Source organism: Electrona antarctica (assembly GCF_951216825.1).
Source record: "Electrona antarctica genome assembly, chromosome: 22".
NCBI lineage: Eukaryota > Metazoa > Chordata > Actinopteri > Myctophiformes > Myctophidae > Electrona > Electrona antarctica.
In genome coordinates this window covers 18,791,877-18,936,055 of record NC_136805.1, presented here as the reverse complement: position 1 = coordinate 18,936,055, position 144,179 = coordinate 18,791,877, and the positions used below count along the sequence as shown (strand labels likewise).

Here is a 144,179-nt window from a genome sequence, read left to right as displayed (position 1 = left end):
CACACACCCTTACCCACATGCAGTATGAGAAAAGGTGAGAGATGAATGGAGCACTGCACTGCTTCTACGGTAATACTTACCTTCCGGTTATGCTTGAGGCGAAATTTGGGAAATTTGAGTTTTGTGATTTTGTCATTTTGATTGTCAGAATTAATTGTTCATCCTAGCTAGCCAATGCTGCGAGACAACCATGTCAGGCCAGACCACCATCTGAGACTATTTGTCTCAAAGCAGGGTTAAATCTCAGCGAAATAAGTTAGTTAGTTACTGGGGCGGCGGACAAGCTGGCTGGGGCTGCTGGCTGTGCTCTACAGGCAGGATGGCGTGGTGCCGTAGCGAGCTATAGCTGCCTACATTCTCTCACTGCAGTAAGAGATGCCCAGACAATCAGTAACTTTCACAGCAGACGGTTCCACATACCTCGTTTCCATGACCTACAGGGAACCCTGGGAAACACAACAATAAATAAAAACGGGCCTGTTATGTGTCAGGTTTTCACCTGACAAAAATACAAATAAAACATTCAAGCTGACACACGCCACCCATAATAAGCCAGCTAGAACAGCTGCCTCTCTCACAGCAGGAACTCAGAGGTATAGACAAATCCACAGAGGTGTGCCCTGGGCATCCGTGGATGCAGTGCCCTGTTGGCCAGGTGTAGCTAATCAGTGCTGATTAGTAATGGCTGTGATCAGGGCACCGCTCTGTGGATTCGTCTATAGAGGTGTGATTGGCAGACATCATGGAATAGATCCAATAGTGTCACAAAAAGAAGGGTAATTTTTAAATTAAACAAATGAAATGGTGCATTTGTCACTCTCTATTTTGAAAGTTGGATAGCGACCTGCTTATGAAATGAGCGGATGACAGGGAATACTGCTTTTGAGACAGAGGAGCAAAAAAATTGTTGGAATGATGGAACCTGCTGACAAGATATGGGAGCCAACATTAGGCATCAGGATTAGTCTGAGCCACTGATTGGTCCCTCAGAGATTTCCTGCAGGGATGGAGAGCCCTGAAAAACTTCTGGACATATATCCCTTTAACTCACTAATAAAGTTAAGAAATAAGAGATAGCCTGAGGCTATACCGATACAGTAGTATGAAATAAGCTCATCAGTTATTTTGTTTTCATATGTAAAAGTTTGTTTTTTTGTTTCTTTTTATGCAGTAGTACTTTTTGTTTTCAGAGGCGGCTAATGATTGGAACATATTGATTAATATGCTCGATTAAAACTGAAAGTCTGGTTCAGATAGCAGGAATATGCATGCGCACAGAGACACAAGAGCATACAAATGAGTATTGAGAAGCACGCACGCACGCACGCACCCACACACCCCCGCGCACCCCCGCACACACACACACACACACACACACACACACACACACACACACACACACACACACACACACACACACACACACACACACACACACACACACACACACACACACACACACACACACACACACACACACACACACACACACACACACACACACACACACACACACACACACACACACACACACACACACACACACACACACAAAAGTAGCCAGCTGGCTAACCAGCAGTGAGCAAGCAAAAATACTCACAGTCAGCATGAGACTTGTGAGGCAATGATTATGCTAGCAGTTAGTTATCTGTTGAGGGCTGTCACGAGCTTGATGGATGACTTTTATTTGCATCTGAGTGATGAAGAGAAATAGAGACAGGGGTCTATTCCCTCGCTGTGATTGAATGCGCTGGCAACTGTAACCTTGTCGCTCTCTCTTTTTGGTACGGATGTCTATATTCACCCGCCGTGATGAATTTGCCAGAGCTCTGTAACTCCGGCACTGAGTGAGATCGTTCATCTGCTGCCATGTAAAATTGCATTGAACTGGGGCAATCCCTCAGTAGAGGGCCGGTACAGAACTTTAATCAAGTTTACTGCCAGGGAGAGGGCGGGGGAGTAGAGAGCGAACCATTTACATATGGAACCAGGCCCATCTCAACGGAGTGGAATATGGTGAGCGAGCCTCATAAACATTTTAATCTACCACCAGGCATGTTGATATTGTCACACTCTAGAGAGGTACCTTTGAACGATCTTCTTACCACTAGACTGGATATTGGCTGTGGTGATGCATTATCTCAGGCTGAGATAAAAGCTAGATTGCATCACATGCTATGAGGCAGATTCCACATGCATCAGTAACACATTTCAGGAGTTGCCATAATTGTGTTGCTTCGCAGCCACAGGGAGTTCTCAAGCTCTGTCTCGCCCTCTGCAAGCAAAAGGATGAGCGATTTACATTCTGAAGTCTTTTCATATCGACAGTCAAAATAAAAACAAACGTTTGTTGGATCACGTCTATAATTCGGTAATAGCCTCCACTTGTACTCGTCGTTTCTCAGCCTGGAAAACTTGTTTCCAGTGGTGGAAAGTAACTAGTAAAGTACTGTACTTAAGTACAATTTTGAGCTATTTGTACTTCACCTGAGTATTTCCAGTACTTTTACTTCTAAGTCAGAGGCAAATATTGTACTTTTACTCCACTACATTTATTTGAAAGCTTTAGTTACTAGTTACTTTGCAGATTTTTGATTATTATTACAAAATATACAGTAACCACTTCAGCCCTACAGTATATTTGGGCCTTTTGAAAATAGCTTGAGCTTGTAGATCTGCGACTTTCAAAATATTTATAGACATTTTAAAACTTGAAATGAGACATTCTGCATCGTCGAGTACCTTCACTTTTGGTACTTTAAGTACATTTTGATGCCAATACTTTTGTACTTTTACGTTTGTACATTTTTACTCGTAACAGAGTATTTCTATATTACAGTATACTTCTACTTAAGTAAAACATTTGAGTACCTTTTCCACCATTGGTTGTTTCTGGGTATGGAATGTATACAGCATGGCTGAATGGCTTAAACGGAGCTGCAGAGCATCCATGATGAATGAGAGAAAAGGGCCAATTTATTGTGTGAACTGGTGGTGTTCCCTTGCTCCTCCGCTCTCTGCTTTGGTGTTACTTCACAGGGCCCAGCGAGACTGTAAGGCATTAGCAATCAGCTCCGGCTTTGTTGCAGCCCAGCCAAGGGGGGGGTACGTACTGAGGGATGATAAGAAACAACCACTTCGCACTGAAAGAAATGTCAAAGGTCAATCTCAAAGCGTAATGGTCTGGAGTGGAATGAGAGAGGAGAGGGGACGGTTCACAGACACTGGCCATTCATATCAATTCAATTTGGCTTTTGTAGATAAAAAAAGCTACAAATGGTCTGAAAGACATACTTTGGCCCAACTTGGCTCAAATTTTATAGACGCAAATGTGATGTCTGATCAATTGCAGGCATACACAAGTTAGTATTATTTCATACAGAAGGATGGTCTTCCTGCTTTCTTTGTCGCACCTCCAACAGTGCCATGGAGGACTATGCATGGCAGGGGCGTCCTCTTCCCTGAGCCGAGCCTAAGCCTGACCGCATACCAGAAAGGTAAGTTTTGCTGCAGGGTCATCAGCTGGGGACCACCATTGATGGATGTTTCGCCCCTTATCCAGAACATCTCCTGGTGGCGGGGCAGTGAACAGGGACGTCTCCCTGACACCCCCTGCAGCGCAACATATTTTGATGTTCCCCCCCCAAGACTTCTCTCGTCGTCTCAGCCAGAGCCAGTGACTTGCTTTCTCTGCTTCCTCTGACAGTTCTTTAGTGGCCTTGCTCAGTCTGGCTCCCCGTAGCCCCACGTCCTTTAGCAGGCGTGACGTGGAGTTACCAACAAAGCCTCTAGCTCCCACCTCCACCGGGTACGTCCTTGCACTCCATCCACTTTCCCTGCACTCCGCAACCAGGTCTGCATATTTTGCCATCTTTCTTTCGTAAGCAGCTTCCAGTCCCTCCTCCCATGGCACTGTCAGTTCGATCAATTGCAGGCATACACAAGTTAGTAAGTTAGTAAGAGTCACTCGCTTGGCCACTACTGTTATGAAATAACCAAGTATGAAATAAGTTGTCTAAGTTCTACTGGATCTCTTCTCCACAATTTAGGCATTTAGCAGACGCTCTTAATCCAGAGGGATTTACAGTAAGCAAGAACATGGTAATACATCAAATACATACAAGATAGTCATCAAGAATCATAAGGAAGCTATAAGAACCTAGCATCTGTCTAACAGTAGAACAATAGTCATAATTACCAGCTGCTTTTATATTTGCAGTGGTGGTGGAAAATTTGACCTTCTTATTTCTTTTTTTACCCACAGCCATTTTCATATATCCAGTTGCTTGGAACTCGCAACCAGGCAAACCTGGCAACCTGCAACACCCCCCCCCCCCCCCCCCCCCCCCCCAAGAACCTACACACCTTATTTAACATTCATTAGTCATTAATTAATTCATTTATTTTATTTATTGTCAATAAATCCCTTAAACTTTCTCAATGGTGTGTTTCTTCCGATACATATACAGCCAATGAGAAAGATAGCTTAAGTGGGTGTGAAATCCAAAGTGATAGAACATAGACCAGCTCAGCTGTTACACAGCAGCTGGTAAAAACTGTACAGTAAAGCTATGATTATACGCTATAGAGTGCTATGTCTACATAAAATGCTATCTAAATTACATAATTGAGCCTTTGCATATGCCTGTAAGGTCATCGAGGCTAGGGCTAGGGAGGATCATGAAGACAATAGTTTGACATACAGTATATTGCTAATTAAAGTGGGGATGGACGGACATAACGACAGACCCCGGCACAACAAAAAACAAGCAACACCTAAAAAAATATTCTAACAAGACAGCCTCGCTACATGTCTCCATGTGCTACTGTCTCACTCAGCACCTTGCAGAGCTGTAAATTACTGTCATAATGTGTTGCTAATGTACTGAGAGGCCCCACAGCTCATATCAGCAGCAGCCCCAGCCTGCCCTTCATTAACACGTGGAAAGCAACTCCTCTCAGAGGGCTTGGTGGCCTTTCCTCCTCGCTGACAGTGGTCTCTGCCACAGTGTGACGGTGTAGGAAGTTCCGTTCTATTGAGGTGGTGGGACGAATCTTGCCTGGATGACAATTTTGAGTCAGTCACATAATGACCCTAATCCGAACCCTGGATCCACGTTTACAAGCACGATAAGCCAAACTGCAAGCATCCCCCCGACCCCCACCTCCACCCCCCTACACGCACACACGCAGCTGCAAACAACGTCTGCATGTGAACAGAGTCAACCCTCAAAACACAAAACACACTAACGTTGAAGTAAGAAGAGGCAAAGGCGTAAAAGCATCTCTATGAGGTTCTGTTATTGCATTTGTTTATTGGTTTTGCAGAGAGGGGAGGCGTTGTGACTCGATACTCTGTGGGGAGAGGTTGGTGCAGGTGCAGCAGACATACAGGTCGTGGTGTACAGAACGTGGTGGAAAGGAACAGGATGCCCCACTGGGCCGTGAAGGCATCTGCTGCCCCAGAATCTAAATGGCCAAAAGGTTGTGGTGGAACACACAACAAGCGTGTGTGTGTGGTAAACGTTTGCACTCACTTACGTATGCCCTTTATACCTACTGGCATGTAGGGCAGCAACAAAGGATCAAACATTAGCACAGGACCACACACACCTACGCACGTTATGTCCAGTCCACACATTGACAAGCATTTGCGCGCGCGCGCGCGACACACACACACACACACACACACACACACACACACACACACACACACACACACACACACACACACACACACACACACACACACACACACACACACACACACACACACACACACACACACACACACACACACACACACACACACACACACACACACACACACACACACACACACACACACACACACACACACACACACACACACACACAGGGTCATGATCTCAGCTGCTCTCGACTGTCGCAGTGTGGTGAGAGATGAAACAGAAGAAGACGGTATAGTGCTTTACATCCCCCGGTTGCATGCACTGTACGCTTAACGGCATAATGGACCTAGGTCACAGATACTAAACGCTGTTATTGACCCAAGAGAGGGACAGCAGACAGAGACCGTAAAGAACCCATATTTATTGTTATCCAATAGCCTTGTTTTTCTTTTTTGCACCTGCAGAGAGGGAGACTGTCCAGTCTGATTTGTCGCCAAAACCATCCCAGGGATACAGCGGCAAAGATTCACTCCTGTTCAACCATGAGTGCCCTTGCCATCCCTCCTTCCCTCCCTTCCTTCCTTCCTTCCTTCGTTCTTTGTTCCATCCTGTGTCCTGTGATTGAGATTGAATTATTAAAAAAAAAAAAAGTATATCTTTTGACCATTTCTCCTTCAGTACATGGTAGAGTGAAAGAGTTTAGAGAGAAGGGAGACACGCGAGGCAGGATGGGAGTGGAGTTCACACTGGCATCCTCGGAAGGAGCAAGTGGTCCATGCACTAAGTGGCTGAGCCACCAGGCACCCCCTGAGGTTTCACTGCTGAGTGTTTGGGCACGCAAACCCCAGTGCTGTTTACAGCATGCTGCAAGACCACATGAGAACCGCTCGTCCAGACACGCTTGTGTGTGCGTGTGCATTTGCGTGTGTGTGTGCATTTGCACGTGTGTGCATGCGTGCGTTGCAACTCTATTGCAACTCCAGCACTATATTGCACAGTAGCCTACCCTTCAAATTTGGCACAAACGTCCACTTGGACTCACGGATGAACTAATTCTGAAGATCCAAATAATTTCCCCCGTTGAGCAAGCAGGCAGGCTCTATTAGCTTAAGGCCTAAGGTGTTTTTAGTACTAACCACCAAAACGGTGGTCACCCGGACTCGCTCCGGGCAATGTGATTGGTCTCGAAGTTGGGTGGGCGGCCCCCTTGGTTTTGCAAACTCTTGACAGAAAAACAAACTCGCGAAACAGAACAGTGGGAGAACGAGAGAACAAAGGAATGGAATAATAGAGACAGCGACAGAAAGAGAGAGACTATATAGAATAGGAAAGGAACGGAAAAGGACCAGAAAGGAATAGAATAGAGGCAGTGGAGAGAAAGCAGAGGGAAAACAATTAACGAATTTGAGGAATTGTTGGCCATGGAGGTTAGGAGATATAAGCACGGTGATGGTCTATGAGCGCCTCCATCAAAACCACCATTTTGGTGAAAAGGTGACCACCGAAAAGGTGGCCACCAAATTCAGCACTTAACGCAGGAGGCCCATGCAGGTTCAAATCCGGGGCAGAAATGTATACAATGCATTTTTAATGGAAAGAAAATATGCATAAACATGCATAATAAAAAAGATGCATAATGACAACAAAATAAGATGCATAATAAAAAACAACGGAGAGCTTATTGAGACCATAGATCGCAGAACGCAGATTACTATGAAAACCTGCAAAACCAGTCAGTCAGTCAGTCAGTGAGTCTGTCCTTCATGCCTCCATGGCCGTCTCCATATATATCACAACCGTGACCTCATCAAACCCATGGAGAAGACTGGATCATCACCTAGATCTGCATATATGGAGCTGACCAGCAACTCTACATCTGACCTCAAACCCTTAGATCTCCATATATGGAGCTGACCTGTTCTGACAATTCATATGTTGATCCGTCCCCACCCGTCCTTCCTCTTCGATGTCTCCCTTTTGACTGATACCTGTCCATTCAAACTCTAGACAGGCCCGGCAGCCGGCAAAAACTAGACTTCTCAACAGGCTCGAAAATTAAACTAATTAGCAAACATTTTACGCCCTACCCAGCCCAAAAATGTCAATAAAAAGGTCCATATATGGGCATTCCCAGACCTGTACCGTACGACCCGTACGACTTTTTCTCGCCCTCAGGGCGTCTAATATATAGTATTTATACCACAGGTCGTTTCGAGGAAGCAATCTGATTGGTTGAAACAGCCTTCTAGCCGTGGATCAAATGAGCACCACTCCACACCTAATCAAAACAAAGAATTCAGCTGCTCTGTTTTCCCAGAGCGCAGCAAAGTCTGTGGCTAGGCTTCAGTGATGCTTGCGGAACTCGACTACGTCTCGTTCCTGACCGCATCACTGTCGTGGCAATAATCACGTTAAACCACACCCTGTCGTGTAATATTGCTTAAATATACTTTGCAAGATATGAATGTCTATGAAATTTTCCCTACTGTGTTGCGGACAATGCACATGTGTCTCTCTCTCTCTCTCTCTCTCTCTCTCTCTCACACACAATATAAACACTTTCACTCTGTGAGCAACTCCTCACAAATAAACAATCCCTATCTCGTGCAGGCAGCCAGGCACGACTCCGAGACCCGCAGTACTATGCGCCGCGGGACTAATGGCATTTAATTATTTTTTTATTGCGGGAGGGAGCGGCGGGCAGAAATTACCTGCGGGCGATCGCTGGTCAGAAATTAAATCATTGCGGGGGAGGGCGGGAATGGTCAAACATCCGGGCGGGAGTGAGATAAAGAAAACAGTCCTGCGCAGGGCTTTAGTAAGGGCCATGGTATGGGGCCAAGAACAATTGAGATTTTCAAGTGGGCCTGATCGGCTGATAGGCTGCAAAGTTAAGTGGTCAGATGGGTGGGCCGCAAAGTAAACGGCCCACCCAGATTTGGGCTTTTCTGATCCAGAAAAGGTTGGGAACCGCTGGATATATTGTAGGTAATAGAGAGAGGATGGAGCAGTCTACAGTATGTACTGTATATGTGTGTGTGTCTGTGACCCCAATTAGGCCAGCTGTGTGCAACTCATCTCCCAACTCTGCCAAGCACGAAAACTTATATTGAGTGAGTGAGTCCCCTGTTACTTGATGAATGGCAGATGATCGGTTTCAATGTCACTCTCTCACACACACACACACACACAGCTAGTGTTATGGCACAGATATTCATTCACTATTATCATCCATACAGGTTTGTGAGTGCGCGCACGCACGCACGCACGCACGCACGCACGCACGCACGCACACACACACACACACACACACACACACACACACACACACACACACACACACACACACACACACACACACACACACACACACACACACACACACACACACACACACACACACACACACACACACACACACACACACACACACACACACACACACACACACACACACACACACACACACACACACACACACACACAAATAGCTGGTGTTTAGGTCTCTATAGATTTACACAAATTTGGAAAAACAAAATGTGTGCAAATATACACACATTGGAATACACACACACGTGTGTGTGCACGCACACTCATGCATTCTCTCACACACACACAAACACACCCTGCATTGTTTCTGCTTCCGTCAGCATTGTGCGCTCCCCCCAACCCAGGGAGCTCATTCTCTCAGCTTGGAGTTAACAACTCCCTTCGGGGGCAGTGACAATACAATCAAGCAAGGCAATATGTCTACACTGTGCCAAGAAAATTCCAAAATAAAATAAAGAATGGGGAAAGATTGGTGTCCTGTGTCTACACTCTCTCAAAAGTTTATTAACCTACAGTAGCTTCTTGAGTTACTGATGGATAAACAGGCTGAGGATATAGGGAGAGGGAAAAACACACCCCAAGATACATTTTCACCTCCCGGTTAATAAAACAGTAAAAGAGTTTACCCTTTTGATGACTCACAAAAATACTTCACTCACACATTGGGTGGACTGTGCATGCAGTCACGTGCAGTGACTTATCGGTCGTAGTAGCCATGTTCATACTCACACTGTCCGTGGAACAGCACCTCTGAACGGACGGGGTCGGGGTGAGCTCGATCCCTTACAGACCCCCGTGCTTATGAAGACACACCAGTGTCTGCAGATAGGTCATATACTACGACTGGTAGGCACGACCAAGGACACCCGCCATTGGGCAGTCGGGATCGCTGCCGTCTCTTTCCCTTTGGGTCCCGAGGTTTGTTTTTTTGGTGTTACTTTTAACTCATGCCTTTTTTAACTTACAGCTTTGCCTTTTTCTACTGCATTCTATTTACTGATGTAATGTATTTTATATGTTCATCATGCTCTTTTTATTCTGTATGTATGTTTTGCACTGGAGCTGTTGGACAAAACAAATTTCCTTCAGGATCAATAAAGTATCCATCTAACTATCTATCTATCTATCCTGGTTCGCTCCAGTGTCACCAGGACACTGTAGGCATCCTGATTTTTTGTAACGTTCAGCACCCAGAGCTGGAGTCGAACCCTGATCTCCAAACTCAGTAAACCAGGCAATCGACAAGCCACGCCAATAAGAGAGCTAGCTCCCTTGGAGGAGCAGGTTACGGCCGGGTCGATATACATCAGGTCCAGGTCACACCGACCTGACCCAAGCCTTCATCTCCCGGGTGGAGATGCGGCCAAGTCCATCCTGACCCTAGGGCAGGGTGATACCAGATGGTCAGGTCCTGCCATGGGGATGTGGGGGGGGAAATATATGTCAATAATTGCTTTGAAATTACTATGTTGTAAAGAAAAATCAATAAACATATGTATTTAAAAAAAAAAGATGGTCAGGTCCCTGTGGAGGCAGGGGTGCCTGACCTCGGTCGGGAGTGTGGGGCGACCCTCCAAGGGCAAGCCCAAACCCTCCCGCAGGCTGTCGGACTCATTGGAGTACGGTGGTGAGAGGCAGCCGTCTACTGACGAGTCGGGGGTCCTTGGTAGGACGTCCCTGACAGACCCTAGACCCAGTTCCCTCCGCTGCAGGGGCCCCGTAATTCAGGAGGCGGGGGGTTTGTATGAACCGGCCCCATGTCAACCTTGTGTGCTTAAAACCAGGGAGGGAGCCTTGGCTCGCGCCCGTGTGGTTACAGCGTGTTCCAACTGCAAACACAATTCCCACTCGTCTATAATTAGCTGTGCACCGCGTGGAACAAGAGGTTGTATTTAATATACCAGTGCTCCGGGTTGCTAGTAGAATGTGATCCGTTAGCTGCGCCTGTTAGCCACCACGTGCTGGTGGAACAAAGGCTAGTCTGGCTAAGCTACGCGCCTTTTTTGGCATCGTGTCAAACCAGTACTTTGGTCGCTGGTGGATTGTGATCCGCTAGCTACACCTGTTGTTAGTCACCACATGCTGGTTAGTTATAAACCAGCCCGTCAAGAGAAATCCCCCCAATTTTTTTTTAAAGCCACTAGTTTAAACTGTGGCTACAGTGGGTTGAGCTAGCTGCCAGGCTAGCGGAACAATGGACCGGTGGACTAGCAACTTGTTTGCAATAGCGAATTGTGAAGCGCAATATTTATTAATTAATATAACTGAAGTTGCTGCTAGTTTTGATGCTGTTGACCAAAAGTGGTGGGACTTCCTGTAACCAGTTGCGAGATCTGAGAATTCCACATTGAAATAGTATCAAATTTCTCTTTCCCTCTCTCTCTATCTCTCTATCTCCCTCTCCCTCTCTCTACAAATGAAAGGCGTATTAATAGTGCTTGGTGCCAAGACAGAGTGCAGTGTGGCCTCAACAGCAGCAGTCTCTATAGTCGCATGGTATCATAGTGTCAGCACAAGCGGTTGCCGTTCCCCAGGGGCCCTGTCTCTCTTAAATGGGTCTTGCTGGAAATAGGCTCTATATACGCATGTGGCAGGGAAAGAGGGTGTGTGTGTGGTGCCAGCTTTCCTGATAAATATGACCTGGAAACATGTGGAATCAATGTGAATATGTTATGGGGGAGCACACTTAAGTCACATGTGTGAGTGTGTGAAGGGGAAGAGAGGGTAGTAGGCCTATACAGTATAATATACAGTGATGGGTGTCCCCCTGCAGTGTGTGAAGGGGAAGAGAGGGTAGTAGGCCTATGCAGTATACAGTGATGGGTGTCCCCCTGCAGCCATCGATTTGACTACTCGTTGCTAATGGGCAGAAACGGTGTATGTCCAAAATCATTCATTTTCAGGAAAGTAATTTAATTGTTAATTCTTTTCATTGGTTCAATGAAAAATGGTGGGGCCTTCGGGGCATTGAAAAAATAGTGCACACAAGGTGTATTTTGCCTCTTCTTTTCTACACTGCCATATGACGGTTGTACAATATGGAAGTGGGAAAATCCCATAAAAACCTATGACCTATGGAAATGCAAGGTTTCTGCCTTATATATAGTGGAAGGTATATATGGCTCATCAACATGGATTCCCATAACATTTTATGCAGGACAGCTCCCCACGTGGCCATATACATAATGTAAGTGTCAACGAGCTTCCAGGTTGTGCATGTCAGCATAGTAGGTATGGAGCTAGATGAGGGGGCAGGGTAAAGGTAAAGGGCACTGTAGATGTACAGTATATACTGGCAGATGTACGCATACTGTATGTGGCAGATGTACAGTATATACTTACATGAAGGCCTGTAAGTGAAAAGGTCCTTACACACCAGGTACATTATTTTCTTGTGATTAATTAGAACGAAAATGATGTGGCAATGAAGCAATGCCGTTTTCATTCGGAACAAGGTTTATGTTTCACTGTGAATAAAACCATCAACCTGTATGAATGGGGCATCAACAATATGAATAGTGTTGCTGCAAAATATTTTCCGGCGACTTTCCTATGTTATCTATGCTATCATGGACAACCACTAACACCCCCTCCACAATGAGATTGTGCGTGTATCCCTCCATCCTCCCACCCTTTTCGAGTGGTGCTAGCCACTCCTATACGCAACAATGTGTGTATGTATGTCTCTGTATGTCTAAGCACGGAAATACAGTTTTTTCACCACAAAGTGTCACTGTTGCGCAGCGCGCACGCACGCACGCACGCACGCACGCAACAAGTACAGTACAGCACCACTCAGTTCAGATGGGTTTGATTTTTATTGTCTTTACTCTTTTCTCCTTTGTCCTTCTATCCAGGTTCCTGATTAGGGGGAGTCTCTACATTTTCCATGGCACAGGCACACGCCAGGGACTCCAAAGCCAAAACAGTGGTAGCCTATAGCCTGCAGCTTTGTAGCTTCCAGTCTGCACACAGCATTTACAGCCTGCTGAGAACATCAAAGTCCTCATTTGATAGCAAGGTAGCATTTAAATTTCCGACCACAGAAGTATAACAATGCATGTCTTCAGCAAGGCAAGGATCCCTGCCTTCAAATCCCATAGCCGTGTCCTGATCCTGTTCAGAAGCATCACTGCTATTCAGGCAAGCATTCATTTTTCCCACCACGTTTCATGGAAATCCAGCTATCTGGAGTTATTGTGCTTGCAGACAAACTTACAGACAAATGAAATGGAACATAACCCGTCCAAATCTGTTGGCGGAGGTAACAATGTAGAGAAGTTGAAAGTATTCGCTTAAATACACTGAACACATAAATTAACCAAAAAAAATACTGTTTGGACTAACATACTGTATGTAAATTAGACACAAAAGTAGTGTATATTAGGTGAGTTGGGTGAAGATGAAGTTGAGTTTTATTATTTACATTTGCACAGGGGCATTATATTATCACACTAGTGTTGTTCAGCTTGATCTCTTTGCATCTGTTTGTTTAGTTGTTATTCCTCGATACGAATATATCCATAATATAAAAAAAACTAAACAAAACTAAACAAAGGATACCCAGAGGACAGCACATGAAAGTATTAGGCTATTTACTTTTCCCCGATGTGGTTACCGTTGAAAACATGACCATACTGCTGCATCCCTGCAAGACCCACACATCTAAAACACCCGTCTCCAATCAACGCAAAACAATACAGACTCTAGCTGCATAAAGGTATTTTTGGGTCTTTTCTGAGCCTTTATTTGATAGACATATAGTCAGAGGCGTCTGGGAAAAATGCGAGGCCCTGTGTGAACATAATTAATTCATTCATTCATGTTTATTTTGGCCTTCAATTTGCAAGTATAACTAATTAAAATTAACACCCCGGAATGTAACCTAAGAGTAGGCTATATGAAAGCCTTTTATTGCGAACGCAGTGAGCATTTACTATGAGACCCAGCAGATCACGTCTGTGTGTCTGTGTGTGTGTGTGTGTGTCTGTGTGTGTGTCACGCTGTAACACCACCCGCCCACCACCAGAGGGCGCAGCTGTATCACACACAAAAACACACACACACACACATGCACGCACGCACACACACGCACGCACGCACACACACAAAAAACTTAACTTAAAAAAAAACTTAACTTAAAAAAAAACTTAACTTAAAAAAAAACCGTAAAAAGGAAAAACGCACACACAAAAAACTTAACTTAAAAAAAAACGTAAAAAGGAAAAATGCACACACAAAAAACTTAACTTAAAAAAAAACGTAACTTAAAAAAAAACGTAACTTAAAAAAAAACTTAAAAAGGAAAAACGCACACACAAAAAACTTAACTTAAAAAAAACTTAACTTAAAAAAAAACTTAAAAAGGAAAAACGCACACACACAAAAAACTTAACTTAAAAACAAACTTAACTTAAAAAAAAACTTAAACAAAAAACTTTTAAAAAAAAACCTAAAAAAGAAGCACGCACGCACACATACACACACTAAAAAAAAACTTGAAAAAACATTTAATTTAAAAAAACTTAACTTAAAAAAAACCTTAAAAAGTACGTAATTTATTCTAATTGTTGTTATTGCAATTTACGAGCTGCGTTCGCTTCCCGCGTTTGCGCGTCTTACTTGTAAATTATACTATTGGTATTTCACACAGGTGTTGCCAAATAACTAATCATCTTGCCAGTCAGATGCGCATATGACATATCTAGGTCATATCAATTTAATCAGCAGAGGCTGCAGAGCAGTGCTGCTTCTCACACACTGACTGACCAGCTAAAGTCTATGCCTACTTTAAACCATAATATGACAAACCTTGGATTAATTCTTCTGAAAACGAGCAGCAAGCACAAGGTAAGTGATTCACACATTCAGGCGGACATTGGGTGTTATTGGAAATGGATGCACTGCGAGCGAGTAGCTGTGTGTAGCTGCTGCTGACCACTGCGCTAAACATTATGACAGGCGTGTGGCGCGAGAGAGAGAGAGAGAGAGAGAGAGAGAGAGAGAGAGAGAGAGAGAGATAATTGATATATAAATATAATGCACTCGTCTCGGATGTTACTCACAACTTCACAAGCAGCAGCTTTCCTTGCAGCAAATTGCAATAATGTCTTGATAATCCCGTCTAGTTTTAACGCAGGGCCCCGTGGCTGATTGGGGCGCGGTTGGATCGCAGGGCCCCGCGGCTGATTGGGGCGCGGTTGGATCGCAGGGCCCCGCGGCTGATTGGGGCGCGGTTGGAGCGATGATTTTTGCAATGAATTTATCAAATGAAACTCTCAGCGAGGCTTTGAACTCTTCTTTTTTTCTCTACGACTCGACTTTGTGTCTTTCAACTTTCCCACCACCACACCGCCCTCCTACGCACAGTCGCACACCAACACCATCCACTCGACCACCACATAGTGCGCTTAATAGATGACGCAGACACGCAATGTCAGTGAGACTAATGTCAAATATGATCAAGCAAAACTAGATTGTAGGACGCAGACACGCATTGTCAGCGAGTAGGCCTACTACTAAATGTGAAATATATCAACATGTAAGCAAAACTATATATTACTGTCTGAGATGGAAAGTGATTGTTAACATTTATAAGCCTATTAAAAAGGGAGGGGGGACGCTGCCCCCGCGAGGCCTCGCAAGGCGCGAGGCCCTGTGCGACAGCACCACTCACACTACCCTTAAAGCGGTCCTGCATATAATGGATAGACACCGGAAATACAGAGAGAGCTAGAGAGTAGTGAAGTGACATTAAGTATATTTCTATGGCCAAACGCTTGCAACCCAACCATTTTCAAATACAACTCTTGCACCTTACTTAAATGGTAAATGGTGCATTTATATAGCGCCTTTATCCAAGGACACTTCGACATGTAGACAGGAGGAGCCGGGATTCGAACCGCCGACCCATGGATCATTGGACGACCTGCTCTACCTCCTGAGCCACAGTCGCCCCTTACGTCTAACGTCATGTTCATGTGTTGCTTGTGTATATCTTTGCTTGTGTATATCTTTGCTTGTGTATATCTTTGCACGCACGAAAATGAATTTCACCCACTGACATGAAAACCTGTGTGTTCTGCCCTCAGTTTGAGTTCATGCTTTAGTTCATGTTTAAATGTTAAGTTTATATTGCTTGTTTGTAGTCAACTGATGAATGCTTTTATTTTGATAGGCTTACATTGGTAGCAGGAAGTTAGCAATGCATTGTGGGTAGAAGAAGCTTCAGAACACAGTGTACTGAATGTAGACTCCATTAGAGAACAAGCAGAGAAGCACATGGTGACCGTGTTTGTTGTATCTCTACCTTTTTTCATACCCTCGAAAGCAATGGCTGTAAGTTTGAACATGATTCTCTTTCTGTGAACAGTTTTGATTTGTTTATTTGCAATTGCATATGGACATTGGACAATAATTCACATTGGTTAAAAATGATGATGATAATGGCAACTTTACATGTTTATGTTTGACTAGCATATGATTGCATGTAATTGTGTTTACATTTCATATTAGCACTTATTTGCCAGCTTAAATTCATAATGTGATTTTTCTATGATAGCTAAGACATTTGTGTCTTTTCTGTTTTTCTGTTTGCTACAGTTTTACACGTACATTTCACCTGTCGAAGATTGTTAATTAAAGGAGCAAGGCCGCTCGCTTCCTGGCTTGTGAAAAACGAGTTTGGCTGTCTGTTTAACTTCGTTAACATACTGGATGTATACAACACGTTGTGGGAACAGAACACTGTGATGTAACAAATTAAACTAATTCTGAAATAAAATGTGTTTAAAATCTTTCCTGGGATGTACCCTGAATTACATTTACTGTAAAATGAAGTTAGTTTTGTGTGTGTGTGTGTGTGTGTGTGTGTGTGTGTGTGTGTGTGTGTGTGCGTGCGTGCGTGCGTGCGTGCATTTGATGATGTTCATAAGCGCCATTTGAGCCTTCAAGTACTGTAGTGCTGTCTCTGAAGCTTATTTGTCTTGCAACAGTTCTTGGACGGTTTCCCTTGTGTTTGATCTGATCTACACAGTAGCTACATTATCAAACTGCATAGATTGATAATGGTACTTTGGAAGATTAACTGAACACACTGCTTTAATGTGTGTAATTGTGCTTGTGAAGATATGGATCACTTCGTGTTCGTATAATCACTTGCCAAGTTCATATTATTCTGTAATGAATTAAGTGTTTGTGACACTAATGTCACACATGGTCACTGTTCAACACAACTACTGATAAGCCTATTCAGCTTGCCATTAGTGTTAATAACACTTGCACTCTTAAATCGTAATACAGGCTTTGCATTGAAAATTGTCAGCTGATCAACCATTGCTCCAGGAGAAGTGTTTGTAAAATGTTCTAAGGCTAAAAGTAGTAACTGGCTAGTTAAGCCTGAATTACTCTACTAATTACTCTGTCATATGAGCGTGTGAAGTGCCGGAAATAGGCGTTTTACAAGCTCGCAACGTGTCTTGGAAGCGAGGTGGCACAAAATAGTTGTACAACGGAGGATGAATTAGACTATATGGTGATTAACACCGAGTTTAAATATCCACAGCTGACTGACGTCAAATAACACCCAGGTTTTTATCTGGTGGGATTTTTTCATGAATTTGATACAATAGATAAATGGAGATGAGCTTGAAAAACTGTACATGTCTCCTTTTAGTATGACATATGGTATAGCAAATAAGCAATGAAACTGGAGAGAAGAAAAATGGTAACCTGATAAATGTGCAACTTCAAGCACATCACCGGTGCGTTGGGACTATGCAAGACACAAAAGGAATTCTATCCTGAATTACCATTTTGGTCGGGTGAAATCTCACCATCCTTATGCCATCTGGTGTTCCTGTTCTCAAGAGGGGAGAATAAACTATTTGCCTCATTAAAAATAAAATGGTTGCCATACTATTTGTGCAATAACCTGGCATAGAATACCCTGAAGATTGCCCGGGAGGTAGCACAGGCTGCTTTTGATTCTTGTCCAGGATACCTACCTGCAGGCGGAGCCAATCAACGGTAGCACATATTTCACGCTCAACCAAGTATGATGAATCTTTAATTGAGCTAACCTACAGTATAACCAATGTTTGTGTCATTCATTCTTTTGGGCAATATGGTAATTAATCAGTTGTTGCACACATGGCTTCCAAATAGTATTCATATCAGAGGAATCTAGCGCAATGTGTCCTCAGTTGCTCCGACACTGAAAACAGCCGAATTGATGTCAAAAGCCTGCACACCGACCTGTGAAAAGATACTGCCCTGTCAACAGCCACCGTCAGGAATGTTTCAAATTTATGTCAAAGTCTATTCATCAGCCGTAAGCCTTCCTGATGTTCTCCCTGACCTGTGAATGCTTCTGTCAGACTGGGCAGGAGAGGAAGGGAGAGGCTAACGCTGATGCCAATTTGTATATGACATCTATAGAAGGAATACAATGAAGTCTACCCATACATACTGTATATGCTCCGTGCGTGTGCTGTGTGTGTGTGTACCCCCGCATGCACATACAAAACAGATTTGTATGCGTGTGTGCGTGTGTGTACCCCGCATGCGCATACAAAACAGATTTGTATGCGTGTGTGCGTGTGTGTACCCCGCATGCGCATACAAAACAGATTTGTATGCGTGTGTGCGTGTGTGTACCCCGCATGCGCATACAAAACAGATTTGTATGCGTGTGTACCCCGCATGCGCATACAAAACAGATGCACGCACGCACACACACACACACACACACACACTCTAAGTAGAACAGCTCTCGGCAGTCTTGCTTGGGAGGCCTGTAGTGCAAGGTGTCTGATAAATAAAGACGAGACACATATAACATATGGACACACACAAACCCCCCGCTCGCTTAGTGCTGTCATAACAGAAGGACTTGTCAAAGTGCAACTGCCATTACATCTAGCACACACATGCTCAAATGTATATGGCAGCACAAACACATACGGTACACAAGTTCATACAAATGTATGTAAATGTATGCATTAAGAGTCCGATGATGTGAAGGTGAAGCTATAATTATAATAGAACACCACCACTTGGCTGCCGGGCCAAAGACAGATTATTATCCGTGGTCTCATGAAAATTGTAGGTAGCATCACATTCACAACAACAACATGTTTTGTGAATGTGAAAAGGGTGGGATATATTCCTCAGCCTAGTAGGAAAGTGTGTGAAAGATTTCACGTACAGTAAATTGCACACTACGTTCATGATTTGAGGCTTTTTGTTCAAAACGGGCCAATCCTGCAAACTTTGAAAGCCAATGTTAGCCAATTAGGATGGAATATAAAATATCGGACAGATCCATCTTGAGCACATGACTATAGATACTGTGAAACGATTTGCAGGATTTTTGGACAAAATAATGGGTTTTACAAAAGTCGGTCTCCTGGTGGCGCTATAACAGGCTGTTCTGGAAAGCAGAGGTTCATCGTTGGCATCTAGGGAGTGTGTGTGCTAAATTTGGTATCGACCGGGTTAACGGTGACGGAGATTAGCTGGTAACGGACGGACGGACGGACACACACACACACACGGACGGACGGACGGAATGCAAAACATACTCTCTCCCCATGCCTTCGGCCTGGTGGAGACAATACATGATGGCTTTCTTTTACAGGTTCATACTGTATGGTATGCTACTGGGAACTGACAAGAAGCTCTTGCTGATTAATTCAGAGAGCTTGTCATTCCCATGTGATAGCTTCTATTTGAATAATTCTCCACCTAAAGGTCTTTGCCTAATTTGATTAAAGCACTGCTTTTTCATGTTCATCCTTTTCTACAAGAGAAACTTCCTTCTTGCGTTTACTATAGCAGGCAAGGGGAGTAATTAGTCAGTGAGGCTGCTTCAGTTTGACATAGCCACGTGTCATGTGCATGAATGGGTTTGAGGTGTGACTTCTGTTAGCCCTCTGTCTCCTCTCTGCTCCTAACTCATCTTGGCATTCGTTGCCAGAGAGCGCCATGCTATGCCAGTCTCTCCCCTCCGTTCCATTTTCACTTTCACATTTCAGGTCAATTTTTCATTCTTATAAGTTTACAGGTTCTTTCACTTTTACTTTGCCTTCTTTTATCCTGCTCTCATTTTGTTTCTCATTATATTTAAATCCCTGTTTATTGAACTCCTCCTCTCCCTCCGGCTCTATTTGTCCTCTTTTCATCTTTATCCATTTGTCTCCTTCCCTTCTGCCTCTTAGGAGTCCTTTCTTGTGTTTCCTGTCCCCTCTCAGTCATTTTCTCACAGAATTTCTAAAGACAGCACAATAATGGTGTCATATGTCAACCATCAGTGATCTATTTTCCTCCTCTCCAGCTTTCCTAATGTATTATATTCTCACAACACCGCTTTTATTCTTCAAATCACACCGTTTCCTTCTCAAAACACCAAAAGCTCCAACAACTGAAGCAATGTTCAATCATCATCTCCTTGGCATGTTTTCCTCTTCTTTTAATGATGAGTCTTTCTGGGCGAGAGACACTCCCTTTATCTGCATCCCTCAGAAATGGATGTTTTGAGGAAAATTAAATGCTCAAGAAATGATACCTAATACTTCCTGTAGATAGACCAGGTGGCTGGGTATTCACCATGTCAACAAGGTTCTCACCTGTAGATAGACCAGGTGGCTGGGTATTCACCATGTCAACAAGGTTCTCACCTGTAGATAGACCAGGTGGCTGCTGGGTATTCACCATGTCAACAAGGTTCTCACCTGTAGATAGACCAGGTGGCTGGGTATTCACCATGTCAACAAGGTTCTCACCTGTAGATAGACCAGGTGGCTGGTATTCACCACGTCAACAAGGTTCTCACCTGTAGATAGACCAGGTGGCTGGGTATTCACCATGTCAACAAGGTTCTCACCTGTAGATAGACCAGGTGGCTGGGTATTCACCATGTCAACAAGGTTCTCACCTGTAGATAGACCAGGTGGCTGGGTATTCACCATGTCAACAGGGTTCTCACCTGTAGATAGACCAGGTGGCTGGGTATTCACCATGTCAACAAGGTTCTCACCTGTAGATAGACCAGGTGGCTGGGTATTCACCATGTCAACAAGGTTCTCACCTGTAGATAGACCAGGTGGCTGGTATTCACCATGTCAACAGGGTTCTCACCTGTAGATAGACCAGGTGGCTGGTATTCACCATGTCAACAAGGTTCTCACCTGTAGATAGACCAGGTGGCTGGTATTCACCATGTCAACAAGGTTCTCACCTGTAGATAGACCAGGTGGCTGGTATTCACCATGTCAACAAGGTTCTCACCTGTAGATAGACCAGGTGGCTGGGTATTCACCATGTCAACAGGGTTCTCACCTGTAGATAGACCAGGTGGCTGGTATTCACCATGTCAACAAGGTTCTCACCTGTAGATAGACCAGGTGGCTGGGTATTCACCATGTCAACAAGGTTCTCACCTGTAGATAGACCAGGTGGCTGGGTATTCACCATGTCAACAAGGTTCTCACCTGTAGATAGACCAGGTGGCTGGTATGGGTATTCACCATGTCAACAAGGTTCTCACCTGTAGATAGACCAGGTGGCTGGTATTCACCATGTCAACAGGGTTCTCACCTGTAGATAGACCAGGTGGCTGGGTATTCACCATGTCAACAGGGTTCTCACCTGTAGATAGACCAGGTGGCTGGGTATTCACCATGTCAACAAGGTTCTCACCTGTAGATAGACCAGGTGGCTGGGTATTCACCTGTAGATAGACCAGGTGGCTGGGTATTCACCTGTAGATAGACCAGGTGGCTGGGTATTCACCATGTCAACAGGGTTCTCACCTGTAGATAGACCAGGTGGCTGGCTGGGTATTCACCATGTCAACAAGGTTCTCACCTGTAGATAGACCAGGTGGCTGGTATTCACCATGTCAACAGGGTTCTCACCTGTAGATAGACCAGGTGGCTGGGTATTCACCTGTAGATAGACCAGGTGGCTGGGTATTCACCATGTCAACAAGGTTCTCACCTGTAGATAGACCAGGTGGCTGGTATTCACCATGTCAACAGGGTTCTCACCTGTAGATAGACCAGGTGGCTGGGTATTCACCTGTAGATAGACCAGGTGGCTGGGTATTCACCATGTCAACAGGGTTCTCACCTGTAGATAGACCAGGTGGCTGGGTATTCACCATGTCAACAAGGTTCTCACCTGTAGATAGACCAGGTGGCTGGGTATTCACCATGTCAACAAGGTTCTCACCTGTAGATAGACCAGGTGGCTGGGTATTGACCATGTCAACAAGGTTCTCACCTGTAGATAGACCAGGTGGCTGGTATTCACCATGTCAACAGGGTTCTCACCTGTAGATAGACCAGGTGGCTGGGTATTCACCATGTCAACAAGGTTCTCACCTGTAGATAGACCAGGTGGCTGGGTTCTCACCTGTAGATAGACCAGGTGGCTGGTATGGGTATTCACCATGTCAACAAGGTTCTCACCTGTAGATAGACCAGGTGGCTGGGTATTCACCATGTCAACAAGGTTCTCACCTGTAGATAGACCAGGTGGCTGGGTATTCACCATGTCAACAAGGTTCTCACCTGTAGATAGACCAGGTGGCTGGGTATTCACCATGTCAACAAGGTTCTCACCTGTAGATAGACCAGGTGGCTGGGTATTCACCATGTCAACAAGGTTCTCACCTGTAGATAGACCAGGTGGCTGCTGGGTATTCACCATGTCAACAAGGTTCTCACCTGTAGATAGACCAGGTGGCTGGGTATTCACCATGTCAACAAGGTTCTCACCTGTAGATAGACCAGGTGGCTGGTATTCACCACGTCAACAAGGTTCTCACCTGTAGATAGACCAGGTGGCTGGGTATTCACCATGTCAACAAGGTTCTCACCTGTAGATAGACCAGGTGGCTGGGTATTCACCTGTAGATAGACCAGGTGGCTGGGTATTCACCATGTCAACAGGGTTCTCACCTGTAGATAGACCAGGTGGCTGGGTATTCACCATGTCAACAAGGTTCTCACCTGTAGATAGACCAGGTGGCTGGGTATTCACCATGTCAACAAGGTTCTCACCTGTAGATAGACCAGGTGGCTGGGTATTGACCATGTCAACAAGGTTCTCACCTGTAGATAGACCAGGTGGCTGGTATTCACCATGTCAACAGGGTTCTCACCTGTAGATAGACCAGGTGGCTGGGTATTCACCATGTCAACAAGGTTCTCACCTGTAGATAGACCAGGTGGCTGGGTATTCACCATGTCAACAAGGTTCTCACCTGTAGATAGACCAGGTGGCTGGGTATTCACCATGTCAACAAGGTTCTCACCTGTAGATAGACCAGGTGGCTGGGTATTCACCATGTCAACAAGGTTCTCACCTGTAGATAGACCAGGTGGCTGGGTATTCACCATGTCAACAAGGTTCTCACCTGTAGATAGACCAGGTGGCTGCTGGGTATTCACCATGTCAACAAGGTTCTCACCTGTAGATAGACCAGGTGGCTGGGTATTCACCATGTCAACAAGGTTCTCACCTGTAGATAGACCAGGTGGCTGGGTATTGACCATGTCAACAAGGTTCTCACCTGTAGATAGACCAGGTGGCTGGTATTCACCATGTCAACAGGGTTCTCACCTGTAGATAGACCAGGTGGCTGGGTATTCACCATGTCAACAAGGTTCTCACCTGTAGATAGACCAGGTGGCTGGGTTCTCACCTGTAGATAGACCAGGTGGCTGGTATGGGTATTCACCATGTCAACAAGGTTCTCACCTGTAGATAGACCAGGTGGCTGGGTATTCACCATGTCAACAAGGTTCTCACCTGTAGATAGACCAGGTGGCTGGGTATTCACCATGTCAACAAGGTTCTCACCTGTAGATAGACCAGGTGGCTGGTATTCACCATGTCAACAAGGTTCTCACCTGTAGATAGACCAGGTGGCTGGGTATTCACCATGTCAACAAGGTTCTCACCTGTAGATAGACCAGGTGGCTGGGTATTCACCATGTCAACAAGGTTCTCACCTGTAGATAGACCAGGTGGCTGGGTATTCACCATGTCAACAAGGTTCTCACCTGTAGATAGACCAGGTGGCTGCTGGGTATTCACCATGTCAACAAGGTTCTCACCTGTAGATAGACCAGGTGGCTGGGTATTCACCATGTCAACAAGGTTCTCACCTGTAGATAGACCAGGTGGCTGGTATTCACCACGTCAACAAGGTTCTCACCTGTAGATAGACCAGGTGGCTGGGTATTCACCATGTCAACAAGGTTCTCACCTGTAGATAGACCAGGTGGCTGGGTATTCACCATGTCAACAAGGTTCTCACCTGTAGATAGACCAGGTGGCTGGGTATTCACCATGTCAACAGGGTTCTCACCTGTAGATAGACCAGGTGGCTGGGTATTCACCATGTCAACAAGGTTCTCACCTGTAGATAGACCAGGTGGCTGGGTATTCACCATGTCAACAAGGTTCTCACCTGTAGATAGACCAGGTGGCTGGTATTCACCATGTCAACAGGGTTCTCACCTGTAGATAGACCAGGTGGCTGGTATTCACCATGTCAACAAGGTTCTCACCTGTAGATAGACCAGGTGGCTGGTATTCACCATGTCAACAAGGTTCTCACCTGTAGATAGACCAGGTGGCTGGTATTCACCATGTCAACAAGGTTCTCACCTGTAGATAGACCAGGTGGCTGGGTATTCACCATGTCAACAGGGTTCTCACCTGTAGATAGACCAGGTGGCTGGTATTCACCATGTCAACAAGGTTCTCACCTGTAGATAGACCAGGTGGCTGGGTATTCACCATGTCAACAAGGTTCTCACCTGTAGATAGACCAGGTGGCTGGGTATTCACCATGTCAACAAGGTTCTCACCTGTAGATAGACCAGGTGGCTGGTATGGGTATTCACCATGTCAACAAGGTTCTCACCTGTAGATAGACCAGGTGGCTGGTATTCACCATGTCAACAGGGTTCTCACCTGTAGATAGACCAGGTGGCTGGGTATTCACCATGTCAACAGGGTTCTCACCTGTAGATAGACCAGGTGGCTGGGTATTCACCATGTCAACAAGGTTCTCACCTGTAGATAGACCAGGTGGCTGGGTATTCACCTGTAGATAGACCAGGTGGCTGGGTATTCACATGTAGATAGACCAGGTGGCTGGGTATTCACCATGTCAACAGGGTTCTCACCTGTAGATAGACCAGGTGGCTGGCTGGGTATTCACCATGTCAACAAGGTTCTCACCTGTAGATAGACCAGGTGGCTGGTATTCACCATGTCAACAGGGTTCTCACCTGTAGATAGACCAGGTGGCTGGGTATTCACCTGTAGATAGACCAGGTGGCTGGGTATTCACCATGTCAACAAAGTTCTCACCTGTAGATAGACCAGGTGGCTGGTATTCACCATGTCAACAGGGTTCTCACCTGTAGATAGACCAGGTGGCTGGGTATTCACCTGTAGATAGACCAGGTGGCTGGGTATTCACCATGTCAACAGGGTTCTCACCTGTAGATAGACCAGGTGGCTGGGTATTCACCATGTCAACAAGGTTCTCACCTGTAGATAGACCAGGTGGCTGGGTATTCACCATGTCAACAAGGTTCTCACCTGTAGATAGACCAGGTGGCTGGGTATTGACCATGTCAACAAGGTTCTCACCTGTAGATAGACCAGGTGGCTGGTATTCACCATGTCAACAGGGTTCTCACCTGTAGATAGACCAGGTGGCTGGGTATTCACCATGTCAACAAGGTTCTCACCTGTAGATAGACCAGGTGGCTGGGTTCTCACCTGTAGATAGACCAGGTGGCTGGTATGGGTATTCACCATGTCAACAAGGTTCTCACCTGTAGATAGACCAGGTGGCTGGGTATTCACCATGTCAACAAGGTTCTCACCTGTAGATAGACCAGGTGGCTGGGTATTCACCATGTCAACAAGGTTCTCACCTGTAGATAGACCAGGTGGCTGGTATTCACCATGTCAACAAGGTTCTCACCTGTAGATAGACCAGGTGGCTGGGTATTCACCATGTCAACAAGGTTCTCACCTGTAGATAGACCAGGTGGCTGGTATTCACCATGTCAACAAGGTTCTCACCTGTAGATAGACCAGGTGGCTGGGTATTCACCATGTCAACAAGGTTCTCACCTGTAGATAGACCAGGTGGCTGGGTATTCACCATGTCAACAAGGTTCTCACGTGTAGATAGACCAGGTGGCTGGGTATTCACCATGTCAACAAGGTTCTCACCTGTAGATAGACCAGGTGGCTGGGTATTCACCATGTCAACAAGGTTCATGTAGATAGACCAGGTGGCTGGGTATTCACCATGTCAACAAGGTTCATGTAGATAGACCAGGTGGCTGGGTATTCACCATGTCAACAAGGTTCTCAACTAGGACTAGAACATAGTAGGAACTTGGAAGCAATGACTTTGTGATGGCAAATGGCTGAGGGAGAGATAGAGATAGAGATAGAGAGAAAGAGAAAGAGAAAGAGAAAGAGAGAGATTAGCCACTAACCTGTATCCCACAATCAAATTAAATTCAGTTAGACTTGGAAATGCTTGCAGAATGACACAACCATTCGCTTACTCCTATTTACAGCTTGTCTACAGCACCGTACTCATACAGTATCATGTACAAATAAATTGATTAATTTATATGCATCAAGACCCTTGTTAAAATGTCCTCCCCCCCACTATGGCATACATGCCACTCCCGCAAGCATCTATCTTATACTGGAAAAACAGTAGCCTACATGTCTTAACATCTTAAACTCACACAAATTGCACATTTAGCTTTAATTCATATTTGAACATTAGTTATGTATTTTTTGAGTGGTGTAAACCACTCCTACAACTGGCTTTTGTGTGCATAAAAAAATGACCATGGTTGCTATGTTCAAAATAATTTCTGACGTAATTAAATCACACCCGGGTGAACTGGATGACCGTAGCAACCGTGGTCATTTTCTCTGCGCAGAAAAAGCCAGTTGTGAAATCACATCCGGGTGTGATTTCATTACGTCAGATCAGAGCTGATCAGGCTACATAATACCTTACCTTATTTCATTACGTCAGACATTACGTCAGACCACAGCTGATCATGCTATATAAAACCTTACACCACTCAGTTCACACGGGTGTGATTTTTTATTGAGACTTCACACCAACAACTATAATTATTAATAAAGCACACCAAATACATTTGATTATATATTCAGTGACATGATCACTAGGAAAAATGGTGATGGGATTTGGATAATATATTTGATAGCAAATGTTCAAGTAGTAATGGACCAATGAACGATTAAACACAGGTCACACTGTGTTTAACACTCACTCATTCCGATAGTTTCACAATTGCTTCGCATCTCAAATAATCCTATTCAAATTGCCTAGACGGTGGGTGGATTGATAAACACCAATCACCAATCAGCACAAAACATTGGCACATCCACTGTTCAGGGGTCTGTCATGAGAATAGTCACACCAGGGGCCACGTTACACAACCCAGTTTACTCCTGCCAGCGTAGGTAACTGCAGCCTAGATACTGAACACCACTTTACTACACAACAACGCTACTTATAAACAACAGGATGAAAATAATTATTCTCAAGTGGGGTGTTGTCAGTACCATCAAGTTAGTGCCAACAATTACACAAAAAAAAAATCCAGACAGAAGCACCCATTTGAGCACTATACCTGTATGCTAGTATTAGACTTCAGCTGAAAAAAAAGACAGATTTTCACGATTACTGAAACGTAACGTTGATCAGAGTTATAGGCCATTAGTTGTGCGGAGTGTTGTGCACTGAAAATGGCAAATCTACAAGCTTGCAACGCTATTTTCATTGTGCAACGCCACCACACATGACTATGTGTACATGAGGCATCACTCTTGACGTTCATATCTATCCAGCCTACAGCATTACTTGACGTTTTGGGTTGAAAGCAAACACACCATCAAGCCCACCAGTATACAGATTCCTGTTTTGATTAGGTTTCAGTGCTCATTGGAACGCGTTAACATCAACATTTAACATGCCAAATCTACCCCCTTATCGTCCTATTTTGAAGAAACAGGCCCTAAAGCACAGGCGAGAGACAACAATGGAGAACTCTGTGAATGTAACAACAAAACAGAGCACGCACAAAACATGAAATGAGTGTTTACCAAAAGACCTCCAGATGCCCTCAGAACTGAGCATGGGCAGTAACATCGCTTTTGTGGATTCAAGAGGAGTTGGGATGATGCACTTTTGAAAATGAGTTCCATGCATTGCAGTCTAATCATCCGGCTGCCAGGTATCGCCATGGCAACTGAGACAGCCAGAGGAAATGCATCTGTTTTCGTCGGGGTGGGAATCATAACCCTCCTAAAAAGAAAATGAAACGTTTGTATCACTTTGTACATGTCACTGTGAGGCAAGTTAAATCCTTTAAGACTCAAGAGTATATATTCTATCGACTGGTGGGTTTATTCGAGGAGAACAGCCTGTTGGCCTTTATCAATTTTCAGGTCTTGAGTCTATGAAGATGCCCAGCCTGCTTTAATGGCGATATATATCACTCTTGTCATCAGTATTATTTTGAGCTTGGAGACTGGAATCTCTATTGATCTAATGCTGTCAAGAATAGAGCCAAAATGCTTTGGCCCGTCATTTGCAGGGTATTTTCCATCACTGTAACGGATGTAAGTCAAACTCTCTGTCAAGTTTGGTTTCTACCACCTGCTGGAAGCTCATCAAAGCATTGTCTACATGTCTGTGTATAATATAGAGGAGACAGAGCACAGAATGGGACAACTTGAAACGCTTAAAATGACCACACCAGCAATATACTTGACAAACCTTTATCTGCCAATCCTAGACTTGTATATTGAGGGTTGTTAATCTCATTGTTTCATGAGCAGTCAATAGAGAATATGTAGTTGCGTACAAGCATCAGTAAGTGGGAAGAAAAACATTTCCATATCCATGGTCAATTTTTAAGGATAACTTTTTTCAACCAAGGTTCATGTTTTAGGTTATTAGAGAAAGTAAAAGGTGAGTGTTATATTGTTTTTTCATTTGCTGCTTTCTTTCGTTTTAGCTTTTTAGTAATTTTTAACAGGGGCAAACATTATAACTTTTTTAGAAAATTGTAGGGCGATTTCTTTATTGTTATTTACTATAGTCCTACTAGACACCAGGAAATTACATCTATAGCCACCGTAGTTTTCCGTGTGTCTGAACGACCCAACTGGAACCTAGGGGATGCCATACTGTGTGTCGTAGGCTCAATCGTCAGTTTGTCACCTCCACCTTCACATTCAATAAACCCCCCCAATCTCGTGTGGCCAGATGTAATTTCCTGGGGTCTAGTAGGACTATAGTAAATAATAAAAAAGATATTGCCGTAAAATGTTGTAAAAAAAATATGGTTAGGGTTATTTAGCCAATTGTTCAAATGCGAAAATCATTAGAACAAAAGAAAGCAGCAAATGAAAAAAACAAACTCACCTTTTACTTTCTCTAATAACAATCTAAAACATGAACTTGGTTGAAAAAAAACAAAGTAAAGTTGTCCTTTAACTCCTCATTTTTAACACTCCATGTTGAATAAAAATCAGACCTGTCTCAGTACTGTACTGTACTGTACTGTACTGTACTGTACTGTACTGTACTGTACTGTACTGTACTGTACTGTACTGTACTGTACAAGCCAGCCTCCCTGGCCTGTGTGTGTCTGTATGTTAGGCTGTGCAACAGTGACACTTGGTGGTGAACAAACGCTATAACGCTATTTTCATGCTCGGACAGACCCAGGGACCCAGCGACCCAGGGACCCAGGGACAGACCCAGGGACACACATAAATAGCTGTCTATAGGAGTGGTTGCACCACTCAAAAACAAATGTTGTTACTTAAGATTTAGAATCATGTCTTGTTAGTCACAATATTCTTCCCAAAGACATTTGTGGGTATATATCGGTGTGCCAGTAATGGCACATTATGTTATGTCGCCTGCGATCTCCCTCTTGAACACCAACAAATAGAAAGCATGACAGCATAATGCTCATGTCTCAATGAGCTAAGCATAACAATGTTTTCCCTGCAAACATTAATGAAGAATCTTTGCCTGTACCGCCATATTTATAATACTGACATCAATGCAAAAGAAAAATCATGTAGAAAATGCACACACCTCATCTACAGACATCAATTATATTGAAAACATTTCAAAAATGGGAACCATTACTCAAAGCTTTTTAAACCTGTAAAAAAGTGCTATTACCCTCCTCTTCCATTAACAGTGACTCAGATCACTCCCCATGTGTGATGGCTCGTAAATAGCTTGGCAGCACAATACTTTCTTTAGGAATGGAATTCTTTAGGAATAGAAAACGAGATGGTTTACTTGAAAGCCAGATGATCGCTCTATAATGTTTCCTATTGAAATCAAACAATATTAAAGAATATGAGTCACTGCACATGGCAGCCTCACACATTGCTGTGTATGATTAATGTGCATACTTGGAGACCGACTGGAACAACAGGTAGAATAAGTGGATAAGTATTTGAAGTAGCTGCAGGGTATGCCGTTCTCCATTCTGACACTGAATCAGCTTATGCACGTGTGTGCAAGTGCATGTATGCACACAAGTATGTCTGTCTGTGTGCACTGCACACGTCTGTCTGTGTGCACACAAGTATGTCTGTCTGTGTGCACTGCACACGTCTGTCTGTCTGTGTGCACACAAGTCTGTCTGTCTGTGTGCACTGCACACGTCTGTCTGTCTGTGTCCACACAAGTATGTCTGTCTGTGTGCACTGCACACGTCTGTCTGTCTGTGTGCACTGCACACGTCTGTCTGTCTGTGTGCACACAAGTCTGTCTGTGTGCACACACGTCTGTCTGTCTGTGTGCACACACGTCTGTCTGTCTGTGTGCACAAATGTCTTTCTGTCTGTGTGCACACATGTCTGTCTGTCTGTGTGTGTTTGTGTATGTGTATGTGCGCGCGTGTGCGTGTGAGAGAGAGAATCTGAGCAAGCATAAGGCCATGTGTAGTTTGTGGATTTTATGGGTGTGTTTGTACATGTCTGAGAGAGAGAGAGAGAGAGAGAGAGAGACGTTGTCCCTCAAAAGATAATATTAGATTGGCGGTTAGATCTTGTGGAATGCCTTTACTCTCACCATAGTGGGAATCAGAGTGTAGCATTTGTATGCTAATCAGAAAAGGGAGAATCATTGGAGTCCCAGTCCACATAGATGACACAAAAACACCCACAAAAAAACAATTCTCCTCTGAACACAGTATTTCATTACCATGTAATATTATGTATAATGATCAGACAGAGCAGAACTGTGGGTGTATGTGTGCGTGCAGGATTTTTGTTTTGGGCAGTTTTTGCTTTGATATAGTATACAGACAGAATACTGAGAGCAGAGAGGGGAAGCACATGCAATACAGCTATCCAGATATTTGTTGTTGACATTGAAGATAGTGTGTTGCCAACAAATGTGCAAATGACCTAACAGTAACTATTCTGTCACTAGGTGCGGTTCCATTAAGCCTTTGCGAAAAAAGGAAGCGTATGTTCATTAAGTCGAAAAAAGAAAAGCGAATTGTCGGTGTTTCCATTAAACTGATAAAATGCGCATATGACATAAGTTCATTAAATATGCAGTAGTTGGCACTGTTTTGCCAGTAAAGTGAGGCTCATGTAAAGTATAGTCCTAATCCATGTTCACACCATTGATTTAGGGATTTGATGGGCTTTCTTTACAGTCAAAGAACGATTTGTTGTGTAATGCTTGTCTTAATATATTCGGGGCACATATAGCCTATATATATGTCGCGGGACTCGATTGGAGCATACTGGTCGTTTATACTGTAAATGGATTGATTGCAGCTGCAAACAGTTGTGGATAACTTGTTTCATCGGCTATATAGCCTATAGCCTACACGTTTAGGTTGCTTATCTTATGCAATGAATATAAATATATAAGAATAGATGAAGCATATGCATGGATCGAAATCGAATAGCCTGCAGGGACCCGGCAGCTATATATAAAAGTTTAGTCTATTACGCTACTCGTAGTCCACGTGTGTGTGTGTGTGTGTGTGTACATACAGTAGCGAATCTGCGATACAGATATCAAAATGATCGGAGCGCCCCGATCAACTCGGGAGGATTCAGACTTCATAAGGGATCTTTGAACACACTACACAATTATTAATCGGACGGGTCGGGTAGTAGTAAATTGGGACCTTATCCTCTCCCTCTCTCTATCCACCATCCCATGCACCGTTCACTCCACTGCCTCCACATCGTTTTTTATTTTATTTTCCAACTGTTCAAAAGCGATATAATGCGAGTTCAATGCTTTCTAATTAAAAACCTTTTCCGCAAGAGTTTCCATACACTATTTGCGCATTTCCCTTTTTTCGAAAAAGCCTAAATCCGCAACCTCCAAGCGAAAAAGTGTTTTTGTGAGTGTTTTATTCGCATATTGATGTGTTTCCATCCAGGAGATTTTGCGCAAGAGCCTTAATGCGCATAAAAACGGCTTCATGGAAACGCACCTAGTGACTGGCCTGTTATTTTCTTTCTTTTATCTGCCGCTATATAGTTTTTCAGCAGAGCTTCTTATACGAGTACTGATTTGCCTATCACAAAAATCATATAGTTCAAGGTGTTTGTCATTTGACCCATCTCTGACCTACCTGTATATCTTTAATAACTTGAACAGAGAACAGAGAGGAAAGTAGTCGAGGGGGACAAAGGAAGGCTACAGGGATGGAGGAAGGCGGCCAAATGGTAATATCATATTCTGTTTTAACTTTGACAGAGTGTGATATCTCACTGCAGCCAGCAGACGTACTGTATGTGCCTCATCTTACCCAGTAATAAGACACAGGCCCAAAAGAGGGCTTTATGCAGGGAAATGTGACTCAACCACATCGTGGTCCACAATTCAAAGCTGGCAATCTGTCTTTGTTAGGGATTGCATGACATGCGGGCAATGCTATACTACAGTATTGGGCTCCCACTGAGGATAATTCACATAACAGAAATAAGCTTTAAAGTGGGCACTCTTGAGTAGATTGATATTGCTTTTCTTGTCATATGCGAAGGCATCTTTAGAAGTGTCTTCTGTCCTAGAATTTCACCAAGTAGTGAGCTGAGATGGGGAATTTTCATAAGCAACCGAATGTTATCGACGACGATGACATTGAACGCAAGTACTGTGCAACCTAAGGTGATTCAATGACGCGGTGATGACGGTATACTCAAAACACACTGCAAAGCACACAGCTCCACATCTGTACTCGTATTGTGGTTGTTGTAAATCAGGGTTCCCCAATAGGCGGCCCGCGGAGCGCCCCCTTGTGGCCCCTGGAAGAATGTTTTGTTTTGGGGGGGGGGGGGGGGGGGGTCCCAGATATAAATGGCATTAAATGGGGGTCAGTAGCCTATGCGTGAACCACTGGTTGAGAACAAATTTTAATTAATTAATGAAAAAATAAAAAATCAAATTTTTCGCACGTGCGGACTCGGCCTCCTGGCTCAGCCTGGTTCCCTAGTCAAAATATGGCCCTTGAGGAAAAGTAATTGGGGAACCCTGTTGTAAATTATCCCCATCAACCAGAGTAAATCAATAGTTAGGCCATGTAGCTACAGCATGGCTAAATGTGGTGGTACTCTTACGCTGAATTCACACAAGCAGTGGTAGGCGGGTATCCACAAAGCAGTGTCAGTCGTTTTGCACACACCCTTGTGTAGGCGACGTGTACAGACCCAGGTCCACGCCTTGGTCCATGCCTACTTAAGTATAACAGTGGTCTTCTGGTTGGCTACCTCAGAGCAACAGTGTTTTTTAAACTTTTCTCAGCTTGTCGCATGGCTTTTTGCTGGCCTATACCTCATATGTCACTCATCTCCATAGACAATAAAAGGAACTTCGCCGCTTTCTCAGAACATGTTAATCAGGCTATGTTGACTACTTGCACTGTAGCCCATTCTGCCCTACTTCCATTCCAATCACCATGGCAATAATGGAATTCATGAGGCAAAGGAAAGAGAGATATAGCGCAAGTGTTCCACTGGACAAAGTATTATCAGTTAACATATCATCCAGGCCCAGTTTAGGCTGCCGTTAAGATGTCAGGGTGAAGAATGGGTCGGCGTTGCGTCCCTATAGGGGTTATTAAGTGGCCCAGCAGCACCACACGTCCCACTGCCAGCTCCCTGGTGACTGATGGAGACACAAAAAGCCTCTCTGATACGGGCTCTAATGAAGGCTGCCTGCTTCTTCACCGTGAAATGTGAATATGGCCAGTAGACATTATGATTAATATTTCAAAGGTGCTGCTACCCGCATTGCATGGCATCACAAACTGTGTTTGGTTTGGCTTTAAAAAGAGGTTGCCCATTGCACCATTGTATGTAGCACTGATAGTGTTTTATATGTTTAAAAATACCAGAAAGACAACCTGACAATTGTTGCCGTGCATGTTTGTGACATTTTTTCCAAGCTTTAATTTTGGATGATAAATCATATCAAATAAATTAAATGATGGGTTTAATACCTAACAAGCCAAAATTGCAGTTCAGGGTCCAGCAGCATTTTTGCTAAATAAGCTCTCTCTCCTCACCTCTGTCACTCTCTCGCTGATCAAGTCATTTGTCTGACAACAGAAACTGCTGCTTAACGACGACAATTTGCACTGATAGGCATGTTCATAATTGACATACAGACACACAAATACTGTGACGTCACGCATATAGCCATGGGCATATTTGTTCAGACACTCAGACCCATACTCTCAGAGAGAGGCGACTTGAACTTCTTGAAGATTAACTGATAATAATTATGCACATGATTGTAGAGCTGTCAAATGTGTTTTGATTTGCTCCAGATGCCGCCTGCATCACACAGGAAACTGGTACAAAAAAGATCACTTTCAGCCGCTCTCTTTTCTGCTGTAGGGTCACCGTTTTTCTTGTCTCCAAGATGACAGATCAGTGAGGTAACCTCGCCCTGTTTGTGGCTGTCAGACCGTCACTAAAGTTTACGGTGGCGGCATAATGACAAGCAGCCTCCTCCTCTTCCATCAACCGGCTAACGGAGGCAGGGGCTTCCTCTGGGACGGAGCGAGGGGAGGGGACAAAGGGACAATAATGATGTGAAAAACCTGCCCTGACCTTGGGATGATTGGGATCATCGTCTCCTGGGCTGACGCAATCTCCCGTGGCTATGGCTGGGGTAAACCTCACATCTTTACTCAGCCAACAACCTTGTCAGCTAGGGATCCGCGTGTTACCGACCGGTGGCACATGCTTCAGTGGGCTCAGAGGCCACTGTTACTCACCAAGTGGCTGGCCGTGTGAACTATACAGTGTTGTGTGTTTTCTATTATCTGCCAGTGAAATGTCTCTCAACTGGTGATCCTCCCTACTGTACCCATAAGGAAGAAGAAGACAATCCCCAACACTCCTCTCACCGCTCTCGTCTTTCTTTTCTTACCCCCCAATCCCCCCAGGTGATAATGAGTGGAAGAGCTGTGAGGGCCACTACCGGTTTGAGATGAGGGCCAGGGCAGCCCCCAACGGTCCACGAGGATCACAGGAGTCATTACCCACTGTCTGTATCGATCTGCCCCTTTCATTTCACCCACATCAAAGTGTCTCATGTTAGGTCTCACTGCCTCTCTCTCTCTCTCCCCATCTCTCTCTACCTTACAAATTGCTTTCTTAAAAAAAGGGTTTTAGTTGGCTTCTGTGATTTTAAAAGTCTAATAATATACAGGTACTCTGGTTATATAAAATCATCTGACTGTCATGTCTTTCTTGTACTGCAACGTTTTAATAAAGCGGTCTTAATTGAAAAGTCTAGCCTCCTTCCCTTCTTTTCAAACTCCATCCATCTCTCCCTCCCACTCTCCCAGGGGCAGCATTACTAACTGACAGCTATTAAGCATCCAGCAGGTAGGCAGCCTACCGTGTATTGTAAATAAAAATGTAAGCTCTGCAACAGTATTGCTAATAATCTTTCATAAGAACATTTTCTAGAGATATCGGTGTTTACAGTATGAAGCATGCCAGTGTTTGCAGCCTATCTAAATTTTTAGCACATATGTGGCATGGCAAATACACCCTCAGTCTACATAACTGAAATTGGCTAGTAGTACCTACCTAGTTATTTAGTTTCCTAGCTATTCATTAATAGCCTTGTATTATAAATTATTAGTCCTACAGTAGACTACTAAATACTAATACATAGTGAAATACATAAGCTTCTATTTCTAAAAATCACACCCGTGTGAACTGAGTGGTGTAAGGTTTTATATAGCATGATCAGCTGTGGTCTGACGTAATGTCTGACGTAATGAAATCACACCCGGATGTGATTTCACAACTGGCTTTTTTTGTGCAGAGAAAATGACCATGGTTGCTACGGTCATCCAGTTCACCCGGGTGTGATTTAATTACGTCAGAAATTATTTTGAACATAGCAACCATGCTCATTTTTTTCTGCACACAAAAGCCAGTTGTAGGAGTGGTTTACACCACTCAAAAACCTTATACATTGGTGTGGGGTCTAGAGGGGACAATGGTGTTGAATGCTGTGATTTATAAACAGCATTACACATAGTTCCTCTTCTCCAGGTGGGTGAGGGCGGTGTCGAGGGATATGTGGCTATGGCGTGTACCCCGCAAATGGACCCAAACCCTGGGCACAGCCCCTGCTACCGGCATAATGGATTGCAATAGCATCCATGTTAAAAATAAAGAAAGGAATGAATCCATAGCAGCAATGAATCAACGGCAGATGGTGAAACTGGAGGGAATTTGCAATTACTGTACAACATGTGCAGCTTTTTCTGCTTTGTATTGAGTGAGTGACTGAGACGGAGTGATCATTTCTATACGCTGATAGTTTCTACTTCACTTTAGTGACATGACGCTTGCCATTCATTCCTTGCCCATCATTTATCAAAGATACAGTGTTCAGCCTGGGCAGGGGTCAAAGATACAGTGTTCAGCCTGGGCAGGGGTCCCAGTGTTCAGCCTGGGCAGGGGTCCCAGTGTTCAGCCTGGGCAGGGGTCCCAGTGTTCAGCCTGGGCAGGGGTCAAAGATACAGTGTTCAGCCTGGGCAGGGGTCAAAGATACAGTGTTCAGCCTGGGCAGGGGTCAAAGATACTGTGTTCAGCCTGGGCAGGGGTCAAAGATACAGTGTTCAGCCTGGGCAGGGGTCAAAGATAGTGTTCAGCCTGGGCAGGGGTCCCGATGCGTTGCGTCGGGCCGCTTCTTTGGGCGGTGGCCCTGCCGCCTGGAGGGCGCCGCCCTCGAAGTGGAGTATGCATGGGTCTACTCTCACTGTAATGATTTGGTGCCTATGATGACTGTATTGTCTGTCTTTTTAATATATATACAGTATGTATGCATTTCCTGAATGGGAGTCTATCAATAGCCACTTATTGCCATTATGGTTCATTGGTCTTGCTTTTTGCTTTTTTGATCTTTTTTATTTACAATAGTGTTGTGCCTGAGCTGCTTTTCTTTTCTTGTCTGTTATGTTCTTGTTGTGTAATGTCTGTGTTTATTGTCCTTAATTTTGTTAAAACCAATAAATATACTATAATAAACATTTAAAAAAAAGATAGTGTTCAGCCGTTACATTGAGGTTTGTATGGTGACTGGGTCAGACAGTTGATAGAGACTTTAGGCTCTAGGGCACTGTGATAATGGCCTGACTTGAGACCCGGTCCGCCCTAATAGTAGCTGCAGGTGGAGTCTTCTCGCTGTTTGCTGAGGACACCTACTGGCACTGAAGTCACAGTCTTTATCCCATTTTTACCTTTTTTTATTCCTCAGTCACTCTTCTCCCTGACATGCCCTCTGCCTTTCTGTGATAGACCTCCCGCCACTCCCTCTGTCCCCAGTATTTTATCTCTACAATTTCATTCCTTTCCATCCCTCCCTTTTATGGGCCTCCCCTTGTGGTTAACAGTCAGTGAACTTTTAGGGTTTTGAATCTGGTGGTTTGGCTTCCTCTGACTTATTTGTAATTCAAAGATAGTGAATGTTTCAAATTGAGATGTGTGGGTGCGTGTGTGCATGCATGCATGCTTGTGTGCGTGCGTGGGTGCGTGCATGCGTGCGTGCGTGCGTGCGTGCGTCTCTAGAGAGTGTGCAGTTGTATGGACTAATGAGCAAGAATGGCCACAGGCTGCTATGTATCCCTCATCCCTGACAATGCACAAAAACAGGCACCATGGTGATCGTGGTGCTAGTGGCGGCCATTTGTCAGCAATCTCTCCTTCCTCTCTGCCAGCAGGCTCAGAAATGACCTTCTTCATTGCATATATTATTCCTGGCCGACTCCAAAACGAAATGGCGACTCATTTATTTCAAACTGGAGCTCATGAACAATCTCGTCTGGTGTTCACACTAGCACTTTGCATAATGCTCAAAGGCAACACAGTCAACACAGAAGACAGTTTGTCTTGTACTTCGTTCTCCTTAAGCTCGAGTTATACTTACAGTAGTTGTGCATACATCTACTGAGCTTGAAGATCGGCTATTTTCGCCTCGCGACACAGGCGCCTAACTAAGTATAAATCAAGCAATAGGAGCATGACTGCATACACGCATGCACACAGACACAAAAAAAGGAAAAACTCCCTGTCCCCATTACAGCTAAAGAGGATGCCATTTGTGCTGCTGTCAGAAATAGAGATTTGAGTTGAAAGAGATTCCCTGATGGGATATCACTGGCCTCTCATACAAAAAAGTGACAGGGGCAAGGACGCACAAAACACCCAAACAGACCAGAAATGCAACACAAACCGACAGCATCCTATCTTGTTCCACTGAGTGATTCTGACTCGCTATCAAATAGTCTTATGTTAACGACCACATATTTTGGGGGAGGGAACCACGACACCCAAGACATCAGAGTAAATTGCACTGGAAAAGTGAAGGAACAACAAATCAAACACTCAAACTTGCAAAGCCTTGTCATGTTGACACTGACAGAGAACAGGAGAACTGGCTTCTTCCTCAAAACGCGAGGCAGGCAACCAGGTGAGTTCTGTGAACGTGCTTATCTTCCAATTTTCACCAATATAAGTAGCAAGTAATGCCTGGAGAAAATAATAGTATAGTGGGATAGTGTCCTTTAAAACACTTCTGAAATCATACTTGCATATAAACATCTTTTCACAGTATTTATTGCCTCTCCTTGCATAGAGTTTTATGTATGTCTGATTTTGTTTAAACTGATGCTATTCGGTTTTATTGATATTGATTTTATTTTAGCCATTTTTTTTACTGTACCGTTTTCTCCTTATGGATGCATTTTATCTTAAAATTGTAAAGGACTTTCACTTTGTACCTGTAAACAAAATGTTGTAAATAAAGTTAATTATCATTGGCCGCGTTTCCCGTACAGATTTCTTACGCATCTTCTTCATCTTCAAAGTTCTACGCACGCGCAGTGAAGCATGACGCCTGTGAACATAGACGTTCCGTGCATAGATGTGCCACGCAATGGTAGGCCTCAGGCCTGGTATAGGCCTCAGGCTTGAGGCCTGGTATATGGTAGGCCTCAGGTCTACCATTCTGAAATTTAATTTAATAATATTTGGACTGCTGGACAGCTGACAGTAGGCTCTCTTTACTCTTTAAATTAATCTGTGACATGTTACCGATTCCGACCCGTTCCGAAAATATTTTCAAATAGTTAAACCGAACCCGAATGGATCTGTGACAATTTGTCCGATTCCGACCCGTTCCGAGATTTCTTTCAAATTGCTGCGCCGAGTCCGACCGAAATCCGATTATTTCCGACATTCCGAGAGACCCGACCCAGCTGAGCCAGGCAGACATAAATGTGGACTATATATAAATAATATAACGTATTGACCAATTACCATTTTATGATTAAAGCGCGAGAGAGAGACAGAGTGAGAGACTGCGCGCTGCAGTAAAACAAATCTCGTCTCTTCTCGTCTCCTCAGCGTGCGTGCATTTAAAATTAACCAAACGGATCATTTGTTTTTTTACACACAGAGTTTTAGCAGAAGCAGATACATCATGCATGCAAACAAAGCAAGCGTCTTTAGTATGTTCAGTCTGCCCATGAAGTGGCTCACACAAAAGGAGAAAGGTGTTTTTAAACAAACGGATAAGTGGTCACTACATTAGTATGTCCATGAAAATATTTATTAAAAAAAAAAAGAGTATAGCTAAAATGAATTGGACAGCCAACTAGTGCTGCACGAAGTGTGTGAATGAGGTTTTCGCCTTATGATAACTTCTTATATGGACCTGGCATTGTGTTGCTACTTTTTGCACGTTATGTCTAATCTCATGTAGGCTACCAGCTGCTATGTGGCCTACCAATGCGTTGCTACTTTTTTGCATATTATGTCTAATCTCATGTACATACTGTACCTAATTTTTATGCTATGTGTATATAGACTAAAAGCTTGCGCGTCTGCGCAGCGCTCACACCGAACGCCACGTGTCTATGTGGGACTGCAATCTGAGTGAGACACACAAACTGTACATTTTGAACGAAGGCAGACAGAGACAGCGATTTATCTTTGGCCACTGACCGTGTTTTTTCCGTGCTAGGCAGGTTGTGTGGGCGCTCTGTAATTGCTCCATCGCATCATGGAAAGGGAAACTGCGAACACCCACAAAGCTGGGTTGAAAACGCAGAGGTAAAGTCAGTGACGTATCACGGCCACAAAGCACAGGCGTAAACGGCACTTCCGCATACATCAGCAAATCAATTAGGATTGGATACACTGTGAGGGAAGTTGGGGGTGATTTTTCTGCAGCAGTGAAAATGAATTTTACAGTAACTGCCACAGACTACCCGCCTCAGCCGACTGGATGTTGAAGTTCAAGGCCAGAAGCTGGAGGCTCTTCAACTCACCTCCACCCACCCACCCCCACATCTCTCACAATTCACAAACCTGCTATTCATCAGACAAAGAGGAGATATGAAGGCACTGCCATTATCCAGCTTCATCTCAACTATTACTGGATGACTTCATAAGGCGGCCGATTGAAAATACTAAGCCAGACGGCACATGAAAGAAGAAACACACACGTCAGATATTCAATAGATTCCACACAGTGTCTTGAAGGCATCCATCATTCTAAGACTTCAACTTTCAACTTAAGCTTCTGTTCACAAACTAGATCAGATTCGATAAGCCAGAAAACAGAGTGATCATTGTATAGTCAAAGGAAAGCGGGAGGGAGCTAAAACAAAACCCTAACTGAGCTTCATTCTTTTGATCCATTAAGACTTGGGGCAGATTCTAAAAATGTCTTCTAAATCCTAACCATTTTCTGGGGGAAAAATGCAATATATCAAGGACACCCAAAATGATATTTGACCGTGGACCCCCAACTCAAAATATTTTGTTCCTGAGACCCCCAGAAGCAAAGTTAAGTTAAGCTGCTTTTAAAAAATCACACCTGTGTGAAGTGAGGGGCACTCTTATCATCATACGTCATCATACATCATCTCATTCTGGTCAATCACAATTTGCGTCCTCACTTTTATCTTCAATGTTTGTGTTTACACACTTTAGTCTTCAGTGTTTGTGTTTACACAGGCCCGCAAAGCTGGACATAGGAGGGGCTAGTGTCCCTCAAAAATATATATTCAAACATTTGCACAAATGTTCACGATTTGTGTGAAAAGTGTGGCATTTACTTATAGCCAAAGTATACAATAATGGTTAAAGTGATTAAAATCTAAAATGACAATGCTTTCCTGGTTTTGTAGATTGGATTTTCCCTATTCGACATAATATGACAAAGTGTATGGGGCTTAAGTGGTTAAATAGAGGCTGCTGCAAAACAGTAGGCAATTAGGCCTAAATGGCACATCACTGCACTTAAGGGTAATTAATTCAGAGGAGTCAGTGTTTAAAAGGTAATTGGCAAGAACAGAATGGTAACTGGATTATTTAAATAAACTGTCATCAAATGCAATCGTTGAAAAGTGGTGGTAGTGGGTGTGTGTTATTGTGGCTGTGTGTGTGTGTGTGTGTGTGTGTGTGTGTGTGTGTGTGTGTGTGTGTGTGTGTGTGTGTGTGTGTGTATGCATCCCCACTGTTCAAGAGATATCTAGAGAACCAGCTCACCGATCGACTTCAATATTATTAACTTTGTTTTCTAGCTAGTCTAGCGCAATCGTTGTTGTCTATTGGCTGCATGCTTGCCTCTCGCCGCAATGACCGTTGTGTTGCTGGCTACGTGCAGTTGCTCTCTCATGTCACATTCACACTAGAATGCTGTTGCGTATTGTCGGAAAGTGAGCTTCGTTTGGCAGGTGTGAAGGCTCAAAGATATATGGGGGAACAATCAAAGTTGTTCCCCGTCAGTGTGAATGAAAGTGCACCGTGGATCACACGTGTGTGATCATGGATTCCTTATTAATCGAGGTGAAAGCATGCAAATTAATGTCAATGTCTCTTAGTCTTAGGCTGCTACAGTATGGAGTAGTAGGCTATAGCTGACATCTCGCTGACTGCGTTACCTAACACCATGGCAAAAATATAAAACTATAGTCACAAAGTGAGGGATCTTTATGAATTCCCTCCCAGCTAATTCATGTTTGTAAGTGGTTTTCCATGTAAAAATGGACCACTATCCATCCACATCCAAAGTAAAAAAAATGAAAAAGGTATTCTCATTTTTTTTACTTTATTTCAATAGAGCCAGGAAAGTAAAGTAAAGGGCTGGTATTCAAACCTGCCCCCAAGTTATTTCTGTCAAGCAGTCATACGACATAGTCTAAACGAGCCCTTAGAGCTAAAGTCCTACTGGTCGGGGCAGTAGGGAGTGGTTAGGGAGCCTGAATTGAACCCTTCTGTCCGTGTCCCAGGGTGTTTGACTGCTGCGTAATGCATTCAGAGAGATCGCTCTAAAATTGTTTTGAGGTCCACCAGGAGTCTGTGGGTATGAGCCTTGGCAGATTGGAGAGATTGCTGGACTCCAGTAGACTGTGAAATGGAATATGTTCTCTGTGTGTCTCGCTCCCTTCTTTTTTATTCTCACCACGACAGGGTTTTATTGTTGTGCGAGGCTCCTCCCTGGGCCAGCTAAGACGGACTGACCAATTGGACCTGTCAATGTGTCCAATAAACACAGCAGAAGCAGCCATTTTGAAATGCCACGTTCCTTGATTCGGCCCTGTGAACTAAACTCCACACCTATTTTTGAGCGGTGCTAACCGCTCCAACATGTGACTTTGTGTGTATCTGAGTCTATCAGTGGGTGTCTATTAGACGGTAGCAGCATGGGTACTGTGATTACTGCGTCTATACATCATCGTCATCATCATCATAGCCTGCCCTGGGGTCCACCTATGCTTTCTATGGCATAGGCAGCTCCAGGCAGGATCCGCCGGGAGAATCTAGACGCAGCTGCGCGACATGAGACTAATTAACTAATTAATTAGAGCGGCAGAGAGAGAGAGGAGTGTGTGTGTGTACGTGTGTGTGTCAATTTAACAAAGGTGCAGACGATCAGAAATCATCAGAGAGTGATCGACGTTTGCGCTACTCTATGCCGAATTGAAATGGACTCGGTCCCAGACTTTTTCTTCTCCCTGGAAATAAAAACGTCTGGGTTTCCGAGGCTATCATCATCATGATAAAAGGCACCGCTCACGTCAAATGAGTGCGATTGCTTTCTTAACATTTAGCCTAAACGATCCCATGCCAATTATATCCTATTATTCCAGCAGCACTGTGTGTGAAACTGCAGAGAATCTGTATTTTCATCATTTAGTTATGGTCACAGCTTGTTTTCTGCCTAAATACTAATTGAAAGCTCCTGCAGAGCGAGCCAACACCCCTACTCACCCGCCCACAACAGATTATCATGACATTCTTCTTCTGTGAAGAAAGGAAAAAGGTAAGACAGAGAGGCAGTGTTGATTTCGTCGACTAAAACTAAGACGAAAAATGTTCGTCGACTATCTTTTTTCACTGACGAAAACTACATGGAAACTAAATAAAAACTAAGCTATGATGACTAAAACTAAGACTAAATATAGCCTACTGACAATTTCGTCATCAAATAAAAACTAGACAAAAATGTGCTTTTGTTAAGCACATGGGCTGCAACGCCAGTGCTTCCACTGTGAATGCCTAGGGGTTAATGATGACTATATGGGGGCAGGAACACTGATGGCAGAGAGACACACAACTATGACAAAAATAGAAAAGAAATGCTGCTAAATGTTAAAAACAGCTCCAGCCAAGTGTGATTTGATATGTGCAGGTTTATAATTACAAACCCATTTCGAATAGTACCCACTCACTCAGAGGTTATTCATGTTTTATAAACATATACTGAATCTGGTTTCTTATCGATTCCATAAAAATATGCTATTCCTCTGGTGTGCCTCTGATGGCTGCAGTGCATATAGTGCAAACATGAATCTGTGTGCGAGGGTCTGTGCTTATACGCATACACTCAAATGTGTGTGATTGCATACTGTACAATAAAGGTTTGTGCGTGTCTGTGGGGGGGAGGGGGTATAATCTGTGCGCTCATCAGGGCAGTGGGATTTACTGTTAATTGGATAGTGGTGAGAAATGAGTAGAAGTAACACACAGGGACTTCTTGCAGCCTGAGGGAACCAGGTCCTCACACACACACACACACACACACACACGACATGAAAAGAAAGAGCAGTACCGCTGGGTGCTAAAGGTCTCACTGGCAGGAAATGAATTCAAATGGCTTCAGGCATAGGGTGAATAGATGTAAAGGCAGTTATCTGCTCGTATACATGTGTCCGCGCACGGTCGTCCGTGCCATGTTTCAACACTAGCATTGATTGTATCTGGGGAGAAAACCGATACGATCACCATCTCCAAAATCGTCCATAAGTCAACTCATTGCCCTCCCTCCATAAACATGCACACACGCGAGCGCGCGCACACAGATCACGGATACCTCTATTGAATTAGCATTCTCTAGGTTGTAAGGAGAGCTGCAGGGCTCTGTGTTCATCTCCCTCTGGGTTTCTGTGTAATCTCCTTCTTCCAGCCTGCTATACTCCCTTTTCACACACACACACACACACACACACACACACACACACACACACACACACACACACACACACACACACACACACACACACACACACACACACACACACACACACACACACACACACACACACACACACACACACACACACACACACACACACACACACACACACACACACACACACACACACACACACACACACACACACACACACACACACACACACACACACACACACACACACACGTAAGCAAGTACGCATGCACTTAGTGCGTTGGGGACACACACACGCACCACACTGGTACCAGTCGCTTTGATTGCCCTCCAGTTCTCTAATGAATAATTTAGCTCCAAATGCATTCTGACACAGTGACACCAGATAAAGGGAGTGAGGGATAGAGTGAGAGGAAAAGAAAATAAGAAATGAGGGCACATCCCTCAAGAGAGATACGGAGGGAGAGGAGCTACTTGGGTATGGGAGCGCTGAGACCAAGGACGATATAGTTTAGGTGAAGACGGAGAGACGAGGAGGAATATTGGGCAAAGGAAAGGATGCCAGCCGTAAGCCTAATTTATACGTCAACGTATGGCTGTGTCACTCGGGGCAAAATGAGAGATTTTCACTGGGCCTACACGAGAGGCTAAATTAGGATGTACTACCGACAGGCATGGAGGGAGAGAGACGAAGTGAGACATAAGTTGTACCAATTAGATAAAAGACAAAAAGGCTATTGAGCCTCTGCCACAAATTCTCCCACACAGAAATGTTCTTATATCCAGGAGTCTTTGTAGAATGTGAATAGTTACTAAAATCCATAGTACAGTACAAGCATTGTTTTCAATGTAGATGTATTGTAAATTATTGCAGTGTCAAATATGGGTCATATTATATCAGAAGTGTATGAAATGGATAGATCTACGAGGCAAAAAACATCTAGGAAAATAAGCCACATTATCTGTGAGCGTATAATGTCGGCTGGGCCTCCTGACCAGGTGTGATACTATAGGGAACATAAAAAGAACTGGTAACACTTTACTTAAAGAGTATATAATAATAATAATATTAATACAAATATTAATAAAATAATAATAATAATCACATTTATAATGCACTAATAAGTCATTATACCACTTACAATACTTTCTAACATGTATGATTATAAACTTATGGCAACGTTTATAACATATTAACATATAAGTGCTGGTCACAATGCATCATAAGCTCAGTGGAACAGCACATTATAAGTTATAAAGTGTGTTTGTTGTACGTTGTTATGCAAAATTATAAACATTTATAGCAAGTGTAATATATGAAACATAATAGTGCATTATAATGAAATATACTGTTGTGTTTTGGCCATGTTTTTTTATCTTCATTATCTCTGGAAAGGAAGGTCCACTGACTCCACTCTCCTCAGTTTATAGCTTGTTGGATGCGTGACTTGGAGATTAAGCACATTGATTGGTGGGCCAGTCAAAATTGTGCTGTGCCGCAATTGACCTGCAGGCCAGACTCTTGACACCGCTGCCTTTTAGGAAGGCCATAGTAGTTCCGGAGTGGTTCCAACGGATTGTGTGGCCTTGCATGGTCTTTCCCTAGTGGGTCTGATCGATACATCACTGAGGATACGTCCCAGGTGCATCCATGCGATGTATTTTCGTTCCGTTCTTTAATTTATTTATATATATATATATATATATATATATATATATATATATATATATATATATACATATACACACACACATACACACACACACACACACAGTATATATAGACTGGTGAGGCAGTTAAAGGAGAATTCCGGCTTAACCACTTCCTTACCTTAATTTGATGTTATGATATCCAATAATAGAGTGGTACAGGTGAAAAATTACATAACTCACTTACATAGCGCACCGCAGCTCCGACCATGCGCACTGGGTCATATGCTAAATCGCTTAATAATTTGATTGCTGGAAAACAAATCCTACTCACATGTCTTTCATAATCAGGGGTGCACACAAGCGGTACGCCAGTGCGCATGCGTCGTCAAAATTAATTCTGCGCTGTCAATCAAGGAAGCGCATCTGCGTACCAACAGCTGGCACCGCCCAGAATGATTATTATGGCCAGAATACTAGTCAAATCTGTAGCGAGAGCATTTCCCACCGACTGCCAATCAAAGTACGTCTTGCACAAGTGCACTGGCCATTGTGGCCAATCACAGCGCGTCCTTACTCAAACGAGGGAGGATCCATTTTCATTTCCATGCTGCTCGCTGCTGGGAGGAGGGCGGTTCGGCTTCTCCGTTTCAGATGTGGAGCAAACTAAAAAGTAAAAAAGTTGTAAAAGGGGATGCCCATTCGCCGCTGTGCTTATGTTTGTTTTCCGGGTGCTGGAGCAAGTTGCTCGTGTGCGATGCCGTCTCTCACAGCCTAGGCACCGTTGCCTGGCTAATAAGCCAGACTCAAATCACACTGTCGTGATTCGGTCTGGCTTATAGGCACCAGCCACTGACTTTTTACGGGTACAGGTTTTAGTTCCGACAGTGGGAAGAGTGCAAAGCATTGCGGACTGGCACTGCAGCCTGCACAACATGAAGCTTATCAACATGACAACACCGTGTCCCGACATATTGTCCCTTATTATCGTAAAGTCGGGTAGTGTACACTGTACACCGTTTATTTTTGCACCGAGGAGCCATGTGTGTATAACTGTCTGAGTCTGACTGTACGTTGCCTTGGTAAAAACAAAAGGGAAGCCTGACGTATGCCTCGCCGTACGACCGACGTGTATGTTAAACAAATAGCTGATCTGCAAGCTCACAACGTGTCGCCTCCGCAACACGTTGTGAGCTAGTAGATCGGCTATTTAAATATATATATTTTTTTTTAAAGTACCTAAATATTGCTTTGATGCTCATATTATCCTTAGGAAGTATTAAGTTGTTTTTATTAGAATATGCATTTAGGGCTGGACCACACATGGACCTAGCTGAAATTTCCAACTCTAGATTTTTTTAATAATGGTATGAATCTAGAGTTGCAATACCCTCCATTGACTCACCAGTCCCCACCTATCCAATAAATATAGTTTTTCTATAAGTTATTCATGCATCCCTCTTTTATCCATCCGGCGAGACGGGTCGCCGCATTTTAGGAGCACCAAGTAACTCCTCCAGGTACTCCTGAGTACTAGACCAAAATAAAGTTGTGTGCACCCCTGTTCATAATGACCAAATTGGATGCACAGCGTTTTGTTCCAAAGGGGCTTCTGTAAAAAGGCGAACGAGTCTAAGACCCAGCGCACATGCTGAGCTACAGTGCGTTCTGCATGGACTTTTTTTCCCTCCAACTCTACCACTGGATATAATGACATCAGATTGCGGTAAGAAAAGCACTGGTCTGGAATTCTCCCTCAACTCAATTTCATAAATGAAATGTGACCAAAGTGAGTTCTCACTCACTTGCTTTTTTCTATATTTCTCTTCTCCCTACACTCCTCACTCTAATTCACGGTTGTGCTCTCTCGCTCTTTGCAAACAAATTGTATTTTATAAATGTTAATTAGCATGCCATGGTCTGGGGGATAAGAGTAATGGCATACATGGGCCGCTGATAGAGGAATTCATTACCAACAGAGACACAAGTAGCCATGATAATGCTCCTGTTTGCATGTCTCTCTAATGAAGTTTACAAATTGACTTAGGAAAAGAAGGAACTTCATCAACAAGAACATTGCATAATACTCCATTTGCCCATTGATTGACAATATAAATAGGCCTAGTAATTTATTAACAACTTTAACATGTGGTAGTCGGTTATCTTATCTGGCTATATTAAATCTGTATCAAAATAAACTGACGTATGTTTCCCATCTTTAGTATCAATGCATTCATCACCCTGTCATTTGTTTTACTCATTCTCTGCATAGGACAGTATTTAGAATATTGCATTCATAATTGACATCATTCAACCACTGAACCAGAGGGTTTTCTTTACTTCTCAAAGGAGTGGCTTTTGTTTTACATCACATACCAAACGGTATGAGGACTAAATGGATTCTGATGAGCTATACTAAATCCCCTAAACAAGGCAATTCAAGTAAATTCTTAAGTGTTTCTTTTCTCCATGGGACCAGACATTGTCATGATTACTTTTCGTTAAATCTGGATTTTGTGTGTGTGTGTGTGTGTGTGTGTGTGTGTGTGTGTGTGTGTGTGTGTGTGTGTGTGTGTGGTCCTCTTGACATCATGGGAGTAATCTATGCTGATTATTTTTAAATAACCAATTTAAAAAAAAGCAATGGTTTAACTTTATGATTCCCTATAGTCAGTGGTTTATACTGCCGCTGTCCGTGGTGCTGCAGAAGAGTGTGTGTGTTGCTTAAAGACTGAAGATACGATTGAGAAGACCCTGAGACCAAGATAGACAAAGAAAAGAATAGGAGGATAAACCGAATGAATGAATGAAAGAAAGAAAAGGTAGGGGGTCCAGGACCTCTTGTCAATACTTTATTGAATTCTAAGGTAGGGGGTCCAGGACATCTTGTCAATTTATTGAATTCTATAAAGAGAGAGAGAGAGAGAGAGAGAGAGAGAGAGAGAGAGAGAGATTGTCTATGCCATAGACTGTACTGAATTCAGTAGGAAAATAAAAACAGGCAAAAAGTCAATATGTTGAGCCTCGGCCAATAGCTCCACCAAATGACCTGCGGTGCTGACCAGCGGCATGGATCACTAAGTCACAGCAGGGTTAGGCCAGCTGACTGAAAGAAGAAACATTGTGTTGCAATGCTGCAGCACTCCCATCGCCACAGCACTCCACTCCTCTCCCTCTCATCTGCACTCCCTCGCTTTGTTCCCGATGCTCTCCGTTGTGGAACATTAACCCACATTTACATAGGAGTCCTTTGCCGAGGGTGAAGTTAAACATAGTTCGAGTGCCCCTAAAGCCGTGAAAATGGACGTGCTACGATCACAGGCTCACTGGGGCCACGCCATGTGCCGTTTGATGCGCATGGCTTGAGGCAGTACGGTATATTACCACAATGATAGGGAGGATATGATTCATTCATCTGAATGGGGATTGAATCTATTCAAGTTACCGCTTACACTGCAGCTTATGATAAATACCCCAGTAATTGATTTGACTGTAGGATAAAATGTGACGTCTTTCATGCCATAATTTTGCCTTGGTATCAATTTAAGACAGGTGAGATTATACTGTTCTGTATAGAGGTTAAATTATTAATCTAATTATTATTCAATAATCAAATTTGAGTTGAGATACTGAATAACCAGTTACTACTAAAATGTAATTCTATCTAACTAGTCCGATGGCCGTTGGGAACGCACCGGTTATGCAATACCCACCGTCAGAGTACCTGTTGTAACCAGTGGTGTAAAGTATTTACAACTTAAGTACAATTTTGAGTATTTCCAATTTCCAATACTTTTACTTTTACTTTTACATCTCAGATCCAAATATTGTATTTTACTCCACTACATTGATTTGAAAACTTTAGTTACTAGTTACTTTGTGGATTTTGATTATAAAAAAACATGGACAGCAACCCTTACAACCTACCTTACATTCTATCTATCCAACTATTACCGGCATCAATGCAATTCCTCATAATAGCCTAGTAGCCAAAAAGTGAACCCGGACATGTTGAGTACACCAAGGTTTTATGTTAGAAATGTTTAGTATGGGTCCCCAGCATGTAGAAACTGCCGGATGCTAACTTGCATATGTTGGGCAATTTTCATAATTGGCATAATATGTGACATTAACAACCTATAGAAGGCAAAATATTCAAAATTTCATCATGCTTTATCTAGCATGTGATGTGTCAAACTAGGGGGTTTTCATGATGCCGAATCCATTCAAAGCATTAGTTTTGCAAAAAAAACACTCATTGGGCTTAAAACGGCCATGCCCACTTGCCCAAATGTGCCGACATCATCAATTTGTGATGACGGCATTGTCCGTTTTTAGCCCAATGAGTGTTTTTTTGCAAAACTAATGTCTGGAATGGATTCAGCATCATGAAAACCCCCTAGTTTGACACATCACATGCTACATAAAGCATGATGACATTTTGAATATTTTGCCTTCTATAGGTTGTTAATGTCACATATTATGCCAATTATGAAAATTGCCCAACATATGCAAGTTAGCATCCGGCAGTTTCTACAAGCTGGGGACCCATACTAAACATTTCTAACATAAAACCTTGGTGTACTCAACATGTCCGGGTTCACAATGGGGCTCTATGGGCTGGCTACTAGACTATAATGTCAAGGCTCAGTGAAATACTAATATTCATAGTGGCAAGCACACTTTTGTAGCATTATAATTGCATTCCAGTAAATTTCGCTTTTGGAACCATGTCTCGTATGTTACTTCTGCCACTTCTAAATAATTTCTGAATCTCTATATTGTAATGACTTATTATTATCAGTCTTGACAGAGGTTCCTGCCTATCTCTGCCCACTCTTTCTTCTCTGTATTAATAAATAGACGTCGTCTTATATTATCAGCTCCAAGTTCACCCACATTTTGTCTTTGAAATTAGCCTCACTATTAAACCACGCAATGTTCCTTAATCAGGTTCTGGTTGATAAAGCAGAGCATATTAAAGCTTTGTAAATTGTTGCATTCTGGAAGGATGCTGTGTGATGAACCAGAGGCACATTTTAGCCCCGCTAGTGTCTGGCTGGTAACCTGTTCTTTGGTCCCAAAACAAGATATCTCGAAAACTGACTCGAGTGCCTTGGAATTTTCTGTGCACCGTCATTGTCCGTCAAGGATAAATCCTAAAGATTTTGGTGACCCTGTTAAGTAAAAATATATGCTTTACTATTATCTCTTTCTGTCAGGTGCTCCCCCCCCCCCCTCCCCAGTCATAAAACTTGTTTTGTGCATTCTTGATGAGATTATTATCTAGTCTTCAGATGCCAGGGTGCATAACAGGAAACCTGGAGAGGCCCTGGAGAGGCCCTCGTAGAAGGCCCAGTGAAAGTACCAACATGTTGACACTGTGGGTGTCTATAGCTCCCCAGAGATGGTGATTCACAAGACAGGAAGCCAGATAAGGCGCTAGTAGTTTTGCTTAACAAGCACTTGTAGACTTCTACGAGAGGGTATAAGAAGAGACACACATCTGTGCTCGCTCTCGCAATCTGGGGAAACCTTTGGTCTGTCACTTTGACTTTGTACTTGGGTTTTGTACTCTGTCCGCAGATATTCCAATAAACCTTTACTCTTATACTTTCAACTCTATCAGTATTTATTTCTTGTCAGTACTATACTTCTTATTCCTTAGTGAAATGTCCACCACAACCACAACCCCATGGCCTTACGTGTAGCGCCACCCTTAGGCCAAATATTCCTGTTACCCACAACGTATCTGATAATGGAAAAGACAGATTGCTATTACACCTGCAAATCTTAACAGTAGACGACTGAGGTCTTCTAAAACAGCTAGACTTGGAACAGTCGAGATCTAAATTGACATTCAAAGCTCTTGTTTAAATAGGTGAGTGGTTACGCATCTAATTTATAAGTTATAACATTACTATCTATTACATTGCTTTTAATTTCTCAGTTTAAAATTGCTTGAAATTATGTCACGTGTTAAAAGGAAAATCGTTTTCTTTTTGTCAATTTATAATGCATTATAGACATTACCTTCATAAACGTTACCAAAACACCTATTTATGTTAGGGATATATATGGGGAGCAGTATGGGTTGGCGCCCCAGCCTGTGTCTTCCGTGAGGAAGAAGCCCAACAAACCCATGGTGAGGCCTTTAGGAGGGCCATTCAAGCCTCAAGCGGAGCCTGCGGCACCACCAAGGGCAAGGTGGAGCCTGCGGAACCATTTTTTTCCCCCTACTATGGGACTGATCGAGGGTAGCTACTGGGACGTAAGTCGGGACTTGATCACCCCGGCTGGGTCACCTGAGTGAGGGGTATGATGTTGGGAAACACACATAGTCAATGTAGACATTTACAAAATAGAACATTTTTCCATACAATAGGTTACATTTTTGTGATATGTAGATGATAATTGCCAGTCAGATTCTCCAACTACGTATATAGCACTGTATACATTGTATACATTATATACATTGTAGTATAAGTATACATTGACTGACTAATATATGCACAGTATACACATTTAGAGACGTGATGTGAGATTTGATCATAGGCTGTTTAATAAATGAGGGCCAATGTGTTATAAAGCGGATAGTACACAGTTGTACAGCTCACCTTTCACCAGGAAGAATTATCGCTTTGATAATATCAACCACTGGATGCCCCACACCTTTCTACAGCTGAACAAAGACAAGACTGAGATCTCTGTAGATGTGCTAAGAGACAGAGGCAGAGGATCCATTCTAATTTGGCTTCACCATCTGTGACACCCATTGAGCAGATAATGTGGGTGCTATTATGCGGAAGTGGCTCAGGAGGTAGACTTGACATCTTGGAATCGGAAGGTTCCTAGTTGTATACTTGGTTCCTCCTGGCTGCGTGTCAAGGTGTCTTTGAGCAAGACACTTAACTCTTAATTGCTCACGATGAGTGCCTTGCACTATTTCCTCTGCCGTTGTCGTGTGAATGGGTGAATTTAATGCACATTTTAAAGCATTTTGTAGAAATGTGCTATGAAATCGCACCATTCGCCTTCATTCTATGAATTCAGATCTACATTTTTAAAACATATCACTTAACATATCTCCCAAGTAAGAAGCTTCATGTCTCAGTCTGACTGAGAAAACACTGGTCCATACAATTATCTCCAACAGGTTAGATCAATGTAATGCCCCTTTTGTTGGGACTAAAAGACTGTTGGAAGGATCCAGGCTCATTCAAAATGCTACAGCCAGAGTACTCACTGGAACACAATGTACTCCTCTACTTAGATCAGGGGCCTGCATGGCCAATGGTTCCCGGTTCCTAATAGCTAGAAGCATGGACAGGTAAAAGCAATATGACAGAAAGTGAACCTATCAAATTAATCAGTAATTATTTCAGATCAGATAGGGGCTTCACACTAACTTTTCCACTACCAGCAATGTGTGTGTGTGTGTGTGTGTGTGTGTGTGTGTGTGTGTGTGTGTGTGTGTGTGTGTGTGTGTCATGACAGGTTTCACAGGGGTCATCCCTATATGTTCCCCAGGTTCTATGTCATCGTGATGCCATTGTGACTATCATAAAAAAGAAGAACCAAGACAAGACATGATCACAGATAACACTTAGTGTCAAGCTTGTTGTAGACCGTTGCTCTGTCTCTGGTTATGTTGCAATAGAAGTGGAAATTTGTTAGTGGATGAAATCTATATTTTGCTCATAAGTAGCTGTGCAATAAGCAGGATAATGTAATTATTCTGCAGGCCCAACAGAAAGCCTCACATTATATCATGTACACTATCCATTACATAGACAATAGCAGAGGAGCTGAGGGGACTCCACATTAAAGAAGTATGGACACCGTTATATCCCTGCAATGGGTAAACTAGGCCGCTGATGAGTCACTATGGTCTAATCCAGGGGTTCTCAACCCGTGGGTCGCGACCCCTCGGGGGGTCGCCAAATTATTTTAGGGGGTCCCCAAATTATTTTCAAAAAAAAATATATATATATATATATATTAAAAAAATAATATATATTTTCACGATTTTTCAAAAATAGCAGACCTACAAGCTCGTAGCGCGCCACTCGGTGGCGCGCTATGAGCTTGTAGATCTGCTATTTTTCAATAGCTAAATTATAACAATGCTTAAAACACCAAAAGGGGTTCCCGCCCAAAATGGTTTAAGGTTATTGTAGCAGTCAATTTATATTGGGGGTCGGGAGGGGGCGGGGCGGGGGTCCCGAGACATTGCCAAAGCATTTCCGGGGGTCCCCGGCCAAAAACGTTGAGAACCCCTGGTCTAATCTAAGGGAATGTAAGTGCCTGGGTTATACTCAGCTGCGTGCAGGTGTTGTGCACCAAAAACTGTAGCTCTGCAAACTCGCGCTGCGGAACATTGTGAGCTTGTAGATCTGCTTCATTTTGTGGCCTGACACTGGTGTGCAAATAAGTATAAATCAGGCCGGGGGCCGTTCTATAAAGGACATATAGGACGTCACATACTGTAGGAAGGAATCCAGCGCAGGATATCCTCCAGATCTTCCCTTTTCATCCTCCTCTTCTTTTGTATACAGATAAAGCAGTGGCGTGCATCATGTGCGTGTGCTGCTGACAGAAAAGGAATGAAAGGGCAGCAATGAAAGGGCTATGCAGCACATCCTATATTCTTTTTCTTTTCCTTTTGACGTCAGAGCATTTTCACTGTGCTTTAATCCAGCATAGAAGATGCTCTACGCTCAAAAGATGATGCAAGTGTGAAGTGAGCACATCTATATGCAGGGAGCAAAACATAAGCACAAGTACATGGTAGAAAATAGATTTTACTGTGTAGAAAAGGAGATACATGATATCTAGTGTATGTGTCAGAACTGTCAGAACGTTTAGCCGCAACAAGCAACTGTGTCTGCTGTGTGTACACAACAGTATGTGCATGGGCGCTGTTGTGTGTGTGTGCTACAGTACATTTCGATTACCACTTTGGTTATTACTTTTGACTCAAAGGCCTTCAGCTTTCAAAAAACAAAATATTCACAGGGAAGACCTATTTGAATATTATACCACACCTGGGAGTCTATTAGAGCAATGTTAACTCCATAGACACATACAAAACAGAAAAATCACGGCACTCCAACTTTAAGGGTGTACAAGTTTCTATGTAAAGAGGCTTTTGAGCTGTTTAGGATGCAAGGCCATAGCACCGTCTGTTGTCTGAGTGCAACTGTCTGATGCACACACCCCCACACACCCCCTTTGAACGCGGCCGACAGCCAAAAAATACTACCTCTGTGGAAAATGAGCTCATGCCAGTTAGTTACCGTGGAAAAAAGATAACAGCAAATATAATAATAATATTAATGCTATGAGTCAAAGCCAGAGCTTCAGGTTTGACAACTTCACACTCCAACATGCATAATGATCTATGGGCTTCCCCAAAGAATAACATACATCAACAATGAAAGTAAGACAGAGGCAGAGACAAGGTAGAGAGAGTGGAATAATGTGATGTATCCAAGGTAGAGAGAGTGGAATAATCTCACTCACTCACACACACCACTTTATCCCTGCTGCCACACAGAGAATACATCCATGCGTGATGAAAGGACATGTGCGTAAAACCATACATGCAAGCATGAAATATGCAGGCCTAAGAATGCCCACACATATGAATGAAGGGGCCAACAGCAGGGGGGCATGCAGAAAAACAGATCAGAAATGGCTTACTACTGTACAAGTGCACACCTTTGCCCTCGGCAACAGCACTTAGCAACACCTGCCACTCATGCAGCTCCAGTCCCTCCAAGTACACAATCATCTCGATCTGTTACACAAGGGATACTCACTCAGGCTTTTCTGCCTTTATTGATAGATACACCCACCCCCTTTCTCTGTCCAGTTTCTTTTGAAATTAGAATGTTGTACATTACCGCCTTGTTTTTCCCCTTCCTGTAGGGCAATTCCGAATCCGTGATTTTTCATATGGTGCATTTGAGGCTGAGCCCTGGTAGAATAATTTTATGAATGATACGTAGCTTGCAGAGTTAGTTCAGTCAGATATACTCGAGGGGTTTCATGCTGTGCTCAAGGGCGCATAAATATACTCAAGGGGTTAATATTCTGCATTACTATGTGGGTGTATACAGTGTGTGCAAGACCCACATGTCATTCGCTGATGTGGCAGTCAGCTGACCAATTGGGCAGAACCATATGGTTCTGCATATGTTTCCTGGTTGTTATTATGTGATGTTTGCTCCCACCGCCACCAGAGGCTCCGTTATTTATGTTCCCCATGGGGGGTTGTTATTGAGGGGCGCTAGCCCCTCCTATATTACACAGGTTTAATGTTTGTCTTTAGTTCAATGTTTGTTTAGTAAACGCATGGACAATGAAGGGACAATTTAGGTCATAATATGTCATTTACGTCATATTGTCTCTTTTTGTTAATGGCGTTTAATGTTTGTGTCTGCACCGTTTGTTTCACCGTTACATCACCTCATCAACATGAGTTACTTTAATATATTAGCGCCTCTCACTTCACACGGGTGTGATTTTTGTATATCTATGTTTAATGATGGTGTTTAATTGTGCCGAGCAGGGAGAAAAATGTAGCAGAGCCGAACGCCAAGATAAAATATTTGTATTCTCATTCTATAATAAATATTGGTTAAATCTATTCGTGAGTTATCTGACTGAATTACATTTTTATTCCACAATTCTGCAAAGACACATCACATACATACGCTGGTAGATGTACCAGCAATATCATATTGGTCATTTTATAAAAAATAAAACAATCCTACCTACCCACCCACAAAAACAAAAAAAGAAAAGAAAAAAGAAAAGGAGTAAGGAAATGGAAAAGAAAAGGAGAACAAAGAAATAGCCCTGTTAGAACCAACCACTTTAACCCTGGTGACTCTATGTTAGGCATGTTATTGTATGCAAAATTATTTAAAAACTAAATAATTTTTATAGCGAATGCACTTCTATAAGCTCACAATGCATTGCGATGCAACACAGTGTGAGCTTGTCGATCTGCTGTTTTTGCTATTTGTCAGTTAGTGAAGTATATATAGGGCTTAAGTGGTTGCACACAGTGCATGTGCATGCGTACACAGGCGAGTGTGCACGTGTCTGGAAGGAATTGTTGCCCTGTTAGTTTTGCCTACACAGAGCCATCAGAGAGGCGAGGGCACCAAACATCACTGGCAGGGCCATGGTGGTCAGACCACGACATAGCTCTGGCAATGAGATGAACACAGGGGTGAGATGGGGTTAGGAGGTCCCTGGACCCAGGGGATATGAATCTGCCACAGAATGTAGCCAACCAAAACTGACATGTCCCCCTTTCCTCGCTGAAAACCATCTACAGTAGTTCTCCAACTGGGAGCATATCAGGGCACAAAGTTAATTGAATAGCGAAATGTAGCAGGAAATTAAATGAGATACATGTAAATACATGTGCATTGACCAAAACCATTGAATCCACCTCTTGGTAGCTATTGCTAGGCGTTATGGCCAAATATAGTTTTTCATCACGTACCATAGGCTGGGGGGGGGGGTCTGAATGTCACATTCCCTTTGGGGGATGCTTTGTCTATTTATTTATTTGTCCCCGACCGGCGCTGGTGCATGCCTGGTCTTGCACCGTTTCCATTTAGCTGTGCAGTAGTCGTTGTATTGGCTGCATAATAGTAATACGTGCAGTTGCTCTTAGTCTTATCTTGATCAAGGTGTCAGACGGGCTAATACACAACAATGTTAGCCATGATGTCGGCACTATTTGTAGGTAATCCCCTCATGCCTGAAAATTGTATATACACTATAGAGCGGTGCACGTTGGGCACTGGCCTACTTGGAACGATGCAAGTTGGAAATGCATGCCCCACCCAGTTATTGTGTCTGTGTCCCTTTTATGCCCATTTATGCTCCATTATGTGAATTTAAAAACACGGAGACCAACCAGATTTATTCATGAATGGAATGTATTATCTAGGGACTTTTAAGTGCTCATTCATGTCTGTCATGGCCATTCTTAGAGCAACAAGAATGGCAGAGATGGACGCTTCGATTGTCTGCCTGTCACATCAGAGGTCCCTGAGGATTCCATTGAAATGGCCTGATGAGAATATGAAATGATACAATGTATACAGAACACTAATCTATACAGACACAGCCTTTTCAAAACAATGACTAACAATGGCTGTGCTTAGACATGACATTCAAATGATAACAGGCCACTGCAAAGAGACAATACTCGGTGGCGATGTGCAAATCAAGTTCGAAGTCGGTCAGTCGGACGGTTCTCAAGATACGCGATTAACAGACGTACGTAAAGAGATTCCGTTATTGATGAGTCAAACATCTAATTATGTCAACATAGATCAAACAAATCACACGTGTCAAGCCATTATGTACAGATTCTTACTTTTATTGGTTTATGTTTTTGGACCAATTAATTACTTTAAGTCTATTAGCAGCTTATGTTGTCTCCCAACAGTGCACTGTTTGACCAGGCTGTGACAGTGAGTGTACAGGTTACGTCCTCAGGCTAGTGGTGATGATGGATCTTTCAAGGAGGCTGAGCAGTTTGGAAAATAATTTACAGATACTACTGCTCAATCTGAGCAGTCATGATGAATTGTATTTGAAAATATAGCTATTTCCATGTTAGAAGATTCCTATCACATTTGTTATCTATGTTTTTTAATTAATTTGCATTATGGATGTTTTTTATGTGAATGTATGCCCCTTAAATGAATTTGTGTGAAAGAGCCCAGATTTTGCTCTTTCTTTTCAAGAAAAGTGTCAGCAGAAGCTACAGTAGGTGAAGCTAGTTGCAATTTCAATAAACATAACAGCACAAACAATTGACATGGACATCTCTAAATAGCCAAAATATACAGTGTTTACCCTAATACTAAGTGGGAGATTACAGTTAAATAAATCATATGTAAGGACGTTTTTAAATAATCCCCCCAAAGTTTGTGTCTTTGAATCTACAGTATACTGTATGTCAAATTGCAGACAATTATTTGTGCCCCCCTTTGAAATGTGGGTTGGAATGTTATGTATACGACGTCACAAATCAAAACAAATGGCTCACCACCCTCAATTAGAGCTAATTACGGTTTGTGAGTGATGATTCAATCTCGGAGAACAGGATGACAAGAGGCAGCATCAGACCAGTGTTCATTTCATTGACTAAAACTACAATAAGATGAAATTACCTTTTTTCACTGACGAAAACTAAATATAAACCAAGCAACGATGACTAAAACTAACACTGAACTTTATTGACAATCTTGTCATCAAATAAAAATTAGACTAAAATGTTACGAATTAAGAGACTAGTGGAGAAGAGATCCAGTACAACTAAAAGTCATTTTATGCTTGGTTGCATGCTGAAAATAGCAGATTTACACTCATCAAGGCCTGCCAAAATACATCTTAGTCGACAAATCAACTGTAGATTTAGTCTACTAAAACTAGACTACTAACACTAAAACATGAAACTAAATGAAAATATATTCAAAAGACTAAAACTAAATTTACTGTCAAAATCAAAACTAAAGTTTATTAACAGTTTGACTGCAGAATTAATTAAATCGCAATGCCACGTTCACTGCTTGGATTTCAACTGGATTTTAACCACGAACGACCGCACCGACATAATCGTTCCTTTTCATGAAAATCCGCTTTAAAATGATCCTTTGTCGTAGTGTTGAAAAATAATCCAAAGTAGCGATCACAACAACAGAGCGGAGGAGGAACGCGCCCGCTGCGCACCACCGCCGCCATTGAAATGCATTGGGCCTCAATTTCCCAGAACCCTTTACATGGAGGTGCGACGGATGTTTTTCTGATGACGTCATCAAAACGTGTCACCTATCCCACTCTGTCCGATGGAAACCAAGTCTTAAAACGTATTAAAAATGTGAATTAAACAATGAAAACGTAACTCGTGTAACTTGTTATTGGGAGGGAAGCTGTTCTACAATCTATTAACTTGTGTAACTCGTGAATGGGGGGGGGGGGGGGGGGGGGGGATCTGAGTCATCATACTCATAACAGATGCAGAAAGAAACGGAGAATAATAGGAATTAACTGTACAGAGTCAAACATGATGGCATGACGTTCTACAATGTAGACGAGTTGTTCTTAAACAGTGGCTGTATAATAGGGCATACAGTGTCTCAATAAGAGTGGTGACCATGATGTCACAAGTATATCTGTATGCATGCGCAGGTTTTGTCAACCCACGGGCCCCCCACTAGGGGGCCCCCGGCGGCCGGCCGTCGTTTCCTCCTCCCGTCAGTGATGGGAGAAGGAAGCCACGGCCGGCTGTCGGGAGCCCCCTCAAACTCAGACTTTGGGCCAAAACCTCATATTTACCCTCTCTGTAACCAACACAAGTATGTCCTTACATCCTTCATTTCAGCACTGGGTGAGTAACTGCTGATAAGAAAGTTCTTTCACATTCTGCACTGCAGCATATGAGATGCTGCTGATGAATGAGCTTGTAGTAGGTAAATATTTGGCCAAAGTAACTATAGAACCGCGCCAGAACCGTCCCAAATGGTCCAAATTACCCGACAAATAACCGATTTCCGCGCACTCCAGCTACGCTTGCGTGCGTGTACAGGGCCCCTTTCATTCTAACTAAGAACCCATGGCTGATAAAGCCTAATGACGCCACTGGTTAGTGATTTGCTCGCGACATCCACTGAGTTTGACATTGTGCAAGATTCTCATTGTTGTTGCAGAAAGACAATACAGGATGCACAAAAGGAAAAGACAAACGAATATTGACTCATTTTTCAAGCCAAATGCTCATGTAAGTGCAGTTATAGTGATGGGCTTGCTACTGTAGGTCTTTGCTTTGGAAAGAAACAGCAAGCTAGATCTATGACTGCAAGCGTTCAGTTTTATTGTAGTGCATACATTGTGTTCTTGTTGTAGGTGTTCATTTATGTAAATTAAACCCATCTGTTTGAGCTTAAAACCCATACAAAACAGGATCTGCTTATTTAGGATAGTAAATCACATGAGGCTTTAACCTCAATGGGAGAGCAAGAAGTTAATGTTGCTCAGGTGAGCAGTAAAATGAAAAGATGTGCTATAACCACATGAACCCCAATGTCCCCTATGCTGGGGGGAAATGTTACCAGAAAAAGGGGGGAATAAAAATACTATTAACATTTACTTTCTTGATGAGTGTTGCTTATTATTTGTTTCATTTATTGTTTTACTTCATAGGATGTTTGTGAAGAAGTAGGATCAGGAGGACAAGGAAGAGCAAGGAGAGGAAGAAGAGGGAGAGAACACAAGAGAGAGGCAGAGGGTGTGGGCACAGGACAAGAGGGAAATGGTGAGGATGGTTAGATACAGATAGTATGGAGTGAGGTCAGGATGGTGCTAGAGACGGTTAATGTGGCAGTCTCCAACCAAGTTGAACCAACCATTCTCAGCTACTATACTAGACAATCATATAAACCATATCCTAAATTCATTGTTAACTCCTTTGCTGCCCCTAGTGTTAGCATGCTGTTACTGCAGCATATGCCGCCCGTCCAGGCCCACTATACAGAGCTTGTTGTCCTTCCGGGTTAAACAGGAAGGTGGGGGCCTCCGGAAGGGGAACAACACCACTGGCATTAGCCCACAGCCTTTAGCTAGCAGTACATTTTTTCAGCGATGCGATACAAACTCACAAATGATTTACGATCTCCGGGTGCGCGGCGGCGCACCATGGACAGCTCTCGAACCTTTGGAGATACGGCGCTTTGAAAATCGGGTTATAATGGAGGCTCAACGGAGCTGGATTTAAAAATCGCATCGCTGATGGGGACGGAGGTCTATACTAGCCGGAGCAATGCTAAAAGGTAAACAGACGGACGGCGCGTTCATATATGGATTAAACGCTTGTCTACGCTTATACGCATAGCTGGCATAAATAGGTCCCAATAGCATAGCTACGTTTATAAGCGTAGGCAATTAACCCTCTTATTGACCTTGACGTTATTGACGTAGTGAATTAATTAATCCCCCACTACCTTTGACGTAATTGTTTTATTCCCTATAATTGGGGGCTTTGTTTTAAATAAAGTAGCAACTTTTAGCATGTTTGGCTAACGGCCGATGTCCTCTACCTAAAACCGTCCGAAATCCTCACGCGCGGTCTTTATGTGCATAGCTGCGTAAAATGCGATATTCGGGGCTTGATTAGTTTAACTGGAAATGACATTCGGTCAAAATCAGCATAATGGTGAAGTTACTGCCACCATCAGGACTGGGTGTCTAATACTATAGGATTGCCTCGTGGAAAGGAGATATAGTGTGTATATCACGGATTTTTCTATTGGCATTACAATGATGAATTAAAAATATGAATAGTGCAGGTAGAAGGCACAATCCACTGTTAATTAGGGTGGCCATATGGGGGTTAAGCTCAAAACACAGTGGTACACCTCCATTTCAGTTCTGGTGCAGAAGGTGTGCTGTGCTTTAACGGATGGAAGGCATTTCACACACCGACACATACATCACCAGGGGGTCAAGAATGCAGGACCTGCGTTTATTTCAGCAGAGCTGGAAAAAGGCCATCGAGTGATTAAGCTTACATCATGAAATGTCTGATTGTCACAAGACGGCAATAACCACCCATCTGTATGAAGACCGATGCGTTCAGTGCCAGCTGGCTAGCATTGGTGCATAACGGAAAGAAGCAGCAAGAGCATGCCTCTTAAAAAATAATTGGTGCTGTGCAGAACTGCAGTTGTTGGCAACACAGGGTTTAGCTCTCAGGGGCTATGATTAAAGTATGAGACCCTTTGATCAACTACTAGGAAAAACAGAAAAAAAGACCCATGCCTCACCAGGTAGTTGGCAAGTGAAAAGGATGTTTACACATTGGGAACAATTCAAAATTAGTTCTTGATCTCCACCTCCATTGTTAGGGACATTGCTTACAAGATTTGATCACTTCAAAACTTGCAGTTCTCCATAATGATGGAAGCCATTCTAACATTTCCGATTCCTTACCGATTCCCTCTTATATTCCTTCCGATTCCTCATATATAAGGCCTGTACATCACAATAGGGTAAGTAGAAGTGGGTGACTGGCACGTGAGCATGGAACCTGCAACTTTGACACCTGTCTGTAAATCTCTGGACGAAAGCCTATGGTTCAAGGGTGAGGAATCTTCCTGGGGTGTTGTCTACCTTTATTTTTAATACAGTTTAGACATCAGTAGACATTGAAAACCTCTGTCAATGCAGAAATATATAGTCCCTGGCAGAGAAAAACTAAGGACCAGAGACCAGTCCATGGACCACTAGGTCTGTGGACCAATGGTTGAGAAACACTGGCTTACATGGCCAGGCGTATATTGGAGCAGCAAACAGGGCTGGTAAATATTCGGGGAGAGCTACCGCTTGCTCCATATGTGCACTAGTGCAAACCTTATCATCTAGTAACTGCACTGCCTCGGCTGCCATTCTCAACTCACAATGGAATAGGCCCATGAGTAGGGAATTTTATTTGGCCAGTCAGAGAAGCTGGAGTATATTTAAGGGAATCGCAAAGACTGGGGAGGCAATTAGACCTCTTTGTCCCACAAGGTGGAAGTGTAATACATGCTGTGCTGAACCAACATAAGCCTGTATTAGTGCTTTGAGTGAGATGGAAAGAAACAGGTCACTAACTCCCGCAAGAGTTAACAATGCCACTCACTGTTGCAAGTTGGTGAAAAAAACACTTGTTGTTTCTCAATAGCAAGAAAGCAAAGAACAAATGAATGTACTTGACAAGTTGACATGAGTCCAGACAACCCAACTTTTTATTTTGAGGTGGACTTGCTTGAGGTCACATGCTGGTGCACTGCAGCTTGCTGCTCTAACCAGCTGTTCATGTTTCAGTCAAAACATCTGGACCTCACATCTGAATAATTGTTCTCAAAATCACTGTTTTCATTCATGCAGCACACCGATAATGACAGGGGTAAAACATACACAACAGTCCTAAATCATAATTATATTAGGCATAATATGTGACATTGTTTAGTGATATATATACTCACATTGTTTTGTTCAAAAGGTAATCTGTCTGTCATTCTATTGTAGAATACAGTAATTAATTTAGGAAGGGGGCAGTGACAATGATGATTGGATGCTGGTGATGGATGGGTAGGACATTCTATTGAAAAAATAGAGAGAATACATTAAAAAAAATCACACCTGTGTGAAATGAGGGGTGCTAATATATTAAAGTCTAACTCATGTTGCTATGATTAGGTGATATAATGGTGATGTAAAACAGACAGACAAAACAAACATTAAACTTTCTTTATTGTTAAGGCATTTAATTTGTGTTAGGGACAAGATTACGTAAATTTCCCTTCATTGTCAATGGCGTTTTTAGAGTTTGTTTAACTAAAGAGTTTAACTAAAAACAAACATTAAACCTGTATATAGGAGGGAAAAATTGAAAAAAAGTGAACATGAACTGCTTCATCTTAGAACTTAGTTCAAAATACATAATTGCGAAGTATGAAGTATGAATGTGACCTATAATATCTGAATGTGTGTGAACTTGAAGAAAAACCTCTCAACACTACATATTGCATGTCATGTGTGCGAATCATTATGCATTTTAGCCACACCTGGAAATGGCTGCAAAATGTGACTAAATATTCACACTCTAGAGAGCCTTGAGTTCTACTCATCAGAAATCATTGATGAAGACGAATAACACAATGTGGCGCTAAAGACATCGCCTTGAGGGCTTTGTGCTTACCGGTATACATAATCTGACTGAATGTGCAAAGTAAACAATGGGTTTATCTAAATTATTCTCCAGATTTCATGAAAAAGAGGCACTGTGCGAGTGATTTGTTTTTAGAAATGATTCATCTTCCTAAATCACTTAGTTATTGTTCACAGATATTAAGAAAAATATCATAGTGGTTTTCTATGCTACTTTAGGCAACTTCAAGACTCACTACCATTTACTGTGGGGATCTCTGGATTATACAGAGAGCATGAATTTAAAAGGCAATAATTTCATTGGTTAAATTTATGTTTGTACTTAGGCTATATAGCTCCTCTTACTCTCACTGTCTGTGGAAGCTGTTAGTAGGGGTCAATGGGCATTCTGCTCCCTGGCTGAGAAGTGCGAAACTACAGAGTTCTACTACAGAGTACATAGCGATCATGGTGCAGGTTAGTTAATGTGAAACACTGATTTATCCAATCAAAGCAAATTTAGGACATAATGTGGACTATGATAGCACTGATTGAGTTGATGTCATCTCATCATGTACGGTGTACGCCAATTCAGAACCAAGCCAATTAACAGACAATGACAACACGGAAAATGTAGAACCATACCTCAATAGCTAGAGAACGTGTGTTATTTTAATTCTTAACCTAACTTGAAATTCAATACACAGCGCACACACACAATATGTCCTTTGTCCTCCAGAAACTTTTCCTGATGTCCTTCTTTTGTGAAGGACTGGTGTAATACAGGGAGAATCTCCCTCCCCATAGCCCCCATGAAATATTTGCCTCAGGGCGTTTTGTCAAACTTCTCCCACTTCAAAGTCTCTCAGCATCCAGAGAGTCCACGGGGGCTAGCTTTGGCATCAATTTTGGATCGTAAAGTGGAAGAGAGAGCCAGGAGGAGAGAAGGTCCTTAACAAGGAAGGAACCACCAAGAGCCAGCCATGTTTTTGCTGATAAAACCCATGTGGTGTTAAAAGACTGGCTGGAGTGGCTGCACTGAAGTCTTGGACGGGAATCAGTTCAATCAAAGATTTCGTTACATTATTCGTCTTGTGAATTAATCTGGAGGCCATACAATGCAGCTCTGCAGGACCACAGGTAAAGGAAGCTAATTTCCCCTTAAGGAAAATTAACTCATGAGGCTTAATTTATATACTTGGTTGCATGCACCAAAAATAGAAGATCTACAAGCTCACAGCACATTGCGCCATGACACGCACCACAACGTTGTGAGGTTGGAGATCAACTATTTTAACTAACACTAAGCCCTGGCACACAATACAGTTACCTGTATGCACAGGTAATTATGTAACTAAAACCTGCTGTCTGGGGAGAAGCTGGCATGTCTCTCCCACTAAAGGACATGTGTTCCCTGGGGTGGATTCCAGGGATGACATCCTACATTGAGGCCAGACACTGAAGGTCACCTGCCACTGCTGCTTATCCACATTACTTATCTTCTCTCTAGTCTACAGTGTACAAAAGGCTCAATGGGGAGCTGCTTTGTGGGGGGTGCTGGTAGTGGTGAACCCCAGCTGGTGGCCAGTGTACCATCTCCTGCTATTGAAGTTCAGGACTTATTTAGAAAAAGTTTCAAACCTTTTAACCCCTGTCTGTTAAAGGTTTGAACCCGTGTCTGCTGCAGAATGACACATGGTTTATGGGAACTCCCACACTGCTGTGTGACAACCATAGAGTAATATATAATGTAGAGACCGGACAACCCGCACCCATCTATTCATTTCAATGGAAGTTGCTCAGTGGTGTTTGACTGAAGGATCCGTAAGAACGCTCTACTTCCTCGATTTGAACACTCGCCTGAACGCGCCTGAATAGATTCATAAACAAGCGTTCTGTGTGTTAAACCCCAGCTGTGCACTCTTTATTCGTGCTACATGCACGGGCAAAACTGCCAGCCTGCAGTTCCAGCTTTGGCCAGTAGACTGGGGCGGCTTCAACGTTGGCCAGATGCTCTGGGGGCTTGGTCACAACGCAAACACAAAAACTCTCCTCTGGCTTCCTCTCCAATCTTCTCCTGTCAGCTCTGCTCCCCAAAGCCCATATAATAACAACACATTTGCCAATGTGGAACGCATAGGGCATAGGCCATAGGGAATATCGATGCACACATTTGCGTGCGTGCTTGCATGCGTGCGTGCGTGCGTGCGTGCGTGCGTGCGTGCGTGCGTGCGTATAAAGTCATAAAGTCAGAGGCAGTCAGCTGTATTTTTACAAAACTGTGGTAATTCACAGCAGCAGGTTACACAGCCTTCCATGGGTTGCAAAAAATGAGACATTAAAAGGATACATAATCGAATACATTCCACAAATGCACTTCATGTGACATTAAGAAAATGTCTCCCTCAGAAATTGAGTCAGAAATCAATGCAGCGCTATTGTTTGTTTGAGCTCCAGAGATCCATAACAAAGTTCTATATTTCTCCAGAGAGCGACCCTTGAACTCCTTGAACTGAATATTGATCACATGCCAAATATCATCGACTATAACTTCCTTCACGTTGAACTGCATGGACACATAAGCGCTCTCACACGCGCGCACGCACACACACGCAAAACAAATTGAATTTTCCTACTATTCTTATCCATCCGAACTAGCCTTAGGCAATCTGTGTGTGAGCCTGAATTTGATAGAAAGAACAATATGTGAAAAGGTTCATATTTGTAGACTTTATCAGCTGGGTGGAAGAGACTATAGCTTCCCAATGATGCCATAGCCATTACAGTCAGAGATAGATTTAGTCTCCTTTATGGTAATCATCATATCTCACACACACACACCACCCCCCCCACCCCCCGAGGGAGATGAGCAGAAGAGGGAATCATTCTCGCCATCCGCACATTGGCATTTTCCAATATCTCCTCACCATGCAGGCCATATTCACTTTATTTGTTTTCAACACTCTACAGTAATTTCTCATCCTTCATTTTGATTCTCCATTTGCCAAAACAGATTTAGAGCAGGATTTATTACCTCTCCCTCTGGCTCTCATACTGTATATCATGGATTACCAAATAATAGCTATATTTTCATCGGGCTATACGCTACTGTACATAAAAGAACAACAAAGGATAGGCTGTCCACCAAGCTTGCTGCTGATAAGACTCCAGTGGCCAGTTGTATGGTGCAAAGTCCCTGTAGAGGTGCTCCGATCTGCCGATGACACCATCGGTGACCGTCAATTTACCAGATCAGAATTGGTATTTTATATAATTTACAGTAAGTGGTATAAAAGTCAGATATGTAGTATAACATCGTTTGGCATCTTTGTGACGGGCCTAAACATTCTCCCCTTCCTCGTCTCTCTCACACACACACACACACACACACACACACACACACACACACACACACACACACACACACACACACACACACACACACACACACACACACACACACACACACACACACACACACACACACACACACACACACACACACACACACACACACACACACACACACACACACACACACACACACACACACACACACACACACACACACACACACACACACACACACACACACACACACACACACACACACACACACAGGGTTTGACATAATTTTGGAAATATAAAAATGTTCCCCTTACGCACAAGATTGGTATCGGCCGATCTTGAGAAAAGCAATCGGTATGGGTCCCCCAAAAAACCTGGAACCGGAGCACCTCTACTTTCAATGTACATGTACATCATCTCAATAACATCCCTAAAGGATATTGGATATTTAAGGATATTGTCTTTGATTGCTCTGTCTTTGCCCTCAGTTGTCTCTCCCAAAGGGTGGGATAATAATCAAAGTATATAAAAACAGAAGCATTGACAGTGATCTCGACTGGTCTGGGCTTTGTACATTCTGACGTGAGGCACTGCCTTGACGTGAGGCACTGCCTTGACGTGAGGCACTGACTGCCCTGATGGTTCTTATGCAGACAGCCATGCATGATGTGCATGGTGCATGATATGTTGCAACATTACATTTTGATGTACATACACATTGTATTAGGTATACTTTTGTCCAAACGGGCTGGCCGCAGGATGGACGGGAACCCCTTTTGGTGTTTTACCCCTTCAGGACGGGAACCCCTTTTGGTGTTTTACCCCTTCAGGACGGGAACCCCTTTTGGTGTTTTACCCCTTCAGGACGGGAACGCCTTTTGGGGTTCTTGTTGCCATGTTTTGTACAGTATATTAGCCGCATAACATTTTTGTAATTATTAGATTAATATTTGAACATTTTCAGACAGTTTAGTTCAGTATTTAGAAGGCGTTTTTAGAATCTGCCTCAGTCTTAAATGGCTTTAAAAACAAAAACAGCCAAACGGGACTGCCAAATATTCGAAACTTTCTGCGATTCTGCCAAAAATCATATTTTTGAGACAGGGTTTTTGCAGGGGCAAACAAGGAATCACGTGACATTGATCCCCTTCCACTATTCGCTCATACTAGGACATGATGCATGTGTAGCCAGAAGAATTAGTCAAGATTATATCCTGGTAAACTCACAGACCATCTTGGCCAAAGCGTAATTTGTCAGCCTATTAAATGTAAATATGCGGAACAGCTTATTCTATACAACATTGGGTCCAACTTTACCGCCATCTGTCCCGATCACACACAAATGCACAGGCATAGATCAGCGCATACTCATACCCCTCTTCCTCTGGTATTTTCCTGCCCAGGTCATTTATCACACATCCCTCTATAAGTCACCATTTCCTTCCTCCTCCATTCCTTTCCGCTGACCCAACTCTCTCCGGTTCCTTTCCTCGTTCTCCCCCTCCAGGCCTTTCAGCTGCAGCACGATGGGCTGTTCATCACAGTGAAAGCAGCCGCACACCACCACAGCAGCGGCCTAGCTCGGTGCCTCGCCGTGAGACCGTCTGCTGTTGCCAAACAAACGCAAGGCGGCAAACAGCAAAGCGGCCACATCGTGGCATAGAGGCTGTGGCCCCCAGACAAATACAGAGAAACTGAGACAGATCCTTCTGAAACCGTATAGAAATAGACACAGGCAAAGTCCCTCTCCCTCTCTCTGCACATATATACAAATACGTTCCGGTTCCAGATAGATTGCTTGAGAGAATTGCGCTGCAATCGCAATGTGGCACGGTGCTATGTATTCTCAGACTGCAGTGCCAGGGTCATTCCAGTTCAGTGTTCCGATGATAAAATATTCCTTGGATCCTCTTATACTACTGTATATATACTGTAATCCCCCAGTCTGCACCCACATAGGCTACCATCATGCAAAACAAGCATGCAAAAGTCAAATTGAGTCTTCTTTGTGTGTAGGATTTCCACGAGACTAGGGCTGCAACTATAAATTATCGATTATCAATAATTCTTAGCGAACATGGTACACGCACAAATAGCCAATCTACAAGCTCTTTGATATGTTTGCTATTTTTTGAACCCTTTTTTACATGTTCACCTCTGTAACGGAACCGCAGTGGGGTTTCCATGTTCACAATGTGTGAACAATGTGAGCATGAACTTTGTTTTGCGCAAGTAGAAAATAAATGACCTGTACTTTCCCGATGGGCAAGTGCTTTTATGACCTGCTTGGTGTTATGTGAGCAGTTTTCTTTTTAAAATAACATTAAGTGGGAAGATATGAAGCAGTGTGGAGGAGATAAAGTACAAGAATAGGGCATGGATATCCGCCATAAGACTGAAGGACACACTGATGTGTAGTTCAAAGAGATTGCCTCTAAGAGAGGAGGAAGAGACAAAACTAGAAAAAGTTCTCCTCAGACCACAGGTCTCCACCAGGTCAGGAACATTTGTTTTGAGCGTGCATCGTTTGGTATTGAGTTATCGTAGAAGTAGCAGTTAATAGCCAATAATTTACAGTAGATAGTGTGTTGTAGGTAGAGGATTTATTATGACAGGATCACAAAGGAAAGAAATATATAAATTAGGTTTGTCAATCGATTAAAATATTTAATCGCATATTTCTTTATATAAATATACCTTAAATCAGTGGTTTTCAACCATTTTCATATCAAGGTTCGTTTGTTTGTTCATTTTGTAAATCGACCTTGGGTTCATGAAAGGCGCTATATAAATCCAAGCTATTATTATCATCTTGGTTTCTATTCAGATATCCAATGCATCCGGTCTAACCTACTCAAATATATAACACACACACACACACACACACACACACACACACACACACACACACACACACACACACACACACACACACACACACACACACACACACACACACACACACACACACACACACACACACACACACACACACACACACACACACACACACACACACACACACACACACACACACACACACACACACACACACACACACACACACACACACACACACACACACACACACACACACATTTGTTGTCACTTCAAATTGACAGAACAGATTCACGGAGTGCAGTGATCAAGCTGGAAACCAGGCTATTTCCAAACAGCACTTCTGCTGTTTTGTTTATCTATCAGAACGGGCTGCGAAGGTAGCCAATGTACTAAGTCCCAATAAGAGTCCGCCAGCCTTTAGTCCGACACCCAAATGGTCCGACAGCCAATAGTCTGACAACCAATAGCCTGGCACCTAAATAGTCTGACGTGACTGCTCGCCCAGTATTCATCAGTTCCACACACACTCTGCACTTGGACAACTAGGGACATGTGGCCACCTGGACAGCACGTGTGCGTGCGTGCGCCCTGTTTAAAGGGTGACTACCGGTACTATGAGAAAATCACAGTGGAACCCAACCCAAGCCCAGGTGTATAGAAACCCAGAAACATTTACTTTACTTGTCGAGGTGAAACCTAACCTTTTCTGTTCGCAGCTAAATGTGGATAAATGGATGTTGCAGGAGAGCTAATCTGCAGAGATGCCTTCTTTCCGTCCATGCACTGGCTAGGCCATGTGGCAAGGCTGGTAATTGTGCTCTGAACTCTGAAGGTATCACTTTCTCTGTTCAATCTACAGAATGTGCTCCCTGTATGAGAAATGTCTTTGACATAGCAAATGTGCCACGGATCAGTTTGAAGATAAGCTGTGTGTGTGTGCGTCATCGCCTGTAGGTGTGCAAAAGCCTTGCTTTTTATTGTGTGTATTACAATGAAATAAATACACATTAAAAAAAATCACACCCATGTGAAGTGAGGGGCGCTCTTATCAGCATACATCGTCTCATTCCGGCCAATCACAATTTGCGCCCTCACTTTTGTATATATATATATATATATATATATATATATATATATAATTTTCATTATATGACACCATCGTATAAAACAACGTATAAAATGGGACACAGACTGACAAATTGGTTTAGTAATTATAAAAAAAACACACCTGTGTGAAGTGTGGGGCGCTCTTATCATACATACGTACATCATCATACATCATCTCATTCCGGCCAATCACAATTTGCGTCCTCACTTTTGTCTTCAATGTTTGTGTTTACACACTTTTGTCTTCAATGTTTGTGTTTACACAAATACTCAAAGCTGGACATAAGAGGGTTAGCCCCTCAAAAATATAAATAATAATGAACACGCTTCTCAGTTATTAATAAAAATAATCACTCGTGTGAAGTGACGGGTGCTCTTATCATCATACATCACATTCCATGCTCAGCCAATCAAATCATTTCCATGGTACAAATACACAAAGCTGGGCATAGGAGGGGCTTGTGCCCCTCAAAACGTTATTTTTGGGGACGTCAAATCCGCACAATAAGTACCTTGGTTTGCACCTCCAGCACAGTTCGCATATACCAAGGCGTGATGTCACTGTAGCCAAAAGAATAATTGCTACGAAAATAATGACCTCTGACCTGCCACTAATTAATGTGTCCCACACCCCAAAAGCCTGCTACACACATATTACCATCAATCACCATTAACCACAAGGCACAAGCACTGTGGTTGTTGTGAGCTGCTGTGAGAGAGGAGACTCCTAGTTGTATGTATCCTCTCTCTCCTCCCTTGACATCAGGGGGAGGGGGGGTTAATGGTATCGCCATGACAAGGTGTGCACTTAGCACGACATACCAGATACGAAAGACAAAGAATTGGAGACTTCGATCTAATTGACCCAAGCCAATTCATTAGATTAATTCATCCCAGGCAACAAATTGCTTGGAGGGTTGGTTAAACCCCTCAACAATCACACATGTTGACTCAGAGAGCGCTGGGGGAGCACTAGGGGCTGTGGTACGCATCCTGGTTAGGCTAAAATAAATATGCACAGACAAATGAAGGAGCCGATGAGGGGTGCCAACAATGTTGTCCACGCTGGTCACTTCTACCATGCTTTAGGAAAGCATCAGCATGTGAAATCAGAGTTAGGTGACTCTAGGGATATAGGTGACTCTAGGGATATACTGTAGGGTATTCCTGTGTGTTTAGATGGATATATAGCTCCTTCTAAAAAAACTTTTATATTGTGTAAAAGTTAAATTTCTTCCGCAATATAATTCAAAGTGAAACTTTCACATATTCTCAATTCATTGCACATAAAGTGAAGTAGCCTATTTAAAACCTTTTTTTGTTTTAATCTTGATGATTATGGCATAATATAAAATAAAAAAATCTCAACGAATATTTTACGAGACCACTACAAATATTTGTTAATCGAGAAATGTCAACCATCTGAATTAGTATATTAATGTACCGGTATGCAGTCATGATTTGGTCCTGGAAAGCAAGTGGTGCATGTGCCAGATATAGGTGAGACCGTGAGAATGTGGGTGTGACTGGATACAAAACACGTGTGATCAGCCAGTGATTGGAGGGGACACTTCCAGACAGCCAGTGATTGGAGGAGACACTTCCAGACAGCCAGTGATTGGTGGGGAGCGTTCATGAGCACTGCAGCCATTCAGAGAGGCTGATGATGATTGAAGTTCTCTATATAAAAAGGAGAGCAGAACAGAGTGCAGCATGCAGGGACCTGTCTTCCTCTTCTCCCAACTGGCCACCACACTCCTTCTGTTATGTTCAGTTAGATATGATTTCGTTGCTTTGCCGTTTGTTGATTTGAGTCAAGTGATCTTATTAGTAGTTATTTTGAGTTATGGTTATGTTAAGGAGGTAAGCTCTTGTATTTTGCTTTTATTTTTTTTATTTTTTTATTTTTTTTAAAGGATTTATTTTGGTTTAGTTCTTTTTTTGATGTATTTAAAGCTTCAATCTTAATTGCCTTAAAACCCTCTATTTGGGAGTTGGAGAAGGTGGGAGCGTCATTATTTCATGTTGTGTCTCAGGCCCCTAGACTGGTGCATAACAACTTAACAAGTGGTCTCGTAAAAAATATTCTAATATTTTTTTGTTTTTCATGAGCTGAATACCATAAATCAAGATAAAAAAAGGTTTTAAATACTTCACTTTATGCACAATGAAATGAGAATATAATTATGAAAGTTTATCTTTTTTAAATTATATTATGGAAGAAAATGAACTTTTACACAATATTCAAATGTTTTGAGAGGAGCTGTAGATTCCCTGTGTCCCTCGTCTACCTTCTGTCTCAATATAAAGAAGAAAAACACTTGAGTGTCTACTTTCTGTTTATGCCATTCACAGGCAAAATTAAGAGAAATATGTTATCAAACTCATTAGGTTTGAACAGATTTGACTACAAATGCATTATTAAAGGATGGGGACATTTAATCATGTAAAAGGGTATATTTACATTTTTAATTCATAAAAAAATACGTCCTCGCACGTAATACAAGAACCGTTCGCCCCACTGACTTCAAATTTGACACACGTTCCACAGTATCCACACCACCACAGGGAGTGCAGTGCCTGTCGGGCTCCGGACAAGGCCCAAATCCAGATCACTCCTAGATCTCCATATATGGAGCTGGCCTGTTCTGACATCACAATGATATTCTGACATCACAGTGATGCTTTTTTTCACCATGAATTAGCAAATGAATCACACCTGATCACCCCCCAGCGGGCACTGATCACCCCTAGATCTCTGTAACTCGAAAACCATTCGCCCCACTAACTTCAAATTTTACACACACGTTCCACACTAGCACAGGGAGTGCAGTGCCCGGTGTCGAGGCCGTCGGATCACCCGTTGTCCATAACCAGCACAAAAGCCTCTGCCCAGGCTCTGGACCGGGCCCAGGCTCTCACCCCTACACCTCCATATATGGAGCTGGCCTGTTCTGACATCTGCATAGACTGAGAAATAACTCTATATGGGCATAAAAGGGACAGGCATAATAACTGGGTGGGGCATGCATTTCCAACGGGCACCGCTCTAGTATAAATAGATAGCATTAGAAAACACAATTATACAATTTAGCACACCTTCTTTCACACAAACATTGTGGTAACCAAACCTGTAAGGTTATACCTCTGGAGAGCGTGAATGTGTTTAGCACATTTCATGGCAATCTGCCCAGTTGACTTATGGGTAAGTGGGGAATAAAAAGCTACCAAGTACCTAAGGAACTAGAGGAAATGCTATCATCTGGGGAGCATCAAGGTGCATACTGCACAGAAAATTTCATGGCAATCCATCGTTTTTGAGATATCTTATAACTACTGCAGCTAACTACTTTGCACCTTGATTCATTTCCATTTTTCTTTACTTGTGGAGGAACCCGCTGCTTGCTAGTGCAGTTACACTTATTCCTGAAAGGAACAAGGAAGACAATTCTGTATAGATATGCAACACCACAAGACAAAGATGGATTCTTTCTTCAGAGTGGCAGTAAGAATAGTTTTCAACTCATTTGATGCACAATAGTAAAAGCATACTTAATTATATGAACTGAGCCACTTGTAACTGGGTTGTTAAGTTTAACAAAAAAAAAAAAAAAAAAGTCAAGTTATGAAGTGTAGTTTAGTCCTTTATTGTCATGGGCCCTCACAATACAGCCATAGTGGGTTTGTGAATTATTGCATTTATTGTATTTGTATGGGGGGGGGGGGGGGATGACAGTGGTTTTGTTACTAGGGCCACCACTAGAGGGTAATGTGAGGTGCCATATAGGCAAACTGTACATTTGGACAAAATGTCAGTAAAGGGAAGTAAATGTTGGAATGGCCTACCACTTGCAATAAGGGAGTACCTTATCGCAATCCATCGCAAACAAAGGCATAAGGCAAAAGTAGAACTGTTGTTTTTTTTACCTAGGCAATGGGCAAAGTAGAACCGTTTTCTCTAATAGTGCATTTGTATTGCATATCGTCATATGTTCCTGTTTTTGTTAGCGATCTAGGCACTATGGATTTAAACAACATTCTTGCTAACTCCTACTGTATGTATTTGTATAAGGATGTTCATTAATATGCTCTGTGCCCATCAGATAGACAAAGTAATGTGAATAAGTAACACTTTGACGAGATTTGCCCATCAACTTGGCACTTGATGCCAACATACTACGACAGTTCTGTGGGAAATGCACAAACACGTGTAGCACATGTCTGGGAGGAATAAACTACCCTTGGTGAAATTTTAAAAAACACACTTTTGGTGCATTAGGTCATTATTTAAACATCCAGCGCACTCAAAAGTGTGGCTGGAAACATTGCTGAGAAAGAAATATTCATACTTAGCTGCGCACAGATAACTGTGAATAATTAATATTCAAGGCTGAAAGGCGCTATTAAAAAGTTGTTCTGGGACCGATTCTCATGATTTAATGTCAGCGATGTGAAAATCATTTCCTTTTTTTTTACCAATACGGAGGCCAATCTAATGACTGATTGCGTTGCATTCAAGGTTGATGTATTCTAAATACCTGCACCTCATTATAATATCCCAGTACAAAGTGTGCACCACCACATGATACTACTCGAGTCGTGCAGCAGCAGGAATCAGCTCATGAACCTGCACATATTACTAAGCCCCCACTAGGAGCCACCACCTTTTCAATAATGCATTGAGAAAAGCCCTTACACTTTGAATTCCTACCGAATGATTTTTATTTGTATTCATCCCATCCATGCTGATATTGTATGCATTTGCAATGAGGTGTCTGCCATCATTAGGCCCTTTTCATCGGTTAAGTACTCTTTTAGGCCCACAGTTAATTTATTTCTAGTCAATCTTGAAATCTTAAATAAAAAAGGAAGAGGTGGGATGAAAAAAAGATGATGTGATGATGTGAGATGATGGACGGGCAGTCCAGGATAGCTGACGACGTCCTCTGAAACCTATTTGATAACGGTAGTGAGCACGACAGGTTTAGACCAGCATGTGAGAGAGACATGAGATGAGTCTGGAATGACAAATCAGGGAAAAGCCAATAATCTCCCGTCACTTGAATATGTTTTGCTTGGGAAAGTGTCATTATTTCTCCCACTGTGCTACTGAATATGCCGTACATGTCTGCAGGAAAGTGTAACGGAGTAGGGTTTTTCTTCTTAAGCGTTATTCATAGTCTGGATTTTCGGAGGTGAGGTGACCAACAAACTACAACATGACGTCACGAGCCGCGGTGAAGAGCAAACCACCACCACCGCCCCAGCCCTTCTCTCTGTGGTCACCTCACCACCGAAAATCCAGACTATGAATGAGCCTTAAAGAGATCTTTGCTCGTTTTCTTCTTCTTTTTTCTTTTTTTACTGTTCGTAGTACTTTCAAATATGTTTAGTCCACCATTCACTTCTGAATACCGGCCACATTTAAAATCAAGCCTAAGTGCTACCCAGTTTACCATCCTCTGAGGGTGTTGTTTAAATAAGAAACACAGGAGCCCACACAACACACTCATTAACAAGGCTCAGAGCAAACAGTGTTTCAAATATGCACATCAACTATTTATTCAGCTGCTGCACACACCTTGGTGTTATAGCCTGTATTATGTATGAGGACTACACTATTATCCTGAATGCTGCAGTGTTTTGGGAAAACGCGAGGTACACATTAAAGGGTGTGGTGAAATCAGTTCAAATCAAATCTAGCATTTTGTAGAAAGTACAGGAAAACACAATAATGCTTGTATACGTTTACGACACTCTATGAAGCGCTTGCGTGCGTATCTTGGCAAATGTGTCTGGTTGCATCACACCTCTGAGCTAACATCTAGGCGTTAACTGGTGTCAGTAAAGCCCATAAGGACAGGGAGAGACTAATACCGGTGTCAGTCTAACAAACGCTGCGGTCACTCAGTATGTGTGTGTTCAGAGGAAATAACTGCCTCTCTGCTCAAACACTACCGCACGAGATTAACATGAGCTAGCGCCGCACACTGACAAATTTAACGAGAGAAGGAGAGAGAGAGAGACAGCGAGCGAGTGAAACACAGTGTGTACTCTTCAATTTGACCCCTTGATAACTTTTGTTCTGCGGAATGAGTACACTAATAGCCGATATATCTCAGAGAAGACAAACGAGTTACAGGAACATGATTGACTCAGACCCGGCGACAGCCCATGAAGAATTGGCGACCATGGCATTTATTCCAGCTACGCTGTCGAGCCATTACCATGGCTGAGATACATTCATGGTGTCTTGCGAATATAGATTTGTCTTGCCGCTTCAGAATACATCTACAAACATGAGGTTGATAAAATGATCACACATGGCATAGAGAAAAAGAGCATATAAAATAGCCAGATATGGAAGATTAGACGGATAAGGCTTTAGTCCCAGATTCATGTAATTTATGCTATTAAACCCTGACCTTCCGAAGACAAAGATTAGAGTAATGTGATGTGACTGTAGCATGTAGTACACAGACAAAACATGGACAGAACTTAACAGATATAACCACATTTACATCCTCTTAATTGGTCAAATATTTGCCTAATTGTCTGTCAGGCAATTAGTGTATGAAATTGTTTGTATGACACCACAAAGGAAAGAGACGAGTTGTGAAGGGATTCACGGCAGTTGTGATGGTGGAATAGTTGGCTTGCAATGGTCCCATCTTGGATACAATAGGATTAGGCCTGAGGGCAATGCAGATGGGCTTTCCTCCGACAGGCCGCCAAATAAATACATGTAAATATTGAGCGGGGACATGCTGTGAAGCTATTTGGCGGCTAATTGAAAAGCAATCACAAGCCTCTCCCTCTCCATATTACTGACACAATACAATTAGATTGTTCATTTTTCTTGAACATGTAACCATTTTAAAAGTGGTTCATCTGCTCTGTTCTCTGAAGTATCATTAATTATGAGTGTACAGATGTATCTTAAGGGCTCACAGTATCGGTTTCAGCTACACATCAACTTCACTGTGGAGTTTTGTTTTCTGAGGAGTTTTCAAAGATATTTGGCTTGCAGTGCGATACCGTGTCCTCGTCAACTCTGTAGCTCTCATCCCACATTGGTAGTCGACACAACGCATCAGCCCTCCATACTACTCATCACCTTCACTCCTTTGTGTGGGTCCTCCCTTCCTTCCTCTTTATGTCTCTCTCCCTTATTTTTTTCTTTAGCTACAGTAACTTTCTTTCTGCCTTTCTGTGTCGATTATAAATTCTCTTTCTCTCCTCTATCCCAAACCTTCTGCTTCCCTTGCTTCCTTGGTGGGTTTCAGTCTTTCTTGGCACAATTTCAAATGCCGACTGCTCGTCCTCGCGAGACACTGTCTCCCTTACACTACACAGCAAAACCCACTGTAATCTCCTCTCTGGCAGATTCAACCTTTATCCATATATTCATACTTTCTTGTATCGTTCCATTGGCTCACTTTTTCTTCTCTTCTCATTCATGTTAGGCGGCTTTGCATGTAGTTTGCTCACCTCAATTTTATATATTGTTGTCTCCACCAGGCCAAAGGCATGGGGAGAGACTATGTTTTGCACCCTGTCCGTACGTCTGTGTCCTTCAGTCTGTGATCATTCTCTGGCACCGTTTGGCTTGATCGCAGCGAAACTGCACACACACACACACACACACACACTCCCTGGATATAGCACAGCAGAACCTCTGCCCCACATTTTTCACATGGGCCTGTTATAGCGCCACCAGGATGCCGATTTTTGCTAAACACATATTTTGGACAGTACACTTAAGATATTTTGTCCAAACATTTTGAACAAAATACCATCAAGTATCAGCATACTCTGTAGTAATACCAGTAAGACGCCCTGAGGGCGAGAAGTGACCTCGCCGCTTGCACGCATATGCCTGGGTGACAGCAGACTGCTGGGTGAGTGAGCAGACTGCTGGGTGACAGCAGACTGCTGGGTGAGTGCTGTAGGGCTGTCTGAATTTCATAATATGAATGAAATTCGAAAATGAAAAAAATATATAATATTCGAATGCTAAAATTGCCATTCGAAAGTAGCATCATCATTTATTCATTCGATTTTATATTTTTATTTTGTTTTAAATTTTATTTTACCCGCTCGCTTAATGTATTGAATAACGAATCTACCGCTGTTGAATCGGCCTGGCTGCTTCTTGCCTTCCAGCCATAGAGTTATAGCAGGGGGCGGTGCTGTCGCTACCGGTCCTCACTCTATCAAGTGGGATAGCTGCGGGCGTGAGTCAGACTACAAGCAGGAAGCAGCGCTGCAGCAGCACGTAAACAAACAAGGCAGAGGCTCAAGAAAGCAACAGGGAATTGGCTGCACCAGATAGATCACCACCTGAACATTCGGAAATATCGCACCGGAGAGCACTCGCCTATTAGTTTGCATTGCACAGTGCAGTCAGTGTGCTATTTCTAAAAACGGGAAAATAACAGGTCAGCTCCATATATGGAGATCTGAGGGTGGCAGCGGGGAAAGTGTCTTGAGTGTACAGGGTTTGATGAGGTCTGGCCATATATGGAGCATGTCTTGAGTGTACAAGGTTTGATGATATCAGATCAACATACGGAATGTCAGAACAGGTCAGCTCCATATATGGAAATCTAAGGGTGGCAGCGGGGGAAGTGTCTTGAGTGTACAGGGTTTGATGAGGTCAGATCAACATATGGAATATGTCATATATGGAGTGTGTCACGAGGCGTGACTGATGGACGAACAGACTGACAGGTTTTCATAGTAAACTGCGACCTGTGGTCGCAATAAAATGAAATGGGTTTCGCAAAAATCCGTCTGTAGTGCTCTAATAGGCTGAACAAAAAAATTGGGGCAGAGGTTCTGCTCACAGACAGACGGACGGGCAGACGGACAGGGTGCCAAAAAAAGCAAGCCACATCTTCTTCATAGCTCCCGGCAGCCTTCGTGGACGCCATCTTCAAAATTATGCCACAATTTCAGCATGATTGAGATTCATCAGGAAAAAAAACACACAGGAACAGATTTTGTTCTGTTTTGTGTGTACACACTGTATATGTCTACACCTAAAATATACAGTTTTATACATTTGGCTCCTGAAGTTTGAAGTAACAGAGGCAGTTGGGGCCTGACCTGATTTCCTTTTATTGCATTCTAATATCATCAAGTCCTGCAGAGCCGTCTCCTTTGCTGAGCTGCTGTGTATTACCATGTCATCACTTATTCATGACAGACTCTAAACACAGTGCCGGGATCTGCAGCTGCGCAGCCCCAGCCTGAGAATCTTACCCTGAAATTCACACCAATGGAAGCCTGAGGGTCTAGATTCACACCACAGCAACCAAGCACTGCGTAATACCCAAAGCACACACACACACACATACAGTACACACTCACACACCTCCACCTGTGGCTGCCTCAGGCCATCAGAGAGACTATGAGGAGTGTGATGTCAGAGAGATCTAGACTGAAATGCAGGAGGGAATAACAATGGTGGTTTTGCTTACGATGATGAAGTGCAGAGGAGGAGGGGTAGTGCAGAGGAAAAAAATCAAGGCTAAGGATAAAGAGGCATATGGTCATTGCAATCCAAACAGTGGAAGACATGTGGAAGATTAATTATAATTATTATCTTAAAGGACTTTTCAACTTATCTTCATATAATTGGTCCTCACTAATGATCATGATAAAATAGCACAATTTCTTTCTACTCAGTCTGTGTCTCATAGGAGGGCTGTGGGCAGTTCAGAAACCCGTCCACCAGTGACATCATCGATGGGGAATCCATGCTAATAGAAACTGCATGCTTTCTATTCCTGAAAAGTTGCAATGCGAAAATGGAAGCCATCGTTCTCACGATAATGAAATCAAAATATTTTTCCAAAAGAATCTTGTTTAAAAAAAGATCTGCCTAACGATGATGTCACTGGTGGACGAGTTTCTGAACTGCCTCAGCCCTCCTATGAGACACAGACGGGGTAGAAAGAAATTGTGGTATTTTATCATGAACATTAGTGAGGACCAATTATATGAAGGTAGGTTGAAAAGTGTGGTGAAGTTGTCCTAATAAAAAACAAGCAGTAGTGGCAGCAAGGGTATATGTATGTGGTGTGATCGATCCAAGTTCAAGTTAGCCATTTGTAGTAAAATCATTTCAAATTACTTCAAGACGAAAGCTCATTTGCACTGCATGAAAAGTGTAAAGCTTTTTTTTTTTCACACAGTAGTCATAAACTGAGCATAATGCTGTGTGTTTTAATCTGTTTGCTTCTCCTCGTGGGACTCATATTAATCCCATATCTTATATCACAAAAGAGTAATTTAACTTCTATACTTCCTGCTGAACAATTCTCACAAGTCTTGACCATTATTATTAGTATTATTTCAGAACAATGGCGCTTGAATGCAGTTAACGGTCGATGGGGAACATTTAGAAATCTATTTACCAAAGTGTCAGCACGCATTAGTGCAAATATTTTAGAACGGGAATTGGACAGCCAATTCTCACTCTCTTGTAGGGAAGTTAATAGACTAGATGAAAGAGATAGATTTTCTCATCAGGAGTTATTTGAGAGTGGAATGGTTTTTCCAGTTGATGGGATGTGTGTTACTGGCAAATGAGGCCCGAGCAAACGGGCTTGAAATGGGTCTTACTTTTACAATATCAACACTGCTGGAGGCTGATGAGCACAGTGTGACTTTACTTTGAAATTGCTTAAAATGATTGTTGGGATCAAGGCATACCAATTAACACTTTGACTGCATAACCTGCCATCCATTGTCTTTCCATGCGTAATACGCTAAACCCGCTATTTGTTTTATGTGTTTAATTCGCCGTTGTTAGATGATTATTATGGAAATCCGTCTTTGTTGCGGACATCGTGAAGAGGCCGACACGTTATGATGACCGGAAATCAAACTATAACTGGCTTGCAAGGTCTTCTGGGAAACTGGCTCCAATGCAAAGTGAACGAGGGGATATGGGCAATCTTAGCTCGCTTTGCTATTCGTCTGTGAGGCGGATCGCAGAAGTGGCTTTTTTGTCGGCTCAATAACAAATCGTGGGACTATTTTCAGGGGGATTTTCATGGATCAAAGGCGCAAATACTTTGGCGTATGCTCCAAAGGTAATTAAACAATCGCGGCAGTCACGGTATCTTGTCAATTATACTATAACGCGTGGAATGTGTTAAAAGTTGTAGTGAAATGAGTTTTTCACACTTTTAGACCATATCCGTGGTCATCATATGGACATACCTAACAATGGATGCCCACATCAATAAAAGCCAATAACAATGCAACGCTCTGATTGGTTCAGAAACTTCAGAGTCAGCGTTTCCAGCATAGACAAGCTGAAACTTAAAAATAAATAAAATGCCCACCATTTCCGTTTCACTACTCCTTTAAAAACTAGAAAAAGTGCCCCTCGGGGCACAGGTCTCCACCAGGATAATAGTATTTAACTTCTGCAGAAATTGGCCTCATGGTGGCGCAACAACAGGCAGATGTGGAAATGCAGGGCAAAGGTTTTGTCATGGCCTCTAGGGAGTGTGCTTACAAAGTTGTACACAGATCGGTGCAATTATAGGTATGAACATGAATTGGCCTGTTATAGCGCAACCACGAGTCCGCAGACGGAGTGCAAAACATACTCTCTCCCCATGCCAAAAAATCACACTCGTGTGAAGTGAGGGGCGCTAATATATTAAAGTCTAACTCATGTTGATTAGGTGTTGTAATGGTGATGTAAAACAAATGGTGCAAACAAACATTAAACACCATTAACAATAAAGAGACAATATGACGTAAATGACGTTATTTTCCCTTCATGTCAATGCGTTTACAAAACAAACATTGAACTAAAGACAAACATTAAACCTGTGTATAGGAGGGTCCCAAAAACTGGACATTTGATTGATGGCACCCATTTAACACACTCCCTCCATGTTCAAAAAGCACAGGCTGCCAAAATGGCCGCCCTAGCATGGAGTTATACGTCTCTCCCTTGGCTGCCTTGCTAATTGTTCACAGTGTAAAGCGGCTCCAATCAATGAGCTAAAGGTCTGATAAACGGAGCGTGTCAGGTGAGCTACTGCACCAGATCCATTACCTCCTGTAATGCTCTCTGTACATAGCACGCCTTCCAGCCTGCCTTTAACAAAACAACACGCCATCAACATTGATGCTTTCGCGCTACACTCTGGATAGAAAACAAGACAACAACGTGTGCTTCAGAATGTTACTAGATGTTCATAAAAGACTTGATTGAAAAAAGAAATCTAATACGTCAGCATAAACACATACAGTAGATGTGTGACAGTCAGACCTTTAAGAGAGGACTGTGTACTACAGACTTGCACCAAACCAATACTGCCACCTGTTGGTGAAGCAATTTCACCATCTGTATGAATATAAAATAAATGTAAATACAATAATGCAGTAATAGCTTTAGTCGCACGCTGCACGCTGTAAGGGATCTGTGGTGCAAAATGCATCGTGACATTATCCCTCATAAACCTAGTGATTAACATTTTTATCACAGATAATCTTCAACTGTGTCTCAACATGAAAGAAAAGATCAGTAAGTCAACAGAATATCAATGAACACTCCATATGGAATTCTTTCTAGTGTGTGTGTGTGTGTGTGTGTGTGTGTGTGTGTGTGTGTGTGTGTGTGTGTGTGTGTGTGTGTGTGTGTGTGGGGGGGGGGGGGGGTCCAGTCCCTCAGCCCACATTACATGTGGACACATCCAGACACATCTGCAATACATACATGCACATGAATAATACAACAGGCAGAGAGGAAATTAACAAACGAGGAAGACCCACTTAAGATTCTACATCACATATACATCTGAGGCAACTTCACATTCTTATCTCTCCCACTCTCCCTCATACTATATCTTCCTCGCCTCACCCTCCCCCCATTTCTCTCAGGCTAAGTACATATGTGTGTATATTCACCGCTCTGCATGCCAACACCTGTCCAGTTCAACCGAACACAGGCTTGTTGAAGAGCACAGATGAGAGGCCAGCCTACTGGGGGAATAGGAAACCAACCCACCAAGGAAAAAGAAAGCGATAAAGCAAGATGAAGGGAACAAGAGAGCAGGACCGGGGGAGAGAGAGAAGAGGATAGTAAAGAGCGATCAACATAATACAGAGAGGAGAAGGAGGGAGGGAGAGAGAGGGGAGGGAGAGAAAGCATCTGAGGCAGTCAAGCTCCCCAGGAATTATTGAGGAGCGTCTGTCAGTTCACGCCTGTATATCCTAAATAATGGATGAGATCCTCCAATGAGATAAAACATAAAAACCTAAATTCCACTCGGTTACAAGGACATAGGCTGCAGTGAATACTAACAAGCCTTGTGCACTTTCATTTAATTTAACGTGTGATCATGCAAGCCCTCCTTTGCCATCCAAGTGCCGAGCATGCAGAGTTGAGAGTTGTGCATGCTCACCTGCCTGTCACACTGTGCCTCCTGCACGCTAATGAGCTAGCTGCTCCTGTTCCCTCTGTGACATACTGTGATAGTTACACTTTTTTTTTCATCTCTATACTCTTTTCACATTTGACAAGCTGTTTTCATATTCGCTCCTTAACAATCCATCTCCCAGGTTACTTATTGATAGTGGTGAGTACAGTATGTTGTAGCTAATGAATGTATGATGATTCCTAGGGACTGCAGGTTGCCCCCCACTGTCCCCTAACTTCCTTCTAATCATCTCATGTACTCGCTCAGTAGAATCAATCATTCATACCCCATACTTCACAAACAGCAGTGTAAAGGCACCCCTGTCTGTCAGTGAGAATTCCTGGCAGGCAGCCCATACCATCAACAACATACCGGTACACGCAATCAAAGCCCCAAGGCCTGGCAAAAAGAGAGAACGTGCCACGAAACCTGCCAGCAGATGCATTACGGAGCACAGGAGGCACAACGCACACACCTATACTGGCCTTAACCTTTTGTCCCTGGGTGTAGCTTTTGACAAACTGGGGTTAATGGCATCATCATACCGGGGCCAACCCTTTGTACGAGACCAGGCTATGTGGCCATGGTCACTGATATGCACACCCTGTTGGAGAGAGGGACAGACAACCTAGAGGTATATACCATCAGGCATATGTGTGTGTGTGTGTGTGTGTGTGTGTGTGTGTGTGTGTGTGTGTGTGTGTGTGTGTGTGCGTGTTGCACAGAATGCACACCCCAGAGATAACATTCTTCAGAGACAGAGGGGGGTACATGTGGGGGGGGTAGATGGGAGAGGGGAGTGTGAGAGAGAGAGAGAGAGAGAGAGAGAGAGAGAGAGAGAGAGAGAGAGATTGCGGCTATTATTTGAATTTCCCCCAAATCCCCCAGGACCAGCAGGCTAATCAAGTCAAGATATGACTCCATTGATGTCAGGATGAGGTGATCCAATAATAATCTAAATAGTGTACTGTATATGAGCGCGTGCGTGCGTCGTGTGACTCGTGTCATAAAACAGTTATTGTAGGTAATAGATTTCAAGGAAGGATACAAGGAAAATTAATCAAAACAACTCACTCTTTTATGTCCAAACTGGCCTGGGAATATTTCCGGCTTGTGTTTGTTGAAAAATCGTCTTGGGCCTTTTTGTTGTCACTACGCCATTAAATATTTGCTGCATTGTTGATGTTGAGGACGAGGTGTTTCTTTGCTATTCTTGTTGGTGGAAAAAAGTTGAGGAGAAAGTAAACCGACCGCCACATTAGGAAGTTAAATTGGCTCCAGCTAAACCCGAGGCGAGGGTGACAAAAAAAATGCCGCTCTTTGTTGATAGCCATAAACCAGTCACTGTCACTGTAGGCTTGTTCACTTCTAGTTTATTTTTCTCCCGGATAGCCGTGTAGACCCAATTTGTTTACAGACAGCTATTTGAATAGGCCTAGGAGGCTATAGCTAGGTTCAGAGTATTACTCTGGCTAGGTTCGCATGCAGCAGGTGTTACCAATGAGGTTTTGTTCAGTGTTGCCAGATTTCCCGAGAGAAATAAGCAACCATGTATATGAAAACAAGCCCGATAGAGTCCACATGAGCACTCTCCAAAGCCAAATTCCAATATAATACCCAAAATCTCGGTCACTCCAGCATGGTGGTGTTACGGTAAAATTGGTGACCTGCAAAAATATGTGACCATCTTGTGGACTTCACTATATGGAGGTCTTTAAACATGTGCCTAATAAATACCGCTAGGTTAAACTCTTCTAATAAACAAACCACAATGAATTACGACACTGACATGCAATTGTCTACACGATTGTCACATATGATATTTCAGCAGGTCACTTTCACTGTAACACCACCATGCTGGAGCCTGGAGTGACCAAGAAGCGAGTGGCCGAGCCTATCTACAAGCATTTGTCACTTGTCACAATGCAAATTGCAATGCGTTGCGAGCTTGTAGTTGTAGATCTGCTATTTTCAAAAACTTGAGGGGGGAAAAGTGCAAAATGTATTTACTCTAGTCTACAGTACACCCTACACAAATCTGGACAAATTAACACAGAGTATAATTTCAGATGGCGGTCTGTTTTTGTAAATTATGCTCCCAAATTAATGATAACATGAGCCTGTATCCATTTGTAACACCCATAGGACCAATCTTTTTTTCTTTTCTATATGTTTGGGCTTTTGCTTACTTATTTGATAAGGAAATGCAATTTACAATTTTTACAATTTAGGCATTTAGCAGACGCTCTTAATCCAGAGCGATTTACATTAAGCAAGAACAAAAAGCATGGGAATACATCACATATGTAAAATGCATTTATCGCGAAACATGCGTAAGCTAAGAACGTGACTAGAACATATCTATATGATGACACTATACATATAAACTATAACTAGAACATATCTATATAATGACACTATACATATAAACTATACATATATGCTAAACTATGCTGTACATATATACTATGAAGTGCTATGGCTACATACAATGCACTTATTGTGCTGTCTACATGACATGCTATAAGTCTGTTTCAAATGCTATATATGCTATATAATGGGGGAGAGACATGGGGAGTGACACGCAGCAAATTCATCGAGTCCATGATAAGCAGCCACCTAGGTGCCTGGACCCCTAGGCCACCATGCATGGACTGATTTGTATGAGTTTTGGATCATATCTATAGGAGTAGTTGCAAAAGGTATGATGTCATGCTCCAAAAATGAAAGCCTGGGTATCGAGGCTATGCTCCAAGTATTCCAGGAGTAAAACATATTTGAATGTATTGTCGATATGGGGTCAAGAGTTATAGGCCAAGACATAGACTTTGCCTCTCGGCCTGTTGAAGACAATTAATTGGGCCCGGGCCGCCCGGCTGATGTTATATTGATTGTCACATGACAACCAGCATGGGCTGCAGTGGTAAACACGCTTCTTACTCAGCCCAAGGGCCAAAAGTGTGCTTGGAATACTGTGTGTGGGTAGTGCTCTGATTCAATGAGTGGTGAATCTGCAGTGAGCTCTGAGTTCACGAATCCAATTTAGTGGTGGAAGGGCACTATATGTTCTGCCACTCCAAGAGTGCTCATTTACAAATGCACACAATGATTTTGGCACTTTGCTCCAAGGGTTGAATTATAAGAAATGATAATGATGCCAAACCAGGAAACATCAACGTGATGCAGTGCACTGTGCATTGTAAGAGTGTCTCTGTCTGTACATACAGTACAGTCTGTTCATTTCACTCTAAGTGAGAGTCTACAAATTGACCTGTAGGCCCTATAGATTAAAATAAACTTGCGTTTTCGCGTTTTCTTTTGTGTGCGTTTGACTCCCCCACGCAAGGCACAAAACAGACTCTGTCCAGGCCTTAAGAGGGAAATGAACACTCCAGATTTCACTGTGCAGAGGAAACCAGCAGCAAGGTGATACCATGCCAAATAAGCTTATCCTTGTGTTGTGTGTGTTGTAATAAAACGTCTGGGTTTCCGAGGCTATGTGTGTTGTGACTAGTTACTGGTATACAGTATGTTTGCTATATCTCATTTACTACCAGGGGTGGATATGGAAAGAGTACTAGATACTAGATAAGTATTGTTATTTGTTACTTGAATTAAATATTACTCAAGTAATTTTTCACTATACAAAAGTGATACTTTTGATACTTTCAACACCACTAAACACCTTCCAAAAGTAGTTGATTTATAGGCCTACTTCATCAAGCATCTAAACGGAACAGGTACAATTAAATTGATTAAATGAAAACGTGAATCGAAACGTGAAAACTGTTTTCCGCCCCTGTTCATTTCCTAGTCTTCTTCATGTGTCAGGCAAGCTTGACATCTCTTGGAAAAGAGAGAGAACTGAGCATTCATTAGACGAGTAGTTCACAGTATGTATCGGGTGCATGGTTCTTCTGGCGGAAATAGTTTCTTAGAAAGGAATACCAGCACTCACTTTGTTCATTTAGGATTGCTTGTTTATTACAGGTTCAGTCCCACAGCCACAGGCCTTCCTCAGAATTAATGATACATATATACCGACATAAGTGTCACCACTCACCACCCTCTGAGTGTCACTATAAAGGTGACCTCGGTGCCTCGCACATGAAAAACATGTTAAACATGTCTGTTAATTAATTCATACTGAAACCACTTTTTCCCACAAGAGGGTCAAAACAAGACAAGAAAATACAAAAAAAGAGAAAACAAGAAAAAATACAATATCATAGTATTCAACTTTTGTTTCACAATAAAAAAAGAAAGAAAAATAAAAAACATCTGTGCGAGTTCCTAGAAATCCCCTAGGTCTATATAAACACTAAAAGGCATAATTTAAATACCGAAGTATACACACAGAAAATAAAATAGAGAGGAATAACCCCTTTAACACCTGACGAAGATGACCTGACGAAGATGTAACTGAAACATCGAAATGTTTTTCGCTTTTTTACTTGTAATGTTACTTGCAACTTACCCTGATAATAAAATAAGGGCTTAAACTGTCTGAGTTGCTCCAGTGCCTCCTTTTTTCCTGTAACCTGTCCTGCCTCTGAGATGCACCAGACTGGCCTGTGCGGTTGGAACTCCCTTCTGCAGAAATAATTATTTGCATCTTTAAAAAACACAATTACGCCCTTTGCAGTGTTCAGTTTGTAAGGTGTGTATATCCACCAAGCCTCTTTTTAAAGGCTGTACTGCCTTCACATCTCTCCCATAGAATAAAATTCAACAGGTGTTAAGTTTTAACTGTGAGAGGCAATTGCAAGGAAAATATAACAAACTCCTAACTCACAATTTGCGAGGGGAAAACTAGCAATTCGGGCGTTTCATTTTTATTTGGTGATAGAAATGGACTTCCATAGATATCTCTCTCACATGGCAGCTGTCTCTGGTTCTTAGTCTCTTACATTCCAAACACATGGTGTATCTCTCGCCCGCCTTGATATTTGTCTAACCTGGCTTATCTCAGTTTGTAACGGTCTGACAAATATTCAGAGGCTTTGTGTGATATATCTGAGTCGTATATCTCTCCCCAACATTGATATATCTCTCAGAATGGGCTGCGTGGTGCTAGTACGCTGACAGTTTGAGATGAGACTGTTGAGACAAGGAAACGGCTGTACTGGGAGAATATTCAGAGAGAGAGAGAGAGAGAGAGAGAGAGAGAGACTGAGTGGGTTGAAACTGTGCAGCTTCATTCATCCTGATAGGAACACTGAAAGGCAGTAATGTAGCTACAATAAAGACAGGCTAGACCAGGTTCTCAAACTTTTTCTGCCACCATCTGAATTTTTTTGTGCCAGGGACACCCAAGAAAAGAAGACTAGTATTTTAAAAAATCATAATACTTTTGAGGTTTTTAAGAATATTAACAATAGCAGATATAAAAGCTCACATCACATATCTGCTATTTTTGAACTGTATTAACCCATTTTTCTGGGGACCCCCTAGAACCCCCCCAAAGACCCCTGGGGGTCCCTGGAGTGACACTTTGAGAACCACTGTGCTTCAGTCTAACCGTACAGCAGTACAGCAGAGTCTAGCCATAAGATCAGAGAGATCTCCCCCTAAACTGACACGTCTGGTGCCATCTAAATTCAATTAATGGACAAAAACTGGGTGGAGACGATTCAACCAATGCAAAAACGTTATGGCGGACCCGGTCCTTCATAATATGACAGTATGTAGATTGCGTCGTTATGAGCATATAGGTTTATTGTCTCCACCAGGCCGAAGGCATGGGGAGAGAGTATGTTTTGCACTCCGTCTGTGTGTGTGTGTGTGTGTGCGTCCGTCCTTCCTTCCGTCCGTCTGTTACCAGCTAATCTCCGGCACCGTTGGCCCGATCCATGCCAAACTTTGCACACACACTCCCTGGATGCCAACGACGAACCTCTGCCCCAAATATTCCTCAACAGCCTGTTATAGCGCCACCATGAGGCCGATTTAGGCAAAACACATTTCTGTAGATTACTCGTACACATTTTATCCATACATCACACAATTTGGTATACACTATCTCCATAGTCATGTGATCAACACGGATCTGCACCATTTCCCATCTTCCTTCCTGATTGGCTAAGATTCGCTTCCAAAGCTCACATGATTGGTCCGTTTCGAACAAAATGCCACAAATCACAAACACAGTGTGCAATTTCCGTGAAATTATACACGCACATTTCCACTAGGCCGAGGACGACATGACACCATTTATTTTCCAAACCAGCCTCATGGTGGCGCTATAACAGGGCAATTCCTGTTTTTACCTATAACTGCATCGTTCTGTGTACAACTTTGTATGCGCACTCCCTAGAGGCATGGAAAAAAAATCCCTGCATCCCTCCACATCTGCCGGTTATAGCGCCACCATGAGGCCGATTTCTGCAAAACACATTGTTTATATTAGTCGCACAGATTTCATCCAAATCTCATGTAAATCGGTATACATGATCTCTGTAGTCATGTGATCAAGACGAGTCTGTTTGATTTCTCAGATTCTACACTGATTGGCTAAGATTGCCTTCCAAAGTCTTCAGGAGTGGCCCGTTTTGTACAAAATGCTGCACATGTCCTGCTCATCCAGAATTCTATCCTCAGAGATGCTATGAGTGATCTGACTCTGCATTTCCTCAACACAATGAAGAAAATTGTTGCAAAAAACAAACAAACAATGTTTATATCACTCCTAAACATTTTGCCAAACATCACACACACTCCTATCCTCCTGGTGCCCAGAAGGGCACTTTTTCTAGTTGCATTGTTTTTCTCTGCCATCCCAGCCCATTTAATTAATTTGATTTCCCCAGACGTATAAATATGTGGAGCTCTCTGATCGTCTGGGTACTAGCTGATGTAAGCCCACTAACAAGAAAATGAACTTCCTTGGTAACTTTAGTAATCTTTCTACAATGGTGTGAACTCCGTTGTCACCAGAAAGTGCAACAATTTACAAGGCATTTAGGCATTTAGCTTTAGCAGACGCTCTTAATCCAGAGCGATTTACAGAAAACAAGAACAAAAACATGGTAATACATCATATACATAAAAATAGTAGTAGTAAACTTTATTTCGGTCCATTAAAAAGAAAACATATTTATACAAACATACACGTATACATACACATGTGGTCCACTAACTTTAATAGTGGCACCGAAAAGGTATAGGCTGAATCCGAAGCTTTAATCGCCTACCCCTTTTGACGTATCTTTTTTGTTTTAATATAAACATAACGTAGTGACACATTACATTTTCGAGCATTAGTTTAACAAAAACTGAAAACATCTGTCAATTTGGAAAGAAAATCAAAGCAAAGCTTAGTATTTGCTTATACTAGAGGATGAGTAATTCAGAAGTATCAGAGCAAAAGACTGACTGAGCGTAGAAGCAAAGAAAAGGATAAGTATAAAAATACATAAAAATAGTCATCATGAATCATACATAAGCTAAGAACCTAACAGTGGAATATAATGAAACTATGCATATATGTCTACATAAAATGCTATCTAATGTAAGTTAGATAAGTTGAGCCTTTGCACACGCCTGTAGAAGTATAAATCAGAAGTATAAATCAACTCTTTCCATCGTTTCACCTCCTCTCTTTTCCTTGTACTTTACCTTCACAGAATTACATTTACTGTACCTGCATGGGTTTACCTTTCTTTTTTTTTATCCCACGATTTTATAACCCATTTTTTCACCCAGTGTCAATTATCTAATCATTCTAATGTAATCCTGGGCGCTACACTTCCTCAGCCCCCTGGGGGGGCTATGCATGAGGAGTCCAAGCAGCTTCTTTTCACCTGACAGGGGAGAGTTTCCCCGGTTGGACGTAGCACGTGGAAGGAACATGTTATTCCAACCAGTTCCTTTCCCCTCCACCAGGCGCCCCGGCTGGCATGGGGGAGCTAGTTTAGAGACCAGGATTACTGCATGTTTTTGTGAGGGTACCTACCCTAGGGGACACGGGGAGAACATGCAAACTCCACACAGAATGGGTTTTCAATATGTTGTGTGATTATAATAGGTATTAATCGATGTGTTTGTGCATTGACTGTTCTATTCATTATTTAAATGATTATTAATACTGTATAAGTGTATAACTGTGTCGTTAATGGTCATGTCCTTTGACCATGCAGAGTTTTTTCATTATTCATTGTTAATTCATTATTGATCATGTGAAAGTTATTAATATAGTCATAACACATTCGTACTACACTCTCTTCTTCTCTTTCCCTGACAAGACAGTTACCGAACATGTACCCCTATACAACACAGGTGCCAAATAACCTCTTAAGTGGCTACAATAGGACAGGGAGTACCCATAGTGCAGAGAGATACACATAAAAAGCATTTATGAGACAACTTAACAATCTTGTCCCCATCTGCCATACTGTACTGTACAACCACCTCACGGCCTCGTGTGGAGTCCAGGGGAGTCGGTATAGAGCAGATCGTTATTATCGCAGAGCAAGGGGTCCTATTGGTGTTCCGGGGGCCGGTAATGGCCCACTTTGAGACGTGATGGTAGCTTGTCACAGGAGGCCTAATGAAGACAAAGTCAGGGGTTGTGGAGTGGGGATGCGTGGGTGAGGAGGGGCTAATGTTCCATTAATGGAAACCTCCGCTGTCCTTGACAAATCATAGAGCTGGAGCTGGCACTCACGCAGTGGGCGTATGTACTATACAACAAACACTTAAGGTATGAAACACACTCTGATATACACAAGGCCTTGTGTATGCCCACGTTTGACCACTGTGACTCCATAATGTACAGGAAACAGAGTGATGATGGCAGTTGTAGAATGTCTCACTTTACTTTCCTCCTCGATGCCATCATACAGCACCATTCTTCTCAATCATACAAGTCTAGAATGGGTGCTTTGTTTCCATACATTGTAATCACTGTACAGGTAGGCCTATTAAAAAAGGAACTTTAGTGTTCACTTTAAGTTTAATTTAAAGCATTTATAGATGGTTATGACATCATGCTCTGTATGCTTTGTGTGACTTTGGCCAATGAAAATCTATACAGGCTTACCTTTATGAAAAGGGAGGAGGACTATAACAATGACTTTCAGTGATGTCAAGGGAAGTGCAAAACCAAGATCAGTAGTGCATGCTCTCTCTCTCTCTCTCTCTCTCTCTCTCTTTTTCTCTCTCTCTCGCTCTTACCCTGTAGTCCAATTAAATAGGCTGTAAATTCCAGGCACCTCTAAAATGCTTCTAAAGAGCTTGGAGATGTTGAGCAGAGCTGTAAAGGGATGGAAATGGTGTACGATGTGGCTCTATGAGTCTATAGCCTGCAAGCCTGCAATCCAACCAACGCAACGGCTATAATGCTTTTCTGGAGCCATTGATAAAAACATTTAGAAAGTAGATGGTGTGGTGGTGTGCTGTTAAGTGCGTTGTCATCCCCACACCAGGAACATTACGTGATGAGTGGTCTAAGATGGGAAGAGGCATTACTACTAATAGAGGAGCATTGATTTCTCACAACCACACTATACATCATTCCGATAGGGGACATATAGAAAAATAGCTATGCTTAGGCAGGCAGATAGAGAAGGGGGGGGTATATAGACCACACACACATAAACACAAAAAAAACCTGTCCTACTCCCAATTGCATCCTAGGGCCGCAGTACATGCTGCAGCAGAGTGATGGAGAGAGTGGGACAGGTTGTAAAGGACTTCTGAGCATTAGCTTCATTGACACCTGCCAGAGGCGGGTGGGGCGTGGTGAGTGACAGTACCGATGTGACACACAACAACATTATGAAGTTGTTGCAGAGAGAAATGGCGGTGTGGTGCTGACAGACTTGGCATTATTCACTCTGTCCTCCCCCTGTACGCGGGAGCGTCATGGGCAATAACCCAAGCCTTATTCCTGTCACTGCAATGGCAGCCAAGGACTCCACCCACCCCATCACCCAAAATCGCAACAACACTTACAAGCACAAGCACAGTGCACTTTTAATGTAAGGGCTTGCAAGCACACACGTCGCAGCAATGACACTGACACGTCCCCAATTCAAATGTTAGGCCTATCCAGATATCACATTGGCTGGTGTTATCAAACAGCAACGAAAGACAAAGAAAGAAAGAAAGAAAGAAAGAAAGAAAGAAAGAAAGAAAGAAAGAAAGAAAGAAAGAAAGAATCACATTATTATTTAATATTTATTCAGAATGCAGAAAAACAATCTAACGATGCCAGTCTAAACAAGACGCAACAACATACACACATGGGGACCGCAGTCGCCACACATGCAGACTCCCCACTGTCATGAATGATCACAAGTTGTTTACAGCAAACACCTGAGGACATTGCCAGAGCTGTGGGAAAACACAGCAATATATATTGCGGTGATACTGTATGCTGCAGTTTATGTTATCATAAATCCTATCATTCCTCTGTGTAATGATATGCGCCAGCTCACGTCCTTCTCTCACCCTCACCGTTGTTTATGCTACTGCCTTGAGTACGTCATGAAACGTTTATAATTGGAAATGGAAAAGGAATTTATTTCATGCTTTTTCGCGCAATCCAGCTGCAACCCCCCATCTGAGAGGGGAGAATGAAGGCATCACCTCTCGTCTACCACAAGTCCACGACTCAGATGCCTTAGCTTCTGGCTAACTAAAACAACTAAAGTAACGGACGTGTGTCGCTGGAAGGAAGCAGACTGTCTACGTTTCTCATTGCTTAAGTTCTCGTTCTCAGAACTTATCACACTACTTGGCGAGTGGTGGTGATACACTGACTGTCAGTGACTGACAGCCTGGGGCCCTGGGTAGTGCAGTGGGTACAGACAGTCTGTGCAAGACTGCAAGTGTGCAGCGGGGAGAAAGTCTGCGGGTAGCAGCCCTATGGTAGCAGCCCTATGGTAGCAGCGCCTGTCGCCATCTCTGGCACACTACCAGAGTGCCCTCTTGTGGTTGTTGATGGAACTGCACCCGGCTGAGTTTGATGCATTGTGTGTGTGTGTGTGTGTGTGTGTGTGTGTGTGTGTGTGTGTGTGTGTGTGTGTGTGTGTGTGTGTGTGTGTGTGTGTGTGTGTCACTCATGATGGGCATTATGCCAGGCCTGCGATATGAGTAGCCTATCATATCATAAAGTAAGTTAATTGTTTATCATAAGCACCAGACAAACAAGAACTACGTGCTAAGTTGATGGTTATGCTGGGGACTCCCGTTATAAATTAAACAAATGATGCTCTCATCATATATTTGTGTACAGAGTGCTGCCATGAATTCCGAGCACTCTCCTCTCCCTTCCTCTCCTCTCTCTCTCACCGTGTCATGCTTCAATTTAAAATAACCCTTTACCACTATCCATATTACATAAGGATGGAATTTTCTCAGTATCACATAAGACTCTTCACCAAAGTTGTAAGTAAGGCAACTAGAAGACCGATGAACAACCCACAGTCTTCCAGAACATGTTCTCTACACTCTACAAGCCACATTAAAGTTTCAAGCTTTTCAGCCGTAAAAGGAGCTCTGACAAACGGTGATGGGTTTATTATAAGCTGAGGCCAGACGACAGCATCAATAATTCAGCTGTTTTCATGCAAGTTCATACTGTACGCCACAGACTTAGTCTGGAAAATACAGGGCACTTGCTTTGGGAGGGACACTAGCCTGGGAACCAGTGGGACCTCTAATGGGTCCTCAGAGTATGGGGGGTGACACACCAAATTTTAAATGACAGAATACACACATGAACATGAATCCAAGATATTATTAGCCTACTAGCAAAGATAATGTGTAAACATATTCATAGTCAGTATGACATCTCTCAAACAGACATTGATCAGACAATCAGATGAATATGGTGAGCTAGCTTTGAAAGTTACATGGAAGGCTTTAAAAAAAAATATATATATCTTTAGTTGGTCAGCAATGTTTGAAATGATAAATTAATAAAGCAGTTTTACCCTTTTGAACACATGCTGCCTATATAGCACATGCACTTGATGTATTCAAAGAGCATCGTCATAAGCATAATCCCCAAACAATGGGTGCATATTACTGTAATGATTCTTGGCCTTGTAATAATCCTCTCAGGGCAGTCAGTGGAAACTGAGATCTAAAGACCTCACAAAATGTGAATCGGAGTAAAACATCACAGCTTTTTATCTTCAATATTAGACACTGGATGGAACACAATAACATGGAGCTGAGCAGTGGGATGGTATGACTGCCATTTGAGCACAGTTTCGTTTGTTTGTGTGAGCTTTGAGCAAGTGTGCATGCGTGTGTGTGTGTGTGTGTGTGTGTGTGTGTGTGTGTGTGTGTGTGAGAGAGAGAGAGAGAGAGAGAGAGAGAGAGAGAGAGAGAGACTGTGTGGGAGTGGTCCTGAACAGTCAGGTGTCTCTGCCCAGCTCCTTATCCAAGCCTCAGTAAAATGGTAAAATGGTAAATGGTGCATTTATATAGCGCCTTTATCCAAGGCGCTTTACATAGATTGTGCATTACATTCACCCATTCACACACACATTTATACACCGATTGCAGCGGAAGCCATGCAAGGTACCAACCAGCACATCGGGAGCAATTTGGGGTTCAGTGTCTTGCCCAAGGACACTTCGACATGTAGACAGGAGGAGCCGGGATTCGAACCGCCGACCCATGGATCATTGGACGACCTGCTCTACCTCCTGAGCCACAGCCGCCCACAGCCGCCCACAGCCGCCTCAGTCATCTCCAAGCTTGACTACTGCAACTCCCTCGCTACAACTTGAACCTCCCAACGTTTCCATGACTTCTGGTTGCTATCCGCATCACTTTCCACACACTGGTGATGATCTACAAGGCAATCAAGGGCATTTCACCCCAGAGGATATAACTTAAGCCACCATGCCTGCTGGCCTACACCCCTCCCTGCACACTAACACTTATACTATGTTATCAATATCTACATAGATAACATAGTAGTGTGCGTTCATAGAAGTGTGCCTGCATTTAGATGTACGGCTAAAAACATTGGCTGCCTGGCTCAGGAATCTGACACCTGAAGTTACTCATTTGATTCTCCTTATGAGCAGTTTGAACCATAAAACCAACCTTTTCACCCGACAAAATATTCTGTCAACATCATTTTATGTCCAGTCAGTGCAATTTCTGAATATTCTTCCCCGTTTTACAATCTGTGAGAGCTGCCTCGTAATGGAAAACAATCACACTGTATTACATTCCATTGTATTACCCCCCTAGAAAATACTGTGCTGATGGACAGCACATTCTCTGAACGATGAGTCCTATAGAGAAAAAGAAAGCGCAGCTCATAAAATGGCAAATGCTGAAGTGATGTGTACTGCAATTATGCTACTTGTGTGCTTGCCTGGCGAACCCCAGGAGGTCTGTAGAGTAAAAACAGCAGCAGCAGCAGCACAGAGTCACACACAACTAACACGCTTTGTAGAGTCATCTGAATAACACTTAACCGTCACCAGTGTTGTCCTTCTGAATAACAACATAGTGAGAGAGGAAAAAAAAGGCTGACTAATCCTGGCTGTAAACCCTCGTAAAAATAGGACTGGGAGTAGAAAGCAGCCAGTGTAGAGTCGGAAGATTAGGCTCAGGGATTAGCTGTCCATTTGTTTCCTGAGAGTATCCGCTGCTGTAGGATGGTGGAGAGAGGAGCCTGTAAGCAAGGAGAGGCTGTACACCGGCCTGTTACTATATTCACCACACTGCTTGGAGAGGAGAGGAGAGGAGAGGAGAGGGGAGGGGAGGGGATGACAAGAGGGGAGAGGAGAGGGTGGTACTTTTTTCTGCACACATACACAGACTTATGGGTAGATGTTTTATTTAGAAGTTTTAATTAGAGGAGAAGCCCCTTGAGATGCATCATCTCATTGGGGTAGTCGAGCACAAGATGTGTGTATACCTGTGTGTGTGTGTGTGTGTGTGTGTGTGTGTGTGTGTGTGTGTGAGGGTGTGTGTGTGTGCGTGCGTGCGTGCGTGTGCACGCAAATGCATGTGTAGAATAGATCTGTGAGGAAAAAAATCATTCAAGTCATGCTTTAAACATCATATTGTGTGCAGTGTCAACGAGGGGCTTTGCATAACGCCACTTCCTTCCTCTACCCAACTAATAATAATACTTAATCACAAGAGGCTCTGTCACAAATACGCCAGTCTAAAAAAGCCTGCCTTGCATAATGGTCAAGTCTGCCTGCAGGAAGGCACACTTTATCTCAGTGGAGTCTCACTCACTTCTGCTGCCTCAGCATTCATTAAGACCAACGGCAGCCAGCCAAGGAAGCAGGGGTGAAAACTTAATGTTTCAAAGCGGATTGAATCTCGGAGGGAGTTTTGGTTTGAACCGTTATGCCTAATATTTTCATACTGTTAGAGAACCACAAGGTGCACATGCTGCACTCAATTTGCACAGAATAAAGTGGGCAAATTGGGAATTCCAGTGCAATAGATATTGGAGCACACTGTGGTTATATGCAGGGTTTCTGGTGGCTTTAATATGATACCGCCTCTTAATGGTGTTTCCATGTTATGCAAAATGTTACGCAATATGCTATTAAATTAAGCCATACTATAAGACTCATAAGCTTGATATCTATTTCTGTAATTCCCTTTAAAAGGGAATTACAGAACACAACACACTGTGTGTGTTGTGCGTTGTGTGTGTGTACTGTGTGTGTGTGTGTGTGTGTGTGTGTGCGTGCGAAAGAGAGAGGGGGGAGCAGACATGTCACGTGTCTACATGTATGCAGTACAGTACAGTTTTACTCAGAATGAAAGTGTGAATTATCCTGCTCACAGGTGCAACAAACATAGCCTGAGTACTGAGACAAAATAACTGAACGTTTATGTACCTACTACCAGTGTGTACACTTCAGGGCCTATAATGACATAGTAGTTGCTAGTTTGTCGTGGATGTGTGTGTGTGTGTGTGTGTGTGTGTGTTGTAAATGGTGCATAGTGCCTTGTGCATTACGCACGCACACGCACACACACACACACGATGGCGGGGATACAAGTTCATACAACCTGCTCATTGGGAGCAAATGGGAGTTCAGAGTCTTGCTCAAGGACACTTCAAATAAAAGAAACATAGTCTACAGACAAAAAGACGTACTGTAGCTACAATGCATGCTGCAGGCAAATAACAAAAAAAAGCTATTTTCAAAGCAATATCCAAGCCTTTTACACTGTCCTATAACTTGTTTTGATGTGTTGGTCATTAATTAAAAATAAATCTGTTGGGAATAGATTGTGCCCACTGCCCAGTCCCCTTTGTGCCAGCTGAGCTCCGCCTCCGCCCCGCCCGGCCTGCCGGTATAAAAAGCAGGCACGCACACTCAGTAGGTCTTCTAGCCACGTCAGCCGGAGTTGTAGCACCAGTCTCTGCTTCAAGTACAACCGAAGCTTCACTGTAAAGGTAATGTCAAAATTAGCGTTTTATTCAACACATAGTGGGTTATGCATGTTTCCCTTTGATTGCACAGCTTTCGTGCAGGGCTCGTTCCGAATGTAACGATGATACCCGGAGGTAGCGACTAGCGAGGCAGAGCCTTTGTTAGTCGGTTGTTTGCGTAGCGTTTAGCACTTCAGCTATTGTAACGAAAGGTGATGTGGCAACGTTTTATACTCTAAATTTGTACCGCATCAATGTAACCATTTCACTCATATGTACACTTGGCAGTGGAGCAGTGCATGTTACAATGTGTCCTATGACTCCTGCTAACAAAGGGCCATGCCCCATGTGGTTTTGTGACGTTAGGCCGAACGCCGGCTAATAGTAACGTTAAGTGTGAACTTTTGGGCATTCATCTTGCTTTAAAGAGTCATGGAGGCGCACTTGTCTTTACTGTCACATACCTGGTTTGACTGATGGACGAGTCAGCCTGCTGGGTTCTAGACTCTCTATGACCAATACAGCCGGCCGGGTTGGGCCTACCGGTATATGCTACATTGTCACCACCAGCCGTCAAGAGTCAAGTCTGACTGAACATCACATGCCGCATGCGCTGGGAAAAAAACTCCACGCCCATGCGCAACTGGGTCACTACTGGCTGGTTAAATGACATCTCCAGCAAGGGATCAGGCCAAGATTTACACAATCTGCTGCTTAGATCATGGCTTTACGATCAGTCCCTCGAGCTATGTCGGTTAGGTGACGCTAGTTTGGTTTGTGATGGGGTCGGGGGCATGTGCCAGTTGTGCTCAACAACCGTGAGTGATCAGTTTTGATGCCTTCTTGACACTAAGTTATGTATTGGTGTCAGTGTTCTGACTCTGCTTACTGCTGCGTTTCAGAATCATGTCTAACGAGGAACGCACCTTCATTGCCGTCAAGCCCGATGGAGTTCACAGGGGACTTGTTGGAGAGATCATCAAGCGGTTTGAAACGAAAGGATTCAAACTTGTGGGCTTGAAAATGACGCATGTAAGTGAAATGTATAGCTGTTAAAAATCTGCATTAATTATATATTGTGTGTATATATGCCAATAAATGTTTAGTTCTAAATTTGTCATGCACCACATTCACCTTAAGACCTAGACTAGCGGCCTGGGACCAGATTAGCATAAAGTCACATTCACGGTTATCCTTCCGTGCAAGCAGTTGCCCATGGGAATCAGTAGTGTGCACAGATGGTGCACTAGGTAGGTAGCACATGCTCTTTAGCCCTCTGAACAACAAGGTGTCCTTTTGAAAGTCAATTCTGGATTAAAAGCGAATATATTATTTATGCCCCAAAATCCACACAAGGTGCCTGTGGTAACTGGGGTTTAACTTGTCCTACCCCTGTGCAGCCAGGAGATAATTTTGTCTAAAGATGGTAATGGTTTGTTTGCCCCCCCCCCCCCCCCCCCCCCCCGTCGCAGGCCCCTGAAGACCTCCTGAAGCAGCACTACGACGACCTTAAAGACAGACCATTCTTCGCAGGCCTTGTCGACTACATGCACTCTGGCCCAATAGTTGCCATGGTAAGCTGGTGAAACTCAAACGGATGGGCAGTGTTTATGTTTAACCGAGGCACTTGGTGTCTCAAGTGAAAGTAGTCTTTTAATAGTCTGGGGCAGATTAACCCTTCAAGGTGTCTGGTGCTGTCCTGTTTCGGTGGGGAAGGTGAAGAGTGTTAAATGTGTTAAAATAAAATTAGCTAAATTTTCACCTCCCTTGTGGTTTTAATTCCAGGTTTGGGAAGGCAAGGGGGCAGTGAAAACTGGCAGGGTGATGTTGGGTGAGACCAATCCTGCCAACTCCCTACCAGGCACAATCAGAGGAGACTTCTGCATCGATGTCGGAAGGTAAGGGCCACTGGCATACTGCTCCATCAAAGTACAAAGTTGACCCTGAGGGCATCGCTCCAGTTTACCAATCTGGAAGTGTGCATTCTAGGTTGAAAGCGCTGATGACCATACAACACTGGCACTTGAGCTCTTGGCTGGATTGTTGTGATGACCACTTATTTTTGTTTTCTTGTCCAGGAACATCTGCCACGGCAGTGACGCAGTAGACAGTGCCAAGCAGGAAATTTCCTTGTGGTTCAAGCCAGAAGAGCTGGTGGCCTGGACACCCTGCGCAAAAGACTGGATCTACTAAAACTCTGACCATGACGTTGACCTTAAACACTGGTTAAGGACCGGTTAACTTGCCTCCAAGCCTAGTTCCTCCCAATATTGGAGGATGGAGGAAAAGAGATCCGTTTCTAAATCGGTGTGACATCTCACATTCCCGTTGTACCTTATCATCATACTGTACCTGTCTGATTGGTCTCTTTGTAGGCCCGTTGTCAGTGTATTGCTGGTTCTATTCCTTATGCACATTGCATTCCCCGGACTAGATGTAATTGTTCCATTCCTGACTTCTATTCCTTATGAACATTGCATTCCCCAGGTCTACAGAAAATGTACTGTATGTCATGTTTGTTTAATGGAGAACAAGTTTCAAATAAAAGGCACTTATTCCCATTTTTGTTTCTTTCTCATGCATGGACACAAAGGGATCAACTAGCAGGGCACCCACTGTTGTGACATTCCTGCCTGGAAATATTTTGAAATTAGAAAGTTTTCCAGTCCTGGAAAAGGCTTGTATATCGACTGTTTTCCAAATACTTAACATTACATGAAATGGTACAATGTAGTGCTGACCTGTTGAGCGAGGCCTACAGGATTTCATGTTACAAAAATAATAAGATGGCAACACAATACTGATGCGTTGCTGTCTTGTCGCTCTGTGACATGATGCCATCGCAAGTCTGTCCAGGGGCATTGATAATGCTGGTGTAAAAGCCTCAAGGTTGTACTTTATTGTTACATCTTGTGTACAGGTACATAAGAGAAACTTATTTTTGTTCTGCTTCCTTCAGACAATGCTGCAGCATAGATGGTGTAACCTTCATAACGACCAAAAGAAACAGCAAGCACAACAAATGAGTGCAAGAGGGCAATCAGAGTAAAAATATGGAAATGGGGAACTTGTTAGGTTAAGCTTGAGACCCAGATGGCCTGATTAATTTGGTACTATGGAGAGAATACTGCATGTACTGAATCTGTGTTCAAATTAAACAAGTAGACTGGCAGGCCCTGACAGCATTGACAATGCATTACATTTTAGAGCCCAGAATGATGCTTTGTATAAACCTGCCCATTAGGGCTGGCCTTATCTGAAGAGATTAAGAATGGATTTGCAGCTAGCTCCAGTGGTGGAACTGGGAAGGATGCCAAAAGGATCACACGGCAGGCTTTGAAGAGAACGTCACCTGTAACCGTCACAGCTTGAACATTTCAAGTTAGAAAATTTAACAATTTAAAAATAGACAGATTCTGTATGCTCCATGTAATGACATTTTATTCAGTGTAAAAGTTAGATCTTACAAAACCACCTTTTCACAGCCATGCGGAAACCGTTTGCAAACAAATGAGCAATCATTACAACCAATAATGTTCCATTCTTTGATTTTATTTACAAATACAAGAAAGTCTATCAAAGCTTGATCACAGCACAAATTTACCATATGAAAGGAAACGTGTATAGACGCTATCAAAAAGATGTACAAACTTTAAACTGCAATCTAATATGTACCTCAAGGGTCAGTGTTAATAATTTCAATAGATTTATAACTATTCTGAACATATATTTTTTTATTTGTATCCAAAATAAATTTCGAACCATAACTTAACCCTCTCAATTCACAATAACAGTTTCTGACAATAATAATCCCAATACGATAAGTCATTTTTATCAAATATATATAGCACCACGATATAATGGTTGAATATAGTTGGGGCTATCACATACAAAAGACCCGTGTTAGTATCCAAGGAAAAAAAACTATCTCCAATCTAGTCCATGGCACTGTACAGATCTAAAAGGATTGTTTGTGTGTAATCACTGCAGAACTTCTTCCATGACAATCCTTCTGAATCCGAGTGTGGAACATGACTAGGAGATGGACAGAAGGAACAACCAATGACAATTACAATAACAACAAGCTCAGAACAACATCAGCACAATGTTTTCTTCTTTCTTTTCTTTTTTTCCAACAACATGCATTCAGTTGATCAACACACCCAGGCCCGTATAAGCTCCTAACTCAGTCCTAACTGGTCCCGACTCCCGATGCATTCAGTTGATCAACACACCCAGGCCCGTATAAGCTCCTAACTCAGTCCTAACTGGTCCCGATACCCCACATAAATCCTGTGATGATGAGCTAGGTCTGAAATGTGGTAGCATATTGCATAACACTTGCTAGTTTTCACAGATCTTAGGGGTGGACATGTAGAACTACTGGGTGCGGGAAAGCAAAGATGTTCATCATAGATTGGGAGTCAAGTTGAGAAGGGGATGTTTAGATTGACTACTCACAAGGGAAAATGAGAATGACTTTAAAGAAGCCGTTTTCCTTAACAAAAAGAAATATGCAAACAGTGTTGATTGTGCGTTTGATTATTTTGGGTTATCTGGGAGAGGGTAGCAGCAAAGTTAGCCCACGAAACAGTCTTATCTTTTGTACTAAGATATTATGCAGTTTGGTCAGTAAATTAAGATTGTGACCATCGTTTAAATGCTCAATTCTCCCCTTCCAAATCAGGGAGGGAAATGTGTCCTAACTGAATTAAATTCTAACCTGAAACCCATGTATGATTGTGACACTACTTTTATTGCTCATTTGGTCTTGTAACCATAGCCATCTAGTTTAGTTTAGTATCCAATGAAGCTGTAGACAAAGAAAATGGAACCTTGTAGAAAAAAAGATTAATCGATAATCCCGTTAGAAATAACAGTGGAAAAGATCTATAGCAAAGCAAGACGAGAAGAGCTTCACTAAACATAGCCTTGAACGTTTGAACACAAAGTGTTTCTACATTATCAAGCCACAACACAGAACAGTGGGAGTAATAAGCAATAAAACATTCATACATCAAATGGGAAGCAAGACCTTTTTCTTCTTTTTTTAAGGATATGGCAAAGAAGTCCTCTTTGCGTTGCTTTTCACAAACCTATGAAATTAGATTAGACTTGTAATGCAACCATCTGTTGGCGACGACATGACGTGACATGCAGTTGAATAAAATATAAAACATATTTTCAACGTAAAATCAAAGTGTCAACAGGACGCAGTTGAAAATACATATTTTTTTTTAAATCAAACTAAACATTGCATGACTGTCGCCAAAGCATAAATCAGGCTTTATAACCAAGAACATGTTTCCAAAAAATGCTTCCTGAGAATTGAATTGTGAACCTTACTGGTATAAAGACAAGTTATGCATCATTTGCCATCACTGAATAGCTTAAAACTATTATGCTTTTCAATATAGTATTTGGCCATATACAGCAATGCTATATTGTCATTTATCAACGCCAGCTCACAAAAATCACAGTTATACAATACAATTTAGTTAAATCATTTCTTATGTAAATTAGATTTAAATGTAGTGATCTGTGTCATTAGAAAGTGTAAGACATAAATATGGGAACTATTATTGCATATCAAATTAGAGGACTTTGTGTGCTGTGAAAAACAGTTTGGTGACTAGTTTTCAAGTGGAACATTTTAGGTTATAGTTTGCATATGCTATTTCACTGCCTAGTTTACACGTTGTCTTACATTTGCTAAACTTGCCTAGCATGAGGAGGTAGTAGATAAATAGCTGCATAAATCTAGCTGTAAATAACAAAAGAATGTGGATTCGTTTTCCCCACACATGCATGCAGTAGAGAGAATTACGAACTAATCAGGATCTTTGCTCCATTCCGTCATAGCCGCAAGAATCTGTTCTGACCAAATAAAAACAATCTTATGTATTATGCAACTTTTAGATCCCATGGTCTGTGTGAATGTTGCCTTCAAAGGTAATGGTAAAGCAGTGCATCATTTGTACTATTATTACTGACTATAAACATGTTATTCTGTGGCTCAACTGAATAACTGACTCGAGTTTGCATCCATATGGCTCCGACAAGAGAACTACCCAAGCAATGAAAAACCAAAGTAATTCTTTGCATATCATTGTAATGTCTGACACAACCAGTCAGTTTTCACTCAACTGTTTGGTTAAGAGATCATTACTTCGGTTTTCTCAAAGTAGCGCACATGCTTTTCTACGACCACATTTTTATTAAAAATGCTGAGTGAGAAGAGCCTCCAGCTTCAATTTTGGACCCCTTTGTCCGCCGCTGGGTATGAATGTTTACGCATGGTCCAAAACAGTCAGTAAATCTGTCTGCGAAAGCCAATACCTGAAGACTTGTAAAGGTGATTTTCAACATGCAAATCTGACTGGTTTGACTCCTGTAGTGCAATCAGTGACAGTGTTCGCATAATGTTCCCATAATGACCACAACTTACATACTATGAATGGCCAAAGAATTTTCTATGAGTGAGTATGCAAGTTTGGACAATGGGAATCAAATAACTTGTCAGAGTGTGCCCCATCATACCAGTAAGGTTTCTGATTTATACAATATACTCTGCTGGTCAGCCATTGGGACCCCTTGAAATGTCACCCCCCCTTTTTTTAAACCTCATCTACAGCTTCACTATTTAGGTTCTCAATATTATATAATACATTTATAATTTAAGGATTTGAGGGGGAATTGCATCTAAAGTAAGATGATCTATTAAGAGAAAAATAAACCTTAAATAATATTAGAATAATTATTTCACAGTAAACAGTGAACACTGTTCTTGGTCTGAGTGACAGCTGCCTACATTTCTACACGAAACAAGAAACCCCAACATTACTACTAAATGTGTAAACATTAGACAGGATTGCTAATTGTCTGCGTTTTCTATTAATGGGCAAAATGACCAGGTGCGAAGGATATTGGAGTCTTACAAAGCTAAGTGCAGAGTGTGCTTGTAAAAAGCCACTCACATACATGCATGTGGATCACTGTAATAAAGTTGCAGACAAGATTTAAGGAGAAATTATCATATAAACTTTAGAAACAGTTCTATGCCAATTATGACTATTATATCCCTAGACAAAACATTTTTAACCACTATTTTGCAATGAATAGCAAAAACGCTGATCTACAAACTCACTGAGCTTGTAGATCAGCCATTTTCACTATTGAATAATTTTGACTTTTTAATTTAGTCTTAACATTGTTGAAAAGTTTAACATTTTTGAATATCTTCGCCTATTAATGAAATGCCCAAAATAGGGACATCCGGGTGAAAGTTGTTTAATGTATCATCTGTAATTTTTTTAATAATGAAGTGCAGCCGGGGAAAATGTCAACCTGTTTTTAAAGCGAAGGCAACAAGGGGGACCAATGCTGAGCATCACTGTACTATTCAAAACCCACTCTTTAAATCTGTTATAGCTATATACTGTAGTTCTATATGAATAGGTCTCATCATATTTTATGAATATAATCACTCTGATACATACATCACACTTAAGTACCCCATCCAGCCACCAAAAAGAAAATACAAAAAAATAAATCAATTAAGACAAATAAACTAAAAACACTAAAAACAAAATCAAAAAAAGCAAAATATATATATATATATATCAAGACTTCAAGTACTATAAACAAAGCAAGTCCTCCTGGCAAAATTGTTCAAAAGAAATAATAAATCAAAATATACATAATTCGATTTCCATAATCACCCTCTGTTCTCTCCAGGTCAATGGGAATTCTGCCTGTAACGTTAGTAGCTGGCTCTCATACCTGATAAAATAAAAATAAATCGAAAGACCTGGCTCAATGAATGTTTTGTCACAGTTTCTACAGGTCTCTGTGCGTGGCCCAGACTTGGGTGGGGTCAGAGTATTGGCGGAGGCAGGATGGAAGGCCGAGACAGACCTATGTCTAAGCTCCTGCTTCAAGGAAACATGGGGTTTTGTGTGGATTCTTCCAGAAGTCTAATGTGTCTTTGTCTGGGTGTCTTTCCGGAGGAGAGGTGAGATGCTTGTTGCGGAATCATCCAGAGAATGCCCAGACATCAGTAACCCACCATTCCCCGGGTGTTTTTTGGAGGCACAGAGCAACCCCTCACTCATAACCCTGTAGGTGGTGTGAGGAGTGATCGAGTGTTGTGTATGTGCACACACGGCTACGAGGTTAGAAACAGAAAACAAACCCAAATTTAAAAAAAAAAAACGTTAACTCTCGAGGACCATGAAGCATGAAACAAGCCTCCCCCTGCCATGGGAGAGGTGAAATGTTGGTCTACTATGAGTGTTGGGTTTCTTTTGAGGTGAATTTGTACTGTTGTTCCCCCCCACATCCTGTCCCTTGGGTCTCCATTGGTGCACCATGACCCGTTCCATCCTGCTTGGTTCCTCTGACCTCAGGGCTCCTGTTTGATGTAGTAGCTGCCTGAGCCGTTGCTCTCTTGGTCAGAGATGCCCTGGGAGAAGGTAAACTCATCCACCTCTGTTGCCTCCTCCTTCAGTCGCAGCAGAGACTCTGGCAGTGGGCGGCAGAGACAGAGAGGAAGAAAGAGAAGGACAAACAAGATGAGTAAGTTGACAAACATCATGCTTCTAATATGAGGAAGAACATTAGTGATGGTTTCCGGTTTCTTACCCAGTGGTTAAGTCGGATAGGTTTCTCCATGCACAGTAAGCACTGACTTAGCTACATGTTGTCCCCAATTGTAATGTAAACAGAATTCATGTCATATGATTATCCAAAAATGGGTCGGTAATGTATCAATACATTGCAATTGATAGATTGTTATTTTTTAACAGTGCAGTTTCATTCTTTACCTACAGTTGCATGTCTGTCGCTCACCGAAAACATGTTGCATTGGTAGCTTGAAAATCGGTCATTTTCGTAGATCGACACACTAATGTATTAACACAGATAACACTTCTTGTTTTGAGAAGAACAATGAATCACAACAACCACACATTCACCAAGTTAATTGAACAATTGAAACATGCAGCATCAACAGTAGTCGCATCCACCACACAGCTAGCTCCACTGAGAGGAACCTACAAACACTCCTTTAAGCAGCACCCTCTCCTTCGAAGCGCTCAAGTGCCGTGCTTGGTTTTCATTAGAGTTCCATTACCTGGTTTGTGGGTTTGGTGGAGGTGGGTACGGGGCCGGGGGCGAGTGGGCCCCTGGGCGGGATAAGGTGGCGGACTCTGCTCTTCGTCCCCCGAGAAGCTCCTCCTCCTGCCTGCCTGACTGAAGGGCCGTCGACCAACTGGAATCTTCCTCTCTAGTAAACACCAAGCCAGACTCAGGGTAAGCTACCAGGGGCTTAATACATACAGGGTTCAGTTCAATTCTAGGTTGTTTGAATGTTCCGATTGAATGTAGGGGGAAAAAGGTTAAATGGTTAGACCTCGGGTGAGAATTGAAGCAGTAAACACATTGCCATTATGTTGCCGTTGAGCCCATCTGAATAAGCCCCTGGTACTCATGACTACCAGACACAAGTAAGCAGATGCACCATTAACTAACAGGAGCAAAGCTAAAGCAACACCATCAAAAAGATTTTACTTTGGTGTACTGAAATATTTTAGGATGAGAGACCAGTGCATGCCTTGGCCATTTGCTTTCATGTATCAACAAAAAATAAAAAATGTTGCTACAGTGTCACATGTGACATTAACCAAAACTCACCCGGTGCCAGAATATTCTGTAACATAGACAAGTCTATCTGCCAGATACAAACATTCCATACACACCGAACACAAAATCTGACCAGTGAGGGGTAAGATGAATGTCCACCTGTAGAGAAACTGGTGACAAGAGGATGGGGAAAGGAAGAAGTGGAAAAACCGGATGGAAAAGTGGAAGCTAGACTGACAATATAGGAAGGATTACTCACTTTTCTTTTGTCCCTTGTACTGTTGGGCCTTTTTCTTCTGTTTGGGCACAGTTGGTGTCAAATCTCTTGCACCTTCAGAATAAGAAATAATGTACTAGGACTTAAATTCTTGAGAATACAGTACTTTAACCAGCCCTATTTTAAAATAAATGAATTGAAATGGTTTAAAAAATAGCCAATCTACAAGCACAAAATTAAACATGTTTTATTTCCTTTAATGCCAGTGTTAAAATGTAGGGTTTAACACCTGACATCTCTGAATTTCAAGAACAGTGCCAGTGTTCGTGTCGTGTAGCCAACCTTCAACCTTCCTTTTAAATGCATATAGTCCGGCAGCTGGGCTTGTGGGGTGAGAAATTTCGTATATAGTCTTTTTATTGGCCTAAAATATTGTCTATATACATACATACATGAATTACTTGCTGACCGGCTGTCGGTATTGATGTGGTATTATATGGGTTTATATTCAATAATGGAACCCGCAGTGCTAAGGATTTTGGCTGGGAGTGTTGCACAGTGCATCAGGGTTCATAGATGTGTTGCCAGGTTGGGTACAAAAGTCATTCCTAAAAATAAATTGAAAGAGGTTAATTAACCTCTTCAGCAGTTAATGTGTTTTAACATCCTATATAAGGCAAGACTTTCACATTTTCATTATGCTTTATATAGCATGTGACATGTCAAACTAGGGTTTTTTTATGATTCTGCTCCATTCCAAGCATTAGTTTTGCACAAAAAAACTCCTTGGGGTAAAAACGGCCATAGCCATCACCACAAATGTGTAATTTGTGCAAAACTAATGCTTGGAATGGATTCAGAATCATGAAAACCCCCTAGTTTGACATGTCACATGCTATATAAAGCATAATGAAAATGTGAAAATCTTGCCTTATATAGGATGTTAATGGTAGGATGAGGATCACATATAAACCCTGATAAAACAAATTGCTCAATACAGACAGCCAGTCAACAAGTGGATTCATGAATGCATGTATATAGACAATATTTTAGGCCAATAAAAAAAAAGACTATATACCAAATTTCCCACTTTAAACAAAAGAAGCCTGTCGGCTGCCGGACTAATATTGCCCCAGGCAGATTGAGTCTGGTGTTGCTCAATTGTGGGCGTATTTCGAAGACCAGCAGTAGTGGTGCAAATATATGCAATATGCAAATATATAGCATCACAGTCCCACCCCCTTTCATGACGATGACAGGCCCAGGAAATAATTCCCCATGCATTTTCCCCATAGATCTTTCAAAAAGTATTTATTTAAAGATCTGTAAGCCTCGAACAAAGCCTCGGATCATGACAACAAACACAATATTTTGGCCTGAACAAATTGTAACCTGCCCTTTTCTTCTTCTTTCTAATTATTTGTTCGGCCCAGGGCGGGCTTACCAGGCTATAACACTCAGTATGTGTGTGATGTAGCTGTACAGTAGGTCTAACCAATAGAGTCCATTTCAATGTTTTTGTAACCGCCTCTTGGAAATAATCACAACACTGAGGGGAACCAGACTAATATCCACGAGTTATATCAGTATGGCTACGTATCCTGTGCATTGCTCACTCTGTGCAGCGGGTGGCTGGAGTTGGTATCCGGTCAGCTGACACCAGCCCACGGGGTATAGGTCAGGTGACTCGCAGTCCACCCATTGGTCGTACTCGTCCTCCCAGCCGTCAAAGTGGATCCGCAGCAGTCTGTGGACAATCCGCGTCACCGTGCCTACGCACACCAGCCGTGGTTCCATCAGATCCACTGCCTCCAGCTTCATGCCCGGGCGGAAGCCGTGATTTGGGACATCCTGGAATGCCAAAAACGGCAGAGGGACCAAAAATATGATCATTTTACACACACCGAAAAAGACGATACTGATAACACAAATGATTCTGATCAATGTTGTTTTTGATGTGATTTTAACTAAATCCAAAACATCTTCCATCTTCACAGGGGAACTGGAGGCAAGGCAATTAAAAAAGGATGTGACTTAAAAAAGGAAAAAAAAGGACTATTACTGAAACATACCTTGTTAAAGAGCTTGACAGGAGCAGCTATAGAACCCGTGTCTCTGAGGTAGTCAAACCATTTAAATGGCAGTTTAAGGGACCCTGAGGGACAGAATCAGTGGTGAAACTGGTGTATTAGAAACTGTACGCCAAAACAGGAGGCCACAGACAAGAGGCCAAAATAAAAAAATAACTCACATGTCTTTAGATCAGAGTACAGACTCGCCGTTTCTTTAAAATATAAGGCGAGTTCCAAGTAGAGTAGGTTTCTAATAAAGATATTTCTGAGGATGTGAGCACAGAAGGCTGATTTGGGACAGTTGGTCGTGTTCAAAGATAACGAGGAAAGATGAGTACCTCTAGGGGGCGTAAGTTCAATCTCGTTGATTTCACAGAAGCCGACGGGGTAGATAGAAGGAGATGTGCAGTGATAGCAGAACCAGTCTGATCCATCCAGCGCCTCTGAGCCATCGATCCCAATCATGAGGTACCCATCAGCCAACACCTGTACAGAGCAGACAGAAGAATCACCATGGAGGAGGGTGGGCTCAGAGTCATGACATCTGATTGAAACCCCTACTCTAAAATACCATGTCATTCAATGATTTAGTAGTGCCATCTCCCACTTATATTTTGTGTGAAACCAGCTCACCTTTCTTACAGTGGCTACACATATAGCTGAGAGATTGAGAGGATCGATGGCCTCAAGTTTCATCCCATCCTTGAACCACTCCCCATTCTGGTCCACATCTTTCACCTAGCAGAGCAGCAAGAGGCATTAGCAAATCTTCTCACTCCAACACACATCCTCACTCCACATACACAAGACAAACCAAAACACATCCTCACTCCACATACACAAGACAAACCAAAACACTCCAACACACATCCTCACTCCACATACACAAGACAAACCAAAACACTCCAACACGCATCCTCACTCCACATACACAAGACAAACCAAAACACTCCAACACGCATCCTCACTCCACATACACAAGACAAACCAAAACACTCCAACACACATCCTCACTCCACATACACAAGACACACCAAAACACTCCAACACACATCCTCACTCCACATACACAAGACAAACCAACACACATCCTCACTCCACATACACAAGACAAACCAAAACAACACACATCCTCACTCCACATACACAAGACAAACCAAAACAACACACATCCTCACTCCACATACACAAGACAAACCAAAACAACACACATCCTCACTCCACATACACAAGACAAACCAAAACAACACACATCCTCACTCCACATACACAAGACAAACCAAAACAACACACATCCTCACTCCACATACACAAGACAAACCAAAACAACACACATCCTCACTCCACATACACAAGACAAACCAAAACAACACACATCCTCACTCCACATACACAAGACAAACCAAAACAACAGACATCCTCACTCCACATACACAAGACAAACCAAAACAACACACATCCTCACTCCACATACACAAGACAAACCAAAACACTCCAACACACATCCTCACTCCACATACACAAGACAAACCAAAACACTCCAACACACATCCTCACTCCACATACACAAGACAAACCAAAACAAATACCGACTCAGTATGATACTGACCTGACGAAGATCTATCAAGATCGAAACGTTGTCGTTTAATTCAATAAAGTAATTCTTTACCAAAAGAATGGTGTGCGGGCCCTACCTCCTTCCATGATTGCCTTATTGGCCCTGCACCCACTGTCGAGGTGCGTGTAAATAGGTATGCTCTGAATATACAATAATGGACACAATTTATATAAACACCCACTGGCTAATAGTGGCTATATAATGCACTTTAACCACTTAAGGTTTATTTTGTCGTACGATGGACAAGGCAAATAGCTGATCTACAAGCTCATTAACAAATTGCATAGAAATTCATTAAGATTGCAGAGCTGCCATGTTTGCCATTTTACAACTTTCAGCCTTTTGAGCATATCATTATAGCCCAAGTAATCAAAAAAAAAAAAAAAGGAACATTTTAAGATACTTTAATTTACCTTCTGGAACAATTGTGAAGGAGCATCAACCTGACCCTCCATCTTCTTGGTCACATCTGGAAAAAAGATAATGAACAAGAGTTGTAACTGTGGATGTCACATGACATAATGACTTCAATGTTAATGTATTATTAGATAAAAACCAGTTGAATGGTTTTTTATTTTGTCAAATTACATTATCTATTCAAAATAAAATTTACATTTAGTAAAGGTATTGCTCGCATGCAATAAACATGTTCTCTCTTTATCTTCTTTAAAACATACTTTTAACAAACGGCCTTTCCAAGATTTTAAATGTTATTCGAGTCCCATGTTCTTGTTTCTGACTGCACTATATTTTACACATGCTATTGTTTTTATTTTATCTTCAGTTTTATGTAAAGAGCTTTGTTCCAAGAGTGCTTTATAGACAAAGATAATTATGACTCTAGATAATTATGACTCTAGATAATTATCATCTTGTGTGCGTACTGTGTAGGGAGGGACACTTGTTGTTTAGATAATGGTGGCACCATGCCAGCACACAGCCTGCTAAATACCATGGTCTCCACAACACAGCATGGAAAAAGACAGGACAGGCAAGTTACTGCAGGATGGTAATACTTTTGTTTTGTTCCAACTAGGTGATTACATGTGGTGACAGATTTATGGTCTACAACACAAGTTTCCCCACTAGGAAGGTGATCAAGTCAGGGAAATCTGGATTCTAATCTGGATGCAAACAAATTGGCCACATTGTGACGTGAACACAACTCAGCCAAGGATATCAATAAAGCCGGTTAGCAGTTTTTTAAGTTAAAGGTTTAGTTCACGCACAAAATCACTTTCTATCGATTACTCACCCCATGGAGACTTGAATTCATGGATATTTTGCTTTTGTTGCATTTCTAAGCCAATAATTTGATGAGTCTACTTTGTGTCTCCATAGGGAACTGCTGCTGGGCTACTATCCCTGTAAGAGTCTGACTTTGTTCAGAGTTGCAGTCCATACCCAGCCCTAATAATCTGACCTCTTATCCAGATACGAGTAGAACTGGTTTAATGCAGTCTCAGCAAGGCCAAGGGACGTGATTCAGATATGATTAGCAAAAATCAGTTTCAATTTTGTTATTCACTGTTCATACATCATAAAACCAATTTCATTCCAAGCTGGATTGGATTTGGAGTGTCAGTGAACATAGTCATATTCTCTGCTCTTTGTCCTCATGTGGGAATCAATAACATATCCAGAGGTACTGAATACGAATAAGCAACCACACATATGGAAAATATCCACATAAGTGACATCACACACACACACACACACACACACACACACACACACACACACACACACACACACACACACACACACACACACACACACACACACACACACACACACACACACACACACACACACACACACACACACACACACACACACACACACACACACACACACACACACACGATGTTCGCATTAAAACGCAGCCGTTCAATTGATAGAATTGTAAAACTAGGCCATTCGACTGATATAATTGTAAAACGTGGCCGTTCGACTGATAGAATTGTAAAACGTGGCCGTTTGCTTGATAGAATTATAAAACGCAGCCGTTCGATTGATAGAATTGTAAAACTAAAAACCTACCAGATCGCTTGAAACGGTGTCCGATGCTGCGGGACCAGCCTACGTTATGGATGACGGGGCTAAACATGTGGCACCAAAAGTCATCCGTGCCATCCAGGCTCTCCTCATAGACCAGCCTGAGGCGTCCTCCGATCACCTGCTCCACCAGCGCCACCCGTGTCCGGCACAGGTGGTTCTTATCTACCACCTCCACCCGCATGAATTTCTTAAAGGGGAACTGCAAGTTGTCATGCACCTAAGGAGAGGATGTATTGAAATAAAGAAAATACCTATACCACAAACCACAGGATATACAATATAAGCCATGCTGAAATTTGGTATAACTTGGGTTGTATACAATTTAGGCATATAGGGTGTACCAAAATCTCCTGGAGGGGGCGTCAACATATGTGTCACGTGGTAGCTTCCGCCATACTTGCTGGCTTGTCTGGTTTGTTTACATTGAGCGACCATCCGTATGCTTGTATACGTTCTTTTTCTAAACTGACCTCACAATGGTGCAGACTTGCTCAGTAAATAAGTGCCACAGCAGGTCGCGTCGAGGAAATGAGCCAGAAAACGGAATTAGATGTTCAGTTTTCCAGCATGGAGACAGCATCAAGGAACCCAGATTGACGAGTTTACAAAAAGACGTAGAATGACTTGGATCGGCGCACGGGCGCAGAGACATAACGTTCAACAAAGTATCTAAGCACAGCCGTGTTTGTTCACAACATTTTCCTTGCCCTTGTAATGTATTTGGGCCCGACGTTCTTTCTATCCATCCTGGTGTTTGTTCACTATGTTATCGCCAAGAACGAGCTCAATATTTATAAAAACATACCACCGTCATTCTATTCTGAGTGATGCGGGCTAGAATTTAATGCCCACCAGGGGGCCGTCCCTAGCTTTTTAGACGCCGCCCCCCTCTTGGTGACGTACACGTTGTCACGCGCTATAGCAGACGCTCTTAATCCAGCACGATTTACAGTAAGCAAGGTAATTGAACATACCGGTAGGTAAGCCAAGAACCACCAGTCTAGACTCTTTAGTAAACAGTATAATATCTAAAAATAATTAATCTGAACATTGTGAAACTATACAAACTACAGTATAGGCTGCCAGATCAAAATGAACATAAATAACATACTATCTAAATTACATTTTAAAACCTTTGCATAAGCCTGCAAGGTCGTCAAGGCTAGGGCAAGTGCTATGGGCTAAGGTGGAGTCTGAAGAGGTGTAGCTACCTTGAGAATGATGTAAGACAAATATTGTCATGTTGTTTCTGTGATCAATCAAGGAACCTTATGTAGCGATTCCATTCACTTAATTGTATGGCAAAACAGATCTCAACATTATTCAATGATGCACCGAAATTAACTGAAGCTTAAAGTAAGGAAACACTATGCATTTCGGCTGAACCCCAATTATTATTATGTTTTTCCCAGAATTGTCGGCGCATCCCCAATGCCAATCATTCCTGGTATCGGTGACATAAATGTATTACATAACAGAACTTCCATCAAGAGTAATGGCAATACAATATGAATACAGCAATTTTCACTTCCCCAAAATGATGCACCAGGACTATTTATACGCTTTGTTTGTGTGTGTTGTGATTTTGAGATCCGTTTCACTATTCTATGAGACATAATGAGAGTGAATGGAATCGCCACATCTAGTTTATTGCTCACAGAGGACAGAAGCAATAGATAAAAGACTGACAATATTTTTTACTTCCAAGGTACAACCTAAGGTTCAACATGGCTTTAAATAGTCAAGACAAATCCATATGGATGATGCTGATGTATGTGTGTGTGTTTCCGTGTGTGCATGTTGTGTGACACTGACCGTGGCAGTGAAATCAGGTGGCAGTGTTTTGGCTCCAGTGAGACGTTTCACAAGAAAGGCTTTCCAGTTAGTGTACTTATGTTGTATAGCTGTAAGGGAAATAAACAATTTGCACTCAAGTCCACAACTGTCCAGGAAAGAACATAAACTAAATAACAAATAGTAGATCATTAATAGGCCTCTATTATACATCTGCTGACAAAGAGCTTTCTCCGTTTCCAAAATAACCTAGTAACCTAGTGTGTGTGTGTTTGTGTGTGCGTGTGTACTGTATTCAAATGTAACTACTGAAAATCATTACGGACACCATGCATTTGCTTGACAGTAGACCGATTGTGTGCAGAATCAACAGAATAAAATAAAATTAGAGCCCAAACTATGCTAGATGTCTTACCAATTTTAGAATCCTAAACCTCCGATTCCTGAATGATATTGTCAAAATAGAAAAACTTTGATTTGATGAAGATTCTATTTGAGAACATTTAATTTATACGCAAACAAATTAAGTATTATTCAAAAATGCCCAAAACTAGCAGATCTACAAGCTCACATGTTGCAATGACAAGCTTGTATATCAGCTATTTTTGAACATCTAAAAAAAAAATTAAATATGTTTGCCTATAATGACATGCCCAATAGAGAAGGGGCTCCAGGTTGAAAGTGGTGGAAATTGTGACAAAACGACTGGAAAATTGCAGATGCAATAAAAAGAAAAGTCTAATAACTATCGAACAAACCGATACATCAGTCTGGCTCTAGTTCGGCTGAGACTCACATTTTGGAGGTACAAGGGGCTTGCCACTCGAAGCACACCACCCCACCGGGTGCACCTCAGGAATACATAGATTACACCAGAAGTCCTTACTGGAATCATTGTCAAAGCCCTCATACCGCAGGAGAGCCTTGAACCCTGGACGAGAATATACAATCTACAGTCAAAATCCATTCACACATTTACAATCTCTCAATATTTACACCCAGGCACAGAAAGCGTGCCTTTTAACTCTTTTGTAAGAAAAAATATTTAACCCCTATACTATATAGTTCAGTTGACAAGGGTCCCCCATGGGGGGTCCCCTACTTTCCCCCCTCTACACTAAATGTCTTCGGCAAAAATCGCTGGTCTCCAAGATCACATTGATACCTTGTAGATCTACCATTTTGCACCAAATGTTCACCTATTATAACATGCCAAAAATAAGGACACTAGGCTTTGTGTGGTTAAATACATTTAAAAAAAATATTGATCCTTACCTGCTAGCTTGATGATCCCCGCTATCCAGTAGACCTTAGTGGAGAAGTTGGTATCCGAGTTGAGGACTTCAACTCTAACTCCTTCTTCTATGTCTCCCCAGCATAAACCCATAGGGGCCTGGAAAACAAGTGGTATCAGACCAAAGCTTATTCAAATAAAATAATTTGGCCAAATAGTTCTACACAGTTAATGAATTGTCACCATCTACTGTTTGTACTCACATGTTTGAAACAGCTGACTGGAGCACCACACGTGTTATTGCTACAGATGTATTTGCCCCATTCAAAGATTTCAACAGGGACCACTGGGAGAAAGAAAACATGGAGTTTAGTACAAGGTATTTTCCCAAAATGATACCAATGCTTGTTTTATTATAAACATACCGGCTTTTGATTTGGCCTGGTTCTGTTGACTTGCTTGATATTGGGCATATGCAGCCAGCTTCGCCATTAAGGGCTGTTTCTGTAAAACCTTTGCCTTTTTTGTTGGTGGTTTGCCCTTAGACAAAGGAAAACACAATCACCACATCAATACTGGATGAAGACAGTTTGATCCACTAAGGCTTTAATGCATTTACATGCACATGTAACATAAAATTCCAACATTGAAATCATATGTGGAGAAAAAAAAACATGCAGTGTACTTGAGTTTGCACACTTACCTGGAGTCTTGCCAAGATGCTAGCTTTTTTGGAATTTGAAGAATAACTCCTGGAGCAGGATACACTGCAGAAGCGCTTAGTTTTGGAGTAGAACGCATCTCGTACACCAACCATCCCACACATCTCACAGGTGGCTGTGTGGGAAAGGCCAATCAAAAACACAATTAATGTAATATTACATTTAATGAAATAATCACAAGCATTGTTCATTTATATATTCACTACACTGAATTATATCAATCCATAGCACAAAAACATGGCATTGCAGAGTAATTACAATTTAGTTTATATGAAATGCAGATTCTTTTTTGTATACATACGCTTTTGTGATTGTCTTACAAGCTTTATCCTAGACGCAATTTGCAACACTAGATTTTTTATAATGGGTTGAATCTAGAGTTGCAATACCCTCCATTGACAGCCCATTGATCCAAATAGAATTTTTTCGATCCGCTTGTGTTAAACGACGTTAAACACACCAACATTGCAGCTGTAGGGCCAGCTTGAATTATCCTCTTTTAATCTGCAAAGCATTTGTTTTATACAAATCCACCGTAGACATGTTATGATATGTATACTTATATCAGTAATATGTATACCTTCTGTCAAGAAATTCCATGCAGGTAATTATTTTTCTAAGTGTTGGAGTTTGGAAGCACTCATTTTCATTAACGTCGCATCGTGCTGCTGCCTCCTGCATTATGTGCAAATTCGAAACAGGTGGTACGAACGGCAAAGAATAATCACTTGGAATTTCTTGACAGAAAGTAGCTCATAACATTTTTTTATGAAAGAGGATAATTCAACCTTGCCCTACAACTGCAATGGTGGTGAGTTGTAGTTGAATACAAGCAGATCGGAAATTTGGATCAACTGGCTATCAATGGAGGATATTGGAACTCTAGATTCAACCTATAATAAAACAAATCTAGTGTTGCAAATTGCTGCTAGCTTTATAATTCAGCTCATTTTGCACGCTGCATTAATTCATGTATGTATATATTAAGCATGTATAATGACTCAGTCCCATAGCTGAAATAAATGTTTCCAACTACTAACCCATGCCAGTCTTGCCATCAGGGTAGGTATACACTTGTCCATTGTTCTTGATGATGGGCAGGGTGGCAGGAATGGAGGGCACCACCTCATCTTCACTGTCCTCTGAGCTGGAACTTGTGGTGGACTCCTCGCTGCAGCTGTCATAGCCGTCAAACATGCCGAAAGAGTCTCTCCGCTTACGCTCTGAACGTGGGGTGCGTTCAGCCTTTACATATGGAAGAATTATGTGGGGGAATGGGTTAACTTTGTAATAAGGAATCAAAAATAATAATGATTTGCCTTAATAGATCTGTGTAGCTTCCCCAACAACAACATAGCTGAGCTGTCAGGCGGAGAACATAACCACCAGAATAGGGAAGTTGCACAGAACTTAATACAAAATTACAATTATTATCCAACAGTAAAAGTCTAGTCTTCATACATGCTGAAAATACAAATAAGACAAGAACATTGACCATCTGGTCTTTGGGACCATCATTGACGTTATTGATTATTTATCTACTGTGGTAGCTTTTCCTCATCTGAGCATCATACAGAACAGCTGACACTGACAGTTTAAACGTTATTATGTTATCCTTTCTCAGGCAGAAACAGCAGTTTAGCGCCAGGCAATGCACCAGACATAATTCATTTCTACAATAAATGAGACAGTCACAAACAGAGAACCAAGCACCTTGATAGGAAAGACGGGGGGGCCTTTATCTGACTTAGCTGCCAGTGCTAGCCACTATTAGCATGGCTAGCTAGCTAGCGGAAACCTGTTTTTCCAGTTTGTATTAAAAGCAAATAGCAAAAGATTTCAATTATTCAGCTCTTTTACACATACGGAACAAAAATAAGCAGGGTCTTAAATTACGCTAGGCTTTGGGGGTTTAACAAGCTTTCTGTTTCATTTATGTAGCAACATAAATACTAGCTTGCTCTCCTCAACAGATAACAACAAAGGAGGAACGCTAGCCCAAGCAGATCTTCCCTGATCGGAGCCTCACGGCCCTTAATATTTCACTATTTTACTCACCAAATCCCTTGTGTCCTCCATTAGCCCCTCATATAGATAACGTTGTAATTGACTGAGCCAGCTGATACGAATAAAAACCCCTAAATTTGGGGATGCATTGGCTTTTAAATAGTAAAGTCTAAAAATGAATACAACCAAAGCAGGATATCAACAATTACTCCGGTGTTTCCGCGCATGTGTGAGCGTAACCTACTTTTTTTTGATTGGGCCAGGCTGGAATGGGGGTGGGTCATTGACTGATTTAGAAAACAAAAACATTGGACACCCATCCCTCTGTAAAGTACCATGCCACCATTGTAAACAGAAAGGTGATGTCAAAAGTGAAGATTTGAAATGAATATGACATGATCGATTATATATCATTCTATATATCTGTATTATCTTATTTGGGTGAATGTTGATTTTTTTTACACACAATGTAATACAATACAAATAAAACACATCCATTTGAAATTATACTAAGCATCCCAATGGCAATGGTCATAAATAATATGCATAATGTCTTTATCTAACAAACATCCAAGCAGATCATATTTGTCACTGTTGTGCAGAAAGCTTGTGACTCTATTGTATATTTTAAAACAGACTATATTTCCCTGTAAATTAAAACACAAGTGAGCTTGTAGGGTTGCTATTTTAAAGTGAAAATGTCTGTGTTTGGATTTTTATAAACATTGAGCTTGTATATAAATCGTAACTACCGGCACATTGATAAATTGGAACATAGGTTATTCTTAACATTTCCCAAGGAGATTTCTACCCGACAGTGACGACATGCTATAAAGCTTAACAATTGTATATACACTGTATACAGTGATCTGAAATAAAGACATTGCACTTTATTCTCTTTAACTTTATTTACCAATATACACTTATGGTGTAGTATATAGAGCTTTAGTGTTTTATTCACAACATTTAAGACAGTTAGGCCTTTATTATCATAACTCTGCTGCAGACACATTTCCATATTCAACAAAATCTGAATAGAATGTTCAGCATTAGTTGTTCTAGTAGCATCTGAAGCCTTATAAATGTGTCTTGAAATCTATTCGATTTACAATTTACAAACAAATATAAAAATAAAAACAAAACATAAAAAAATAAAACACCATTGAGCAATGGCCATCTGGTTCCGATCCTCACATCACAGTGCTTTAAACAAATAATACTGGAATTCTGTTCGCGCCTTTCTTCAATTCTCAGAACACAATTACTGTAAGAACAAACTGATAAAGCAGCAATAGGCTGAACAGAACAGCACTAAATATAATCTCTATTAAACATTAAACACATTTGGCTGGAAGAACTGCCTGTTGCACACTTCTTTGAGGGTTCATGTGGTTGTGGGGGATAGTCAGTGCTGGGAGCTGAGGGGAGAAGAGACCTTTATACAGACAAATAGTGGTTCACAAGACCTCCATAATATGTAAATGGATTATGATATTAATCAGAGAGGAGTCTATTAATACCTTAACTTTGGTCTTAGAGCAGGTCATCCTCGATTACATCATCAACACTTCCTGAGATTGAGGCAGCTTCTGAGGTATGAAGAGAAATAATTTAGTGAATGTATGCTCAGACAGTAACCATACAGTACATGCGAGAAATCAAGCAATCAAAAGCATGTATTAATCCCCATTCCCCTTTCTATCCTATCCCCATTCACATTGAAACCACCACAGTGGAAAAATGTCTCACATTAATTGCCAGTGTGCTACCATTGTAGAATCAGAGGAAGTGCATGGAATAAGATATGTCATAGATGATTGTCAGTGTATAATTCAGAATGCTGATATGCATATGTATCCATTATACACTTTGTCCACCAGAGGATGCTGAAAACGCACACCAAAACAAACTTGGGCTGGAACATAATAAGTAGACACACCAAATGCGACTTAGCTATGCACAACTCTAGTAGACTAGACCAGTCAATCTAAGATTTGACCCAAAGGATATTGCATCATGATTGACACAAGAGGTAGGCCTATTCATTATTTTACGTGCAAAAATACAGACCAGTGTGCAAGCTCCTTTGACATTTTATTCTATAAGTCTTGCATCCTGTCATTTCCTTCACTGGGATTTAAGTCTGATTCTCGAATCTAGCATATTGATCGAATCCTGCATTAACCCACATCAACCAGCCTATTGGTCGGGGTCGCCCACAGTCCCCCATACTTGACCACCCTACTTTTTTCCCTCTATCAAATCTGTTCACACAAAATAGCCGCTCTACAAGCTCACAAATCACTGCAAGCGTGTACATCGGCTATTTTAGCTGAATGTTCACCCCCAGAGTAGGGATGTTAGGGTTCATGTGGTTAATAACAGGGCTGATGACGCGGAAGAGAGAACACGCCCACAGCGTCCCCAGTAGGAATCAAACCGGGGACTTTCTAGCTATGAGGCGACAGCGCTACCGACTGCACCACAGTGCCCCCTTAAACATTTTTTTGTTAAACCCACCTGACAAGCTGATGCAGGACAGACTTAGCTCTGATGTGGCTCCCATCACATCATCCTAAGAAAGAACAGGAGATGAGGATGTCTTAAGGCATTAAAGGAGTGACCGAATGTTTTCAGCTGGGGCAGTCTGTCACCATAGGAATCTCAGTCTCTATCTTTACCCATTTTCACAGTCAGTGTACATGAGAGAAAGAATGCAAGCCCATGTTCAGACACTCACCAGCATTCTCTGAAGACAGCCAAGGTTGTCCCCATCAACCGTTCCCATATCCTGGGACCTCACAGCGTGGCCAAGCCGTATGAGCTCCTCACCCAAGTCCACAGCCTAAAAACACACAGAGGATAGAACCCCAAATTACTATGAACAGCAACAATACAAACAGATAATCAGAAACATAAACACAGGGTGTGCCAGTAGCTACCTGGACATTGCACTTATATTATGGGGACCATAACATTATGGGGACCATAACACAATGACCTCGGTTAAGTTTTAGAGACCTGTGCTGCGTGTCCCTCCCCATATCTGTCCCCCGTTCCATCTCTACTATCCCATCTAAATAAAAGCACAAGAAACGTCTTATTACCCTAAAGACCCTCACAAACAAATTAAGTAAACCAGCGGCCACCCAGAGTTGTAATATAACAGGTGTAAACACACAGCAGACCTTGCTCTCATTGTTGTCATAGAGCTTTACGCTGGGCCAGGAGGAGACCTCAGAATGAGAGTAGCTGCATAGTTTGGCCAGCAGGGGTCTCCACTCAGCACAATATGCCAGCCTTTCAAAGTCATCCAGGGCTTCCACAGTCCACACCTCTCCTGGGGAACCGGTTCACAACAAATCATATAGTTTGAATATCTAGATAAGTTATTGATGGGGTGGAGGGGGGCATGCATGCATTTATGTAAATGTATACCTGCTGGATTCACTCCTGCTAAGCTACACTCGATGGCCTGAAACGGTAAACTGAGGAAGTCGCTCCTGAAATGTGAATGCAGAACATTACAAAAAACAAAACATTACAGTAATGAATTGTATCATTACATAATAGTATTGCTTCTGCATCTCCTATAATTGAGCCTTTACCTCATACTGCGGAGGCAGTCTCTGGGTAGATCTCCATTGTCTCCAAAATCCACATAGTACAGATCCACCAAGCCTGAAGGCAGGACCCCTAGAACCCTGGCACGGTTCCATTTGCTTTCTTCTCGATATGGGGCAGCCACAATATCCCCGACCACAATGGACTCAACCCTGTGCTCCTGGAAGACATAAAACCATGGTTCATTGAAATATTCAGCTCAGAATGACCATTAACCATTTATTGCAAAGCTATTGCATTTAGTATGGCGGTGTGGCTCTGCTCATGTGATATCATATCATATCACATTTGATATCTCAGATCATCTGTGCACCGAGACAGCTCTGATAACAACAAACCCCAGAGCAGAGCATAACAAAGACATTACATCAACATAAATCACATTTATAATCACAGAATCACCCATTACAGAACTATTGCCACAGGGAGGAGGCCAGGGAGGTGGAAGAAATTTTAACACTGACATCTGAACAACAGACACACAGAGTAGACTGAGGACAGTGTAGTGACTGCTTAAAAAGAACATCTGATTGAATGTGAGTTAGCTGGCAGCGAATGAGAGTGAGGGGAGTTGACATGGAGAGACATCTGATTTAAAGGAACAGAATGAATTACTGATAGAGAACGAAGGGGAGATTAGATTATAAACCTTCCGTGTCTCAATTAACTTTCACTGCACTGGATTTGTTTAGACACCCATAATAATCCTTATTCTTAAGATTATAAATCTTAAGAACAATGGAACTTGGAAAAGTCAACTCCACTACTGTGTGTGTGTGTGTGTGTGTGTGTGTGTGTGTGTGCAGAATGCACAGGCTGCAAGATTTTGCCTTAGTCAGGTTTCCATTGCTGTAAAAGCGGTTCATCTCTTCGGTCAACTTGTCCAACTGAAGGGAGCGCACTCCAAGGATCTGGATCCAGAAATGATTTGGGTTTTCTGAGGCGGAGACAAAAACTTCCAGGTGCTCATCGGGCTGGAAGCTCAGGTCCGGGCTGGGAACTTGACACAATAAGAGCAAAAATGTGACCTTATAGAAGAATATCTGAGTTTGCGCGCACACACACACACACACACAAAATTAACAGGTTTTAATTTTTTCGTGGAAAGGGACCCCCAACAGTGTGAATTTGTTTCAACTTTCAACTTCACTTTTGGGTTTTAATGCAAAACACGCAGTGTCGGTTGGAAAAAATAATGCTGTGTTTTTCATTTGCCTAAGGACTCAACATTAATATTCTAGTCCACCCGATATTTTCACATTCCTATTGTAAGCTGCAAGCTTCTTCTGCCAACTGGAAAATAGGAACAAAAGGTTAAAGTATATTCTGACAAAATGTCCGCCAACCAAGAGAAAGTACCCATTTATCAGTTTAACTTTTGATAGTGTTCCAGTTCCAATTTTGTCTGCTCATTTCTTTGTCATCACTTCCAATTCCACTTGTTTAATCTGTCTCCTATTTGAGGTGTCTATCCTGATTGGGCAAAATAGATATTCTGAATTGAAAATGCATTTTCTGCTTAATAAAGAGGTGGAGAGACAGAACAAACACTATAGCAACGAGTACTATCCGAATATAGAGCTATTTAACACTTCACTTATCCTACCTTTAAATGTACAGTTCATGGAAAAACTAAATGTGGATAACAGTAATAACAAGTAATCACTATTCAGGAGGAAATAAGCTTTGAAGCACTGTGGCTCTCCAACTTTAACCGTTGAAAGCAGCAACGTACTTTCAAACTTTGACATATCAGACAGTGAATCTGGTGACACGATAGCTTCCTCCTCTTCATTTGTCTCCAGATTTGGGACTATGAGCTCCTTTGCCTCGTCGTCACACATTATTTCAAGTTCTGCGTTGGTGCCTTTGGCCTCAAGGTGCTCCTGTTCCTCTGCTTTGACAGAGTAAGGACCGTTGTTGTTCAAAGTCTGTGGTTTGACCTCCTCCATCTCTGGCATCTGAACCTCAAGGTCCCGGGGTCCCCGCTTGTGGCGGAGGGCAGAGGCTCGAGAGATCATCTTTCTCATTGTCAGGTCTTCCCCGACTTTCTCTAGGATCATCTCCTGAAAATAGATAACATTAATTCCTTCTCAAATGAACAGCAATACGAATGCATTGAAATAGAAGAAATAATCCAAGAAGTCCGGAATTAGCATTACGGCTTCGCTTATTGTAGGAGTTGGGTCTCACCTTGGCCTGTTTGACTTCCTGACGCGTTCCTGTGATTGTTACATTGCCGGTGGCGTCTAGGCTCCGTCCCGTATCCCTGGGACAAATTACTTTGGCCCCGGTGGTCCTTGAGATCAGCTTAACAGACTCCCCCCCACGGCCTGAAACAAGACATAATATGGCAATGTGGCACAAAGACAGACTTTAATTTAATTTACGCTGTAGTAAAAAGTAAATGTCATCACAGTAATGACTTAATTTTATTGGTAGCAACTAGCAGGCTTTATAATGTTGGAACAAGAGGCCTGAAAAAAACGTATAGTCAAGAAATCCAAAAAACAAGTTCATCTTGATTAAGTTACCTATGATCCGTCCAAAGGCTGTTTGAGGTACCTCTAAGGTCTCAGTCGCTGGCTCACAATCTATAGCCAAATTCTCCAACACACAGCTGGCCAGCAGCACCTGTTCAGGGGATCCTTGAAGCACTAGGGACACAGCAGCCTGGGATCCTGGCTCCCCCTGCTCAGAAAGCACCTTTACCTGAGCTCCAGATTTCTGTCTCACCTAAAATGTGTACATGAATTGAGAAAACAGAGTTAGCAACACCTTTTGCCAAATACCGTTTCAAGAAGAGCAGCTTACTGTAATTTAGTCTTACATTCTTTATTCTTTTACACAAAACACATTTGTCAAAAGAGGTCTATGGTGCTTCTGTAATTAATGTATGGGCATGGGAAACTGTTCAAAATAATGGTGAAAATAGTGAATTTAAATGTAAGATCCAAGTACGGGAAACTATAAATAAACCACAAGGGTTATGGAGATAATTTTCTAATGTTTCTATGTTAAACTTATATCCAAGAATTGTTTAGTATTTCACTCACCATATCCATAAATGTGGCTTGACATTTGCAAATATTTCTGTATACTTCAATAGGAATTGTCATCTTAGACTCAGCATCCTTCACCGTTGGAGCTGTCAATGACAAAACAAATAGCTGAATTTAAAGTTTCCTAATGATAACATCAATCTAATGAAGCCAAATAAACTCACAGTTGTCGGTGCTGCCAAGTTGTCTGTATACAATATAGCCCACAGTGGCCCCAACAGAGAGTCCTGCTGCCAGGGCCACCATCTTGCCTGAGCTCAGGGTGCTACTCTCTTTCAGTGCATCCATGACACGATGTGCGGCCAGTGGAAGACTCCACCTAAGGGGAGAAATGCAGAAACTTAACCTTCCACTTGTAATATTTGTCCAATGACCATAGTCATCAACGACATACAGTATGATTTGTGACTAGGGCTGCAACCAACGATACAATTATTTGATTAATCTATAAATTATGGTAATTTAATAGCCTGGTTCCAGCCCATAGACCCACTCAGTCTGACAATCAGGCTAGTCATTTAAGGTAATAAAGTATACAGTTATGGTAAATTCTAATTTCTGAAACTAGACAAAATTGATTAATATCTGCAGTCAAGAGTCAAGACCATACCTGTAGTCTGATATGTAAAAAAGGGGAGCATTCACATCATGGTAACATTGTCCACAACACATATCACAATACAAAATGTGATTGAGATGACTATTCAATTACTAAAATGTGTGGGTACATTCAGCAATGTAAGAATGTAGTGTGTGTATATATTATATATGTGTAAAAGGGCTTTGCGTTGCACTCAGACTGTATCAGTAACCAACCAGCTCATTAATGTGTTGCTGGATTTAGAAGAAACATTTAAGCAATAGCCAGTCAAATCTCATTTCATATAATCATAATGTATCCAATGATTCCAAATGTCAGTCACTAGCATACAAGGGGAGAATCACATACATACACACACAAAATAATTAGACATTTAGTGTAAATACATACAATCCACACACACACAGCGCTATAGTGCCTTTAAAAGTGACAAGCCAAAATCAGGTGACATCAAGCCTGAGTCAGAGTTAGACTGCAGGAGACAACAACCCTGAAGCTGCTGCACACATTAAATACCAGAGTTGGGAAACCTCCAGTCAGTCCATTAAAATGGTATAATACAGGCTGCCTGCAAGAGCACAACCCCAATTCTTTACAGGGCTTTTATCATTGTACCGCTGAAACTATAACTCAGCGAATGACAAGAAAATGAGCTGGAGGTTATCCAACGCTTTGTGAATATTGCCCACTTGGAACCAGGGACCAAGCAGACGGTGACACAACACCACCATGCAAAGGCGTGTCTCACTGGGAGAAGAGGGCTCTGGGGCTGCAGTGGAGAAACCAGTCGGACTTGGACACTTGCATGTCCATCTTGGAAGAGCTGTGACAAAATCATGACCGAGATCTTATTGGATCTAGGTTTTAACTGTTTAAGTAAAACAATGGCAAACATTTCAGCATTCACACAAGATGCCTTAGCAGAATAATCTGTATTCTGTACTACTATTATAATTCATCACAAACCGGAACAACTATTATTCAAACTGAAACGCCTTTTTTGAGCTGTAGGCTTGTAGAGCACCCGCAAGCAGTTTTACTAATGGTTCTCAACGTGTAGTCTGGGTGGAGGGGGTTCCAGGGGGCCCCACCTAAATGTGTTAATATAGCATATATCTAAATCCCGGAGCAGTTGCGCAAAGACCCGCCCGGCAGCACTGTTTAATGCAATGTTTTTGTGTGTTATATGTTTTTTTTGTTGAATTACTCATGACAAAGTTGTATACAGTATGTATATACAGTATGTATATCCATAAAATAAGCAAGCAGCACGCTAGCAGACAATACACTATAGTTCTGTCTTTCAATCATTTTATTGTTGTTATATTTTCACAAACTCATACACAGATACACCGGCTACTTTCTAATGTTTTGATAATTTGCGGATTCGCGACAGATGTATGAATATACATCACATATACATCACGTTAAAAAAAACGTGATGGTGAAGGGTTGTACTTGCATCGTATGTACTGCAGTTTGTCTATGGTCACACAATAATTTAAATTCGATGAACATGGTTTTAAAAAAACGAGGTTACTCAGTGTCACCCGAAAGAGGTCACTCTTTCGTGGGGCACTTATGCAATGCCTTTTATTTGGAGGTTGGAACCATTCTGTCAGGAAAAGGGGTCAGTGGAACATGCCATTAATAGTTGCAAGAAGATGCCAGAAAACAAAGATACGGTGCACGAGTCGAGGAAAGTGGGATTTGAGGACACGACTTTTAATACTACTACTAATGTAGTAGTAGAGAATATTGTCTGTTAAAACCCGGATTAGGAGTACGATTTTTTTTAATGTGCAGTAAGCTCTACATTCTGATAGCAATCATTGCTATAGAGCTTCTGTTCAGTAACAAGGGTGAAGGGTCTCCCTGTCTCTCCAGCTCTTTGGTAAACAATAAATCCATTTTCAGGTCAGGAACCATTGCCACACATCCAGGATAAAGGATAAACTAGTGAAATTGTAGGTGATGACACAAAGAAGAGAGCATGCAAAATTGGAACTGTTACTGTTAATTTGAACTTTTGAAGCTAATAACACTCTCCTCCTGGCTATAATTGCAACCCACATGAAAATGTACTGTATTGTAAGACACGCAAAGAGACCACCGTTACTGAACAAACACTGTCTCTAATCTATAGCAATGCCATAATATAGAGCTTTAACTTTTTAAAGTGTGCGTGTGTTGTTGACGTGTTCTGTGTTGTAAAGTTTATAGGCCCTTAGGCTATGCTCAGGTGTATACATTAGATGGCGGTATGCGTCAAGAATACTACGGTAGAGATAACAACCGCAAGTAAAAATCAAGAAGAATCAGCCAATAATGCGAAAATAGCAGCTGTGGTACACACGGATTCTGTACATTGCCTTTTATATTAATTTTAATGTCCAGTCTATTGCATTTTCTTGTTAATCATTAGCCTACTATATACAGTCGTTCCTGACTGTTGTGCACTATATTTAGTAGTGTCTACAGTGTAGCGTTTCAAATGATTTAGCATTTAGGTACAATTCGTGAGTGTTTTGGTCCCGACCCAGTTACTCACATCACATGTCAGAGGAATGGTGAATATAATGCGCTTTTCGGACGTACCACACCACGACGCAGTTCGCCGCCTTCTGTGCAAGACCACCAACCTGCGTGTTTGTGCCAGAGTCAGAGATCGTCTCTCATCCGCAGTGCTTCAAGCGCAGATGGGCTTCTGCGGTTCCTCTTCGTCTGACCGACTATTACACACGGTTTCGACCCCCGCATAAGTTCCACCGGTGAGCGTCAGAGCGTGTATAGTACTCTGTCTCTGGCTGTATATAACGTAACGTAAATTTTGTACGTTTATGCTATGCACGCATCCGCTATCTGCAGCAGTCCAAGATCCTGACTGAGACGAGTCCGTCCGTGAGGTAGAGTCCGAGCCGAGGATGACGACGACTGCTGATTGATGCAGCCAAAACGAGCCTTATTGAAGCTAGGTACATTCAGATTTCAGACCACTCCACAAGCCTGGCTGGAAACCCTGGAAATGACTGTAACTTGCATACTCTGAGGAGTATGTGCGCTTTGTTTTTGTTTTACACAGGACCTTGCTTAGGGATCTGGAGGCCCTAGGCAAACCCCGGTGTGAGGTCCCTGGGACCCATGGGCCGCATATTTCTTTTGAGGGTTGCAATTAAATAGGCCTACCTACACCTTTATTTCGTGTTTCCTACATTTGAACAAATTCATGAGTTAATGTTTCCCCGAGATTTTGAACCTGAAGGTGTAGGCCTATAGGGGAAGAGCCTCCTCCCCTATAGGCCTACACCTTCAGGTTCAAAATGCAGCATCAAATAGATTGGAGCTCTGTATATTTATTAATGAATTCTCATGGGGCCCCGTGACTCATTGAGGCCCCATGTTGGATTGTTTTAGGCTCATGTTATTGGTAGGATTATTGGTAGGATGGCTCAGCCTCAGGGTAGAAGACAGAGTACAGGGCTACATGATACACTACACCTCATTGATATGCATACCTGTAAAATGATTGTGTAGACTACTGTTAATCATCACCGGGTGGAAACTGGAAATGTACATAGCCCTGTAAGGCTGTACCTTTCCAGCCGGTAGCAATTAACAATGTTAATTCAACAGTAGGCGTACCTGAATCTGACTGCAATGGGTTTAAATTGGGGACAGGTGCGCAAGTGAGAAAGCCACACATCAAACAGTGGCATCCATCGCCATGTAGTTTCGATGTCCATTGTGAATGTGTGATTTGTTTTGAAAGAAACGATTATTAACAAATCCATATTAGAACTGAAGGGGAATGTGGACATTGTTTTATTAGGGGAATGTGGACATTGTTTTATTATGCACGTGCCTGATTAAAGTTGACCCAATTTGCCCCTGGTTAAAGTCACTAGTAGCCTGCAGGGAGGACTTGTTGAATCAGTGTGAGTGTGTGTATAAGGGTTTTTCTTCTCCTCGTGTTGTACTCATGGACATATCCTATTGATAATTATGTATTTTTTATTTCAATATTTGCGCTGCCATTTGTGTGTATGCATATGGTGGGAAAATATGTGAAAATACTTCTGTCAAATAAGAAAATCAATAAAAAAGAGGCTATGTGTAGGCCTACATATTATTTACCCAGTTTGTTTCTTACATAGTTTTGTTTGACACTTTGATAATGTAAAACGTATGTTTTGTCATACCAAAGCTCATTTGAATTGTATGATGATTAACAATTGAGCCATTTAACTATTCCCCATATGTGCTCCAGTAGCTCTGCATTACTAAAGCTATGGACCAGAGCTAGTGCTCCAGTAAAACTTCTGGGAACTCATTGCTCTAGGTGCTGTGGATGGCAATGTGGCACTGGCATGGCATCAATACCAGTACCGGCAGTACCAATGAAGTCTTAAATAATCAGTAATTACTAATTAATCTTAAACCACAATGATTGGTGTAAATGATTTGAGAGTTCTGCAGCTTGCCTGTGATTGCAGACCGCATGTGGGTGAATTAATCTGAATATGTAAATAAACTCCGTAGTTGTGTTACTGGATGAGTGCTATTTTCGTTGTAATAGGACAAAAACAAACCAATAATAGAATCCTCATAGTCTCCAAACGACTACAAACTATCATGTGCTAACAACCCAGCTAACGCTGGTTACGGATGTAGAGAATGATCCAACGCTCCCATAACACCATGACAGTCGATACAACACGGACATTGATTGTAATATTGGTCTAATATTGAATATTTAACGCCAGAATTATAAATTCTGGCGTATTATTTCTAAAAAGACTTACATGTAATGATGTAGACCTTTTCTCTTTCGACCGCTGTGTGTCTTCCACGGAACAGAACGCCCCCTTTGCAAACCACGCACCAAGGGTACCTCGTTCACAACACCAGCTGTGATTGGCTAGAAAGGACCCTTCCTCCTTTCTTATCCAATCAGATTAGTTCAATCGTGCGTATTTGGCGGAAGTAGTGATACCTTCTCACCAATCAGTGCGGTGATACCCAGAGCCCACCATAGACATAACATCACAGCACAAAGTCATATAAATGACACTAGTCATATAAATAAAAAATACATTTATTAACATGACGTAATCAATGATACACAAACAAAATTAGGCAAAAACCTGAAATAATTTTACAGACATCTTAAAAAAATACAAAATATACCCTTATGTATCTTGTGAACAACCAAATAGTCTAGTCAACTGACAGGGTGGTTCTGCTTTGAGCATAATGCATGGCATGGATGTTATCAAAATGTCTGTAATCAACCGCACGCCACTGACTGACGTGAAGAACTGTCTTGAGTCACATTTACATAGTGATGCGAGGAAAAACTCTGCAGTTAGTACACTCAACTGAATCCAATTCACAGTGTGCAGCGACCAAACTATAATACAACAGTAAAATAATGTATAACATTGAGCAAGACTGAGCATCCATTATTTATTTTTCATGCAGCATAGACTGAATGCTAGTGATGTCAAATTAACCAAAATATAAAATGGGGCTAACAGAAATGAGTCAATGTATAGATCTGTTAAAAATGATCTTAAATGGCATCAGTTAACCAGCTATCTTTTTGAGTGGTGCAAACCACTCCAATAACCAGCTTTGTCTGTATCTATGTATGTGTGTACGTGGCCCCACGTACAGGTGAGCATGGTTGCTATGGTTAGTGTGTGACGTCACTGCACCACTCAGTTCACACGGGTGTGATTTTTTTTTCTTCCACCAGCTCAGTTTTAGTGCCTTTGACCATGACCAATTAGTGTTCTTATATCACGTTCTCAACCATTTATCCCTTAGCTGTGTACACAGATATGAATGTGCACGCTTACGAGAGCACACTATCAAGAAGGTGATTAAGAAGGGTACAAGCAATAGAAGAGGTTAATATCAGACCCATGTTTTGTGCCACCTTGGGTTCGGGGCGGCTGGTGATCAGTTAGCATTCGTGCAAAGAGGGTTCAGCGATATATCTCAAATCACATGGTTGCCAAGCTGTGGGTGACAACGTAAACCAATTCGTATGGCAGTACTTGGTGACATGCAATGAAAGTACAACAGAGAAGTTTCATTGCGGAGACCATGGATGCTACAGACATTGGCTGAACATGGTTACCATATGAATAAATAGACCTAAACATTGTCTAAATAAACTGAGTGGAAAGCTGCAGGCTAGGTAGGATATTTGGATCTGTTTCACCAGCTTTGTGTAACGTAGTGCTCTGATCAGCGCTACTAGATATTCAGTCAATTAAGCAGCCTGAAAATCTAGATGTGAAGGCCACATAGCGGCCTAAACATCTAATACTACACATGACAATCACAAGTGTGTGTAGCTTGTAGTTTAATGAGATATTATAGTTTAATTTATACTTCGTCGCACATTCCTAGCTCAACACAAATAGGATATTTTCTACTGACTCACTTTTGCCAAGTTAAAATGTTAAGTTAAAATTAGCTCAACATTTGTAGTAAGGACCACTTGTAGTTTTAGATGTGTATGCTGTGCAGCACTTTTTAAATGTGCTGTACAAATCAAATTGACTTAAGTCTGAAGCCGTTCCGCTAGATCACAATTAGTTGTGAACTTGTGACATAGCTGACGAATCCTTGATAAAAAATAGTTTATTCTAGAATTCCTGCGTGTTTACCCATTGAGTTGGAATAGTTTAGAGGTGAAAAGGGTAGGCAGACAGGCTGAAAGAGAAGGCAATTGAATGATATGAAGCACCTTTCAGGAGACTGTGATAATGTACAATACCACAGATGGAACCAAATCTTTTCAGTACAATTTTCGCTACAGTATTCTACTAAAGCCTTGCTAGGATCACTCTACTAGCAGTTTAAATAATTCTCACTATTAAAGAATCTATTTTTTATAGCACAAGATTTTCAGTGGCATTCCTGCAAATTCTTTAGATACGTTTATAAAAATGTGATCAATTCCACTTAATCCTTAACATCAAATTAAAATTAATCTTACTTCCTAATTGTGTTACAGCATAAAAGACCTTGGCTTTGCTCAGGAGTTAGTTTGTGTGTGGACGGGCTGAGGTTAAAATAAAAAAAGGGATATTTAATGGAGTGAATATTAACTGCATTATGGCAGAAGGAGAAGGGCTGAATTACAAAAGTCGTTGGTGCAGGACAAGGCGAGTACAAATGTTAGAAAGAAAGCCTGCTCAGCTTACGAAAACTAAAACATTTCGACCAAAGCAGAGTAGTGATGCAATTGGGGAAAGTATGTAAAACAGGTCCTTTCTGGATTAAGAGTAATTCTAACAATGTTGACTGTTCTACCACAGTAGTGAGATCGTTTGTACTAATACCTTGTATACACTAAGATGTTCTTCATATATGTTCTATTTGTATATTGGTTTAATGGGAGCTATTGCAAAAAGCAGTCGCTTTCTCTGTATTAGTAGTATAAAGTGTTTCCTGATTTACATACTTTTCCCTATTGCACCACTACTCTGGTCACGTGATGCGATAACGTCAGATAAGGGGTCCTGGGTGCTGGGTCACTGTAATCATCACCTGACGAAGACCAAATTGTTTGGTCGAAACATTAGTTACAGAGCATTAAGCCGTTTGGTGGATTTTTTTCTTTTTGAATTAGAAAATGGCCTTCCCTGCAGCTCATAAATGCTTCTTTGTAACTGGTATCAAGCTGCCTGAAAGGCAAGAGGTAGCTTCACACCCTTTGCTATATGTAGCTACGTGCATGTCAGGCCGATAACAAACTTCATTCTTACACACATAGTGTATTCAACAATATCTGCCTATCTTTTGCTGCCAGACCTGCATGGTGGCCATTCATATACAGTAGGTCTGTTAAATGATGCCTGCTTGTCGCTCTAAAAAAGAAAAGAAAAATAGAAAAGTGCACTCCTCAGAGTGCACTCCTTGGAGTTGCACCATTAGCCAAGGAATCAAGGAGAAAAGATTTTGATTGTACGACCTGCGGTTGAAAAGTTATAGATCAAAATGTGAATCAGCCTGTTATAGCACCATCATTAGGCCGATTTGAATGTGAAAAGTTTTACACCGATCGGTCTAACAGTGCCAAAGATTAGCTGTTCACAGACACACACGTGGACAGACAAAGGTGAAAACAGAGTCCGGCCATCCAGCCTGGCGGACACCAAAAACATGTCAGTCTAACATCGGTCCTCTGAAGTCTAATGTGGCTGTTTAACGACTAACCACTACAGCTAGAATTCCTCAAGAGGACCACAAGACTTAATGGAACCAAGATTAACCAAATTCTGGCCAAAGTGAAGTAGCTAGGAAAATTCCTCCTTTGAGAAGTTATTTCCAAGACAAATGGTGAAGCAGAGGATGAGTAGGACCATGCAAGGTGTTCATCTCGGGTGACAAACCCAAAGGGGGAGAATAAAGGTGAAAGAGCATAACCTCTTCAAAAACATTCCTCATGCCTTTAAAACAAACTTATATTCATAAAATAAATATGTACATCTTTTTGGGCTCCTTTCTATTTAAAAAGAGATAAATTAATATGATAAAATATAATCGATAATTTCAATAAAATAGAAACTGAGAATCTCAAATATTTGCATCATGAAAGCCCTACTGAACTACTCCACCAAACAGTGGCTGCAGTGCTCTTGAGTTGAAATAGGTCAAGTGCCTTTGAAAGTCATGGATAGTGATTGTTAGAGGTGAATTCACCGTTCCCCCTTTTCCAGGACGCCTATTGGTTCCCAGTATAGTCACATGATTCTGTTCCTTGCAAGAAACCAATCAGAATGGAGAGTTCATTCCCAACTTGGTTTCAAACTGGAGCTTCTGCCTCTTCTGGTAGCGAACCCTCACTCTGTATTGGAGAGAGGAGAAAAACTATTTTACTAAAACACCTTATACAAGATGATAAGCCCATTGCCTTGAACTTGGGCACTGAATACAGAAAAGACAAATGAAGGTGGTAGAAAGATGACTACAATATATGAACAGACACATTTCCTTTTTCTCTCGCTTGCCGAGTAGCAGTAGTAGTATTACAGTGCTAATTTCTGTATATGACTAACTATACAGATGTACAAATAGATTATAATACAGGTAACAAGAAAAATCACACATGATTTATGACCTTATTTGCTTGACCCAGTGGTGAAACAATCATCTACCTAAGCATATTGATATACATTTAATGATTATACGATGAACTACTTTATCAGAGACTGTGCACAATGATGAGATGCATGCTCTGTTCCTGTTCATTTCTGTTCTTATCCTTGTTTACATATCTTCTAGGCACGTCATGTGTCCACTGTCCAATACTGCATATATTTCTCTTTGTCTGTATTAAACTTTAGAATGTGTCATGCAATACGGCCTGGTCATGCAATAATCGCCATACTGGCTGTGTACCAACCCATTTCTATGTAGGCTGATTGAAAAGGATAGAATGATAGATATGTGTGTATGGGGCCAGAGCAGCAGTCATACGAGCAGTGGTGAGCGCACTTCATGGCTTCCGCACACTGGCAAAACCTTTTTTTGGTTGGCCTCTCCTTCTGCACATACTCCTTGTGTTTCGCGCATGCGTGCTGCCGTTCACTTCCTTGTTTACGGCTCCAAAAGATTAGCTCGTAACTCCTAATCTAGGGAGCTCTCCATGGTTTTGACCAAAGGGACAATTTGTTCCGTCTTCATTTCTGACTTCAGCATGCATCTCGTTTGGAATATTAACGCTTCTGGAGAGACTTTAGAATGACCAGCATGAGGTAAGACTGGAAGATTATGCCTCCCGTTTTTGGAGGGGGAACGGAAGGGAGGGGCTTTTCAGAGTAAAATTTGCCATATCTGCTGGCACTCTAGCACCTTTATTTTGAAGAATTCCCCGGCTAAAAAAAGTGTTAATATGACTGTCTATTTAACAATGACTAATATGTTAATATGTGCTGTTCTGTAGGTATTTCGGTTCAGAAGCCATGGTTTGTAGTTGCCCCCCCCCCCCCCTACCATATAACAATGTATAAAACCAAAACAGCTCAGCTCACATTTTGCATATATTGAACACAGTAAAGTAGCTGTAGAGGGGTGAGGGACAGGCTGAGAGGCAGGGTGGAGGAGTCCGCCTACATTCCCTCTCGTTGGCTCCAACCACTGCCAATCTAAAGGCACACACCTGGCCCCATTCTGATATCAAGGTAGTAAGAGTTTGTGGCAGTGTGTGTTCAGACCTGAGACCGAGCAGGAGCTCTCTACAGACAGAGGACGTAGGTCGCATTCACACCTCTAATTTGGTAGACTGACTTGATCGCATCTTTTTTGTATATTTAATTTGCTGCGTTTGCCTTCATCCACAGCAATTGGAAACGCAGCAGGGACCTTTATCAATTCAATTCATAAACTTCAGAGTGAAATCTATGGTGTTAAAACTATACTCTGAGTAATAGTTAGGACGTCACGTAAAATTAGAGTAACGTGCATGCAGTGTGTCGTCAGGCCGTTGGGTACTGGACCTCTCTCTCTCTATGGACACACTGTTATTTTGGGCATGGAGGCACATCGCTGAGCACACTGAGCACAGACAGCAGTGCAAAATGAATCCGACCTCCAACGTTTACAAGTTTATCAAGATGAAGAAAGTCCCTAGGCTACTCCCCACACAGTGACAGCACTCCATGTTTACACACAGTAGACAGAATATTCTGTAGGCTACACTGCAGTGTTTTTATGCGTTTCCTTATAAGCAACTGATTAATGAACTCGTGACTCATCCTCATATTTCGTAGAAACACACACATTCTGACAGTAAAGCGAAACCAATGTTTTTTGGCGAAGTAGAATGCAGTTCTTTGATGCACATTAGGATTCAAATGAGGCTTCACACCTGCCAAACGAAGCACACTTTCCGAATCACAAATCTAATCAAGAATACATTCTTTCTTACCGTATCTCATTGAGCTTAACTAGTTCATTGACCAACACCACCAGTAGTGTGGACAGTGACACCAGCAGCCAGGCCTGCAAGGGAATGTCCCCCATGTTAAAGGTCATGCGGCTGTTCTGGTCACGCCATAAGTGGTAATCCACCGTAGCCTGGATCACCTGACCAAACAAACTGGACAAGAGAAAATATACTTTCAATAAACATGGCCTGAAAGATGAGAGCAGGAATATGTGAGATGCATAAAGAGAGAATGCTCCCTAGCCTGCCGTTGGCGTTCAAAATATAGATTACAAAAAAATAAAAATAGATAATGGTGCACATTCAAGGTTGTACAACAGTTACATTATGTTGTCCCCTTCAGTTACATTGGACATCTATGTCACTACTGTGTGTGTGTGTGTCTGTGTGTCAATTATAATTAAAATTGTTAAATTATTTAAATTGACAGTTAACTTGCGGTATTTAGACCTGAGGCCAATTCTAAAATCCCTGACCCAAGTTTTCTGAAAGAAATTATTAAAAAATTACCAAAAATGTATGTTGAATTATACTCTATACTGCACATAGCAACACTACCCCAAAAGGGGTTCCCGCCTTTCCTTAATGAAAGGTATAGTTATATATAGGGTTCCTGGTCTAAATGGGTTAGTATCAGTGACAGAAATATTATTTTAATGATCACTTTTTCCACAGCGGACTGCATGTTTCCACTATCACACGATTAGTTTTTTAACCATGTCTAAATTCATCAGCTAGCTTGTTAAATGCTTTGGATCTGATTAAAAAAAAAAAAAAGCAAAGCACTGCACCATCTTAGTTTTGTTGTTTTTCTGCTTCGACTGGTGACACAAAACGGCACTAAACATAGATCTAAAACAATAGTAAACATCAGTCATATGCTCCATGCGCTGATGATTCTGCAATTCATTTCTTATGTGCCAATTATGGTTTCTCAAAAGATTGGAGTGGTTTCTAAGACATAATCAAAACGTGTCCCTATGGGGAAATGAATGGTGATTAAACCTTTTTTTTACACAACCAGCAGATGGCGTAGGTCTACTCTTTCACTACCTATACAGTAGAGACAGATGATGACTTACACCACAGGTACAGTGAGGCACCACCACGTGTTGCTGAAGGGACTCTTCTTCCAGAGGGGCTGAGAGCGGTGCACATAGCTCAGGGAGAGCACCACTGGAACATCAGCACAGAAATAGAAATAGACAGGGACAGGTTTTAAAGGAAAAGAAAAAGAGTTTGTCCATTCTTTAATCTGAATCCTGTTCTATTGTGAGGAGAAAATCTGATATAAAACTTCCCAATTCATTCGGTGTCAAAAAGGCGCTGAGAATACTTGCCACGTCCTTCTCACAATAGAGCAATAGGATTTGGGTAAAAACAAAAAAGAGCAGTTGGCCCATTACAAATGTCTTTACTGTCAGAATGTGTGTGTGTGTGTGTGTGTGTGTGTGCGTGAGAGAGCTCCTACCTATGTGCAAGGCCAGGAAACCCGCCATGACCTTCTGAGTAAGCAACAGACCATTGGAAAGTTGACTGAACCACTTAGGGGCGTCTGCAGATGAGCTGCATTAAAAAAAACACACATGGAATAGTCAGAACGAAAAAATACATCGCATGGATGCACCTGGGACGTATCCTCAGTGATGTATCCCAAGGTCATTGGGGTTTCGGGTCTCGCGGACATCATAGCCCTCACTCAGGTGACCCAGCCGGGGCGATCAAGTCCCGACTTACGTCCCAGTAGCTACCCTCGATCAGACCCGGTCGAGGGTAGATCCGGAACTACTCTGCCGGGACTGGGAGGCACAATTCTGGCATGTGGAGGGACTAGGCTCTGTGGGTTGACTCCTGTCCGGGCCCCTCCTACGTCTCACCAGGTCCACTCCTGCTCTCACCAGGAGTACAGCCAGGACCTGCGCGTTGCACCAGTCTCCCAGCACCAGACACTTCATTCAGGAGTGGTGGATTCTTGAGCCGCAATGGTTCTGCAGGCTCCACCTGGGCAACGGTGGTACCGCAGGCTCCACTTGCAGCTCGAATGGCCCTCCTAAAGGCCTCACCGAAGTCATAGTATTCATTCATTGAACACTTTCACAGTGGCATCCCAAAATGTATAACAGATCTACAAGTTCACACATGCAGATTGGCTATTTTAGCCAATTGTCATAATCTCTCACATCATCGTTACTGTATTAACTGTAGACATGACCAGTGCACTGCGGATGGATGTGCTTATACGGTACACTACATATTACTTGCATTTTTACACAATAAGTAGAATTCTATGCTGCTGCTACAATGTTGAGGAAAACCATAGAATCTATGGTTTTGGTTCCTCAACATTGTAGCAGCAGCAATAACAAAAACTACTTGTCTTGAACCCTACTTGTTGACGGACTCCACATGGTCCCCAGCTTATTAAGAATAGCAGCAATTAAGTTGACACTGAAGGACGGTTATTCGTACCTGGCTATGAGTATATGAGAGCAGTTGAACGTGGTGTTACTGCTCATGTTTTCACAGAACGCTTGCAGTGTGAAGCCAAAGCCCAGCAGGTAGGCACACATCGTCAGACCAAACTTCAACAGGAAACAGCCCAGGAAGTAGTTCTGGGTCTGATGGATGAAGACATGATGGCAAAATATTGGACAAACTGTACACCAAGTGAAAATACAGGGTGTTGAACTTGGAAAAGGTACAGTGCAGAATCCTGAATGTTCATTTACGTCAGAGTGTGTAATAACTGACACTTACGGGTCATTTGTTTTACAACCCGAGTTAAATTAACACTCAGGATTTTACAGTGAACAATTGGTGGTTATGGACCCATCAGTAGCTGAAGAACATTATAAATGATCCTACCTTCCTAGGAATGGAGTCTAGGTTCTTCCCTGTGGCTTCATTCATGACCGAACTGTCTGGAGGCTTCCCCAAAAAGGACATACTGTGAAC

The 144,179-nt window shown here is 42.2% G+C and overlaps 4 protein-coding genes and 1 long non-coding RNA gene across 15 annotated transcripts in view; 1 reads left to right on the top strand and 4 right to left on the bottom strand.

The window, feature by feature from the left end:
- Positions 1-26,325: 26,325 nt before the first annotated feature.
- On the bottom strand, positions 26,326-87,727 carry LOC306915863. Its single transcript, XR_013788888.1, has 3 exons — positions 87,293-87,727; positions 28,182-28,380; positions 26,326-26,452 (listed from the first exon to the last, which is right to left on the bottom strand). It is a non-coding gene; the product is annotated as an uncharacterized lncRNA (long non-coding RNA).
- A 13,747-nt stretch (positions 87,728-101,474) lies between these two features.
- nme2a (NME/NM23 nucleoside diphosphate kinase 2a) lies at positions 101,475-104,165 on the top strand. Its single transcript, XM_079493508.1, has 5 exons — positions 101,475-101,628; positions 102,507-102,636; positions 103,077-103,178; positions 103,390-103,502; positions 103,683-104,165. Exons 2-5 carry the CDS (start codon positions 102,511-102,513, stop codon positions 103,795-103,797), a joined length of 456 nt encoding a protein of 151 aa, XP_079349634.1. The 5' UTR covers positions 101,475-101,628; positions 102,507-102,510; the 3' UTR covers positions 103,798-104,165.
- Positions 104,166-105,135: 970 nt separating this feature from the next.
- mbtd1 (mbt domain containing 1) lies at positions 105,136-123,184 on the bottom strand. 3 transcript variants are annotated; one of them, XM_079493492.1, is made up of 17 exons: positions 123,023-123,184; positions 122,005-122,209; positions 120,946-121,079; positions 120,668-120,782; positions 120,506-120,588; positions 120,284-120,401; positions 119,805-119,939; positions 119,030-119,118; positions 117,197-117,431; positions 115,567-115,622; positions 114,169-114,273; positions 113,874-114,021; positions 113,536-113,618; positions 113,080-113,314; positions 111,506-111,577; positions 110,738-110,890; positions 105,136-110,127 (listed from the first exon to the last, which is right to left on the bottom strand). In XM_079493492.1, exons 1-17 carry the CDS (start codon positions 123,041-123,043, stop codon positions 110,009-110,011), a joined length of 2,106 nt encoding a protein of 701 aa, XP_079349618.1. In that variant the 5' UTR covers positions 123,044-123,184; the 3' UTR covers positions 105,136-110,008. The 3 variants fall into 3 exon arrangements, with proteins under 3 accessions (XP_079349618.1, XP_079349619.1, XP_079349620.1); XM_079493493.1 differs by lacking the exon at positions 123,023-123,184 and adding an exon at positions 122,678-123,010; XM_079493494.1 differs by lacking the exon at positions 123,023-123,184 and adding an exon at positions 122,861-123,010.
- Positions 123,185-123,860: 676 nt separating this feature from the next.
- Positions 123,861-135,154, bottom strand: tdrkh (tudor and KH domain containing). Of its 8 annotated transcripts, none has more exons than XM_079493501.1 (14): positions 135,061-135,154; positions 129,822-129,976; positions 129,652-129,743; positions 129,130-129,331; positions 128,789-128,928; positions 128,331-128,661; positions 127,426-127,595; positions 126,580-126,755; positions 126,411-126,474; positions 126,160-126,321; positions 125,712-125,816; positions 125,492-125,546; positions 124,492-124,560; positions 123,861-124,389 (listed from the first exon to the last, which is right to left on the bottom strand). In XM_079493501.1, coding segments are annotated over exons 1-13 (1,710 nt in total). In that variant the 5' UTR covers positions 135,063-135,154; the 3' UTR covers positions 123,861-124,389; positions 124,492-124,504. The 8 variants fall into 8 exon arrangements, with proteins under 8 accessions (XP_079349627.1, XP_079349630.1, XP_079349631.1 ...); XM_079493504.1 differs by lacking the exon at positions 135,061-135,154 and adding an exon at positions 133,774-134,360; XM_079493505.1 differs by lacking the exon at positions 135,061-135,154 and adding an exon at positions 132,857-133,135.
- A 183-nt stretch (positions 135,155-135,337) lies between these two features.
- Positions 135,338-144,179, bottom strand: part of tmem94 (transmembrane protein 94) — a 34,295-nt gene continuing 25,453 nt past the window's right edge. For both annotated transcript variants that reach the window (XM_079493489.1, XM_079493490.1), the window contains exons 26-31: positions 144,090-144,171; positions 143,694-143,842; positions 142,696-142,790; positions 142,307-142,400; positions 141,207-141,377; positions 135,338-139,124 (exon numbers count right to left, since the gene is read on the bottom strand). In XM_079493489.1, the coding sequence (XP_079349615.1) occupies positions 139,052-139,124; positions 141,207-141,377; positions 142,307-142,400; positions 142,696-142,790; positions 143,694-143,842; positions 144,090-144,171 (664 nt within the window). In that variant the 3' untranslated portion in view covers positions 135,338-139,051. The remainder of the gene's footprint in view (positions 139,125-141,206; positions 141,378-142,306; positions 142,401-142,695; positions 142,791-143,693; positions 143,843-144,089; positions 144,172-144,179) is intronic.

What these genes read in the sequence shown, in the direction of transcription:
- mbtd1 (XM_079493492.1), bottom strand. Translation starts at nt 123,043, where the DNA reads ATGGAGGACACAAGGGATTTG. An exon ending in CCAGGCCAAATCAAAAGCCG is followed by an intron (nt 120,589 to 120,667) that starts GTATGTTTATAA and finishes TCTTTCTCCCAG; the next exon opens with TGGTCCCTGTTGAAATCTTT. An exon ending in CAGTCAGCTGTTTCAAACAT is followed by an intron (nt 120,402 to 120,505) that starts GTGAGTACAAAC and finishes CTTGTTTTCCAG; the next exon opens with GCCCCTATGGGTTTATGCTG.
- tdrkh (XM_079493499.1), bottom strand. Translation starts at nt 131,071, where the DNA reads ATGGACATGCAAGTGTCCAAGTCCGACTGGTTTCTCCACTGCAGCCCC. An exon ending in AAGCCACATTTATGGATATG is followed by an intron (nt 129,332 to 129,651) that starts GTGAGTGAAATA and finishes TACACATTTTAG; the next exon opens with GTGAGACAGAAATCTGGAGC. An exon ending in ATGACAACAATGAGAGCAAG is followed by an intron (nt 125,817 to 126,159) that starts GTCTGCTGTGTG and finishes GTGTGTTTTTAG; the next exon opens with GCTGTGGACTTGGGTGAGGA.
- nme2a (XM_079493508.1), top strand. Translation starts at nt 102,511, where the DNA reads ATGTCTAACGAGGAACGCACCTTCATTGCCGTCAAGCCCGATGGAGTT. An exon ending in TGGGCTTGAAAATGACGCAT is followed by an intron (nt 102,637 to 103,076) that starts GTAAGTGAAATG and finishes CCCCCGTCGCAG; the next exon opens with GCCCCTGAAGACCTCCTGAA. An exon ending in TTCTGCATCGATGTCGGAAG is followed by an intron (nt 103,503 to 103,682) that starts GTAAGGGCCACT and finishes TTTCTTGTCCAG; the next exon opens with GAACATCTGCCACGGCAGTG.